The 118,938-nt window shown below is 44.4% G+C and overlaps 2 protein-coding genes across 2 annotated transcripts; one reads left to right on the top strand and one right to left on the bottom strand.

Moving 5' to 3' along the window:
- Positions 1-11,988: 11,988 nt before the first annotated feature.
- LOC120959298 (fibrinogen-like protein A) lies at positions 11,989-13,149 on the bottom strand. The gene has a single exon (XM_040382586.2). It carries the CDS (start codon positions 13,092-13,094, stop codon positions 12,093-12,095), a length of 1,002 nt encoding a protein of 333 aa, XP_040238520.2. The 5' UTR covers positions 13,095-13,149; the 3' UTR covers positions 11,989-12,092.
- A 12,689-nt stretch (positions 13,150-25,838) lies between these two features.
- Positions 25,839-113,525, top strand: LOC120957777 (nyctalopin-like). Its single transcript, XM_040380131.2, has 7 exons — positions 25,839-26,020; positions 27,052-27,632; positions 52,910-52,977; positions 62,948-63,391; positions 104,501-105,516; positions 107,363-107,523; positions 110,983-113,525. The coding sequence occupies exons 5-7, from the start codon at positions 104,692-104,694 to the stop codon at positions 112,175-112,177; spliced, it is 2,181 nt and encodes a 726-aa protein (XP_040236065.2). The 5' UTR covers positions 25,839-26,020; positions 27,052-27,632; positions 52,910-52,977; positions 62,948-63,391; positions 104,501-104,691; the 3' UTR covers positions 112,178-113,525.
- Positions 113,526-118,938: the final 5,413 nt, after the last annotated feature.

The following is a 118,938-nucleotide window of genomic DNA, read 5'->3' as shown; positions in this document are numbered from 1 at the left end:
AGCAGGGTAAAAGGGAGCGAACAGTGAACGGCAAAAAAAAAAGAAAAAAAAAAAGGTTTACTTCACAATGACGACGACACCTTGCCGTGACAACAACATATCTATGCTGACCGGGGTATTTTTTACCGAGATGGAAATGGAGGCAGTGCGGGGAGGATGTGAAAAGTGCTGGACCGCAATTATTTAGTACATGTTCCTTCATTTCCGCCTGTGGCGAAAGGACGTATGAGTCTCTGTGGCTGTGTGTATGAGCGACAGTGTGTTATTTTTACCAAGGAAACCGTACGTACGTGTGCACAGGATGATGCCCTTCCGGCAAACTCCCGGACCATGTGTGTGTGTGTCCACGTGTTGTTTTTATCTTAAAAGCATTACAACGCTAACGTTTGTTCGGCCATTTCTTTTTTCATATGCCGCATCCCTCCCCGTCTATGATTTGTCTAACATATTCGTGTTGTTTATATTTTTGTGTGTGTTATTTTTCTCTCGCCTCTCGCTTGTTTTCCATTTATCTGAAGCTCCAGTGTAAGAGTGTTAGCGTGTTTTTTTGCCGATCCTACGGGAGATGAGAAGATTCATCATGGTCAGGTTGTTGTTGTGGTGGGTGGTTTTTTTCCCCTTCTCGCTCCAGAACTCTTCCAGAACGCCCTTTGGCTGGAACGCATTGTTTAGAGTAATGTAGAGCAGCGGTGCGATAGAGTGCAAAAGGTGAAATCACGGCTGAGTGGAACATTTGTTCTGAAATGTGTGAGTGTGTTGGAGGTAAAAAAAACACACATACAAATACAATGCAATGTTTCTGTCAGATGCAGTTGTGCAGGCGTTTTGCTTGGCTTGGTTTAGAGGAAAGAATTGTGGCGAAGAAAATTATACGTAACGGTGGAAACCAGGATAGAATTCCAAGTATTCTGGTTGAATTTTCTGGTTGAATATATTATATTTAGTATACCAACTGAAAGATTACCACGATTAGCTAAAAACTAAAAGTTCTTTCCTAACAGATTAAACTCATTTCAGAACAGTAATTGCTGGAAAAATTGAAAACAATGATAAAAAAGTGTTTAATTGCTTTAATTAAACCAATTTATGAACTCATAGTTTGATGTATATTAAATTTGTCTTGTTTGAAATAAACTTGTTTTCTTTTTTTATATTTTAATTTACAGTTTTCAGCTTTTTACAGTTTTCACTCTTTACATTTTCCTTTTGTATTTTACTTTTACATGTCTATGTTTTACTATTTCATTATGTGTTCTTTGTGATGTTATTTTGTACTTTACTTTACAGTTTTACTCTTTACTTTTTACTTTTGTACTTTACTTGTACATGGATATGTTTTACTATTTCATTATGTGTTCTTTGTGATGTTTTTTGTACTTTACTTTACAGTTTTTACTCTTTACTTTTTACTTTTGTACTTTACTTGTACATGTATATGTTTTACTATTTCATTATGTGTTCTTTGTGATGTTTTTTGTACTTTAATTTACAGTTTTTTGTTTTATTTTTCATTTCCATATAATTTTCGTTACAAAAGTATGTTTTTTTTTAAATTATTTTCATCAATTATTTTAGATTTAGTTATAATATTTTGGTGACTTTAATTATTATTACACTTTTTTTTTTTTACTAACACATAATATGATACAGACAGAACGGTTTTCAACCTTTGTACAAAAGACTAAAGTAAAAAGAAAACTAAAAAACATGAAAAATAGCTTTAATTTTCAACGTAAATAGTGTAATCGATTGTCAATTTATCTTTATCGACCTCCAACAAAAAAGGAGAGGAAAATTAAATGAAGAAAGCAAAAGATCACAACACAACGGTGTTACAAGCGTACAACAGCATCGTTACGTGTTACGCGAGTGAACTGGGCCATAATTTACGTGCCGGCAGTTTAAATCCTGCTTTAAATATTTGCACACTGATGTTCATCCCCGCCCGTGTTCCTTCAAAACCAATCCCCCCCCCCTCGCCGGCGCACCAAACACCAATCACGACTCACTGCTGTCCCTTGTTGCGCTGCTGGGTGGTAGTCGTGAAAATGATTATTCCTTTATTTTTATCACCTGCCCGGGCGTAGTTGGATGGCTGCTCGTGGCAGGTCTCTGCAGAGTCCCACGAAGGACTACCCAGGGGCAAACGACTGGAGGGAAGGAGAGATAGTGGGAGGAGGCATAAAGCCAGACCAGAGTCCATACCAACCACCAAATTGGGAATAGCAACGGTGGTAATGGGCAGAATGGGCTTCTGCAGTGGCTTAAGCCTGATATATGTTTATATCCTGTTTTGGTCCGCTGCAAAAACGGAGCATTGGGAAAGGGGGGAAAGCACGATGAGTTCGTCTGGGTGAATGCGATTGTCCTAGCAGTCTCTATTACACCCTTTTTTCTCGGCAGTAGTACCATCACCATCACCATCATCATCGTCGCTCGTGAGGCAGCAACAGCAGCTTGATGGCGGGGCGGGATTAAGATGGCGACAGAAAATATGTGCATTGCGAGCAAGAATTTTCGATCGAATTTCCGGCCCCCACACATATACACACACACACACGACACGACAGCAAGTACGGCGGACTAGGCAGGGCCCGACCACGTCCGCTGGATGCTGTCCCGCGGTACATGTTGCTGCTGTGCCCCAAAAGCGACAAAACACACTCTCCGTGGAAGCCCCCAAAAACACACACAAAATGGTACACACAGAGGAAGAAAAAAACACAAGCCTGTCGTGAAGGCCTTTTGCTCACTTGCTCCATGCTCTATCTGTGTGTTGTGTATGTGCTTTCTGCATATAAAGTCGATCCGCCGAAGCTTGGGTGGTGAAATAGGTGCTATCGTGCGCGGATCGTTTCACCGAGTCACCCCCCCACGCCTGTACCAGGTAAGTACGTGTGTGTGTGTGTGTTAGCAGGCCATGCCTGGAAAGCTTTCCCACCCAGAAAATGAGGGCCGCCTGCAAACGATTGAAATAAATTCATCCCGCTCACGTAGCGGGCTTCATTTTGTACCAATAAATTCTGCTCGTTCGCATACCTGTGAGCACAAACAGGCTCTGCTTCCGGTGCAAAGGGTTCCGTTTGGAGGTGGTGTTTTTTTTCTGAGGTTCCGCAACCAAAAAAAATGGAGAAGAGGAAAAGCTACCACACTAGATCGGGACGTGCATTCCATCCGTATGACGCAAGGTATGGTAAGGATAGCTCTTGAGGGAAGGACAGAAACAGTGGGATCTCGACACCTGAATGCCTTCAGGGCTGCTACGGGACGGAAAGCAAACTGGGTGGGAAAAAATGTGACGGACATTTTTGGGACTAAGGCCACAAACAAGCGCAACAAGAAACGGGGCAAAAAGCGAACAAGCGAGTTTTTGCCCTACCACTCGGAACAGAATTTTTGGGAAAAGCGAACGGAAGCACGGAAAAGCATAGGTCCGCAGATAAACTAACACCTTATCCAAAACGGGGAAGAAATACATAGGAAAACGGGTTGGCCGGGATGGATTTTTGCAAAATGTAGTGCAAATTTATTGGCCTGTCGTGAACTCGTCGCCAGTTCGGTCCAGAGTGGGGGCCAGACCAAAGCATTGGAACGCAATTCGATTAGTTTTTGATTGACCAAAGCTACGGCAGAGGGATTTTGGCCGGGTCGAGCACGTTTTTCAACAGGTTTCGAGTAGGTAAAAAGGGTACGTGGCTAATGCGTGTGAAAGTAATAAAAATAGTTGGTTTCATATTACTTTTGATGGCCTCGGAAGGGTATCAGGTAGCTCTGGTGGTTGATGTTTGTTGATGGTAGGGATCGTTTAATAAAAGTGGGACGTATAGTGGGGTCAAACGAACATGATTTACATGGTGCTACGAATACGTGACAATTTTTGTAATGGGAAATGTGACCTAAAATGGATTTATTTTTATTCCAGTGAAGAGGAGAGAATTGATTTTTTATTTAATTTCAATTCAATGAACAGATTCCTAATATGTATGGATCAAATATTAAAGTACGTTTCAATAGATCAAAAGAAAACAACTAACTATAAATAAAAATTCACTGGAAAAAGTTGTCCTCGAAATAAAAGACTAACATTTAGGCAAAACAAAATACTTACCAACAGAAAAATGGAAATAATAAATCGAATGAATAGAAATAAATAGAAGAAGAGGAAGAAGAAAGAAAATAGAGTGCAATAACAGATGAAAACATTGTGATATAGAAACGAAACAACTTAATACTAAAAAAATGGAAATACTCAATAGAAAAATATTATATAATGTGAAAAAATATGTAAAAGCAAATGATGAAAACAGGATTTCGTCTTGATGATAATAATAAGGAAAATTGGTATCAACAAAAACACACAACGAGACAAAATCTTGTAAATATAACTTATACTTACTGTAGAAAACAAAGAAATGATAAAACAGAGTGCAATAGTACTTTGTGATATACAAGCAAAACAAAAGAGTAATAAATAAAAACACAAAAACAGACAAAACTCTTGTACAAAATTAAAAGACAACTTTATTAAGTATTTCAAATACAAAACAAACAGCAAAATAGGAGCAAAAAGCACTCAAACACCCCAAACTCACTCACTCACTGTAAAGTAAAGAAACAAACCATGGAAAGCGAAAACCATGTAAAACAAACCATCCAACAATTTCCTACTTGAACGGTTCCGTCTCTCGTGCCTGATCTGACCTGAGAGCTACCAATCGATTGACGTTTCCGGTGGCGCTTCGATCGATCGATCCGTCACGAGTGGGTCGGGATAATGTTGACGATAAAATTTACACCACACCACAACCGGAGGTAGCAGCAGCTGCCTGCCCGTTCTTAGCTTCCCGGTTCGCACGCATACAAACGTTCGGCCAAATGCACACAATTCCGGTGACAATCTGTTCCGCGGACAAGCGCCGAGCTGGAGGCAAAACCGCAGCCACAGTCGCGGGCCGCTGTCGCTGCCAACTCGTTAGATTTCTCGCACGAACAGGTCCGCCTCATCGCCGTCCACCACGTTTCGGTCCGCGTGTTTGTTACATCCAATTTGTGCACTCGGTATGAAATCGATCCAAAGTTTCCCCCGGACTGTTTGTGTGTGTGTGTGTGTGTGTGGCGAAGCGCGCTTGTGCTCAAAGGCGAGGATGCAAATTTTCACGTCTCCCAACACACACACAGAAACAGAAACACACAGAAACACGCACATACAGCCACGCCAACTTACAATTGCATCAGATCGCTTTTTCCCACTGGTGTACGCTACGTATCAGTGGAAAACTTTCGCTTGTTGATAAAAAAAAAATCCCCCAACAGGAGGAAAGCTATGAAATAATCCCCTTAAACAACACTTTCCTCAAAGTCGTTCATTTTGTCCCAAGCAATGTCCCAAGCCAAGGTTCGATAGTGTCCTCTCCACTGTGAGAGGTTTTTTTTCTCCTATTCTGTTATAAACCGATTATTATTGCACTTTACTGAACTCAAAGGGCGGAGCGTGGCGCACGGGACATCGCATCGATCTTGCCAGCATTACACATCTCAAAACATCGATTGAAGCGTTGTGCCTCCCAGGAGGGGGGAGTTTAAGAGGGAAGGGACAGCATTTGCACACTGGCTGGCAAGCCACACTTGCACTTTAGTCACAGGAAGGCAATGAAAAAGTGACCAATATTGGAGATGTGCATGTGCTGCACAGTCCAGCGCCGACCAGTGGATGAGTTAGTGCGGGGTACAAAAATAAAAAATGCGAAAACTTCATCCATACACACACACATATAGACATGGTCGCTTCGTCAGACGATGGTTATGAATTCCCTGTGATCATGCCCACACCAACAAAAACGCCGTCTGCCCGCACCAGTCGTCCCATGGAGTGTTGTCCCGAAGGCTTTCCGTGTGGACCATCGCTTTTTTTATCCTCTCTCCCTCTCGAACTCCTCCAAAGCGTTATTCACTGGCTTTCCTATCCACTGGAACTGGAGGGTTTTTCGCAATTGCAACGAGATGGAAAAGCATGATGCTGATGATGATGATGACGATGGTAGCGGTGAGTTTTTATTTGCCGGAGGATTTTGGAGATTGTTCCACTGTTTTTTTTTTCTTCTGTTGGCGTGTGTGTTTGAGCCAACAGCGCCACTTCAATATGGACCGCGAGAGACCGAGCTGGTATAGTGGTACGTGAGGGCATTTGCAAATCTTCTTCTGCGCTTGCAAACGAGTCGGTCGAGCAGAATGTTTACATCGGTTTCGAAACGTTCGATTGGCAGCCGAAACGAGAGGACAAGGGCCAAATGAAACAAAAAAAGGTAAACGTGTGTTCGCACACATCACTTCCGGGGAGGGACGTGGCAAAAAGCAGCACTGTGCAAATTTGAGTGCTACCGAAATGCATTGGAATGGCCGTTTTGGGTTTGGTGGGGCGTTTCTGTTTTTATACTGCCTCGTGTGTGTGAGTTGATTTTTTTTTTGGCTGCAGCACATTCCTTCGGGGCTGGAAGTTTATCGGGGCCTCGTGGAATGAAAGCCTGTACCATGAGTTTTTTCGGTTGTTTGCCGCAATTTTCTTTCGACCAGATCACGCTAAAACTTCCTACGTTTGTTTCATGTGGTGAAGCTCTTCACAGCAACGATTACGAGAGTTTTTTTTGACCAGAAATACTGAAATGCTTCCGTTGAAACTATCACTGTGCGCCTTACAAAACGGTTATCGGTCTCGAAGGAAAACGCTTCACACAAACACACACACACTCACACACAAACACTAACCCTGTCCCTCTCTCTCTTATTCTTTTCCATTACCCCAAGTTTTTTTTCCTTTTCCAATTACCACCAAACCACACGCAAAGTTCACGCACCGAAAGCGAGCCCACTGTTCTGTATTCGTTTGCCCGCTGGGATGGGAAGGAAAATTCCCATTTCCATCACGCAAGTAATTGAACGCAGCGCAGCTCGCAAAGGCTCGTCTCAGGCAGGAATGAGACGGAAAAGAAAAGAAAGAGAGCAAGAGCGAGAGAGAGAGGGAGTGGTAACATTGTCGCCCTGAGAAGAAAAAAAATCACCTCTTTTTCTGTTGTAAGCACTGACTGCACTGTTTTAATAGAGCGACAAAACCCCGCACGGAGACACCGAACCACACGGAACCGAGGTAACGATACGACTGACTTTTCCGAGCCGAGAAAAGTCGGAAAACTTACCGCCCGAAGGGCCAAAGGAAACTCGCCCTGCACGAACATAGGGTTCGGCAAAAAGTTTGCTCAGTTCACTCGGCTTTGTAGCTCAATTTTCGTTTGGAGAGCTCAGTTGAGGGAGCTCAGCGTCACTCACCTCAGCATCACTCATCGCCACTCTCGTTTGCGGTGAGTTTCGTTTTATTTATGTTTTGTTGCGTGAGCAGCCCTTTCTAGCATACACACACACAGACGGACATGTTAGGGGCACGTGAAAGATGCTTTGAAAGTGCCACCCGGGCCATCACGAGGAGGGCGGTGGTGAAGCTGGCCGTTGAAGTGGCTTTTAATTAATTGTCTACGCGACCGAAAACGTCCCGCCGTGTTCCGCCACGTTTCGGGTGGCGTTGTGTATGCGTGATTTCTTCCTATCAATCGCCGGCCGCTTTCGACACTAGGCGCGTTTTTGTTGTTGCTGTTGTCGCTGTTGTTGTGTGGAGCAACACGAACAGCGAGCAGCAAGATTGCAGCAGGCCGTACGCTGGACGTTAGCATGCCATGTGTAAACGCTTTTAAAATTCTTCAAACAAGACAGCGCGTGTAACGGCAGGAACACATGGACACAGTTTGAATATGTGCGACGAGGAGCGAGGGGTTTCTTTCCCTTCGGTCGTCGTCACGCTGTGGGGTTTTTTGTGTGTGTTTCGTGCATGATGGGCAAAGTGTGGAGGAGAAGGCGACGGATCTTTTAATCCATGGAATGTGTATTGACATTTCAATGGAGCAGTCGAGCAGTTCGATAACGGATCAAACCGACCGAGCGGGTGTTTGGGAAGTGGATTTGTATGTGCGAAAAGTGATGCTGACAGGGAGATTGAGTAGTTAATTGTTGGTTGTTATCAAAACAAGATTGAAGATAAGCCTGAGTCAGATGGTGTATCTACGAAATTAAATTAAAGGCAATTAATGGATTTTTTTTTAATCAATTAAGTCAAACCGGAGATCAAATGATTCAGAAATTCTTATTTTTATTTGATTCAAGTACAAAAAGGCAGTTCATTTGAAGTTTTGGTAAGGCTACAAAGTATTGGTGTTTGAAAACAATTGAAGACTGTTGAAAACTTTGTAAAAACTGAAATTTTATAATGAACCAAATACACCATTTGATAGCTGTTGAAAAACATCTTGGAGGTGGTGAGTAATTATGTGCACATTTGAAAATGTCTTGAAAATCCCTTTATGTCTAGTGTTTTACCCTTTTCAAGCCAAAATGTGAAATACAACATGAGCTTAGGATGGTTGATAACTGGCTATGTTTTTTCTTTCATTTTCAGCATTTTCAATTGGCGGCGTCCATGCGATCACCTATAGATAGCTCTTTTTTAATACCCAAAGAGAGTTGGGCAGATAATACAGCTGTCACACTGTTATGTTCCTCTGATCCTGAGTTCAGAACTTAAACGAGGACCTTTCGAATATCTTCATTGTACAGAATACATTTACTTTCCGACATCAAGTTGAAACACATATAACCATCACAAACAACACTTTACTTTACTATCTTGCGTAAAACGTAAAGATCAAAAAGAGCGTTTGTTGAAAAGATCTCGAATCCAATACGCCGTTTTAATTATAATTTACAAAACCTCAAGCAATCTTCACCTTAATGTGTCACTTTAGTGCTGTTTGGTGATGTTTTCTGTTCCCCAAAATGCATCCCCAAAATATCAAAAGACCATTTAAATAGCGCCATCTTAAAATGCATAAACTCACCACTTATCTGAGAGCCACTAATAAAACTCGAACCACTTACAACGCCCGAAACAGGTTCACAGTCGCTTAATGCACCCGTTAATTTCTTCACCTAATGAAATTGTTGTTCCTTCGGTGCCGGTGCCGGGCCGAGGTGCACCCAGAGACACAGGAGGCGGGACACATTAATTGATGAATGGGTAAAGCGGGGAAATTGATGACTATCTAAATGACGCACCCGATAGCAAAGGCAAGCGGGTGTTCGACACTTTTAAGCTTGGAAGTAGCAGGAACAGCAGCAGCAAATGTTGCTTAAACTTTGGTAGTAATTTACGAGCCACTGATAGTGGCTGTTGTCTTACGCTCGGTTAGTTCAGCGGTTAATTAGAGTGCGCAGAATAGATCATCAGTGCCGTTTGAGGGGCACCGAAGGCGGAGAGGTTATTTTTAGGAAGGTTTTTTTTTTGGTTTAATTTACACAAACTGCACTTCAAAGAGCGACGGAGAGTCGCCTGCACATGGTGAAAGATTAGGTAAGCGGCTGCCACTCTTTAGTTGGTGTGATAAATCTATCAGCTCGAAAACCAATTTGACAAAGGGTCCACCAGGCTTTATGAGCTCCACCGAGTCGGTGTTCGCTTTTGCCATGGAGTACCGAATGCTCCATACGGGCTGTATAAATTTCACTTTCAACTGTGACACATGTTCCCAATCGACATTTATCGGTGTAAAATATTGTCCACCCTTCATAAAGAGCGGAACCTGTGAGCCTGCACTCAAATGTGGTCCTTTCTGCTTTCGTTCTTTCGTTCGTTGTCGGTGGGTGTGAAGGCCGAAACCGTCTTTGGCACAGTTTCACCGCGCCAGACAGCACGAGTTGGAATGCTCCACGTCGTAAAACGTAGGAGTGCGTGTCGCCGCGCGCTGTCCGTTTGGAGTCGGGAGCTTTGATGAGGATTTAACCACCTCCGATCAGCTCGCAAGCGGCACAAAAAATAACGCATCTTTACACGTCTTTTGTCGCGGGTTTTGGTAGCATCCAATGCGTATACCAACGTGAGCAAAGAAGGCCACAAACTCTTCCCCCATGGGTGGTTGGATTTCAATTTAGCAACCGTCCGCGCTCCGAGAAGAGATTGGTGCCATCGATCGTCACGGCTTGCAGATCCATCATCGGATTAGCGGCCCACGGTGTGTGTATGTGTGTGAGAGAGGGCCAATTAAGGTGTCGATTAAAATTCACCGTTTTTTCACCATTCCCTCCCAAACCTTTTGGGTTCCCTTTCTTGTCACACAGAAAGAGGCATTCTGCTCCGTCATCGTCGGTCGGCCGGTCTGCAGGCAAGCGGGGTGATTCGCAGCTTTCCAAACGACCACCCCGACTGTGTGACCCTCTTCTCACCATCCTCTGCACGTGGGGTCTCCGTAGCTGGGGCCGTTTAAAAGGGCCCCTGTCAACGGCGGGCCGCCCCTATCGCGATGGCAATCGATAATGTCATCGTCGAAGCTCGAGCCCGGGCGGGAACATACCAGACCGTGTGATAGGCATCAGCCGCATTCACCGTGTGTGTGTTAGCTATCTCCAGTTGATTTTTAAACTTTGCTGCAGCAGAATCCCACCCTGTCCTAACCGTTGTCAGCAATGGGAAGCTGCGTACAATCATGGTGAGTAAAAATGTGGGAGTGAACGCATTGGAAGGCCTTATGGCTCGACACATAGTCGATGTTTCGCTGTCTTACTTTTATTTCCTCTTTCGTTACTATATCTAGTAACTCCACGTACGCGTATCGTGATGGGGCACGGGAAGTTGGTGGACTTTCTGGCCGCCCCGGGAACACCGACGGGAAGGATCGTGGGGTAATCTTTCTCTTCTCTGCGCTATGATGTTAGTTCCACGTAATCCTATTGTCGTTACAAGGCCAGGAGGTGCTGATGGGAGTTCAATCGTTCCACCCGAACGAACGTGGGGCCTGGCCCACCCCTCGTTTTGCGAAGCCTGTGGAATCAATAATTTTGATTGATTGTCCTAGTCGCGCGCGCCCCAAAAAACCTGGGGAAACGCTAGCGCAAAGTGGATACAGGTGAGATGTGCGCTCAATAAGTGTTGAATTTTTCATCCTACATGCCGGAGCACTGTCTGTTCCCTGCCTGTTCCCGCAAACGCTAGAAAGCTTTCGCCCGAATGAAGCTTATCGAGAGCTTATCGGGGTTGAGGCTATCGGGTGGGCTGGCAGCGGGATACGGTAGTTCCAAGTCGATTCCATCCGCATGATAGCGTAGTGCGAGAAAGGGGGTTCTCGTTTGGGCCATACGTTGCCGTCACATTGCTAGCTTTATGGTGGGAGTAGTTTCAAGGCTGGCTTGGGAAAGGATGCGAAGAGCATCGTTCGGCAGCTGTCAGTGGCTCAATTGTTCTTAGGAAGTTAAACGACTAGTGACACGGTGGTGGTGGATCGTTGCCGGCAAGCTGCACTGCTAGATTGGAACCGTTCCAACGGTTGAGCTGGGAAATTCTTCTCGGTACCTCGTTTGCACCGGGAAATAAACGGTTTCTTTGATGGCTGATTAGCTTGAAAGACGGTGGAATGCATTTGGTTACTCAATATATTAAAATGTAAAAAATGGTTTATTTGAAAAAAATCTAGCAGTTTATTATTCGGCATTATTTAAACGATTGAGGCAGATATGTTTTTAAAATTTTAGATTGTGAAATGTACTACAAATCAACTCTACTGGATGACTATACGGTAAAAATGTAGGATGAGGAACTTCTGAAGTTATTAGCCAAACTTTAAATCTTATTATTTATGTGACTGCTGATTGACAACACGTTGAGATACCTTTTATTAGGTTCCTTTAATACCTTTTTTATGTTCAGCTGGATCTGCAATAAAGACGATTATCTTCTTACTCATGAAATTAAAGGTCCTTAACATGTATTATTGTTTTAGCGAGCCTTTTGATTTATCTCAACAAAAAGCAAACAGTCTTTGAACTTGCTTTATAATATATAGCGAGATTATTATGATTTCTTTCCCATAATACAATAAAGTAGTCGATTTGAAGCATGCATGAGGGTTAGAATTTCTAATTTTATTATTTAAAGTAATATTCAGACGATGAAACCGAAGTACATTTCTCAGCTGATGTAAACGAAACATAGTTTAATATTCGCATTAAGTCTCACGAATTAACATCCTTGAGTATGCTAAACCAATAAAAGCAGAATTGTAATAGTACCAATGTATTGCATTACCATCGTCAGTATTACTGTAACGTCCATTAAGATTTGCCGTATAACACTCGTTAAACCACCATCCTCCACGATCAGGTCTAGCACAGTTCACATCCTTTTTGTTATCATTGTCTCGATCCATCGTGGTAAACTTCATGTTGTTATGATAATTTAATGAGTCTCCTGCCGTTCCTATATACGAACCTAGCATTAACGGATATTGCTCCAGCTCACTGCCGATCTCGGTCGCATTATACCTTGCGTACTTGTACTCTCCGGAGAAATCTTTTAACTCCACCAAAAGCTCGTGTTTTCGTGCTGAAGTCACCAGATGCAAACGCTCGAGCCCAAGCCAGAACTCTCCACCAATGCTACCGAATCCGTTTCGATAGTCTGTCCAGTTACGATCAAAGTCTTCCATTCCGTTGTACCGATGCTGGATTACTAACCAACCTCCTCCGAAACTAACCTGCTCACAGTATCCTAGAAATAGCTCACCATTTTCGGTAGGCTGTAACAGGTACTTTCCCGATTGCTTCGCTGACTCATCTTTGCACGAACGAATGGGTCTTTTCCACAAAATAGAGTCTGACCTGGCCGGTAGCTGATCTTGATTGGATCCGATCGCTTCGATCTCTTTCCGCATCTGTTCGTGGTTGGCGCAGACAGCCTGCTGCGAAATAATTTTATTCGATTGAGCCTGCAGTGTGGTCAGATTGTAGCCAATCGTTTGGACCAGCTGACTGATCGCGCCAGATAGTTTCTGGTCAATACTTTCTCGATCCTCCTTCATAGCGAACTCCATCTCAATTAACTTGTACTGGATATGTTCTAGCTTGCCGATCAACTCTTCAAACACGTCGGTGTCATTGATGTCCGCACTGTGAGCTCTTGTCACTATCAACACAAACACAAAACACAAGAACATTTGATGACCGTACATGGTGAGCTGGAACCGTTTGCTTTGTATGCTTAGAATGCAACTGAGCGTCTGCTGTTGTAGCTTCTTTTTATACTGGCCGTATGAATTAAAATGAACGATTTCTTGGAGGATGTTAGAAGAAAAGCTTATCAGTAATACAGTGACGTCAGTTGTGTTGCACTTTTACACATTAGCAACAAGAAGCACCATTCTTGTTAAGATTAATTGTATATGTGTAATATGCACCGATTACACGACCAAAGAGGTTGGAATGGGTAGCGTATTTATCTTATGAATGCATTTATCTGGTTTAGAGGGGTATTCAATTATTTTGGACTTCATGAATTTTGTAAATAGTTAACAGGTCATATAATGTATTACTATTTTTCAAAATTTGTTGTGTTTATTCCACTATAATTTTTTTTGAAATGTTTTTTTTATTAAAAATAATTATAAAAATGTGAAGCTGTAAAAAAAGCATTTAAAATCTTGACAGTCCCTGCCTACTCTATATCTCTGATACGAGTGGTAAAAAAAACGCAATAACAGAATAAACCCCCGTAGAGTCAGCGAGTCTGGGAGTTGTAGGATTACGGTCGACTTGTTATCTCGCTTTTAGAACACAGCTCGCTTCTTTTTTTTTCCTTTCTACATTTGTCGCAATCCATTCACTCATGCAATCGACGGTTCCAACTCGGTTTCCGTTGCTAAATTGATATGACACATTGTTGTGTTGCACTGCTACAATGTTCCTCGCTAACATTAATACCTACTAAACTGCCAATTTAAGTTGCCACCCAAAATTAATATCGCCATAGTTGATCGGTAGAAGCATTTTAAATACCCCTAATTAGCGTGAAGTAGCAAGACAATTTCCGTTCGCCGTCTTTAACGAACGCTTTCATCTCATTACGCATCATTGTTGTCTTAGCAAAAGCCCCCAAACAAAGCCCAATGCTCGGTTCGAGATGGGCGCTCCAGGGGAACGGCGGGAAGACCAAAAGCAATTAGAGCAGTTTTGGCACCATCGCTCATGCCAAAACGCATCGTTTATCACCTGCCGTTATGAGCACTAACGCGATTCGTAACGCGTACTTAGCGATGTACCTTCCGTCCAGCGACTGCCGATCTGTGCAAAAGAGATGGGATGTTGTGGTGCCCCTCAAATCGAAGAAAAGAAAGATAGGAAGAGATAGCCGTTCAAACCGTACCGTCGGAGTGCCCTTCAAAACTACGGCATAATAAATTACCCAAGGCCCGCGTGCGCCACGGGAGTACTCCACGGTACCGAGATGGCACCGCCTGACGACGGTGAGGTTCAATGTACCGTAGCGTATCGATTTGGTGAAGCGCGTTTACATTCCGCTTCAATGAGGTATTGTGCTTTAGAATTTCATTGTTGTTGTTGTTGCTGTGTGGGGTGGATTTTCCACGCTTGGGTGTGTTTCTGTTTTGCGTGCCGTTCCCGTTTCCCGCCCTAGAAGTAGGATCGTCTTTAAGCCATCTCTTCGGACAATTCGGAGTTCGGCGCAAAGCAAAAGGATGCCCAAGTCGTCGCGTCTCGCCTCATCCCATCAAACCCTCAAAAGTAACTGTCAGTTGTTTTGGTAGTGAAAACAACATCGTTTAAAGTGTTTTCTGTTTGTGCGCTGCGCGCCGCGCAAAGTCAGCTGCAGTCGAAATATTGAGTACGGGCAAACACACACACAGGGCAGCGGAAGGTCTGTTAACACCCTCATCCCTCGCGCTGTTTTTCCATCTGTTCTGTGGGTTGCTGCTCGGCGAGGAACGGGAAGAATGCACCCAGAACGCGTACGGACCGAAGTCGGTGTGGTGTGTAAAATTTACAGTATTTTCTTTTCACGCAGCGTAACGTTTTTTCTCCACCTCGCCCCTACTCATTGCCAGCGCTCATTTCTATTATTTCTATTTGCGTTGACGGCAAGTTGACGTCAATTATGGTGAAGATGTTTGATTTTCACTTCACCTCGCAGCCCTCAGCGGGCTCCTCTTGCTGTCGTACACTTCCCGTAAATCCACCCCTGGAGCCTCTTTTTTTGGTTTGGTCCCAGCGCATCCATCAACGCTTGAGAGCAACGCTTTGAGAACGAAAATTTGTTGACTGTTTCAATGTTTTTCAGTTTTTGGCGTTGAAGTTGTGAAAGGGCAAATATTTATGGCTGTTCAAATATTATAGTTCGTCGGATGGAACGAACAGTGCAGCCTCTAAAGCGAGGTGTCTTTTTGTGATGCAACTGATGCTACTGTCGGCTAAGCGACAACCGGGTGTGCGGAGAGTAATGCACATAACCTTCCCGTTTAAAGAATGTCAACTGAAAGTCTTGTCAAGAAGAGCACAACAGTTACTTGTTTTCGTCCAAAACCAAAAATAATGACACATTATTACAGTAAAACCGAACTAATGACATTCACTGTACGATATAATTACTGTTTCCCAATTCCTATTCAATATCACTACACAATACTAATGACTGCGCTCGAAAAGGTTAATCGGTAAAGTATGGAGCAGCAGCATTGTAACAATTGCCAAGCGAGCCCACCATGCTCCATTTGAATGTCACTAGAATGGGTTTGAAAATTACTCACCAAACAGTACGGTGGGTGCTTCCCTTCAACGTGCCGGGCCGCAAAACCGAACACTTTCACATCATTAATATGCAAATCGTTCGCACGGTGGTGGGCGCTCTCTCGAGGGCTTTCTGATGCTGCACAAACCAGCGCTGCTGCACGGCAAGCATCATTTCAAATGGCAGTCCATTTGTCAAACCGGGGGTACGAAATTTGGGTTCGTTCGTATTTTATCAATAGCACCAGGCAGCACCACTGGGTCGCTGGGTGCATTAGAATTTATAGTTATTTTGCTTCTCCACCACCGCGCTTTTCCCACTGCCAACGAACCGAGGGCATCAATTCAGACATTCACCAGCACTTAACCTCGCCGGTCAACCCCCGCCGGTATGGCCCGGGCGCGCAGTCTAATCGCGATCCAATCGTTCAACAGCAGCGTGTGCCACCTCAGGTGAGGAGCCATTACGCGAGGCGAGGAGAAGCATTGTGTGACAGCTTTCAATTGTTTGTTTGTTTGCTGTACTGTGGAGCGAGTACGATGGGAAGAGCGCTCAGGTGGGCCAGAATCTCATCTCCTCCATCCCGAGGTCATCGGGTTTGAGGGTTATGAAAAATGCCATCTCCCGAACTCTTCGCTCCGTGAGAAGTGGAGAATACGGGCTTTTATTTCGGGCTTCGGATGCATCATAAATCAAGCGTGGGTGAGGGTTTCCTTTCTCCAAAAGCAGCGATATAGGGAAGCGAAATTGATCTTCTCAATCCGTTCGCTTTGTTTTCTTCCATCCTTTCTGTTGGAGCTGGAGAGTGGGAGTTTTCATTAAAACCAAATGTCACCGAGCGCAAATGGATGAAGATGCAAATTGGCTCTTCGTTTGGGTGAAATATTGGAACAATGTTGACTTGTTGGAAGGCGCTATGGAGCAAACAATCTGGAAGAGATGTAGAAATAGAGAAGCTTTTAAGTGATGAGTGGTTTTGACGAAAGCAGACACCTTACGGGTCAGTGGAACTTTCTTGCAATTATAACAGCAATAATTGGAGTGTAAAAACAACAACTGCTGGAATTAGTTTTTTTCTTCTTCAAGACACTCTCAAACATTTCCCTTAGAATTGTGTCTAAAACAAAGTGAAACGAATGCTTAAATTGTTCACGCGTGGCACGTTAGTCCAAGGGCTTGACAATGACACCATTCTGTGCTTAGACTACACTTAGAGTAATGACGCTGAGAGGCTCCCATCCGGTGTCCTTTCGTTCTCAAACCCGTTGCTAGCGCCATTGTCTAAGTTCACTGCTTCTTGCGTTCACACATCGCTAGGCAACCTGTTTGCACTGTGGCTGCAAGCATTCGAGCAGTAGGAGCATATTCTAGGTCATAAGGTGCAACCTGCCAAAGGTTGCTAAGGTTGAAAGAGCACGGTGAAAAGTATTAGGTACTGCAACAGCAGGCGATCATCCTTTCCAGTATGTGTGTGCTGTGTGTCGTGAAGAGCGCATTTCAGTGATAGTGTCTCACTTCCATTAAGCTGTACAATACACTTAATCATCGGGCTTTTTCTTTTTGTCGCGCATGCTGATTTTCCTCGCCGCGAATACAATAGCCCACCGCATCGTGAAAGCAGTGCACCATAATTTCTGGGATTTTGTCTAACTATAGTGCGATAAAAATTGTTCGCCCCCCAAAAATCGCTCCCAATACGCGGTGTGCCGTGGGCTCAATTTACGGTGACATTTATGGTGGAGAAATACTTCCGGTATCATCGCTATGGCGCTTCTCTATCTTTCTCTCTCTCTCTCTGGTCTGATGTTTCTAATGCCCTCATGGATCTCTTGTATGGATGTAGCGTACGGGTAATAATGCATCGCCGCCCAGTGCTTTCAATCATCACCTTGCCGCTTCACAGCGTTCACAATCGTTCCATTAAGCAGCAGCAGCAGCAGCAACAGAGAAGCGAATATCTTCCACATACCATCAATGATGGTGTCAATTTTTTATGACACTTTTGCGGTAAATGTGTGTGTGTGTGGATTTGGTTTTCAATAAAAAGCGGATTTCCGTCCAACGATATTCGATCAGCACGCGAGATAGCCGGGGACAGCGTACATAAGCACGAATTTTATTGCTCCCTTGCTCGGCTGCCGGTGGCAGCAGCACTATATGATTTATTGCTAAGGGGCTTTTTTTGTCTTCCGCCGGGGGAGAGTGAAATCTCGCACAAGGATATCAGGTTTTCAAAAGACTGTGAGGACCTGACTGTGTGGCCACTCGGTTCTTCAGAATGGCGTTAGATTATTTGAATAATTTCCAAACGAAACATTCGTTCGAGGCCGTCTGCCAAAGTGACAAAGTGTAGCAATAAAGCTATTAGCCGAAGGTGAGGTTCTATTAATAAAGCTGTTAAACTTGTAACTAATGCAAACCGACTATGGTGAGAGTATCGTAAAAGTATCGGCCAGCAGAGACAGATACGGATCGAGCAAGATCAAAAGACTTGCTGGTAGCTAACTGGTGGTAATGAATACTAATCACTCCATTAGGAGAGCGATGGAGAAAAGACGAGATGTTGATGGGATGTTATTTATGAGAGCTGTCGAGTTTAATAACACACAACGAGTGCGCTGAGTGGTGCATTGGATTTTTTCGACGGAGAACTTCTTCACTGTTTATTACCAGAATAAGGAAATCTATTGAAGTTTTAGTGTGCTGATGTATAATTTGATGGTACTTCGTTACTTTGGCCCGTTTATAGCGTTATTCAATACACCTTTTGAGATGGCCCTTTTACTGCAAGGTGCATGTCAAAAGAAATTGATCTTGTAGCTATACCAGTGTGCTGCAAATGCTGATCCCAAAACTGTATTGAAACTTTTCCAGAACCACGATTAGTCCTGGATCAGATCATCTGTACCTATTCCAGTATTGAATCAGATTTTGAACTCAATTCTTAGCCTACATGGATTCTGGAAATTGTCCTGATCTCAGATAGTTCCTTAAGCTGATCTTGTTCCCATACCGAAGTTGGAACTGAAGTACACCAATACTGATTTTGGTACTAATTCCTAACCAATTCCGAGCCAGAAATCAATTATGAACTTATACAGGTTCTTGAAGTGATCCTAAAGCCTTATAAAAGTGTCAATCAATTCTGAAACTACATTAATAGTGAAACACATCTCTATTTCATATAGTATGAACCAGAACGGGTACAGCTCCCGATCTGACATTCATTATAAGCCGTGCTGTTTTTATGTATAACAATAAATCTGTTTTACTAGTTTATTACTCAACTGATTACTTCGGAAAAGATACAATTCTTCAAATCATCTCGTTCACTAGTATCATAATAGACTATCAGCTTTGATGAAGCTATCCTAAAAAAGACCCTGAAACTTTGGCCTCCCCTTCCGAGAACAAACAATTACAAAAATGGAAGTTACCTAGTCCATCTCTTCTCTCCGAGCTTAATATACATATCCAGTCCATTTACTTGACGTGTTCTGGAAATTAAAAACAAAAAGCCCAAACATCTGAACAGTTTAAACACTCAGCCACGCTTTTCCACCTCATCAACTCGTGCTCGAAACGTTTCATCTGCCTCTCAATTTTAGAGTGTGGAGAAACAACAGCACAAAACCCTCTACCCACAACAGCAACCACTACTACTGCTACACCTGAATGAGGACAGGAACTTGTACCAAAAGAAGAAAGAAAAAAATGTAGCAAAAACCACACATCGTCCTGCAGTGCAGTGGGCAGCAGAAATGATTGCAAATAGTTTCTTGCATCATCGTCTTCTCCATCATCACCAGGCACTAAACCGACTTCCCTTACTTCGGTTGATGAACTTCTCAAGGAACGCACGTATGTGTGTGTGTGTGTCTTCTGTTTGTAATTGTGTTCCTGCAAAGTGGATGGTTTTCGTTCGAAGAAATCTGGGTCAGTGGGCAGCAGTGTGATGCCGTACCGTTTTCCCTTAGCATCCATAACTTTAATTAAATGTATTCCCAGCAATCGTCCGGGGCAGTTGGAGTAGGAGGTGTGCTGCTCCGAGGAGGTCATATATTTTCCACTTGCTGGGGAATGTACTGTGTGGCTCAAGTCTTAAGGAGGAAAAGTACCTTCAACGTATGTCGGCAGGCCATCTTATGCTAGCCTTCGAACGACGAGCAACCAGAGCAGCAAACCTGAAAGAACAATGTAGTGAAAATGCGGCTTGCGGAAAAGTCCCCACACCCCCGTCCTGAAACTTCAACAGGAGTTTCCAGGCCATTCTGGCCGACGGAGAGAGGCGAAGGGTGTGTAGTTAAGCAGGAAATCTAGCGCATAAAGTAATTACATCGCCTGTAGGGGAAAGAAGGCAAGGTCGAACTAGAAGAACAGGCAAAAGAACAAAGCGGAAAATCTTTTGCCGACCAGCCGAATTCCGAATTGCCAAAGTTTCTTTTTTGTCTTTTTTTTGTCAGCTAGTGTGTGTGTGTGTGTTTGTGTCACCAGTAAAACTTCATCACCAGTGCTAAATCGCGGAAGCAGATTTGGATTTTTCGGTCAAGTTGGCTGCGTGACTAACGAACGCGCAACGTGAAGAAAGCACGTGGGGCAGGACTGCGGGCTTGCGCGCGCTGTTCTCACTTTCGCATTAATTATTCCTGCACACGTTGACTAGTGTTTTTATTCCCATTTTGCCCGAAGAAGACAAAGACGCCGATGGGGGTTGTTTTTTTTTGGGTTTTTGCTGGACGGTCCAGAGAGTAAGTTCCGTGTCGTCCCGCCCGCGGTGCGATAAATGAACAATCTTCCACAGTGGTGATGGTGGTGGTGGCGTCTCCTTCCCACGAAACCCAACCCAATCGGATGTAAAGATTAAATGAGAATTACTCACCGAGTTTTCTCGGGCTGTGAAAATCTTGCCTGCGGCTTACTACGGTCTTCCCGCCCGCCCCCTCGAAAAACCAATCCGTGGTTATCCTGTAATTCCCATCCCTGGGTGTGTCCAGGCGTGTGAAGGAGGCCTGGTGACCGTCGTCGTTTTCCTGAGGGCAAAAGGCAAGAGGATGATTTTTTTCCCCAGATAAAATGCTTCCCTCTTCCTTCCCCTGCTTGAACTGCCCGAACCTGACTTCAAGCGGGTGTTTTGGTGATAAAAGTTTATGACTCTACGCCACTTTCGAAATGAAGCCAGCCACTGGAAGAAGCCACCGCGTCACAGAGCGCAAGGCTGGCAAGGACTCTTATCCACTTTCAGGGCTTTCTGCGTTCGGCACAAGTTTGGGGGACTTCGGGCTTGTCTTATTTAAATTTGTGTCCCCGCCGTACCCAAGATGTTGGCCGGACTGCTTTGTAAAGCCCAGACTTGTTGAGAGTTGTTTAAGGGTCATCGACCGACCCCCACTCTAACCTCCCCGAAGTCAAGCCGGACAGTTTAAAGGCGCCGCCAGTGAAAGCCTGCGCTTTCTGTGTTCTTGCGTGTTAATGCGCGAAAAATGAGCAATGGAAGTGGTTGGCCACGTGGTGTAATTTATTGCGCCCCGAGCCATTCTGTACCAAATTCAGTGTCCGAGCGACCGGCTTTACATTCGGTTTCGGGGAGTTTGTCTTAAATTTTGCCCTTGTCAGTTGCGAGAAAAGTCCTTCCGTTGTACGAAAAAGCATAACCTTTTGCTCGGGAAAAGTGTGTGACAGCGCCGGAAAGAGCGGGAGCGAGTAGCGCCACGTCGTTGGAAAGTGAACGATATTTCACGCTTCACGCTTTCGTGCGTCCAAGAAAGGCGGGCACAGGTTAGATTGCTTCGAAACACACACACAAAAAGGACGAAACATTTTTGTTTCAAGAAAGCAGAACAAAAAAAAACGCTTCCTTCTCCCACATTCAGACGGGTCCGTGCGCGAAATGGTTTCGGCTCGCGCGTTTATTAACTGGAGCGTACCGACGTGCTGCGAGCTGAAGGAATGGGAGCTGCTGTACGCGAGCTATCCACATACCGCCCAACACCGTCACGAAGAACGTCCCCAGAAGAAGGTGAAAATTTATTACATCTTTTAAGTGTGAACCAGTTGCGGTGGGTGAAATTCCCTCACTCACGCACGCACTCGCACGACGCGCGCCGTAAGAAACGTGACAGCCATTCCTGCACCGACTCGACGGAGTCGTTTCACGCGTGTGTCCCTCTTGTGGCGGTATTTATGGTTTGAACGGTGTCCACTGGGTGGGGAGTAGGAGAGTGAGTACAGGTACAGCACCTGATGCTGTGCTGTGCTCACGTTTTATGAACTGCGGGAACTGCTGCTGTTCGTTTGTAGCTGCCGCCCCCAAAGAGTGGGCTGTCAATCCACTGGACGTCCCCTTTTTTGCAGCTGGAAAGTTGGAAGCTGTTCAGAGGCGTGGATTGGATGGTGGCGAGTGGTTTAGATTAAGCGCAAGTCCATGCTGTCGGTGACCTTGCCGGGTGACCCGCCGCGAGAGTAGTTGCATAAAAATGCACTTCTCGAACGTTTGCCGACAGGTGTAGAAATTCCTGAACAACGAAATTGTATTAGAGAGACATAATTTTAAAAGTTTTGTTGACGTCGAATGTAGTGTGAAGTTTATTTTCCTGTTTTTTGACATTTTAAGGTTACTTAAGAGGTATTTTAAGGGTGATTTTTAAGTGACAACTGAACGGTGCTACGTGCTGCAGGTAAAAAAATCCATTCAACTTCTTCTATTTGTCACTGCTCAATTAGAAAAAAAGGACTCTCTCTCTCTCTTTCTCTCTCTCCCTTTCTCTCTCGTTATCTCTCTCTCTCTTTCTCATTAAAACCACAAAATGATGAATTAATTAGATTGTATCGCTCATATCTCAATCGAAGCTCCCTGGTCTGGTAGCAGCGAACTGCCCTATCCGTCCTATTATCATGAAATGAGACGAATTTTTCAAACATCCTCCGGAAGCGGTTCTGTGTGTGTGTATTTCAGAGTTGAAATGTATCCGGCTCGAATTCAAAACATTCCCCTAAGTGGAAGCACGTACCAAGAGCGGGAGATAAAATGATAGACAATCTCCAAGAAGAGATGGGAACGAAAAATACAGCTCATATCAACCTTTTAAATGCAAAAAAACACCCGAGAAAGCTAACGAAGTAACGAAAAATAAAATAAACAAAACCACAAAAAGCCACACAGAGCCAGAAAACCACAAAAAGTTTCCTTGTTTCCCCGTTTGCTTCCCAATTCGAGATGGGGAAAAGCTGACAAATGAACGTCGGTGTTGAGGGTGGTTGTTCTTTTCACTTCCCGCGGGACAGGCGGGAGCGGTGGGACGTAAATAAGTGTCACCTTTTTTATTTGATCATTAATATTCTATAAATATTATGGATGTGAATGATATTATTCTCACATTCATTTTGCTCACCTTCTTTTCTTTTCCTAGCTCTGCTCGCCTGTCTCGCCTCGTCCGTTCTTCGCGTCCAGTGTTTGTGCAGTCACAAGTGTGAGGTGTTCATTGCTTTTCTTTCACATTCACCTTCTCTGTTCGTTGTTCTTCAGTGTTCCTTCCCGTTCTATTGATGATCGTCCGTTCTAGTGTGTGTGTCTGTAGAATTGTGTCTTTTGTGTGGTTCCGTGTTTGGCGCTGTTATGCTTTCATTATGCCGAAATAAGGTATCTCTCATTAATATTCCTACTTTTCTCCTCTCCATTCCGCGTGCCCTCCTGGGGTGGGGAGTAAACAAACATTAAAGCAGAGATCCTCCGCCTCCGCCGAGATGACCCCGTATCGAGCCCCGGCTTGACGGTGTGTTCGTATTTTGATGAGGTGCGGGTGTGAAAAATTAAAGTGTGAGCCGCTACGAACGAAGCCGACGTTCCGTTTGTGTGTGTGTGGGGATGTGACTGTTTGAATATTAATAAAACTTATGCATCATTCAACCAAACTCCTGGCTCAGTTGTCATGGTGTGGATGGGGCGGAGAGTGTGGCAGAATGAAGCGTGTAGTAGGAAAACCACTTGCAATCCACCCAGGCGGTCGTCCCCGGAGGACGGAGTGGTATGAGTGTGGTAAGGGTTTGGCTCTTCCGCTGTCCAGAATCCGGTGCTGGATTGTGTCCGTTATCGGTTGATATGGGTGTACGAGTGTGTGTATGTGTATATGAGTGTGTGTTTTGCTTTCCAATTGCAATGCGGGGTGTAGCACGAGCACGAGTAGCAGGAGAGTTTAGCCTTCGGGGCTACGTTAGTGATTAAAATACGTATACACGTACTTGAGGCAGCTCCAGCGGGCTTTAATATGCACGAGTGCTGTTGGAAGAAGGTGGTTGCTGAATGCGTTGCGTTTAATGTAATTCAAGACGCTCCGTTCTTTAATGTGCCCTGTAAAAGCTTCGTAAATACTTCACCTGTGCGATGCCCGCTTTTGAGAATGCGTGGTGTCGGGCTTATGGGATGATGATTTAAAGGGTAGGAATCCGTTTGAAGCATCGAATTTGGAAAACTGAAAACTAATGAAATGGTTCGGAAGTCTACAATAAAAGAAATCTTGGCAAATGTGCTTATACATACTATAATAAAATGATGAAAGTTGTAATTTGACGCAAACTCCTGAGGGAAATAATTTTAAATTTCTCATGATTGAGTGAGTCTTTCTTAATCATTTTAAAGCTTAATTATTTCGTTCAATAGTTTATGTTGGCCGGTCTAGTGGTATAGTCGTCAACTCGTATGACTTAACAACATGCTCATCATGGGTTCAAGCCCCGAACAGACCGTGCCCCCATACGTAGGACTGACTATCCTGCTATGGTAACAATAAGTCAAGCCCACTAGGCAGGTCTTGATAGACAACGGTTGTTGTGCCAATGAAGAAGAGGAAAGAAGAAGAAGAAGAAGAAGAAAAAGGAGGAAAAGAAGAAGAAGAAGAATTAGAAGAAGAAGAAGAAGAAAAAGTAGGAAAAGAAGAAGAAGAAGAAGAAGAAGAAAAAGAAGAAGAAGAAGAAGAAGAAGAAGAAGAAGAAGAAGAAGACGAAGAAGAAGAAGAAGGAGAAGGAGAAGGAGAAGAAGAAGTTTATGTTTAGATCTTACCATTAAAATCAAATTAAATTGAGTTTGGAAAGGTTATGATGAAATAAATTGCCTTCCAAAGTCTTTGAACAAGCAATAATGAATATAGGTTTAATTATTTTGTTTGCCGAGGTTTGATTATCGATCTGTCATCCATCATATTGCTTACATCTTGTAAATAGCATTCAGTTTATTTGGATTCTTACTCAAATAATTCTCAAACACATGGCCAGGCGCATTCGTTTTATTAACAGAATCCCCTTCCTTCCTTGGAACATGAACAGCAAGGAGATAAGAAATGTTTTATTACTAATGCACTCTCTACTTAGTGCTTTGGTTAACAGCAAATCGAAATAAACTCCATAGACAATGGTTCAAATGGATCTATAAGGATGAAAAAGAGAGAAAAAATGCATGCGTCTTCTTTCAAATCATATAAACTGCGTCGATTACATTTTTCTATGTGATAAGTATACATTTTTGAAATTTTAGCCGAGATTTTCGGTTACACATGATTAACTGAACCTGCATAAATAGTTTGAAAAGGGATATGAATTATGTAAATATAATTAAATGTAAAAAATATGAATAAAGATAAGTATCATAAAAAATAAATATGAGTTAAAATAAGGACCAATAAAAAATCTAAAATTAAGTTAAAAGTATAAAAAACAGTTAGTATGAATAAAATAATGAAATAAATAAGTGACCAAAGCATAACCACAACAGACGGAAATGTAAATGACACAGTAAACAACCCCCTTAAAACATGAGCACGAAATGCCGTAACATACCGGTGCAACATAACCACTCTCACGTGCACCGCTATGCGAAGAATTTGAGCGCCCCAACAGTGCACTCACAGCGCTCACACCACAGCATATGTTGAGCTCCATGTGCTAACAACACTCACCACTTCCGAAGCATAACTGAGCTACAAGCGCATTAGCAAACCGGTTTCCCGACGTCGGCCCGACCACCGACATTCGGCGCTCGGACGGCAGCCGAAGTTCCTATCGCGGGTCCCCTCATAAATGATGGCCGGTCCCGGCGCGCAAAGGGCAAGACATCATAGGAGGGGCTTTGTGAAGAAGTGCTGGGAAGCACAGCGAACCCGTGTGTGATGCGATTCTGGAAGACGGCAGACACTCGCGCGACCGTCCCGTTTTCAGTTGATTTTCTGCCTCGGTGCGAAGTACGCGCGTGTGTCTGGTGCCGGTGTTAGCGCGCGCGCGAGCGTTTTCGAAGTTTCGGTTCGCGTACGTAGCGGAAATGTTGCTCGCGTAATGTTGTTGGTCGCGTGTTGCTGCTCGAATCGGGCTGTGCGGGTACGTTTGCGAAGAAACATGTAACAGCCCAGTCCTTTGTGGGCTTTTGCTTTAAAGAAGTGGCAAAGCGTTTGGGGCAGTTTGGGGCTACTAAATCGATTTAGCGTGCTTTCTTGGTCGGCAAGTGGGCACGAGCTCGTAACTCGTAACTCGATCCTTCCCGGTGCGATTTTCGCGTGGTATGAGCATGTGTGAAACGATGCAATCAGGGTGCAACAAAGCTATAGGTTGGGTGCGTGTGTGTGTTGAGGAATGCAAAAACAAAACCGGACGAAATCCAATTCAGTCAAATTAGCGAAAGGAAACGCGCACACAATTGGTTTGGTTGATGCTTTTCTTTGTAGCAGAAATTGAACGGATTTTCCGTACTTGAAAAGCAAAAGCAAAAACGAGGGGCTTAACAGGGCAAAGGAAATTGCAACAAGCGGTACTTGGTGGCCGGTTTGCCGATGTTACCGGGTTTTGCCGAACGGATGGGGTTGGGCAAGGTATAAGGGTTTTTAGGCATTCTGTTCTACCGCATACGAAAACTGGGTAAAGTTGTGGGGTTTTTCCCATTTTCCACGCTTTAGCAAACGGACTGCCCTGTCACACGGGCGGCACAGAACTCTGTGTGGCCATATTTGTTATGCTAATCTCGTTTAATTGAATGCACAGCCCGGTACGCCCCGACAGGTTTTTGGTTTTCGACCACGCTAGCGCGGACGATTCCGGGGTTTCCGATGCTTTTCCATTTTGACAAAATTAATTTTATCCGATTGCTGTGTGTGGTGGAGGAAAAAATATGTATTTTGCTAGTGTTTCCGTGGCAGATTGGTTTTTAAAAAGCGGAAGTAGGGAAAAGTGATTTCCTGTGAACATGGCGAATTTGAAATGCACTAGAAGTGAAATGTTACTGAATTGAAAAAAATGCACCTGTTTGGTTTGTGGAAGCAGACAAAAATTGTTTTATGTAGTGCACAGTGATGGTTGATTGCGTATTTTGTGGAATAAAAAATCCAATAGGAAAATATTTCATTTATTTTTTTTAGCAATTTTTGTAACTAAAAGCGCACAAAGAAGAGTTTTACAGTGATAGTGAGCAAATAAAAAAAAAAAACAACCAAACGAAAAAGCAAAACAAAAAAGGAAAAGATCAAACGAAGAAAGTTGCTCGCGTGAAGTGATGCGCATCGGTTGTGCTTTAACGAGCGTGTTTGTGTGTGTGTGGAGCGCGATATGTTGTTTCTTGTTTTACGACTGGTGATGCTCATCCCATAAACGACCCATCTGCACAGCGCGAGATAAGCAGCGCGCCCGCGGTGACCCTGCGAAGTGGTCAGGCAGGCAAGCAAACACTCCTTCTTTCGCTCTCTCTCTTTCCGTCTGCTTCAACCATCGTCTAATGACGATGACACATTATTCATCGGCAGCATCCACCAGCGGGCAACAGCAACAAACGGTTGCCTTCTAGTAGGCCGTGCCCGTTGCCGGATGGAAATTAAACGTTTCCATGTGATAGAAGAGAACACTCCACTCCACTCGCATGGTTGTGTGTTACGTTCTTCCGGCTCGGTGTCGAAGAAAGAGAGTCAAAGCGAGCGATTAAACCCATCGGCAAAGGCACAGTGAGGTAAGTGAACTATTCCACTGATTTAATCGCGCTGTGGGTTTGGGTTTGTTACCCTTTTTTTTTCGTTCGCTAGAGCATCGCAAAGTGCACAACAGATGCAATTGTTGTTTTAAACGATTGCCAACGAACGAAAGCACCGGGGGTAGGGCGCCTGCTGCACTCGAGAAGCATGAATAGCGGGCATTGATTAATGCTGAACCAATTTCCATGGCGGGCGGCTAATTTTATGCTAATTATTTAATGGGTCGTAGGGCTGTGTGTTTGTTCGTTTTTTTTGTGAGCATTTGGTTCGCAAAAACCTCAATCGTTTAATCAATGTGGTTTCAGTTGCAAATGTAGCGGCGGTTTTTGCTGTTGCATTACCATTACAGCAATTGAATGTTTCCCATTTAAATGAGGTCATTGGAATGTTTTAATTAAAATATTTGAATAAAAAAAGAGACACACAATGCAAACATGTAAAAATAAATCAATAAAAAGGCTTCAGCATATTATTCTCGGTTTGTGCTTTAAATAAAGTAAACGAAATTCCATTCCACAACAAACCCATTTTATCCCACCCTTGAACACAAACCCAGCACACACAAGGAAGACGCTCTTGTCGCGCGTCAAAGGCTTAAGCCAAAGTTTAGCCATACTTTATCTGCCGTCTACGCCGAACGTCGGCCGGAGGTGCGATATTATGCTCGGCGAGGGAATTAAATAATGCACTACCAAAAACCTGCCTAGCGTGTGCCAGCAGTCGAGCTGCGTGTTGCTTTCAAGGGGGAAGGGTTTTTTTTGGGGAGCTTAGGTAGTGTTCCTTTGTGTTGGCCACGGCCTGTCCTACGAGAGTGATTAATAACACACACACACACTCATGGGCGGCATACGAGGCGCACGGAAATTCCTTTCCGCTTTCGCGTGTGAAAGTGTCACGCAGAGGGAAAGGCTTAAACTTAAGACGGAACGACGAATTCGTTTGTTCTTGGTACGATGTTGCGTTTATTTTTTCCTTTTTATTTTGGCAAGGTACGATAGCCGCACCACCACCCCCTTTTGACCGTGTCACATCTTTCAGCGGGCTGTTTTGTTGCCGTGTATTTATAGCCCGTCTTAAAGCAAAAGGGTCGGCGTGAAACAAATGTGTGAGGGTTTTTTTGGGGGAAAATTGGACACTGCTTTCACAAAACGAATTCAAAACTGAAAATAGTCACACCTAGTCAGCAGAAACAAAGCATGATTCGTCCGGACAGCTGCGACGATCGCTTTTCCCTTTCGGTAAGCGGATAAAAAAATCATTTTTTCCTCTTCCACCCCAAAAGAATCCATCGTCCTGGCTTTAAGTCTGCTGTTTCCGGGGAGGCCGGGCGCCCGCGAGCACAAATGGGATTATTGTTTGGCGGAAATTGACCGTCCGGGTGTCGTTTCACCTTCGCCCAGGAAGTGAGGCTCCCGTGGGACATTACTCCACCACTGCTCTTCTCTTGCTCCGCAGACACAACGAGCAAGCCCAGTAGATCCCTGTTAAGGAGCCAAAAATGGACGACCCCCACCCATCGTCGCACGTTTTGGTTCGTTTCACCAGGTTCGTAGATTACCGCTCCCAAGGAGCGCCTGCCGTGAAGTCTTCGGCAGTGGCAGTCCTTTGTCTTTGACGGTGTCCTACTTCCCCACCTGCTTGGTGCTGGGCTGTTGGAAGAAGCTGTGATGCGTGATGCTACTTCGGGGTCGAAATTGAATTATTGTTGGCGCAAATTTAATTCAATTTGGGATTTACGGCATTGGCGGGAGCAAGTTTCTCGCTCGCTTTCCAGCTCTCCTACTCTCCCTTAAAGTGGGGTTTTGTGGGAGCTGGCTAAACGAGGAAAATCAGCTTGCGGGTGATGAAATACCGCCTATCTTATCATGTTTTGTGGTTGTTTCGGCTGTGTATTTGCTTACTTGATTTTTGTTTCTTTTTTCCGCTTGGTGTGTGCGTGTGTGTACGCTAGAAGGAAGCCATTTGATGGCATAAATCATGGCCGATGATGAAGGTTGCATTGTGAGAAAAAGTTTTCCAAAAACCCTTTGCGGAGCGTTGTGGGACCTTGAACAAAAAAAAAGACACATACATGCATACACAGATAGAGATAAAAAAGAGACAAAGAGAGAGAGAGAGAGAGAGAGAGAGAGAGAGAGAGAGAGAGGGAGAGAATGTGAGAGAGAAGAATATCCTGGACGGTTATCGAATTCCACGCATAAATTGCTCCCACAGAAAGGGGTTTGCAAGGCGGCATGGCGTCGGGAGGAGGGTTTGCCCTCATCAGCCCGAAAGTTGGCGTTTAGCTCCTTGAGGCGGAAAATTTTATCAAAAATATCTATAGCGTGCTTGCGTTTTTTTTTGCTTTGTTTCTGCTTCTTCTTTTCGCAAGCGCACACCGTAGCGCCTACAACCGCATTTCGTAGAACTGTTGTCAAAGTCACGCAAGCAAACAGCAACAGCAAAAAACCTTCCATTCCAACAGGAATCCGGTTGGAGAATGGAGGTTTTTTTCCTTCCCATTCCGATGGCACATTTCAATCATCCTCGTGAGTTGTTGCATGGGTTAGGGATGTTTGTGTTGTATTTGTGTTTTTGTGTGTTGCTCCCGGTCCTCTTCATGTGAACAAAAAAAAAACCACACGAAGGGATAAATGCCTTAACATTTTGCCAATTGAATTTTTCAATCAACACCGGTGAAGAAAATTAAGCATTTTCAATAGAAAAGGGAAAGGGTTTCGTTGTTTATTGCGTGGTGTCGTTTTTTATTAGGTTTTGTGGTTTGGCACAAACTGCTTGCCCAGGCCCCTCGGAGTTTGTTGCCTTAGAACCCAAAGCAGCGAGTGGGGAAAAAGGTGGAAAAGCTGGGTCGATTTTACGTCAATACTGCTGGAGGAGAGGTCGTTGGAGGAGAGAGCGATGGAAACTCACTTACTTACCTCGGAAAGATCGAAAAGGTAACCACAAATTATCATAAATTTTCCCCCTTTGGCAATGGACCGGCATTTTGTTTGTTGGTGGGAAGCATTTTGGCGTTGATTTGTGCTGCCGGCCTCAATCGGCGGGGGGAAAACCCGGGATCAGAGAGTAGTAACGAAATTGGATCGTTACCACAAGTTTTCGGTCGGTGTTCCTTCCATGACAATATTTTAGACACACACACACACACACACACCGAACCACACAAAAGGCAAGCAATTTTAATAGGGATGAAGATAAAGTGCTAAAAGAGATTGGAAAACGAGTGTTTGGTAGCTTTGACAATAACCATTTAGAAACGGAGAATGAAATTCCCGAAAAAGTTTGCCGAATGTTGGGGCAGAAGTTATTCGTTCCCAACCGCTCCGCTGGTGCACCAAAGTACGCTAGTGGATAATTATAATAATTTGGAAAATTATTACCAATCGATAGAGAGATCGTTCGAGTGGAGCGCCCTTTCAGTCGCAACGGCTCTTTTCTAACGAGGAAAATTCATTTTCCCTTTTTATTGCCCTCCTTCCCTCCGCTCCTCGTCGTTCTTGTGAGCGTTAACAAGAAAAACCTCATGTTGCAACGGTTGAGAGCGAGCGAAAAGAATTATAACGAGTTTGGGACTTAAAGTTAAGTGATTCCGTTCAATTTCTGTTTCACATGCCATCCAATACCGAGCCCTTGTTCCTTTTTCGGGTGAAAAAAAAAATCGATAAACCACCCCACCCCGACGACCCGAAGGGTTTTTTTTCGACCATGTTTTCCTTCGTCACAGAACAGAAAATTATGCTAACGCAGACCCGCCAACCGGACGGGAGACGCTCCCAGGCCGGGCAACTTTTGCACAAATTTGTCACTCCCGAAAATGGAGTAGTAGTTGGGTGACTTATTGTTAGTGGAGGAGGGGGGAGAAAGGGTTAAGTTTTTCCCACAACCCGGATCTTGCAGTGAAGGTTTTCCGGCAGCAAAACCGAGCGCTGACTGATGATGAAAGTTAGTTCTGAGGGATGTCGTTTTTTTCCTTTTGGTTGGTTCGTTGCTGCCACTGGGAAAGCGTTGGAAAAGTGGAAAATTTTACGAAATTTTCCTTCAAGGAAGTGTGTTTGGGAAAAAGAGTAAAGACGGTAAGAAAGGCGAACACGAAGGAACCGCTGAACGGAAAGGAAAATTGAAAAGTTCCATTAAATTAACCCTCCACGTAACGAAAGCGAAAAATGGAGTGTCTGACAAGCGGGTTTTTGGGGTTGCTTTCCCTTCCCTTCAATGTTTTTTCGAGGGTTAAAGCAACTTTTGGTGGAGAAAAATGTAAAAAAAGAACACAAAAATAAAAAAGGGAAATTCATTACCTCCCACATGTTGAGCAGCGGCCGTGACCGTGCCCGTTTGGCCATTTGTACGTCGCTGTGTGTTGTGTGTAATTGTTTTAAATTAAATTCCACGCTAACCAGAGAGGAAGGGGGGGAGAGGGGGAGCATAATATATCAATCAATTACATTTCAACAAAGTGGCCATCACACACACACACACCTTTTTGCTTGCAAGGGCTGACACGGTAGCTCCTCAAATTAGTTTCCCGGCAACCACTCGAGAGAGCTTTTCACGCTTCGCCACCTTTCAACAACCTCCAAACACACACACACACTGCTCAATCAGGATGAAAATCTTCAGCTTCAGGCTTGGGCTTGGGATTAATCCCGTTTTGCATCTCCACCTACTGCTGCTGCTGCACGCTTGCTCCGATGCTGTAAGTTTACCCAAAGAGGTGTCAAACTATTCAACGGATTTGCCGCTGCGAGCGGCGAAGAGCGAATTGTTGACACAATGTCGGTGTGCCCGGAAGCCGATTAGCCTGGGCGTTCAAAAGGACTGCCGCCACTTAAAACATGCAAGAAAAGCAACCCCTCTCCTCTTCCTGAGGGCCTGTGTGTATGTGTGTTTGTTTGGGAAAGGTGTGTCTTGGTCCCTTGCTGGGCCACAGGTCCGAAAACGCCGCTCTGGCACCATCTCTATTTGCATAATAATTACAAACTACAAGCGGAAAGCACCTTTGCAAGGAAGGATGTCGTGTCGTGAGCTTTTGTTCGGGAGAAGAAGGATGCAGCCGAGCTTGTTCCGGCTTGTGTGTGTGTGTGTGTGAGTGCTTCTTCTCCCTGATCGAACTTGAAGCGCGATGATTGAGACACGACACGATGATGATGAGGACGACGGTGTTGCTGCTGCTGTTGCATCTTGCATCCTCTAACGTTCGGTAGCAACAGCAAAGGATTAGTAGCAACCAGCATCACTCAAGCATGGGAAAGAGCACCATAAGAAAACACTCCCAAGAGCGAGGGGCTCCCGTAACAAAGGCACGCTGGAAAAGACCGGAAGGGCAACCATTCCGGTCCATCCATTTTCCTCGCTGCGAAGAAAAGCGCCATAAAGGCAGTCAATTGAAACCATCGACCACGGGGCGGATTATCGAAGCTCAATGAAAAGCCCTCCCGCCCTCCTCAACAACATCCCGTGGTGTGGTTCAGTGGGCCAGGCCCGGAAGATGCTCGACCCCCGGGGGAACCCGGGGAAGTTGTGTAAACTTTGCAAAACTAATTAATTCAAATCCCTTCTAAAAACAAGTTTCTTGCCATGCTGCTCTCTGCAAGCAAAGCCCCGTGCAATGTATCTCTCCTGTTTCGGCGGCCTTGCTTCAATTCCCGCCACCCGTCCCACGCTCTCCCGTGGGGGCATCTTACACTTTTTGGGGAGCACCATAGTTCTGGCAACACTGCCAATGATAGCTTCCCATAATGGAACTCGCTCGTTCGACTGCTTGGACAAGCGCAGCACCCATTATCTGGCAGCTTTTCAGCTTTTTTATGCTGTCAAACTTGGCTTTAGCTCCCGATTGGTCTGACTTTTTTCCCTCCGCCCTTTTCAACTCAATCCCTCAAGGGGAAGGAAGGCAGGTTGCTTTGTCGGATGGAATGCAAATAATTCATCGAAAATTAATGCATCCTCGGGCAAAACTTTCCACTCCGCCCGGACTGCGTGATGAGTGGCGAGAAAGAAAAAGGGGGGAAAAGCTCTTGTCTTTCCGCCTGTTCAAGCTGTGTTTACGCAAGAATATCCTGAAGTGTGTTCTTTTCTCCTCTTCCTCTACCTTCGATTGCGTTGTCGATTTCTTTAATAACGAATTTTGCATTCACTAACTTGCTGCGACCGAAAAAAAACACGATCGATCGATTTCGCTGTTGAGTTAAGGGGGGAAAGGACGACGGTGAAGATGCTATCACAATTGATTTGTCTTCCCCTTCTTTGCTCGTGTCTTTACCGTAGTTGACCTATATTTCAGACACGATGGCAGCATTATAACAAGAAGTGCAAGAAATTTGACCCTCCCTGCTTCCTTTGTACGAGGGTGCGAGGCTTGCTTTACTGCGAAATGATGTTTGCCGTCTCACCAATCTTCCGTTAATCACCTTCGCGTAAAAGTTTTCAATTTTTCTTCATCTCGTCTGTTTTTTTGTTGTTGGTTTGTGCCTTCTTTCTTCTCCCCGTGCGGTACTTTTCCACGCGTATGGAAGGTTTGTTATCGGTAGTGGGCGTCGGAGAAATGCCTTCAGAACCTCCCGCTAGGTACAGCCCGAGCAGCAATGCAATTTATCGCCTAATTTACATCGAAACGCGTCACGGGAGATCCCATTTGCACAGGGCCTTGGGGAGTCGCCACCAGCAACTCCCGCTTGCGTTAGTAGTGAAACATTTTTATCTTATTTCGACGGGGGTGGTGTATAGTGCGCCACAACTCGGTGTTGTCGTTGGAATGGAATGGGCAAAGAGCGCTCCGCTTTAAAGGACTTCCCGTCAAACACGGATCGATCGTGCGGGACGCGAAGGACTTTGGCGTGTTTCAAGTACGCTTTCGGGATGCTTTTGCTCCCCGCTTTTGGGGGGGAGGGGAAGTGTTGATAAGAATCAACGATTACTGCTGCTGCTGAAACGGGAGCAAGCAGTGACGCTTCGAAGTGAAGCGAAAGTGAAGTCAAACAACGAGCAAACAGTGGCGCAAGTTGGCGCAAGTGTCAAGTATCGACATCTTCAGTTTAAAGGTGGTGCGTCATCTAATGGTGTTTGGGGTGCCAAGTGGGGGAGAAAGAAGCGAAGGAAGACAACCAAAATGAAACCCACAACACACAGACGGAAGTGACGGAAACAAACGAAGATAGCTGCACGATAGCAGGAAATGGAATGTTGATGCGATGCTGATGCTTTTTGCTCCGCTGTTCGTTTCCTCTATCCGTTTCTGGCGCTCGGGCTGGATAAGAGTGTGCGCTGATAAGGAGCGGTGATGGTGATGGCGGTGCTGAGACGATGCAGAAGTGGAAACAGATCTTGCTCAGGTGTCAGCAAATGGTATTCTGTATGTGCTTGTTCCTGTAGCATTTTTTATCGCGCTCTCTCTCTCTCTTTTTTGATATTTCTTCCCTGCAGTGTGGTCACATTTTTCAGCCACCGGCGGTGGTGGGTTTTGCGGGTATCGCTGGTGGTGGTCCAAGGAGTTGGAGAACCGATCCAAATCCGGATCCTCTCGAGGGAAGAAAGAATGGTTAATAGCTCTGCCGGTTGCTGCTCCTTTGCACCGAGCACGCCCGTGGAAAGGTAAATGGATTGCAACTGTGCACTGGTACATTATCTGCTGTTTTTAGTTGTAGAAGCTTTATCTCTTCCCGTTCCTGATTGTGGTCATTTGTTGGGCGTCTTTGTTGTTGAGTGGTGAGGGTCATTTGTTCTGTCAAATAGTATTACCAATGAGAGCAGGTAACATTTGATGTTTGCAGAGGGAGCTATTTACATAATTGTGGTTACGACTCAGTACAAATAAGTTGTCAGAAATAGATACTTTGTTTTGTCTACAAGTTTGTGTTTGACTTTTTTTTGAGCTGATTTGAACTGAGTTTTTTTTCTAGAAGATATCTCTTCATGAAGGCATTATATCCTGGAAGAAGGAGAAGTCTTGGAAAAAACCAAACTTTTTTTAAGTTTTCTAAATCTCATGCTCACAAGGACGTTGTCAGAAATGTTCAGGCTTTCTTAGTACATGCTTTCCGAGGATGCACTGAAACCCTTTGTACGAATTCTTGGAGTTTGTTTACATTTCAATATTCTACAAATCATCCTATTTTTGGGCTGCTCGTAAGGATGCTGTGGGTATTTCGTAGGTTTATTTCTAATACGAAGAACCAAGTTACCAAACATGTTTATGATTTCAATGTACCATTTCAGGCTACCATGAGAGCTCTAGGAATTTTTTTGTGAATGTTTGAAAAACTGCACCATGAAGGAGTGATGCTCAAAGTCTTTTTCTTATTACGTGTCTAGAATTATTCTTCTTCTATGTGGCGTAACGTCCTACGCGGACATGCCGGCCTATGCAGGCTTTCGAGACTTTATTCATTACCACGCATCCGGATAGTCAATTTTTGCTACGGGTGGGACGGTCCATTCTAGGATTGACCTCGTGACGGGCATGTTATAGAGTTGTTCGAGTTGATGACTTTTCCAAACTGGACTATTAAAGCTGGTAGTCTCAAGTGCCATCAAACCATTATTAGGACATCTTGAAATGTATTCGAGATTGGAATACAAATAGTGAGGTATCAAAGCGCGTATTTTATATTTTGGAGAGCAACTAGCATGTTAAATAGTGTAGTTACCCAACGACACATCACTGGTCATGATCTATAATTTCGTGGCATAGTAACCAGAACTACTCAAAACCTCCTCCCTTCATAATCAATAACATGTCTAACAAAGCAGCTAGACCGTCCACCAGTTCATTCACTGATCAACCACGAGCGTTTCAGTTGCCCTTTTAGAAACTCCGCTTCATATTCACCACCTATAGCTGGTATCGATTGGTATTGGGTTGGTTGTATTTTTCAACTCATCTTCCCCGGCCCGATGATGGCCCCCGATGAGAGGGTGCGATAAATAAATAAAATTTCAAACACGTCCCACAGTGAATCGGAGCAGCAGCAGCAGTGCTGCCTTCGATAACTGCAGCTTGATTGCATGCATTAAGCTGTCAGAAGCAATCGAGTGTGGTACGTTTTTCTATTTTTTTTTTTGAGTGGGAAAGCAGCAATATTAACTCACCTTACCTAGTCCCATTCCCCGCACGCTGTGGATGTAGATTCCGCATAGAGCGTAGATGTTTCGTTCGCCGTTATTTACCCGAGCCCGTGCTCTAACAGTAAATATTTTATTGCTTTCTATGCAACTCGTCTGCGCGAAAAAAAATAGCCCACCGAACAAGTGACTGAGTGTGTGAGTGGGATGCGGAGTTTCTGATGCCACAAAAGGATCCAGTTACAAAGGAAAGGTTCGCGCTTTGCCTTTGCCGTATTCTTCGCTCGCTTCGTTCGGTACCTCCCAAACGCCTTCCAAGCTCGAACGTAGCTCTCTTTAACGTAATCCCCTTGTCGTTTGACAGCCCAGATATGAGATGGTAAACACTAACGACAGGTTTAAGGCGGGAAGAAAATCCAGCATTACTGGAAAAGGCGACGCCGGGATGGGTAAACAAAGTGTGTCTTCATAATGCGTTATGGAAATTGCTGAGCGGCTTTTCCACCACACCACCACCGCGGCGTCTTGGTGTTTTTTTTCTGCGCCATCCACCGGTGTCCCCGTTTAGCACAATGTTAAGCCGGGGGAGCTTGTTGGGGCGATGTTAGGAACCAGTGGTAGCTAGAATCACGCGAGCAGGTGTGCGTAGCAGCAGCAGCAGTTGGGGGAAAATGTTTAAAAATTGTGTACCGGAAAGAAAGCGGCGGGGCCACACGCGCGCAGAAAGGCATAAAAGCATCATGTTACAACGCTGGGGATCCCAAGGATCTCTTTTGGCGAAGCACAACACAATCTACGAAACATGACGTTCGCTTGCTGCGTTTTGTGTCCCACTTCGTCCCGTTTTCTTGACGGAAGCAAACATAAGGATATGCCTCCCGGGCAGCAGGAAGTACCAGGCGAATGTTTCGGCAGGGCCTCTCAGTGGGTGGATAAACAAGCTGTTTAAAATGCACACGCACCCGCCGCACACACACACACACACACACACACACACACACACACACACACTGTACCGAGCTGTAGCATAAAACGGAAGCAAACATCCTTCCGCTTTGTCGTGATTCTACTTTTTGCTGCTTTTTAGAGTGTGTGTACGTATTTTTTCTTCCCCAGAATCGACTCTAAACTTCACTCTCAAGCGTTTCTAAAGCACTTCCTTGTTGTGGTAGCGGCTCGGTCCCGTTCCCGTTTAGTGTCCCTCCCAACGCTTAATCGTGGCCACCGGGAGCTAGCTGTCGGTTGCATGTAGAAATTGTAGAAGCAGTCGCGAGCAAAAAAAAAGGCGAAGCTCTTAAAGAAATTGCTCCGAGCTGGGTGGGCGCCTTCAAAATCTTTGTCTGCCTCCTTTCCGAAGGGCGCGCTTGGGCTTTCGGGCTGGAACTGCTGGAAGCGACCCGTGTGCGTGGTGCATTTTTGCACCGCCCGGTGTGAATAGGGTGAAGAAATTTTTAATTAAGCAAAGAACGGTAATTTCCCCTTTTTTCGGTGGAGGTGGTGGAGCCGGTTTTGAATTGAAGTGAATTACGTAAGCAAATCTTGCCTCACCGTGTACCGTCGTTGACTTTTGGTGTTTAGGTGGGGGCTTTTTTTACAAGTAGCGAGTTCCTATTCCTTCTGAATGTTGCTAGGCAAGCGTTCGTTGGCTTTCGCAATGCACTCTTACGAAGGCTGCTGCTTCAATAAAAAATGTCATTTTATTCACTTTTCTAGGAATGTTCGTAATTGTGTGCTTACATGTTTCGTGTTTCAAATTTATGAAGCATTAGATGAATGGAATTTATAATCAGATGGCTCTATTCCTACTCCTAGCAACAATTTCATGGCACACAGTGAAAAAGGGAGCAACACAGTGACATAAAAATGGGAAGGGCTGTTAACATTTCGAACCTTCCCACCCAAAACATGTTGACGGACGGGCGACACGGCCTCACGCTCGTCGATAATTAACAACGAAAAGGCATGGCACCCGCGTGCAACTATTTTTGGAACAATGTTCGCTCTTTTCCCTGTATTTAAAGCTGGTTCTAGGAAAGTCGGTTTGATTCGGAAACATTTGGCTCATCAATTCATCCTAGTTGAAGGGTGTACATTCCGGGAACGTTGAAGCATCCGTTTGGGGAAAGCTTGCCTTTAAGGTATCATTTAACCTTACGCACCTTTGATGTGATTTCTTGTGAGCTACCTCATTGAAACGCCATCGCACCCGGTAAGCAATCACGCCAGCCAACCTGCTAGCTTCCTGATGACCCTTCATCAAACCATCAAACCACCCGCACCGTGTTTCGCAACGGTCGAAGAGCCATCACCTCCATTCATCACGGCGAAGGCTGAAAACCACTAATTACGAAAGCTGCTCGCTGCTTAAAGCTGCCGCCGTCGAGCGAACGTAAAGGTGTTACTTCCTTTCTCGGTAGACACGCTGCCACACGGCCTTCCGGACCCTCACGGAAGCACACGGGTTGATTGAAAGCTCCCTGACGGGCACACCCCCCGAATCCCTTCCTTGAAGTGGGTGGTAGAATGCACCACAAACCCTTCCCCGCGGGTGCGGTGGCAGTGTGCTCCTATTTGTTCGTCAACCATTTACATGTACGAGAATCCGGTCCCGGGCTAGGATTAATGGGGGGGAAATAGCACAGTGCGAGAAAACCGAACACCGTACACAAACACAGTGATAAATATTCCACACAACCCCAGCTGTAAGTCAACCGATAGACACACACACACACAGACTTTGGGCCCTGTGTGGAAGGATTCGCAAGCGTTCGCCGCGAACGCAGGCTCAAGGGAAGAAATTATTCAAACAACCCTACCGTACGCCTCCGCCCCATCTCCTCGCAAAGAACACAGAGCGTTGATCTCCTTGTTTTTGTTGTTTTTTTTTTGTTGCCTTTCACCGGTTCGATGTGTTATTTTATGCAAATGAGCCACACACAGTCACTTGGGAATAAATGAGGAAAGAGGTGAGTCCTTTTTTCTTGCTTTTTTGTTTGCCATTTGTTTTCCTTCCCCGACTACCGCCGCGTTTTTGGTGTGTGGTTTTTCCCCACTGGTCACTGGGGATTTTGCGGTAGCAATGCGGGGTGTGTAGTGGGGAGTCATATATCGCGCGCGAGTTTTCCACTTCCGGTGGTGGTTGGGGTGAGAATGAGGTTTTTGTTTGTTGGTCCTTTTTAGCGTAATGGTTATGAGATTGATAAGAGGCATGGTGTGGCATGAGGCATGAAAAGGAGGAAAGGGATTTTCATACGAATGTGACTTTTGATGGTGAAAATGTTTTAAATATGATCTTGATAAAATTTGTCGCATGCTGCTAGGTTTTTATCAACTGCTTTACGTTGATTTTTTTGGACTATATATCATATCAATTGCTTAAAAGAATCGACCCAGAAGAGATTCGAACCTGTCTGGGTTGACTGTGGCACCTGCGTTAACCTTGCGATAGCTGTTGCACTATTTGATCACCGTCCAGACTAAGCGTTAATACGTGTACAAAAACACAGCAGTCGCTTTTTAATGTTTATGAGGAATGAGCCACGATCACTTAGGAATGGAATACTTCGCACTGATCAATCAAGATATCCAGATCAAGAGATATTAAAAAAAAAACCATTGTTGTATATTTTCTCCCTAAAGCTATTTTTTACATATTAGTTTGTTTATGACTGTATGGAAACTATAAAGTACAAGACATTCGAATATCAAACTGTCATTTGTAACGTATACATTAACTCCTATATGCAGTTAAACAGTTCATTTTATTATGTCTATGCTGTCATTTAAACGAACCCATGCTCCCACCGATTGGTTGAAATGCACCAAAGCGATCACATTCCAGTAGCAATAATTGTCTACTTATACACAACACTTCGTGCTGAAGTTGTCCGCTTAGCTGCAACAGTTGGCCCCACGCTGCCTGTTTAATGCACCCCTTTTTTGCACCGTCGTAAATCATACGCACATAAACGTTTACACCCGTTTGATTTACTAATGATGGTGTGGTCTGCATAAGATCTTTCGGGCGCGAGTTTTGTTTTTCTTCTTTTCTTCTATTTAGTTTTCTCCGTTTGCCTCCTTCACACCCCAATTGGGAAAGGATTATTTTCTCACGCTGCGCGGGAACGATATTGTTACACTCTGCTTCTCCTCTTCTGTACCCAATTTTGCCGTTTGCTTTACGTCATTGCTGGTACGTATTAACAGCGGCAGCCCCGGGGACCGTTCCCGAAACAGTGCCATAAACCACATTTAACAAGCAAATGAAATGACACACGCGGGCACACCATCGCGCGTAAGACGATGGCGCTGCCGAGGCGCTGACTCATATTTTCCCACTGCTCTCATCTCGGTCGGTATTCGTTTTTACAGCACGAAATGTTCAATTCACATTTGACACAACGCCATCCATTCCCGGCACCTTGGCATCTGCCCCACCGCCCCCCAAAAGGGGCGATAGTTTTTCGTGTCACGTTGGCATTGCCGATTCGCGTCGCTAATGAACCGCGCTAATGGTTTTCGCTGCGAACCAATTCCTCGCGCGATCGGGCGTACGACAGGCTGCACGATGCCGTTTTGCTCGATCTAATAACTCGAGCCGGTGTCCAACTGTCACTCACAATCGCGGCGTGGGGAGCTACGAGGAGATGGAATATTGTATCGAGCTGTCAGGGCCCCAGCGAGTGTGTGTGTGGTGAAAATTAAAGAAACAGATCGCGCTGCGTAAAAGCTGCGGTGAGTACGACTTGCCCCAGAGGGACGGGTGGTAGACCGGGAAAGCAAATTAAATCTACTCTCCCTTTTCTCATTTACTGGGGTGTGCCAGGAGCGGCACTGTGACGGGCTGAGAAATTTAAGGTTAAAGAAGAAAGCAAGTTAAAAAAATGCGACCGAAACATCTACGTCACAGAGGTACAGTGACAATCAATTAAGACGCGCACAGTGAGACGGGCGAAAGGCGCGCACACATGTAAGTCAAACATGTCTTATCTGGGTCTATTTTGTCACGCTGTTGTGTGTGTGTGTGTGTGTTTTTTTTTTGTGTTCGTCTTTCTTCCTAGGGCCCTTTTTTGTCGAGGTTTGGAATAGACACCCAAACAACGCACCCGCCTAGAGGGTGGAAAACGTTGACTTCTTCTATGATGATGCGGGTTTGCTGTCCCGCGGTGCAGCGTTATCGCTGATGACGCGGTTCGGAATGGAACGAGGAGTGGCTGTTGGAAGTTTCTTTCTTTTTTTGTGTGTGTAGCAGAAGCCGCCCGTTAGATGCAACAGCGTGCACTCACTTTATGATCTTTAGTCACGGCTGATCTGGCGGAGTGCCAAAACGAACGAAAAGAAAAAAAAACGAGGGCCCTGCGTTGTAGGAGGATCGAAATAAATGACACATTTCTAGAGCTGTTCCGTTGCTACAGGGGCAAACAATGCACACGGCGGTCGCTTTCGTCGGGCGCATTTATTATGGGCGGGTGTTCCGCGGGTTTTGTGGTTGTTGATGGTATTTTTTTCAGTGCTGTCTTTTTTCACTTAAGCGGGGAACTACAGCGCTTACATCTTGATGAAGAAGGCAGATTGAACCGGGAGTTCAATTGCTTTCCCCTCGGGCCGCGATCAGCGTGGCAGCTTTCAAAATATGACATTTATTTTCGAATTGTTGTCCTGCTTTTCCTCTCAAGTGGCTTCGGGATTATTTGTTTATGATTAATTTATTCCGCGCTACCCGCTTAATGGCTCCAGCATCCAGTAAGTAAGACAGTAAGTAAGTGGTTACGAGTGCGGCGACAGTGATAAGCCGAGTGGTGCTCAGCGCAGTGCGGGAAGTGCTTAAGCATCTGTCAAATATGCTCAGTGTCATGCTGAAGTGGTTTGGGAAAATGGGATCGATGGGCTGTCTTTTTTATGGGCTGATTGATTTCAAACAAATTGATCGTAACTGCTTTTGATGAGAGAAGAAATGATTAAAAGACTTTTTTCTCGAAAATAATTGAATTTCTCTTTGTAACAAGAGTTATTATAACCATTTTCCTTTATCTCTGATCTAGACTATCTTGAGTTTAATGAGAAATGTCTTCTTCGCCTCAACACTTTTTAAGCTAATCGTCGTTACACCTTAAGCCTCTATACCTTGGCACAGTTGTTACCCGCTTTACACCCTCAAGAACAAGATAATTAACATTTATTGCATAGATTTTATAGCCTCCAGTGTCGTAAAATTCCAGAAAAGAATCCCTCTGAATTGCACCCGTTCCCGGGTTTAACCCGTTCTCAGCGCTACCAACCATAAATCAGCAGTTTGCGTTTTATGCTCACTTTGACTATCGTTCGGGGATGTAAGATGGATACGCCACACGAAAATGGCAATAAATTACAACTGACGATTTTCATCCTCCCTGTATCTGATGATGCACATTTCGCAAACACACATACACCTGCCAACCTAAGCAGTAAGCTAATGATGAATATTTAAGGCGCGCTAGCTCCTAGTATGCTCCCAGTGTGGGTGAGGAAAGTTTTACCCCCGTTCCAAACCACTCCCAACACACAGGCAACGGAGGGTTTGATAGCATTCAATTAGGATCGTTATCGTGTGGGGAAGATTTGGAGTAAAGTTGCATGCACCTCGGCACCTCTCCCCAGGGGTTGGTAAAGCTTGCACCGGCTTGGTTAGTATGTGGGCCTGCAGTTGCCCAATCTGTCTAGTTTAGTTTCGTCGGCTTGGAAGATTCCCATAGTCGTAAAACCCGATCAGCAACTCATCCATCATCGTGGCGCCGCTGGTAGGGTTGAGCTCCATTGGCTTGTAAAACCACACCACTTTATGTCCGAGTAAGTTGTTCTCGTGGTCTGCGGGGAGGGGGACTAATTTTAGCATCACTATCACCGGACCCGATGATGTGAGTCGGCCAATCGGTCATTACAAGCAGCGCTAACAATTCAATTAAGCTGCAGACAGGCACGCGCGTTCACTCGCCAGCGCAAGAAAGTTTGAGGTTTGTTTAGCAGTTTGGCGAAGATAAGCTATAAAGTTGTACAGTCTGTGCGCTCGTTGATTTGGTGCGGTCTGTCTTATCTCCAACCAACGTGATGAACGTGTTTGGGACAGTTTTGGGACAGTGTGTTGCCTTCTTGGGCTAGAAAACACATTGCAACCCACACACAGTTTGTTCCTCTTTTCGTAGCTATTCGGCTTCGAAAACCACTTTCATACACGGTCACCAATTATAGACTTTCCTGGGATATGTATTCCCGAGGCCACCACCACAATGGGGGAGGGAGCGCAGGGGGACAATATATCACAAAGCGTAACCGTCACATAAATCCACCACCGGCGGGCTGGCCTTCTCATGTCGATGCACCCGATACGCCCCCGAGAGATGAATGGCCGTGCGAAGCGGTGGAGGAAAGCTCTCATAAACATAAGCCACGAAATTCATTTTATGATAGAAGAATATCTTAACCCTTAAGGGACAGTGGAAAGATGCTTTCTCGATGTTGGATCATAAACGAATCTTGAATTGGATACAAAAGTTCAATGATTGAATATTCCACATTAGCACTTTTTCGCATCTAATTTTACAAAACGTTGCATTTCAGACCCGTTTGATGCACCTCCAAGGGTTCGTGCATCATCTTCGCCTAGATAAGAAGCGAACCTCATCCATGTTGCTGGCCCGCGGTAGCGCAGCTGCTTCCAGAAGTAGCTGCCACCGCTATGATTTAATCGGCTACGGTGGCTACGATCTGATCGATTTAATATTTCCCGAAGCTCCGAGGCCACCGTCCGCGATGCTACCGCCTTGGAAGGCCTTGAATGCACCGTAAGGAATTCGAAAGTCCGGAAGCTCCGATCAGGGTAGGAATGGGAAAGTGCATCTTTCTGGTAGGGCTCGCTAGCGATAAATAGACGCAGAACTCCGAAGCCCTCGAGGCTCGTCACGATTCCCCGGGTTTTAGGTTCAAACATTCCATTACCACGATTATGCCGCTCAGTAAGCCTGTCCTGTTTGTGAGCGAAATGGGAGCAAACGGAACCTGATTGTACCTAGCAGGCAACGGGAAGCTTGGCTACAATTTCCGAGACCTTGCAAGATGATTGCGAAGACACACATAGAGTGTATGTACATAAATAATGGTTTGTGGAACTTCCCCGGAACAGCTTCGTCATATTAATAAAACGAGTTCCATTAAAATGACCGCTTCCAGCTTGTTTCGGCAAATACTCGGTCGTAGTGACCTTAATAAGCCTGGGTCCAACATCTTGCCAACCCACACACAGTAACACATGCGTTGGTTTAGAATGGTTCTCCCGGTGCACGCGCGCGCGTGCCCGTCTCTTGTAGTCATCCATCCATTGGCGTTGGGACCTAACAGTACTCCAAAATTCCATAAGTCGCTTCTTATTGAAATCTTTAATGGGGCCAGGGGCGCATGGATGATACGTGCACCTTCGCTGAAGCTCCCACCCACGAGTTGGCCTCACCTCAACAACCATTTTGTACTCTTAACAGCGAGAACGAAAGAACGCAGGAACATTCGTGTTCCGTTTCGTAGCCCACGTTTCCGTAGGAGTTGGGTGCGCGCGTGTTCCAGGAGGGGAAACGGGCGAATACAAATCCTCGACATAATGGTCATTGATATTGTAAAACGAAATCAGATAACGATGATGCATTGCTGGACAGGGCAAAGGTACGATCCCACCCAAGTTGGGGCTCTCGGGATTTGTTTCGTAAGGAAACCGTACGGAGGCGGGAATGGCACGGTGGCTAAAGAGATGCTTATCGGCCGGGGAATTATGCAGCCAAGGCCCGAGAACGGAGAACCTGGTTATCGAGCTGTTGCTACCGTTTTGTGCTATGCGATTGAAAATGCGAGCGTATCGATGCGTTTATAAGCAGAAATACAACAATACCCTTTTGGCGTGATCCCTCTTGCCGTGTGTGACCTCCGAGTGTGGCCTCTCTGCTGGGGGAAAGACTCTGAAGTATGCAAGCGCGCTAAAGCTTAACCATCCTTCCACCTGCTCGTTTGTGGCGTGAGTTCTTTTTTGTTTCCCCCCGTGGTTGTGCCAAATAAATCACTCCCGGGGCAAAACTGCAAGGGCGTTCTCGCGATGACATCAAACCATTACTTGTGCACGAAAGATCGCGATACACGCATCGGGTGGAGGCGGGTGAGGGGGGGATGGAGCGCAAAGAAACCGGACCGAACAGGGCCCGACCGTTTTCACTTGCACCCGGAGGGGGCAATTCTGCGTGGCCCGATGAAAGGAAGATTTAATCTCTTCCACCGACCGAATGATAAAGCACATTTTGAGTCCCTGTTTTATCCCGCGGTACGGCACGTTGTACAGCATGTGTATGTGTGTGTGCGTTTGCATCCATGATGACAACGTATGATTAATGATTAGGTTCATATATTACAATTATGTAATCGAGCGATTCCCGTGATTTTAGGGCAAAAGATTACTTTTGTCGAAGGTCTTTACGGTCGCGGCGGGACCCTTATCGGATGGCTCGGATGGGTCGCGAGGGCAACAAGAGGTAATGATTCAACACACAGACACACACACACACACACATGCTGTAAGGCGTGTCTTATCAGCATTGCCGGAGTAATATATGATCAACCCAGCGGGATCATCAGCATCTCCGTCTCGGTGCTGATGTTTCGCTTTTCTTTGAGATTGTTTGAGGGAAAAAATGTAGAAAAATTGTTAAGATGGTTGGGTACGTGTCAATAACGATTTATCGACAGCAATTTTAAACTAATTAAAAAAAGCTTTTTATTCATGATTTTTCATCTTTTTAAAATAATAAAAATTATACATAAAGCTGCTTATAAGCTATTTCAATTCAAACTCATTGCTCAATCATTTAATCCATTTTTAATTGCTCGCTCTCTCACATTAACCGCCGTAAACTCGATCGTTAAAATCCTGCTTGGCGCATCTTTTGCCAATCCCATCGGAAAGGAATGGGGAAATAAAATAGTTTTCATTTAATTTCGAAACAACTATAAACGAGGGAAAAAAAGAGACGAACCACTCCGTGTCGTAATGTGCAACATTTCGCATCATTTTGCCATCATCTGTCTGTGATTGTAAATGGGTGCGCTTTTTACGATCAACCGCACCGTATTGCTGGTGGTAATAAACACAAGCACACACAGGGGTAATAAGATGAGCATCATCAGCTACATCCCCTATTCCCCCTCCATTCTACATACTCACGCCGAGCAAACATGAAAAACCACTTGACAGACAAATTAACATAAAAAAGCTGTCACTTAACCAGCTCGGACGCGGCGCGAAACCCGCGTTCATCATGACGTCTTGCACAGTGTATTTAGTAATACCAGCTAACGGCGTACACCGATATGATGCAAAGCAAAGCGGGGGTGTTTGGAGGGGGGTGATGCTAATAAACCAGCCCGCAGATAACGATCGATCGTAAAAAAAATATGCTTTTGCCGCCGAAACGCGCTTGTGAAGGCCTGTTTTAATTGATTCTTTTTAATGCTGTGGTTTGCTTGTGCGTGGCTGTGTTTATTGACGCGGCTAGTGAGAGCTTTTTTTCGGTGCGTAAACGAGCTTTCAAGTACATTGGGGGTACAGCTCTAGTGAAGTAATAGCACGCGGTTCAATAAACAAAACAAGAATAAAAAAGAGTTTTATTATGAGACATGCATGAAGCAAAAGGGGAGTAAATCAAATAAAGTGCCATCTAATGTGCAAAAGCTTCGCTCTGTCATCGAACGAGCCTCACTTCATGACGTCCCCGAGCTTGATGTGCATATTGCAGAACGTGTGCAAACATGCAGCACTCAAGTGAACATCATTTCAACGATGCATTGAAGCGTGCATAAATAAGAAAAAGCGAATAAAAAACAAGTCATCCTACCGCTCTTGCGCTAGCCTGCAATGAAAATGGGAAACCTCGCCCGAGCGATGCTGGCCATCCGTTGGAGAAAAAGAACATGACCAACATCAATGCCCCCGGTACAGCCGGGCACACAGTTATGAGTGCTATCATAAATAAATGACACACACAAGCATAAGCAGATCGTAATAACTATCCCGTTCCGTTTCGGACATGATAATAAATATTTAAACGTTTGCTATCGCTTCCTCCTGCTCGTCTTCTGTCTCGGCTCTATCTCATGCGCAGGGTGCACGCAGGGTCATTCGAAGTCGCTGGCGGGGCGGACCGATAGGGCCAGAAGTTCCAAAGTCAATGCCGCCATCCAGTGTCCCTGTCCGGAGGTGTCCGCCATCAAGAATGGCTTCGGATGTCACACAACATTATCGCATAACTTATGGTCGTCCCTTTGCGGGTTCCCTGATGTCTTGTTCTAGCAACCGGGGCCGGGGCAGCACACCTTTTACACGCATCATAAATCAAATTATTTTATTCATTATTATGATTATCCCTTCTGGTCGGCGCGGGGTACGCAGGGCTAATAAGCCTCGTGTGGCGAGGTCATCCGGGCAGTGGCAAATCCAACGGTTCGTTTCTTAGCTCTTTTTCTGTCAGTTAGTGTGTGCATTGGGGAGCTCTTTCTTTTCCCCGTTGGCGTGTGACACGCTATCACGTCAAAGCACTCCGCACGCATACGCTCGGGGCCCGCTTGTACACTAGGAGGGATTGGGAATCGAACAGAAGTCTCGTTGCCGCTCAGTTCTAATCTTATTCAAACATTATCATATTTTATCACCTTTCACTCTCTACCCAGTCAGTGCCAGCGATGCCAGCCAGGTGGTAACGAACGGCTCTACTTGGCAGGGTGTTGGAATATTTACCCCACTATCAGACAGATCAGAGAACACCTGCTGCCAACTCGTGCCTCCAGAATGGATGATGCAGTGATCCAAGCAGATAAAACCCATCATTCTGTGGTTGTGGTGCACCGTTTGTTATGAAGCGAATGAAAGAGAGTGCGTCCTAATGCTTTTTCAACAATCAGCTTTATCTGATGGTAAGCTTGGGGATGGAGCAGAATTTTTGTGTAATGACTTCGAGCCCTGGGATGGATGTACTACGGATAGGGGTTAGAAAATTGCGTAGGTGTAGTGTAGATGATGATCTATTTATGAGTGCGGTTTGTTGCGGGAACATCTCACCCGGGGAGTTGTTGGAACATAATTCTTCTGGAGATGATAGCAGTGTTTGGAGGTTTTAGAGCAGGTCTGATTATGACACAAGCTCGTGCTCGTGCTGGCCTGGCAATGCAGATGTTATTGAGAATTATGGCACTTTATTTCGTATCGGGTACTTGTCGTAGAGGACCTTGTTGAGGATCTGGCCACTTGGTTAACACTGAAGTTGAAATGCAGAGCAGAACTCCCTGCTCGATAAAACCGTCATAAATCGTTGGTCAATGCGTTGACGTGAAACAATGCCCAATAAATTGATTTTAATCCTGACACCGAAGGGTAAATGCACCCTTTCGGTGGAGCATATGTTGTCCACACGAACACTCCGCACTCAACAGAAGCGTTCAATTAATTAATTGGTTAATTTTCCGTTGATGAACACACTCGAAACGCTCCAAACGTGGCGTTTTAGCGACGCACACACACGTGAGGTTCAGCCCTGATCCGTCAGCGTGGACCTAGGGCTGGGCTTATTTTAAGATCGGCCTGCTTGCTGTGACGTTGTTGTCGACGGTGGCGGCGGCTAACACGGTCCACGGGACAACGACGACGACGGCCGATTTATCGACATCACCGGGCCGCGATCTGCCATCTGTTGGTGCCGTTTGTGTCGCTACGCTATTTTTGGGCGTAAAACCCCCCAAACACCCATCGAACAAGACGCGGGTGACGCGTTGCGGCTATGAGGCGGGTGCATTGTAAGCGCAAATACCTCGCGCGCGCTGCAGCTGCGTGACAGAACACGGTACACGGCGTGCCCCCGGCGTGAAAGGTCATTTATTAGGCGTTTTTATTGCCCGCACACACATGTGTGACTACACACACCCCGTACCGTCTGCCATCGTGTGAAGTGGTTTATTTAACTTCAAATACCGAATGCCAAACATAACACCGGGCTCGCTTGGTAAGAGTTTACTTTCCGCGCAGGAGTGTCTCAATGTTTAAAGTCTTTATGAGTGTGTGTGTTTTTTTTTTGGGGATAAGATAGGATCACATGGCGGCGATGGTGGTGCTGATGGAAAAGGGTAATCCACTTTCACGTAAATTACCAATGTTTTGAGCACGGGACTATCTTAGTGGACAAAAGAAGAGGAAAAGCGAAGAAAGTAAAAAAAGCTAAGATAGCTCGTTATGTTGTGTGTGCTTGTTTTGTTTTTGTTTTGTCGTTTTTGGCGTGAAGCAAAACGGAGTGACATAATGTTTTACAACATTGTTTGGTGAGGGGAGTTAAAATTCTTGCCCAAGCATGTCGCACGAGGGGTAAGATATGTTTGAAAGCATTCATGAGGAAATTTATTTTTCGAAAACAAATAGTAAATATGATTTCACTTTTTTCTATGTTTTTTGTTTTGTTTTGTTTAAAGCAAACTAATTTTAGGATAGACAGGATAATTTTAAACACAATTAAACTGATTTATCACCCTCTTTGGGGCAGTCGGGTATTAGTGAGTCAATTTCGCAAATGCACCGACCCACTCAAGCCAAAAGGGGGTTTGTCTTCTGCGTGGGACTTTTTATCGCTCTTTAGACCCAAATACGATCCAAAAAAAACCCCAAAATCCCATCCATTTAATCTAAAAACCCACGAGCGCAACACGCCAGTTTTATTAAAAGGACTTTTAATTTAAAATAATCACACCTGTCCCAGCGTGGCGATAAGTCCCGCTCAAAAATACTCCCTCACACACACCGATGCCATTTTAAATGATGTCCCAGTGTAGCCGTTGCCGTGTGTGTTAAAGTTTCGCTTTCCACGTTCGACGGTGGTCCGTTGTTCCGTTTTACGATTATCACTTTCGGGTGGGGGGTTTTTTCTCCCCTCCCCGTGTGTGTCGAAGGGATGATGCTCTCGTAGAGCCGAAACATAAAAGCCACATCAGCAAATGCGTGCGTGTGTGTGTGTGTGTATGTCACTTAAGCGAAAATGGGGTAGGCTTTTGGGGCAGGCCACGGCAGAGGCAAAAACAGGCGAATGACAACGGCAACATGGTCCCCGTTTTTTTGGGCGATGCGAATGCAACTTTTCACGCTCTTTTGCTTGTCCGTCGGTGCTAATGGGAGTATCAGTACGGAGAGCTGTCGATAAATTTGAAAGCGGCTGTTATTTTCCTGCTTGTGGTGAGTGGATTTTGTTGCGGATTGGGCTTTTGGGGGTCCATATCCGGCCGACGGTAATGTACGCTCGCGTGAGCTGGCTTTGTGTGAGATGATTTCAATTTGGATCAAACACTCTGCCAAACTGCTCGATCCCGCTTGGTTTGGATGCGATTGCTTCCTGTGAAGGGATTTATTTCCGATCGTGATATGACGAATGAGCGCGGGTGGATGCGGACACACGAGCTGAAACTATCCGGCAAAAAATGGCAAACGGGGCAAAACGTGGTATAAAACTACGCTTAAACGCCCTAGCCGAGCTGCATCCCGCCGATGCCCGCGAGTGATGGACTTGGCGTGATAAAAAAATGGAAAGAACGCAGCAGACGGAGCCGCTGAAGACGGAATGCACGAACGCAGTGAGAAGAAAACAGAAGATAAATTCTCCGCTATAAATTATGCTATCTTTCCTCGTTTTATGTTTTATTAAAGACCCCTTATCCGCGCGCATCGAGCGGGAGCCCACGTCTGGTAGGAAAGGGGATGCATCCGATGGCGTGCGCTTGACACGGTGCATTCGCAGACGCGCATCCAGGCTGGGCAGAAGCAACCCGAGGGAAGTAGGGTTGGCAAAGCTGGCAGCGGGAAAATAGATTTTTCATTGGTTAGTGCTCATCCGGCACGGGACGGGCGAAGGGCGAGAGATGCGAAAATGGAAATAGAATAAACAACGGAAACCATTCCAGTGGACACGGGATCTTCGTCAAGGAGCGACCGGAACGGACTGTTGCAACTTTGGGGTAAAATAAATGAACTACAACCAACCGGACCCGGACCGGGTCGTGTGGTTAAGCGTAGTGTCTGTTTGTTGGATATTCTTCTAGAAAAGAGAAAAGATCGATTCGGCAAAGCACGATTCGGAGTTTAATGCCACGCTGGGAAGATCCGTATCTGTGGCTAAGCGGGCCGATAGTTTCACACCTTCCCCCTTTCCGATCCCGTTTTTTCGAACAAAAAGCACCACCAAGCTTCCTTCTCCACATGGAACTCGAGCTCCGTTTTCGAGGCTTCGGGCTCGGACACTTCAAGAGGGATTAAATTATTGATACGGGTATTCATTATCACTGGGACGCCACCCTGGTACCTCTGGAGGGTGAAACACTCACACAGTGGGGAAGAAGAAGGTTAATCCACAAGGGCTGCACCTTAAAACCCCGAACCGAATCCGTCCGACACCGATTACTTAGGGGATTTTCGTGTACATCAGCATTTGTCAAAACATGGCACACACGCGGGAGTGGGCCTCCGGGCGTCTGCATGTTATGTTATGACAGCGCTCCTGGCCAAAAGGCGGGGTGTCGAGTTAATAATGCTCGATTGATGTAAAGTTGTGATAGCTTCTGGACAGTCGGGAAGGAGGACTTTGATGGACTCGGGAATAGGGGAGGGAGAAAACCAGAAGGGAAAACAACATCAAACGGACAAAGCGTCCATTTGTTCGCTTATCAATCAATATTAATCTTCCGGGGGGGGGGGGGCATTTTGGAATTTGGTAGCTCGGCCGGGTTGACACACAGCGCAGCATAAATAGTTGAAGGGGTAAAGCAACGAGAGGGAGTTCCGAAGTTCTGGAAGAGAATTTCAATTATCGTAATCATTTAGAGAAGGTGAAAAATAGGTATTCGATTGCAGTAGCTGGAATGGGTATTTAAATGGACGCATTTTCGTTGCAATGGAACGGTATTTGAGATAACGAGAATTTTAGTAATTCCTGCGGGAGGGGGTTGTTGCTGCTGGTGGAATTGTTTTATAAGGGATGAGAGTAATTGATGTGTAGGATTATGCTATGATAATCACTGGTGTGTTTGTGATTTTGTAGGATGTCTTTTATCTTGTTGTTTGTCATCTATGATGGATTGAAGCTAAACATTTTTTTTCTTATTTTCGTTGCAGATTCTGTTTGAAGTGCAAAAGTGTCTACTGCTAGAGCTGTGATCTGAAGCGAAGGATCTTTTTTAAAGGTAAGAAATACAACATAAGTATAAAAGTACCGAAGTAACATTTTAAATCTTATCATAGTTTTAACGTTGTTGTTACGGTTGTTCCATCAAGCCTCCCTTTTTCATATGAATGTCTTGTATGACCTAATAAGACTATAATAAAACTCTCTTAAGACTGATAGAGCCCATCTACAGAAGTCTAAGACTACTTGTTAAAACCATTTCTACCTTTAAGACCTTTAAGATGTGAGGCGTAAATAAATTATCAAAATAACATCTTTTTGCCATGGTTATGTTCTTGAGACGGCAATGAAGTAATGATTATGAAGTGATCATAATGGTCGAGAATTATGTGAGAATTATTATGTTGTCTTAATATTTTTCTGATTCGGAAATCGCTCGCGTATGAGCAAAAATCCATGCCAAGAAAAGGTCACTGTTGAAATACATTATAATAATTCAATTAATATCAAAGCGCCTAAATAATAAGCATCGTTTTAGCTTAAAAATAAATTATTTTAAAAATATAGTTTTCATTAAAACGCCTTAATTTAATAACCATAATAACCATGACGGGAAAAACGTCTGGGAAATTGTCATTTTTCTATTCGTCTTGTAAATTATGAATTGGTTTATCTACACATCAACATGGCTGACACATTTTGGATACACAAATCAACAATCTTATACATTAAAATGGATTCCATTTTCTTAAGATCAAGAGGACTTTCCTGATCACAAGTTCAGTTGATTTTTAGTGCTTTATGTGTGGCTAAGATAGGTTTAAACAGCATATAGCATTAGTAAGCACTTATGAAGACTAACAAGTTCTAAGAGTCTTCACGTACAGGTAGTATCCGAGATACGCGAATCCTGGTAAATGCAAATTTACACAATCGTGGCTTTATGAATCAGTTGTTCTTGATGTCCCAGTCTCAAATAACGAGTCTTAAAACATGCTTAAGAATACGTTTACTGGATGGCTAAAGCCAGGCACCTTGTAAGTCTTATAAAACAGTGTTACAATCGCCTTCAGAACGTTTTAAAAGGTTTAACAACTTTAAAGACTGTTAAGCATCTTTAAAATACATGTTAAAACTATAAGGCTTAGTACACTCATCGTAAAGCATTCTTTAGACATGTTTAAGTGTAAAAGCTATAGGAAATGTTTCTTGGGTATGAATATTCAAACTAGTGCAACGTTACAAGAGAGACATCTTTAAGACATAAATATCGATGGGGTAGAAGATTAGCAAAGAGTCAAACATTTGAGTTTAAGAGACCTGTTGAGCATATAGAAGAATTGTTTTATTTTTTTTTTCAAATTGTCTGTTATTCTGATTCGCTTGAAACTAAGAGTTATACTTACTTTTTTAAGGAAATAATGCTTACACTTGTTAAAGTAATGCTTCAACACTCTCTTCTAAACAACCCAAACATAAAAAAGCTACTGCTTCAACCGCTTAAAATCAATGCCAAAACAGTTTCATCGATCACAGCGACAGCGTCTTGTGAAGTTAAAATGCATCCGGTGCATCGGTACCTTCAGCTGCATTAGTGCTGTAGCGACATGGCTGGCGCTAACACGCACGCTCAAGCCACACCGGCGCATCCATCCATCCATCAGCCCGGGTTTGATTGACGCCCGTAATGCAATTGAAAACGCATCGGGCGCAACCTGACGGGCATCGGCAGTTAATAACCCCAACGCTCTCTGTGCACTCGCCTGCAACGTAAATGCAATTGCATCCCGGCTCGGTGTGCAGTGTGTTCGCTTGTTTTGATCGATCCGTTGCTGTGTTTCTCCCAAGAGTCGCACGCACAAGCCGAGGCAGAAGCGAGGAGTCGGCCGGCAGCCCGGAGGTGAGATTCGCTCGTATGATTTATGAACTGCAGTGCACGCGGTGCGCGTGGTGCAGTTCGTACAAGAAAAGGTTGTTAATGTAGAGGGGGGGGGGGGGGGGGGTTTGTTCGGGAACGGAACACACATTTTACCCATCACACAGCACCCAACCGGCGAAGAATGCGTCAAGAGCTTCGCCGGCTAGGTCGGCTCTCGTAGGGTCAATCGTTGCCCTTACGCCAAAGCACCATAATGGATGCAGCGTTTATTGCATTAAGCACCGACGGGGGAGGGCCGTTTGCAACAATTTCTGCCATGCTCTTCCGCCAAAGGTTCGATCACAATCGCATCGCGGCAAATCAGGGACCTGGGCCGGGCCGAAGCGATGATGTGCGCTCACACGAGTTTGATTGGTAAGAAATTGCGCTCGTTGCATCGTGTGCTACACGCGGAACCGAGTGACCTAGCATATAAGCTGAATGGATTAATCGGCTAGCTGGGCTGCGCTGAGCTCCTCGCATCGCTTGTCTTGATCGGAGTCATAAATCGTCTTCCATCCTCGACGAGGCACGAAATCACACTTGAGACAAGCGGCTTCAGCCGTCGTGTCGTGCTCGAGATAATCACAATCCAATCGCAATCGAATCATCTAATCGCTTGGAGAAACTGTTATTTTCCTTCCCATGCCAAGTCCGGCCGGATGTGCCATCAGCTGCCCTAGACCGAGTGGGAACGATTCTGTCTTTCAGTTAGCATTTTCATTTCACTTTTCCGACAACTAAGTTGATTTGTTTTTTTCCACTGAATGAAGGAAAAATATCGAAAGGTAAAAGAATAGCGATCTTGAAACTCATTTTCCGCTTTCGTGGCATGTTGGTGCGCGTCCACGAGGTTAGTGTTGATATTTTGCCGAAGAAATCGATATTTATAGGCGCGAATGCACGCACTTCCGCCCTGCCAGACCCTCGTCAAATTCGCTGACATCTCCGACGCGTCGGAGTAATCGAATGGCGCTTGGGAAAAGTAGAAAGTCAAGAAACTGCCATTGTACAATGTAAGAGTGGATGGAAAAAGTTTGAATATTAGTCTCGACTCCTTCCCGCGCTCGGTACATCCGTGCCAGTGAGACAATTGCTAGCAGTGAAGCAAATGAAGACAAATTGAAGATAGCAAGAAGCGGATGAGCTAAAATGAGCCGGAACCGGCTGTAGCAAATGGAGGAAGTATTGTTTTTGGAAGAAAAGAAACGGAAGTTAGTGTAGATAACATAATGCACCATATTGAAAATAACTTTAACTTGAAATTATTGAAACTGAAGCTCAAAAGTCAATAGAGATCTGAATAGAAATAGAAACGAATGAAGCATACTATTTCTAGTTAAAACAACGATGGACATGTGTTGTTGCAGATGACATTGCATTGTCAAAACTTTCAAATTAAAAGTCGTTTTCAAAGCAAAATGTAAATGAGACTGACTTGTTATTAGATTTCAGGATCTTTCTTATTCCAAGAGAACACCATAACCTTTTTAATGTAACTGGCCTACTCCTCACGCTGACCTAAATGCCAAATAACCAATATTTTCTCTGGATTAGTTCCGATTACTTCCCATCGAAAGAATAATCCGAAAGTCATGCAATCGTCCCGTCAGCGACCGCAACTAATGATGTCGAACAACATTATCACGCCGGGAGTTCCTTCATTACTTCCGCCCGCAAAACTAGATCTGAAGTCTGAGTCCACCCATTGATCCATTGTCACCGCAAATCGAACTGTCTCATCGCAAAGTCAGCCCAGCCCCGGGTCCATTATTTATGATTGTTTCGCTTAGCCCGCAAACGATCATCCCATCAGTCGTTCTGCTTAGGTCCGCTTGCTTGCTTGCTTCCGTTTTTTTTTCGATTACAGAATTTGTCACGCTAAACGAACTGTCAAAGAGTCCTTCAACCATTTCGCCTGCTAGGACAATCCCCTCGGAACAAATGGCGTAGGGTCCACAGGGGTCTGAGGCTTGCGGTTTTTAACCTCTTCATTTACTGGCATGCTCTGCTCCCAGGCAAAGGCAAACTTCCCATCGCCCATTAGCCAACTGCTCTCCCCCGTTTTGGGGGGAGAAAACCCAATCGGGGGAAAATGACTGCTCATGACAATACATTTTCACACTTCCTGGCTGCCCTCGGCGGAGCAGCGGCGCATTGGCGATCGAAGCATTTTTCACACGCAAGCTTCCGGCGCAAGCCCTGGCCGCTTCCGGGGAAAGCAAGCCGAAATGGAATGGTGTGAACACGGTATGAAAAGCTTTTGGCAGCATCATGACTCGGGCTCGAGGCTGATGAGCTTCCACCCGCTTCGTCCCCCGCGGTCGTAGAACGACAGTGTGGAATCATTTCCGATGCGCCGGCTGCAAATGGGAGTACCGAAGCGTCGCTGTTGGCCAAAAAATCGAAGAAGAAAGATCATAATCGTAATCGCTTTGGAAATTGATAATAATGACTCAACATAATCGTCAACGGGAATGGTTGCTGGCACGAGTGGGTGCTATCACTAATGCACATACACACACACACACACACACACACACAAAGACACACACACACAAACACACACACACCAACACTCCGCTCAGCCGAGGGCAGAAAACGAGCGTCGCTTTAATGGACGTTTGGACCGTTACGAGACACTATCAGCCGGTTCCTTGCTGTTCCTTCTGCTTCGGGGAAGGCAAATTTCCTTGCGTATTGGTGGCGTTTGGTGGGGAGCTGGAAATTGGTAGGATATCCACACACGACTCGGTACGGGGCCAAAGTGGGTGTGAAACAAATGGGATACGATCACAGCCGAGAGACGCACATTAAATCTGAGCAAATAGAAGGAAATAATGTATCCTCTTCTTCACTTTTCATTGTCATTGATGAAGGACGTGAGAGTTTTGATTACTAACTGGACTCATTTTGCACATTCCAAAAAGCTTAAAAGTAAAGCTTCACGCTTCAAAGGAAAGGATTTTGATTGATCATTGTCTAAAAGTCGTTTCGTTAACGAGCCGGTAAGCCTCGTGGAAAGGCTCCCCAAAAATAGTCACCATTTCCGATTAGCTGGAACGTTTCCTGTGCTACTCCGTTTTATTTCCCGCCTGTCATCCATTTGTACCATTTGTTCCGCTTTCCCATGGACGGCTTTTCTTTTGTGGATCGCACAAGGGTGTGCAGACATTCCCATAACCTCCGCTCCGATTCGGCCAGGTACTGCTTACTATCGCCACCAACTTCTGGTCTGGTTTGCTCTGTTTCCCAATTTAGATAAATTTTCTAACGTGACTCGTCATTCTTGCGCGATACAGGCCGCGAAAACCAACCAGGGATGGAACAAAAGGAGAAAAAAAACGGCACAACAGACCAAGTGGTCGCTACTGGAAAGCGTTGTATTGCCCTTTTGTGTGTTGGCCATTATTTTATCCAACAGTAGCCAAAACCGTCTCCCAACACGACAAGGCCGTTGTGGTGGGAGATATTTGAAACTTTTTTTTACTGTTGCTTAAAAGTAATATATTGCACCCAACGGCTGTTCCTTGAGCCGTTGTATCGATGATCGGTGCGGGTGATAAAAGGACCTTGCTCTATGTGTGTGTGTATGCTTTTTTTTTAAATTGCACATTAAAAACTGGAAAGGGAATTTTCCACTTTTGACACATCATCAATCTAACGAGCACTGTTTGACATCCCCTGGTAATGGTCGGTTTTTTTTCAGGAAGGAGGAGAACAAAAAAACGAATTATAGACTTACAGTGCTTACAGGGGATGAAGATGTGGCTTCGACGGGAATTGATGGCAAAATTGGGCACGGTTTCTTTTGTGTGCGGGGTGTTGTTTTTTTTTTGTTGTATGGCGAGGACAAATGGTTTAGTCCTTCAAAGAAAAGGAAACAATATTGTATCTTTGGTGAGATGACTTGGGGAAAAAAAGGAGAGAATAAATCTTCAATATCCCTACTGTTTACTTGCATCGTGTTGCTCTATGTTTTTTAAGTACGAGTTTTGCATTAGTCACGGCTTGATGGTAATATTTGTAAGTGGACTTGCTTGCACAGAGAAGGACAGCAATCGGAATCTCGTCTGGACCGGGGTGGCCGTTTTATATGGAGAAATTGATTATTTATCTACATCAGAATATGGTGTGTGACTTTGTAAACATTAAAGATAAAAAAGGAAGAAAAGAAGAAAGGCCAGAAATGAATGAAGAAATAACAGGGAAACATTCATGCAAAAAAACACTCTTCATTCATACAAAATTCAACAAACATCATGTAAATAAACCTTTTAAAACAGCTCGATGTTTGGTCTCTTCCCTTCTCTCCATCCTTGCCACCAATGCTAACCACAAAATTAAACCCTTTTTTTCTGGTTCCACGAAACCGTTCACCATTTAACCATCCAGTGGGTAGTTATTCACCGATCGCAATTCAAAATCCCGTTTGGTTCTTTAGCTTACCTAGCCATTTACCCCCAGGCAAGCAACCAGTGTCCATAGTGCCACGGGTGAGCAACCGCCGAGGGCTCCGGCGTAGGTCCTTCCAACCCGCAAGTTAACTTCCCTTGCCCCCCAAACAAGTCATGAAAAATGCAAACGATGCGATGAAAATTGCAGCTGTAAGCCATTTTCGAACGGTTCAATCAATCGTACACCCAGGACGGCCCGGACGCCGGACGGACCTATAACAACCATGCCCAGGGCGTAATGCTACGGCAAACTTTTCTTGAGCGAAGGCCGAAGGGCAAAAAAGGGAGTGAGAGAGAGAGAGAGAAAAACGAGGTAAAAACCAAACCAGGAAGTGTAGAGGTCGAACAGGCGCTGGACAGCAAAATAAAGCACGAAACTCCTGCCAACCCGAAGCGCGGTTACGAAAGTGGGTTTTATAGATTGGTGCAAATCAACGGAATAAATGATCGCCATCATCATCATCATCGTTAAGCAAGCGGCGAAGCGCCGAGGATAAAGTCATAGCGTTCTCGGTGTGGTGGCTCGGCAGTTTTTTTTTGTTTGCTCCATTCCGGTCCTGCCACAGTGCCAGCCGTGTGTCCTTTCGTGTCGTTTAATCTGCTCCACTCCGAGAGATAGAGAGAGAGAGAGAGAAACTCCCGGATTCGCTTTAATGCGAAGCAATCGATGAGCAAAAAGCACCCGACCAGTACAAAGATACAGAGATGCACAGTTCTTCCGCTTCCGTTGGGTCAGTCAAATTTCGGTCCCCAAACCCCGGGTGCAAGCACGAAAAAGGGGATAAAGTGGACCCGATATATGGCAAGGCAAACTAAAACTAAGCCACAGCCAAAATGTCGGCCGACCCTGTGCGGGAGTTTCCTTTTTTGTCCTTCTTCTTCTTCTTGGACTTTGGAGCATGGAGCATGGAGCAAGGTCTTGTCGCTGCAGCACACAGAGCGCTGTAATTGATTAAGCGATGTCCATTAGCAGATAAATTGATATTTACTTTCCTGCCCTGCCTTGTTTGTCGTGGTCTGCTGGGGGGGGGGGGGGGGGGGGTTTGGCTAATTAAAGATATTTTTCTTGCAACCTCCAACAGGCGTGTGTGTGTGTCTGTGTGTCGGAGGGAACGCGAATATTTCCAAATATTCTTGGCAGCACAGTGCGCGATCCGGTTCGGGTTCGAGTGTGGTCGGTGCGGTCGCTAATCTAAACGACGTCAGTAATTAGCCAGTTAAGATAAGTGATCAGATTTGTTTGTTGTCATGTACCGCCGTGGGTTTGTGTTGCTGTTTGCTGAAGCAGTTCTATATGCTTAGGCAGACAGTGCAATCAGTGAGCCCTTAAAGTGCCTAGATTAAGTGGTCGAACGATGTTTTGCTCATTTTCGTTGTTTGTCTTTGCTTGAGTTAGGAAAGCAGAGCAATGGAGAGGAAGCAATTGTAGCCTAAAAACCTTCACCAAAGCTGCATTTGAATTTCTATCTTTCAAGACTTACAAATAGACACGCAAACACAGCAAAAAACGGGACACACTTTCGAACCTCTTTAAAAAAGGTAACAGCGGGAGAAAAAATATACAAAAAAGAAGTCGAGACCCGAAGTCCACATTGATGAATTTTTAATGAAAACCTTTTATCTCGGGGCTGCAATTTCGTCCAGTTTTTCCCTCGTAGTTTTTTCAAGTCCACAAGTTAAAAAGGTCTTGGCGTAGGAGTAAAAGCACACAAACGTACACACACGTATAGAGGGAGAGTGAAGTAAAAAAAGAAGACATCACATTATATCCCTTTCTGCCCGCGTCCTGCCCTGGCTGATTGAGGGGAAAGAGGATTGTATAATAAATTTACCACACGGCTGCAGCAGCAGGTATAAGCGTAAGCAGCAGGGCCGGGACGGACCGGTTTGGCACAATCATGAGCGCAATAATTGTTATTATTATCAGTGTGATGAAAAATTAAAACCAATTTCCCATATCAACCATTTCGGTTTCGTATTCCTTCGGGACGCAAAAGGGTGTGTGCAAGCGATGAGTGTTTTTTCCGCTCTTGCGTTTTCCAGTTTTTTTATGTTCATGTCTGTGGCAACCGTGAAATGATACAGCCCGGAGTTTGAGTGTATTATTATCCCGCCAAGTTCCGAGTGAGTGTTCGTGCTGCTTTGGGTGCAAAAGTTTGGAGCTTTTTCCTCATTTCCACTGGCACGTTTCGCAGTTGTGCAGCAGAGCAGCGTTTTGAGCGTAGTTTGTTGAGATGCAATCATTTATGCAAAAGTTCAAGAGCTCCCCGAGTTATTACTTTACTCGTTGTGCTGGGTGCAATTTGTTTTCCCGGGCACTTTGTTTTTTTTTGGTACGCAAATTCCTGCCTGTTTTCCTCTTGCTTTATTTCAATTTCGTAGAACTGGAAAGGCAGCAAGGAAGGAATTGCACCGAGACTGGCTACAAGTTAACGCTTAATGATTTTTCGCCGACGCAAGTGGCCGGTGGAGTTTTCGAGTGGATTTGTCTCGGTTTTCAGTCAAAAAGGGGGAGGGAAATCCATCTCAAAAATAGAAAGTTCCTCACAAAAACGACTGCTTACTACTGTTTGCAGTTGGCCATTTTAGCTTTTTATGTTCAACCGAAGCTTCACATTTAATTCCACTAAACCCCAGAAACACTAAGCTTCATTGATTACAGTCAATGGTAACACTAAACCACTGGATCCGGGCTGCCGGCAAAACGTTGCCAATCGTTTGATTTGCTCACGTCACGTCACGTTTGGCTAGGATTATCCCACGGTTTTAGCCCGATTGGTCCGATCGTTCGTTAAATGTCGATTATCCTCTGCCCGCCATAAATTCCTGCGTTCCAGAGTAAAGTGGGCGCGAGCTCCTTCCTCAGCTGACAAGTGATAAATTTTCCTTCCAACAAAGTGCCACGAGGAAATGGGAAGCAAGGGAGAGAACAAAAAATCCAATTAGCAATACTTTTCCACTCTACTACACGGCGGTATTGCGCACAGTTTGTGCTACAGAGAGAGAAAAAAGGACGCAACAACACAAAATTCATTTGCTAAACATTTCCGAAACAGCACGTACCTGTAAACGATGGATTGCATCGGAAATGAAAGGAAACCAGCCCCTTGCAGGCCTTCCTTTTTTCTCATCTCTGTGTATGTACGTGCCCTGTTAATGGGTGTGTGTATGAAAGATTTCAAACTATTTACCATTTGCATGTGCCTTTTTTTGCGAACGCGCCCACAACTCCACACTGCACGTTCACTTTCCTTTTTTGGGAAAGGTTGAAAAATTCCAACCCCTATCCATGCCTCAAAATGGAAAACTCACTTGCAGTCGCAGTCGGTTGTGAAAAATTGGTTCGCAAAGAAAAGCGTAAAGGTTTTCCCTTAAAATTTGAGCTCCTTAGCACAGGCACATTCCGTGCCACGGGGTGGGAGGAGGCGTTGCTTCATTACTCTCGTCGGCCGCCTAGCGCCGAAGTACCAGCATCCCGCATTAACAAGAACGGAGAAAGAAACACCACCAGCACCAGCCACCCTTAATGAAATGAGAATTTCAACATAAACCAAAGCAACACAAAACCGAATACAAAAAAAAACATTCCCCACTGCAAAACAAAATGCGAAGAAGTATATTAACGAACTTTTCATTTACTTTCCACTTTTCAGGACGTGTAACTTTTCGATTACCTCGGCGAGCTCGATGCGCTCGGTGAAAGGTGCAAAACAAATAAGTGGAAGCCTGTGGACGAGGTGGTGGTTTAATAATAATAAAAAATAAAATATAAAAAAACTCCAAGCAATAAGCAACTCGAAGCAGTTCGCTGCACAAAAGTGTCCGGTGGTGAAGAGAGATAGAGAGAGAGAGAAAAAAAAGAGCCCGGGAGGAAACTTTGACGACGCGAGTGTAAATTTCGGTGAATAATGAGTGCGCAACCGGCGGCACTAAATGCTTCTAAGCAGTGCCACCACGTTCGGTAATAAATAAATTACGCTGCTGCTGCTGCAGGCTGTAAACTGGTTGCCGACGAAAAACTCCCATACTGCCCCCATAAGAACGGCACGACAGAACCGCCGCGTGGGGAGGCGAAGCAATCGAAGCGCGTGATCAAGGTAAGTTAGCGTATTAGAAATGGTTAGCCTGGCACACACAAACACACTGCAACTCCTGTGAACTAGGGGACACGTTTCGGGGGGGTTTTCCTTCCCTATTTTCCTTGATGCAAAATAAGTCCACGAAAGCGTTAACGCACAACCCGCCCGTTCTTTTATTTTGCTACAGCTCCACCCTCTACACTTGCGCTAATGTCGCGTGGGTTACGTTAAGGTACGCTAGCGATCGGTTGCAGAAAGAATAATTGCTTAATTAATTATTGAAAATCACTCGCGCACTCGTGGGCCATTTTGTCGCGACCATAGTTTAAGCGCAAACGATTGCGCACACACAGGTGAAGGCACCGCTGGTTGGCATTAATCGTGTTCGTTCCAGAAGGTCGACAAACGAGGGAGTAGGACTGCGAATTAATTATTCAACCTTTAAAACAGTATCCTATGGGCTTGCAAAATTGAAGTGTTCCTTCCCGTCCCGCAATGAAATGGGGGTTCCCATTTCCTTTCCAGGGTGCACCCTCCTCAGGGTCGGGTTGTGCTTAGAATGGTCATGCTTTGGCAGTTAAAATTTAACCTTTTTTTATTATTAAATTACTAACCCGTCCAATGCCTGCCAGCGTTGAAATATTGACCCGGGCTGGAGTTTGGGCTGGGCGGGCTGTCGGCGGGTTCGCCGGTTAACGGCGGAAAAACGGTTGAGAGTATTAATTACGGTGCGATATCTGCACTACGGTGGGAAAAATGCTGCTTTTACGATGGCTTTGGGAGAAGGATATTGGGACGAAACACTGGGGTGGATTGATTTAGTTCGATCGACTAAGGGCAGCCGGGGCTTACGGTTCACGGGCTGGCATGAATTATGTATTGCGTGCAGCAAAAGCGAGTCGATGGGAAGACGTGTTTGTTTTGTTAGGGAATAAAAAGCGATTTTTTTTTCATTTTTATCATGCGACTAATTCCATTAATTATCAAAAATGGTTTAATATTTCGCATTTTAATTTATACAAAAAAATCATTATAGTTAGAGTAAGCCCAAGAGCTGTACACAAAAAATCAAAATTAAACAAAAAATAACCATAGAAGCTTCACGTGTGGTGCAAAAATAAACTGAGCAACCAAAAAGCGTTCAGGGATTACCAGGCGACGAACGCACTAAGTAGCATTGTCTGTAGCGGTGAACTTTTTAATTCCTATTAAAGCATTTGGCCAGACGCCTACGGCTTCCATTACGGGCTGCGGATATCACCAGCCAGCCGCAGGTAAAACTTTTCCCCCGTGCGCACAGCAAATGAAAAAAGTACAGCCAAGCGAAGGTGTAAAAAGAAAGGGAAAGCTTTTATGCAAAACAATATCGTGCGGCGGGTGGGGAAAATAATAATAGAAGAAAAAACTGAAACGGAACACAAAACAAGTGAAAATTGACATGCCTAACAGGGAGAATGAGAGTGTTTTTGTGTTAAAAATAGCTTTGCTGGGAGGAAGGAGAAAGCAAAGCAGAACAACAAAAAAAAAACAAATGCGCAAACAGTCAACAATCCATGCAGATAAGCTTTTCCCGCTTCCTGTCCCTTTAATCCTGAAGGTTGTTTCTGTTTTTTTTCCGCCAATGTCTTTGTTTTGTCTGATGCATTACATTTAACCAGCTCCAGCTCATGTTGGTAATGGTTAACAGGAAGGTATCCTTTGTTCCTTTCCCCCTTTTTCGAGGAGCTTTTTATTCCACATTTTCATATTTGGTAATTGATTCCAGCGAAAGAATGAGTGAATATCCATTTTGCATTTCAAAAGTATCTTTTTATTGCCTTAAAAACTACAGTGATATACAATATTATGTGTGAACTAATTGGATTTTGAAGCGTTTTTTTCTTATAATAATTCCTTATCTAATTTCCTTATAAGAAAAACAAACCTTAAGCCGGAAGCGGTTATTGGATAATCATAGTCATGTGTGACAACCCTCCGCACAGCTACTAAATCTTTTAATCTTGTGTCCTACCTCTTTTCGACTTCAGCTGAGCGTTTCACTGTAAGTAAACCATTAAGCATTATTATTATGTCATTTTAGCTGGTTGTCTGTGCGGACTTCCGATTTCACCATTTCCATTTCCGTGCATGTTCAATGCAAACATTAAGTCATACGACTATTTTGTGTGTCTTTACTACATGCTCTGCATTGCATTTCCTCCCCCTAAAATAATGGGTCCCGGTTTGGTCCCTAAGCAACATAGACCAAAACAAGCCAAATTGAAAAGAAAAAACGAGAAAGGGAAAAGCGTTAAAATCTTACTGTATAAATCAATTTAATGAACAACGTTTTTCCTACCCGTCATCTCTTACCTGCAGCAGAGCTTAAAAAGGTATACTACAGCCCACACACACACAGCTTAGCTGTGAAAAAGTGAACATTTTTCTTCTCCCCTCTAAAGACCTTCTGCCTTTCCAGAGGGGGTTGAATTGAACCTGCTTTTCTTTTTGAACGGAAAACCTCGCTTAATGTCGGTTTCACTTTTCCCAGTAACCCATTCGAAAGGTTTGGGGAGGGTTTTTTGCTTCCTTTTTTCCTCCTTTCACTGACCCTTTTTCCCTGTTTTTCTCCCTGTGGGGGAAGGTAATATCCTTCCCGAAAGCACGAGGCCCGTATGACACCCCCATGGGCGGGAGGGTGGAGGACGGTGCAACTCCCAAAGAGAAATGACGAAGGTGAAAGTACACACGTTTCTCATCCACCAAACTCCACCGAAAACCCGGGGAAGTGTAGGTGAGCTTCCCTTTTTTGAATTGAAGAATGGGTCCTCCCTTCCCTCAATGACTCGCCGCCAGTTTTTTCGGGGTTTTCTAGGAGGCTTTCCCCCTTGTGTTTTACCTACTAAAAGGACACACAGTAGCACTAGCCGGTGCTGAACGAACGTAGGGGAAGAAGAACAGAGGATACGCGTGCGCGTGGTGCTGCAAGGTGCCGCAACGCAACGCGAGCGAGGGAAAGGGCGCTTCACCAAAACGGGTCTCAGCTGGCACTCGGTTTGGCAGGAAGGTAATAAAAATTTATTGGTAATTTTTATTGTAGCGCAAAAACCCCGGCCCGGCTTTCGGAAGGACGACGGGGAAGGCGGTGGATCAGTGCGAAAAACGCACCCGTGTTTTTGTTTGTGTGTGTGTGTGTATTGTCTCGAATTTTCCACCGGTGTGTGGGGAAGTACTGCGGAAAACTGTTTCACCAAACGCTTCGATGCGGGCAGAAACCAAAGCAAGCTCCAAAACCGAGACAGCTCGACCAGATGTATTTATTTCGTTCGATTGTACAACGCTGATGTACATTGCGCTTTTCCCGCGTTCGCGAAGCGCTTTTGCAGCAGTGGGAAGAGGTTAACTCTTTTCTACTGTTTACACGCTGAGTTTTATTTGTTAGCTTCAATAAAAGTGAAAATTTTTCATTGCACTTTTCCGTGGTGGCAATAAGTTTCGTACTACCGGGGTCCAGCGCCAGCCCGACGATCGAACGCTTCGCTTTGTTTCGCACAGTTTTCGCGCGGAACCATCTGGTTGTTTCCAGTCGGGTTGAGGGGGGAATTTTCGCTCCATTGCGCTAAGAAGATTACCGTTGGGGAGAGTGAGGGAAGGATAGAAAACTAGCCAGACAGACACACACACACATGGGATAACTGTCGGACGGACATACGGAAACGTGTTGCTTATTGAGCGTGTTCGATCAGACAGACAATAAAACACACAACCCGCCACTTGAATGCTGTTCACGGGAGTTCAAAGAGTTGGTGCAAGTTTCCGATTTTGGTTTTTAAAAGGATTCGCGAAAGGAAATAATCAAACATTGCTTGATTGTTGTTGAGCTATTTCCATTAAAAATAAGAGTTATAACAAACACACAATTTTCACCGTAAGCTCAGGAAGCTTGGTGGTAAAGCGATAAAGCTTCAACAAATTACCAATCAAACCGCGGGATGCAATTTTCTCCGGAATCATCTGTTTGCTCTGTTGCGGGATGGAATGGAACGGGTGCACTCTTGTCTGAAATTGATATCACGCGAACTTCCCGTTGGAATCGTACTGGACGCAAACACGAGTACCGGGGAAGAATATTGATGCCGTTCTCGAGCATTTCTACGTTGATTTGCTTCGCTGCAACGGAAGTCAACTGATAGTGGGCTTACGGCTGATCAATCTTACGCTCGGAGTGGTCTAAATATACTTTACCAGCAGCTCAGCAAGCTCGGGATCGATTGCAATGGACGTTTGTGAAAGCTACCCGTTTGTTCTGCTCCAATTTGGAAATGGAAAACCATCTGACTGACCGTCACACTGTTCGGAATGGCTTCCTATGATTGCCCAAAAATACCTTCAAAACGATGCTCGCTAACTCGTCAACCCATCAACGGGACAGAGGTTAATATATTTCCTTCACCAGTGACATTTACAACCACGGCCAAAACATAAAAACACGCAAAAAGGAATCGTGCGGGGACCGGAAAAATCGAAGCCAAACACGCACCGCTGTGTGAGGCACACGCACTGCCATTTTTCCCTCCTTGGGCTTGATTCTTCACGCGTGTGTTCCTTTGCTAATGAGTACAACGTTGTGGTGGAAAGCTCTCTCCTTCTCGCCCTTACAGTGCGGGACAGTGTTGTGGTGTATCGAGCCAAACCGTTCTAATTGTGCTGCGGAAAACTCGATGTCACACTCACCGGCATAACTCACCTTAGTTTTCTTGTTTTTTGTGACTCATTTGTCGTTCCTCATTTGTTCGCTTTTCGGCTACGCAGGAGCGAGGGAAAGAACCAAGGAATGAAATGTTCCCTCCATCTGGGTGAAAAGTGGTGAAAATTGGCTCAAATTGGCCAACGTCGCAGGTAAGTCGCCTTGTGTTGGTGCGTTCCTTTCCCCGATTGGCGCCATTCCATTCCGCTGCCTGCGCTTACTTCGCTTTCGAACGCTATGTTGCGTGACGCACGATATTCAAGGATTAGTCCAAACGGTGTTTTTTTGTTTGCTGAGAGGAGTGAACGCGAAACCACAGGGATTTCCCGCCCGGGAGAAAGAATTCATTCCGAAAGGAACAAAACATTGGGAAGTCACATGCCTTAGCCAAATTCCAATTCGACTACTAATTTCTTCGACTCCCCAGGGCCGTTTGGTTTGCGAACGAAATCGACCGTGAGGACCGGTGTTTGCGTCCAACTCGGTTGGAATCGATCGTTTGTGATTAATTTGGACCTGTCTTAAGGTAAACCCCCCAATAACTTACCGATGAAAGATGGTGCTGGAGCTTTTCCACGAGAGCCACGCACACTGTCAGCCACGTGGCGGTACAATAATGTGCAAACTGTGTACAGTACAGGCAGTAAAAGAACGGTTGGTTGCTTCTTCTCGATATGCAAACTCACCCGATAGGGCCCCGAAGCGGCACGAGCGTAAGCAATTTATTTTGCCTTTTTAGCTTGGGTTTCCTTTCCTTTTGCAAACGAACCATAATTTACCACCAACATTCGATCAGCATTAGTTGGTGTTGGTGCTGCTGCTGCTGACACAGTGTACACGCAATGTGTGTGCCTTCCGGAAGTTCGTTGACCCGTTTTTCGCTTTTACGAGCCTACCATCCGGCACCGGGCTCGAGTCCGAAACGATTTTGAAAGAAAAAATGGCTACCAAAATTGGGATAAATGTGTTGTGGAAAGTTATAAAGCTGGGAAAGGAAACATAACCAGTGCTTTGGCTGTTAGGAAGCAATCTTCCTACTGTTAGATGGTTGTTTCGGTGTTAGCTATTAGTGTGAAGGTCCGCAAAGAAACACCAGCACCACCAGCTTCAATGATGCGTCACTGTGTGTCTTGGTGCCACAATGTCTCCTTACTCCAAAAAAAAAAGGAAGACCAAGCTCAATTTCAACCAGTTAGCACTGGAGGCTGCATCATGGCATTGCAATGTCGCCGGATGGCAGCACAAATTTTGCAGAGCTTAACAAACACACAGTGCACAAGGAGGGCCCATTTTGGGAGTACGAATTTGGCCTCGCCTTGGTGCAGCAAAGGCGGATGGAAAGGCAGGAAAATGCAAAAATCTCAACCAAAACCCGTCCACCGCAAGCGTAATGCAAAAGTGCTTTAAATTTTATCGCTTCGCAAGAGCCGAGCGTGCGATTTCAAATATGAAAATTGTGCCCAATTTCCTGGTGGCCAACCCGTTGGGACTGGTCCGGAGTGGAAGCTTCCCCAGTGGCCAGTGCACCGCAGCAAACGATCCTCGTTTTGGGGCTATTTTTTGCTTACTACTTGGCCTTCGCCTTCTCTTCTTTGCTTGCCAGTTCGCATTCCGGTTTGTAGGGGAAAGCGGGGCAAAATGGGCATGTTAAGCAGATTACTGAATATTCCATTGAATATGCCTCAAAACACAATTATTCATGCATTATTGTATGCCTCCACTATTTATCTATGGATTAAAATTGCAACATAGAATGAAAACAACTTAAAATCATGAAAACAGTGTAAAATAAAAGTTGATGTTTTACGAGAAGCTATTTTGACACGCGGGGTAAAATGGGCATAGCCCTGGGGCAAAATGGGCATATGTAAACAAACTGTGAAACGTCAAAACATTGGGGTAAAATGGGCCACAACAACTGCGCTTAGGTAATGGTCTATGGTTTTGCGCACCGTTTCGTGAATTGTATTTTCGATCTATTTTTTGTTTTGCTGGTCAGGAAATCCCTTAAAATTCTTCCAAAAATATGTTATCAAAATTAAAACAGTTTTTACACGTTTAAATCTACAAAATCGATTCTTTTGAAGCTGTGTCTATTATCATTATTGAGGCGACAAATACAACACCATAGCCTCACCAAACGCCATTTGTCAAAAGTATCTGCCCATTTTGCCCCAAGCGTAACTGCCCATTTTGCCCCACGTGAAGCATTTTTGTATTTTATGTTATATTAGTAAAAATACGCATTCGATCGCCTTGCTTTTTTCAGACAAATTGTATAGAAATATCATATCTTTAATAATATATAATGTAAAACTTCAACGCATCCCTGTGACACTGGGTTAAGCTTATTTTCGAAGTGACAAAAATTACATCAATATGCTACTAAACCTTATTTTGCACTTTTCTTGGTTATTTTTTGTGTTAGGGTTATGAAACTTACATGGTGTTCATAAAACACTCTAATGAATACATTTTGAGCATTGGAAAGTAGCTTTGTAGTCAAATAATGCTTAAATAGAGCGTGCCCATTTTGCCCCACATGCCCATTTTGCCCCGCTTTCCCCTACTTGCTCACTCAACTTCACTTGGTGCCGGGCCGTACCGAGCAGCAATGGAGCTTTATCGTGGCAATTGCAAGCTTCCGTCTGGGTTTTTTTTTTGTGTGTGACTGTTTTGTTTTGGAAATGCAGTGAGATGCACTTTCGCTCCACGACGCTCTGCACCGAGAGCCCTGCCCTACAGCTGCTCCGTGTGCTGGTGGTGGTGTGGATGATGATCATTTCCACTTCTACTGCCACTTTAAATTCTTGCAAAAGTGGATAGTCAACATTTGTGCGAGCGACAGTGCACAGTGAGATGGGCGAGCTGAGGCGCAAAAAAAAATCAATTTACCCAGTTTTGGAGGAAATGAATAAGGAAAAGAGAGGGGAAAAACCCTTTCAACATACACTTGGGCTGCACTACGAGTACTTTTTATCTCCACACGGACCAGATTTGGAGGAGAGCGCACTTTGAACGAGCTTTTGTAGCGAACGAGCTCGAAACTAACGCTCCGAAACCGGTATTAATAAAGTTTAATGAAATACAATTTGCTGAAATCTGTACCGGGATTAAGTTTAATGCATACACTTTAAGTTTGATTAGATAAACAAACGTAATTGCAGGCATTATTTTTCAAAGGAAGCTTGTTATGATTCTGTTGGCAAATCATAGAGAGAAAATGAGTTGTTTGAAAATATGTCTCAAATAAGCTTTATTTTGACTTTCTTTTCTCATGACATAAATGATAAATGATTTTAAATAAATGATTTTAGTTTGGCAGGAAGTTGTTTATTCTTTATTTGGTCTTTATCCAGCAAATCATGAAAAAATGAATGATTTATTATGTTTTGGAGTATTTGATTGTGAAAAGCTAGTGAACAACAACTTCACTTTTTTAATTACCTCGCTCACCTTTTAGGTCCTTTCGTCCTTTGAATGAACTGCTGCTTCATTGCTTTATGCTTCCTAATAACCGATTTCATCGAGGTAAAACACACACACACACATTAAATCAATCGTGGTAATCAGTGCCACCTTACACAATCTCAACCACTCGACAGGACCGGACGAGCGAAAACATGATTAAATTTATAACTCAATCAATAATGCCACCGCCGTTCTTGGAGCTGTACTTTGGAAAAGAACACTTACACACACACACACACACACACACACACACACACACACACACACACAAACGATCAAAACGGAAAGCTTTTACAGCACACTATTACACGCGGTTTTACAGCGTAAAACCATTCCGGTGGCTGATTGACCCCGCCGGAACGGTTATAATTTTTATGTCAAATATTAGTCCACCAGTGTGCCGCTACCGATGATATCGATCCGACACACTTAAGAACGCGCCAGCAAGTTTGATGTACGAGGTCGTGGAAAAGGCGAAACAAGCGGCGCCAATCTTTGCCCGAGCCCTGTTCGGCCGGCTCGGTACAATACCTGCGTGATTAACGGTTGGAAAAGCGGAATAAAATTACTTAATTGTACCCCTTTGCGTTCGCTACGGGCAAGTTGAATTCATTAGCCCGCCAGTGCCAGGGTGAAGGGGAAGGTCTGCCGTCTGCCAGCGGCAGAGCAAGATTGATTACCCCCAAGTCCGCTGTGCAAAGGCTGTGGCCCGCAGTGAGGTGGTGGAAAATTGTTCAGCAAAAATATGAAGGGTGAAGAGGAAATAAATAAATAGAATAAAAGTAACACTGCTTGCAGGCCACAAGGACTTCCAACATGAGAGTAGCAAAGAGCAAAAAAAAAACAATCTCTACACATCCATTACACTCCCGCAGAAGGGCTGCGAAATGGCTCGCTACGTGTTAAGGAGCGGAGGGAGGGAGTGGGCAAAAAAGGCATTACTTACCCACCATTATCGTGATTGGAAAAGGGGAAAAGTTATGAGCGGAGAAAAGTGGCAGCGAAATAGTTACACGAAACAACACATCCACAAAACTAAAATAAAATAAAAAAAAACCCGCCCAATGGAGGCTCCTGGTGGCGTGTACACAAACGCAAAGGCACGGCGCTTTCCCTACCCATAAATCTACAATTGGAGTGAGCGCGTGGAAAATCCTGCCAGCAATTAGTGCATTTGCTTGGCAGGACAACGACTAGATCCGTTTGGTTAGGTGCCATGTGTGTGTGTATGTGTATGTGTGCTTTGATGTGCCCTGTTTTTTCTCTCTACTGCAGCACGATTTACGTGTGTGTTCGGGTTCCCTTCCCACTCATTTCCCACCGCTCCCCAACACACCGAATTCCGCGACGATTTTCGGAGTGGTTTTAATTTATTTAAATTACCCATCACGAAACCCGTACATTAACACATAATTACTTCATTACATTCGCGGGTGGAGGGAAAGGACATCACAAAAAACGAACTGATCCTACCGAATGATTGTCACGAAATGGGCGTAAAGAATGCGCACACGGGCGCGTATTTATTTCCACTTGAAGCGATGGAACGATTTACTGCTTTAAAGGAAAGCTAACACAGCTAACAATGGAAGCTTTTTTTCCACCGTTAATGAGCCGTACGATACGCGTGCAAACGGGTACACTGTTTGATGATGCATCGCATTTTGGCTTTGGCTTATATAAAATTTACCACTCAAAATTGACCCACAATTAGCCGCGAAGCACGTGTGAGTGTGTTGGTTCAATCCGGTCAGACAATAAAGCGGGCCAATCATAATTTCCAACCATTAGCTTAACGGTACGGGATCAATCCGTTCTGGGTACAATTGAATGTTACTAGCACGCTTTGATGAGCATTCCTTCACTTCACGTTACTCGGTTGGTCCTAACGACTAGCGAAGGGAGATGGAGGGTTTATTTTTCCTAGTAAAATAACCCCATCAAACACACACACACACGTCGTACATCGTAAATCGCAGCACAATTTTCGGCTGCACGCGATAGTAAGCCTTTCGCCCCAGCGCTCGGGACGAGACGGTCGCGTGTCGGTTCACCCGTCACCCGCGGTTCGCTTGTTGAAACGGTTTCAATTCCACCATCGCCGCCACACGTTTATGATAAATGTGCAACAGCTCAAAAAATGGGCGTGAGTGTGTGTTTTTTTGTTGCTTTGTTTTGGGTTGTACGCTCCTGCAAAGGCCCACGAACAAAGAAACACCCTTTTTTCGCTGTCCCCACCTTTAGTGGGGGCACTTTACAGAGGGAAAATTATATTTTTAATAACAATGAATTATGCGCGCCCGAACATTTACACACACTCGATGAACGAACGGCGCAAGCCTCGAAAGGATACTAAGCAAGCGAGGGCTAATGTGGGTCTTTATGAGGGAGTCCCCCCTTTTGGTAGTAGCGGTTCGGTAAAGTGTATTATCCATGGTGTATAATTGCTATATGCCCAATCGTTGGTGATTTTCGTTGGCAAGTTTGAAAGAAAGTTTCCTCCGGGGCCCGTTTGCGTTTAATGATGTTCTATTTTCTTTTTAAGTGGGGTTGGAAATTTAAAGAGCAAAACATGTTTTTTAACCATGCTGAAATTATAGCTTTTACAGAAAAGAGGTTTAATTTGTTTTCTGAGTAATTTGTGCCGAATGTTACTGTTTTTTTGTTCAAGAAGCGTTGATCGAGTGGTATATATCTCAGCTTTCTAAGAATAATTTACTTCTTTGACTTACTGTGAAAGACCAAATCGTTGAATTTAATAATAATCTGTTTCCACAGAACTTCAAGGTCACCCCGTTCTAGCTTTGAACTAGGGACGGATTTGTTCCAATTCCATGCGTTATTACATCCACTACGAGGTCTAGTTGATCGAGAGCAGTTACAATGACATCAGTATTGATTGAATCACACATTTTCAAGTTGTATATTTCTGTTCTGTAGTTACTATTTTGATTTGAGGATAAATTTTTGTTAAGTTACGTTGATTTTGGATGCATTTTGTTCGAGTGTTCGTGTATCAAATTCATACATTCAAATACATTATTTTGGTTTGTTGCTCCCCTTAATAAACCCGCGTCACTCTCACACATCAAACGCTAATGCAACTTATCAAGCACATCAAAACCACACGCCATTTCTTCCGTCGAATGAACCGATAACAGTCGCTTCTCAAAAAACATCACAATCCCCGGGAGTAGAAGAACCTTCATCGTCAGCATAATAAAATGCAATTAAAGGAGGGAGCTAGGAGCGCCCGTGGTCGGAACCTCAGTTCGTCAAAGGGCGGCCAACGTTGGTCCGTAACACGAAAAGGCAACTTTTCATAATGCAATACTTGAAATAAATTAGTAGCTCGCTCGGATTGCTCGGCTAAAGCGATTGCCGCGTTTCCTTGGACACAATTGCGGGCCTTCCGGACCGCAAGGTTGATAGATTTTTCGGGAGCGGAGATTTTGAAAGCGCAAAAAGAAGTGAATGCAAAAAAGAGCTGAAGAGTCTGTCGCCAAAAAAAAACACGATGAAAGAACTAAAAATTGTTGCAAATGGAAACGTTCACTCGGAAGCAAAAGTATAGCGAAAAAAGAAAAAAAACGATAAAATTTTAAACCTTCATAATGCACAATCGCCACTGCAAAAAGCCAGCCAAGGTTTGAAAAGATGAAGCAAACAGATAATAGTCAGTACATTGAAAGCGAACTTTCGTCACTGCTTTACGACCGAAATCTGCTTACCTCAACATAATTTTTAATTTTGCTCGAATAAAATTAAATGTTTCCCTTTTTCAAAAAACTGACAACTTCACAGCGTTCGGGTGCGGTGCAACGTTGAACGCACCAGAAAAGGAGTGAGTCGGCAGTGTCCTGAAGCTGTGATGCTAGAGTATGGTAGAAGTTTACGGTTTCTTTTTTTGGTGTGCTACTACTAACCAGCATTTCATTAAAGAATGGACCACCATGACGACCGATGATGACGTTCGGTTGGGCTCATTCGTTTCAATCTAATTTACTTCACTTTTCGGAGAAGGCGGCAGGGTAAAGTTGCCTTTCGTTGTCCTTTTCCCCACCCGCGCACGCTGTGCTCCGTACAGCTTGGCAAAGCGGCACCGCGTCCCGAGAGCCAAGTCCTAATGCCGGTTTATTTTACGCTTAATAAAAAGTTGATAGGAAAAATGAAGCAAATTTCCTTCACCACCGGCCACCGGCCACCACGATTGTTCATTTTTCTTTGCCTTGGCGTGGAACGGAAGCCGGAGGGCATTTGCGTGGAAAGGAAAAATCGCCCCAAAAATTACTTGTACAGGGGTAGGAGGACAGGGCAGGAGGGACGCATTTCTGCAAAAATTCTGCACCATCCTCCCCCTTTCGCACAGAGAAAACCTTTCCGCTCTTGGGACGCTTGCGTTCTTGCTTTCTTTGGGAGCCGTAAGGCAACCGTCCTGTGCTAATGCTCCTTGGGTAAGGAAAAGAAATGCAGACAAAAAATGCTTCCACCCCCGTTGGTGGGTGGGTGGTTTCGGTGAGATTTACCCGATGATGGTGAATATTCTCCTGCAGCCCATTCGGAAGCATCCCGAAAGTTGAGCAACTCTCGCCCCCAAAAACAGTTGCAATTTATATTCATGATGTGCTTTCATTTTTCACTTACAATTTCCGAAGCATTTTGCTACCGGGAAGGGCTGATAATGCAAGCCAGAACAGGTTTGTGCACTCTCTCTTTCTCATTATTTAGGTTTGTTCTCGTTTTTAAGCACTTCAGATGAGGTTTTGCATCGATGCAACTGCACGTCGACTGCACGAGCGGTGAGTGCACTCATCATTGCAGTGCAGTATTTACCGAAAACCGACCTGGGACCGGCTGGGACGGATCATTCATTCACCGACCACCGGTGGTCCGTTGCTTCGCTCAAGGTTGGTGAACTCCTACTACGGTACGGATCGGATCGCTCTTTTGACCGTGGCTAATGTGCGTGAAATTAAAATCGGCTACGGGTTCGCGTACGCACACACAAATCATAACCGCGATTGGTCCGTTGCCCTTGGTGAAGTGCGGTCGGGACGACGGTTTCGCAACGGTCGGGCTGTGCCGGGCTGGAAAAAGGTTAAAGGCGAACGGATTGTGCGCAAGACGCGCGTCCCTTAAATTGATTATTCAAAAAGCAGTCGACACGAGAATACTGTCCGCCTGTGCGATCGGTCACGGCCCTGTGTATGGTTGATTTAAATATCGGATTGTGGACGGCCGACGACGATGACGATACTGCCACAAAAGTAGCTGAGTGAAGTGGTTCTTTTGGCTGGCCGGGGTGACTGTGATTGAATTGCAAATCAATGTGGATGAGTCGGATCGTCTTTCCGCTGCCCGGGGCCGGAATCGAGTCGAATGGATTGATCGGTGATTTTGGCTGTTTATTGTCGTTTGAAGATGTGATTTTGACGAAGTATCAAGCACTACATGGGAGTGGGGGAAATAGTTTGATGATTTATATCTGTTTAAGTATGAAGTCTCTACGTTGGATGTCAGGTTCAGTTACATTAGTTCTTAGTTCATACGACAAAACATCAAAGGTACAGTTGCTCCTCAATGGTACATTTTTGATTAGGATTTCGATAAGGAATAACTTTATTGCATCTTGAAGCAAAGCTGGAATTTCATATCTATTCTAAAATAGATGTATACCTCTTCACTGATATGAGATCTTGAAGAACTGATGTGTATGTTTTTCAAAAAGATATGGCTAGCTCTTATGTCGTCTTTTTCGCTTATTATCTCAGAAATCTTGAATTGAAATTATTGACTTGAATCATTATTATTTATTATTGACTTAATTGTGTGGGGGCCTAGGGCCGATTGGTTTCGTTTACCTCTTCAAATAAATTTAATCTATTTATTCATATCTGTAACAATTCCCAATTAGGACATAATCTACATGGAGTTACACGAGCTTGGGCAAAGTCGGTTCTCATACAGACATTGAACAAGTAGTCCGTCTAGATCCTCAGAATGTATCAATTTCTTCAGAATTTAGTGTAGATTCAAGCATATACATCTATTCAGAATTTGATGAGGTTCTGGAGAATCTTTTTTCTTTTCTTCTTTGGCTCAACAACCGTTGTCGGTCAAGGCCTGCTTGTACCACCAGTGGGCTTTGGCTTTCAGTGTCTAATTGATTTCCCTCCATAACAGGATAGTCAGTCCTACGTATGGCGGCACGGTCTATTTGGGGATCGAACCCATGACGGGCATATTGTTAAGTTGTACGAGTTGACGACTGTACTACGAGACTAGCGACGACCTGGAGAATACGAATCTAGATATTGGGGCCCTTCTCGATTCTAGTCAGTTTTTTGTATGAAGTTTGACAGTTGAAGGCTGAAATCATGTAAACAATCCATACAAAACCACACAAAAAACTAGCCTGCAATTTTCAGTCTAGAAAATTTTAGCCTAAAAGCTAGAATTAGATTGGAGTACCTGTTCGAAAACACGGTTTTGTTTACATTTATCCCAAGGTGCATTAAAGAAATCAGGTGATCGAATCTGGAATCAAAGTGTATGTAGTCCAGGTGGTCTCATAGCAATTTTTTATAACCAAATTTGAATATCACTTTTTGACAGAACGAGTGAAAACTTTTGCTGAAACAGGCCTTCTGGTAGGCTTGACGAATACTCAAAACACTCTTAAAATCTTCATTAAGAAGCAGAAGCGATAAAAATCAGTCTTCTAAATTCATACACCTTGGGATAAGCCCACCTGTATATTATACTCACTTAGATAGCTGCTTGAAAACTGCTATACAATGCAAACAGCTGACAGGCTGAAATTTCAGCCTACGAGCTTCAAACGGAAAGGGCCCCATTATTGGAATTTATTTCAAATAAATATTTCAGCATGCCTGTTTCCATTAAAATGTTTTAACAAAAAGGATTCAAAATGAACGTTTGTAAAATAGTATGAAGAATTGTAATAATTCTTCTTTAATTCTGCATTATAATAGCAAAAGCTGAACTTATTAAAAATAATTGTCCTACACCCTTCTTAACTGCTAACAATATTCATGACAATTTGGTGCTGCAAGACGAAAAAATATCTCTGAAGCATCTTTACTGCTCCTACTATGAGTCACCCATGTTTCCCGAACACTCATTCGAACCACTCTCACAAGAACCCTTCCAATTAATCACAGTATCCTTATAAAAGTCACATCACATCCGTTGCATCCATTTGAATAATCAATATTTTACTGCCACGTATCCATCACAAAACATTCTCATCCGATCATACACACACACACATCATTTATTGACTTCGTCAAATCGTCCTGCCTGTCGAATCAATTAATTCCACGCCGCACAACCAAGAAGTAGAGTTCCCATGACAATAATCGACCTGCGTACCGGAGGACGGCCCGAAATTGTAGTTGTCCAAGTGCACTAAAAACACAATCAATCCGTTGCACCCCGCTGTAACGCGGGCCGATTAGTTCGGGTTCTTAAATCCCACTGCCCCTGCTGTCCATATCCACACGGCTCGTTCGGCTACTGTCAGCATGATTGAGGATCATAACTGCACGCACATAAAACCCAACCCCATCGGTAATTTCCGAGTATCAGGCAAGCGCTTACATTTTTGCACTCACCCATCAATCGGGCCCGCGTCCGATCCGATTGCTCGAATCAAAACGGGCTCGTGTAGAGACAAAAAGGCCGGTTGTCCGTCTTTTCCGTCCGTCCGATGGTGTTTTTTGTTATGATTTGGAAACAAATAAAACCATCGCCCCGGAACCCCGGCCCCGGAAAGGATGGGTTTTGCCGTCGCTTTGTTTACCACTGCCATTTCCAATCGACTTCCGGCCGCATGAGGGTGCAATCGTCTCGGGCAGAACGATAAAACCGTGTGTGTGTGTGCTGTGCACCATGCTCCATATTTCCGGAATCATAACCGTCGTCAGCAAAGGTTTGATGTCATCATATTTTTCCCCCATCCCTTCCGTCGGTTCCTCCGTCGGCGTCGGAGGGAAGCGAACGAGAAAGCTGACCTCATCATTCCCGGCCATGGAGCGTTACCCGTAGTTTTGCTGCGCTGTCACACGAGTGTGTTGCTGTGCCCTGTTCCGGAACGTTGCAACACCTGTGAATCACTTTTGTCACATCGTCAATCCTGCCGGCCTCATAGGTGCGTGCTAGAGTGTTTTATTGTTCGGTGCAGGAATTCATGCCTACCCTCCGGGTCACTCTGCAGCGATGGGAAGAGTAGATCCACACATCTACACTGCTGTGCATAATAGTTTGTGATGTTGGAGCGTTGAATCAAACATTCTTTTATTGACTTGTTTTTAATATAAAAATGGACTAAATTGCATTTATCAGAGTTACTGAACCGATATGGGTTCAAGATCAGTTCTAAACCCGATATGATTTCAAGATCAGTTCCAAGGCCGATATGAATTCGGAATCAGTTCCAAGACTTTCATAGTTCTGTGATCAGCTCTACAACTGGATGATCAGTTCCAAGATCGTTAAAGGTTCCGGATTCAATTCCGGGATGTCTATAAGTTGCAGCATATATCTAGGAATTGTTTAGTTTCTAGATATTTTCAAGGATTGAAATGTATTAGGAATCAGTTTCAGAAGTGTTATGAATTCAGAACCAGACCAACGTGGGTGTTGGATCAGTATCCAGACCCTAGTGAGTTCCAGGTTAGTTTGAGAACAATTTTGGTATCCCGATCAAGAGCTATTCAGCTTCAATCTCAGAACAGAAATCGGGTGAATTCGGGATAAGTTCTAAAACCGCTGTGAGCTAAAGATCTCTCTTAGGACAGATAATGCCTAAGGAATAATGCTTCAGCACCGGTTGGGGATCCAGGTCGTTCTCTGAACGACTAAGGGTTTGAGATCAGTTACAGGACTGGAATGGTTGATATCGTACCAGGATCAGTATGTATGGCCATGTGGCTTAAGAACGTGTATGAGTGTCGGATTAGTTTCAGAGTTTCTATGGATTCTGATTCAGTTTCAGGACCTATATGAATTCTGAACTGAACTTTTTTTAATACAAATAAAACCATTTACGCGAATCATTCTTCAAGATCTTGTATAATAAAAGCTGTTGTAGAAAACAACGAGGTCGGCGAAAGGTGACAAATTGTTGTTTACAATTTGTGTTTATTGATAAGCCGTTGACAGCCGAACCGAAACGTCGCCGATTTGCCGTTACCAGAGGGAGCAGAAAAAACATCGCCGCGCGAATCGAAAAACGGCCATCGCGCGAGCGCCATGAGATGAAGTCAGAAAGCGTAAGAAAGCGTACGTGAAATTTTTTAACCGATCCGCCGCGAAATTTACTTTGCTACGTTGTAAGATTTAGAGCAATAAAGTAGTGCAGTAAACTACGAGTTAAAAGATCACGTTTTAAGTTTGAGTTGAAGAAAGAACTTTGCTTCTAGAACAAAAGCACATAACATCACATAACTCTATAGCTATCGCTCTCACTGTAACGATTTGCTACTGTGATAGAGTGCGAATAAAACAAAAAAACTCTCTGGCCATCATCGTCTGACCACGTCCGTTTGCCCGTGGCTTTGTCCGGGGGGCAGTTCAAACAAATAACCCATAAATCCTCGCCCCACGGCACACAGCACTTCGGGCAGTCGAGTTTCATCACATTCACAACAGTGACAACAAACGGTGAGTGAGTGTGAAGTGAAATATAAGTACTCGGTTTTGCTGTTTTTCGATTAGCCCAGCCGTATGACAACTTTTTGTGAACATCAAACTACCTCCCGGGACAATCCCGTTAAGCAATAATGGAAGTGTGGACAATTGGACGTGCCTGCTACGCGGTGGTCCCCGAGTAGGTTGAGATGGGATGAACGGAGTCACAACAGCAAAAAAAAAAAAACATTCTTCAATCGGTCTGTTTGCACGCATCACGTGCGTGGAGATCAAGCTGGACATTCGAGTTTGGAGGAGGGATTTTGGTTTTTGGCTGGTACGAACGAGTTCCAGATCATGCAAACTTCGTGTCCGAGGGATTGATCCCTGCAAGGTAGGCACAATTGTCAATATCACTTTACCTAATAGCAAACGAGTTGTGTTTGTTGATCTTCAACCATGAATGTTGACAGAAATGGTGCATTTTGATTGAAATTCCCTCTCGGGGAGAAAAAAAAACCCCGCCCAGACTCCCAAAAGACTTTTGTGATACTTCTTTGTTTTTTAAAAAGTCCCACACATTCTTTACAACTCCTACAACGAGTTTTTGTACATCAGAAAGGGTCAGATACACACACACCCAAATGCTCGATAGAATACACACTGTCTAGGCTAGAATTGGACCAACCGGACGACCGTTCCGTGGAAGAGAAGTCGTTTATAATTCATGCCAGTGGCTTGTTCGGTCAGCTTGTACTGCTAATGGGTCGTCGTTCTGGCCGAGCCTACACTCCTCCCGCTCAGTGGGCTGCTGTACTCGGTGGCTAATTATGTTGCTTTTCAGCCCGGTTCACTCCAAACACTCCTCTGCTCCGGCCTGTGAACATTGTTTTTCCATTTTCTGTGGTTGTTGATATGACACGAGCAAAAGTTGGCATCAATTTGCAGATGCGTGTGATGAATTTTCCTGCGAGTTTTTCCCCTTCCATTTTCTACACCGGCATGCAGCTGCTTTAGGATTTCAATTAAGTAGTCAATTGCAGTGTTCGATTTTCTGCGAATGTTATTTCCATCCTTCACGACCTATTTTGAACCCGATTTGTGGTGGTTTTCCAAAAAAAAAAACCATTATCTTGTTGCTATTACACGTACTCACGGCTTACAGTAATGCGTTCCGGCTGGTGGACAGACAAGCTCACGGTTACAGTTTTACCAGGATACAAACAAGCAAAAATACAGCGCACACATACGTAATTCTCCACTCCATTTCATAGCGCGCTTTCAACGCAAAAATCGACAATTTTATCGCATTTTCCACATCACCGAAGTTCGGCCTCGTCCTTTGCGCGTTCCACCCAATCCTATTGTGATCTGGGTGCGTTGTGGCAGACAAAAAACACCAAGCTACGCAAAATGTAAACTCTCGCCGGTTTGCTCACTCACGGTCATGGAAACAATTGCACCATGTGGAAAAATAAAGCCAAAATTCAAACAGAGAAAACGGGTTGTGGAAACACGCAAGCGTATCGATTGCACGCAACCTAAATGTTTTGCTTTACAATGGGATTACATCGAAATCTTGGTAGCAGGAAAAAGTCAGAATGGAGGGAGAATAAAATCCAACATGATTGCAAAAATGCATTTTGCTCTTTTGTTGTTTGGCACACATTTTTGTGAGGGGAGGAGAAACAGGAACGTTTCCATTGTTTTGCTTTTGTGATGGAAAAGGCTTTTTCTTTGCTGTACATGGAATTGTGGTTTTGTTACATCGGATGAAAATGTTCCATTGAGGCATTACCAGCTCTTTTTTTGTCTGACCTCGATAAGTCCAAGCGAATCAATCAAATCAACGCGTAAAGGGTGAAGTTATCCACGAAGACAAATAAAATGACCGTCACATTTTATCGCGCAGTTATATTAGACGCATAAAGCTAAATATCAATCATCAAACGCGACTCAATCGACATGGTCGATAAAATTGCCTTTAATATTCGCACACAAAACGAGCGCCATCCAATTGGAAAAGAAATCTAATCAAACGCCGCGCGGAAAGTCGTCGCTGTCAGTTCGGAAAATGATAATAAAAGACCCCTTTTTTGAGCTCATTTCATTCGGAATCCATTTGAAGCGAAGCGCTGGACACTAAACGTTTTCGTTTCAACTGATTTCAATCTGTTCCGATCGCTTCTCATCATCATCTTTCTGAGCCGAGCTAAAGTAAAACAAAGCTCTTTCAAAACGACCCAAAGACGCCACACACACACACAGCCACCGATCCGTTCATTGCCGATTCTTTATCACGCATTCCCATGGCAGTCCCGGGGGCCAAACCGGTCAGCTTCCCGCATCCCAACGAACCAATCCTTTCGTTCGAATCCGACTGTCTACCAACCCCCTGCTTCAATCAGCACTTTTTCCGCCGGGGCCCGAAATTTCGTTGATTTGACGCATTTGTCATGCGGGAAAGTGCAGCGATTCTGGGGCGCAAACCGTTTCCGTTCGGCTGCTGTGTGGCGAAATCACGCTGTGTCATCGTTGTGTCCTTCGGCGGCCGGCTCTTTAATCCGTTCCACTCGCAGGCTATGGTCAGTGGATGGCCTCGGTTTGATTACTTCGCCACTTGGTCAGTTGCGCGCGGACCCACCGACGACAGTAAAATCCCAAATCACGGGTATTCGAAATTTATTATCCTCTTGTTTCCCCCCCCTGTTTCGCGCTCCAGTTGCAGTCTCTGCCCGTTGCCTTCGCAGTGATCGGGCAGTGAAACAAAACCATCGTCTTGTTGTATCTATCTCGAATGAATCCTTTTTTTTGTTATCCAACCCGGGAGGTCGAGATTACTGTCCGTCCCCTCTTCCCGTTCGCGCTGATGTCCATTAGGCGAACTCGGGTTCGCCTGAAAGTAATATCCTTCCCCCTTGCTGGTGGTGTAATAAACGAATTAAAACAACTCTCTGTCCGGGCCGCCTCGGTTAGAAGCGAATAGAATGTTCCATTGGACATTGTGCGGAATGAAATTATTCCTCTCAGCCATTTTGGCTCCTCACTGAAGTCTCATAACCCCACTTTCGCTCTCCTTTGTGTCAACGAATTGTACACTTCCGGAAGAGTGAGTGTGGGGATTCGGCCTCCCCAGAACCCTTCGAGGGAAGGCTGATCTAATTTTCCGAACAATAAGCATAAGCTCCCTATAATCATAACTCATAGCTATCGGTGACAAAATGGCCGGCTCTTGCGCCTCCCCTACCACGTTTCAGTCGTAAATGCATATTCGAGATGATTGGGGGCCAGACAGTGCGCGAGAGAGAGTGAGATTTTTATTTCGCCCTGTAATGACACCAGCTCGCAATGGCTATCTATGCTCCGCCGTATTTATATGTTCGGTTACGGTCAGCTGGAGTGTCACCCTCTTCGATTTTAAGGGTCGGCTTGTGCTGGCTTTTAAGAACGCAAATGTTTTGCTCCGGGAGGGAAACGTAATAAGGGAGCCCCTTCTTATCTTTATCACCAAAAACAGGGGGAGAGAGCGGTCGATACGGTTCACTTTCACCAGTGGTTCTGGTGGAATTGTTTCCGGTGAAAGATAGCAAAAGGCTTTCCTCACATCGGGGCCCTGCTCATGATGGATACTGTAACGCACAATGGGAGGCTTACGGTACTGCCACTACACTGCTTTGCCACGGGAGACAATCATCAGGGGAGACTCACTGCATTGAATGGGCACTGCAATCAGCATTAGCGGTGGCGGTGGCATAGTGATAAAAGCAAAATATCATTAATTAAGAAATAATAAAAATACACATTACTGTAATGAAAATATCTGATTATGATATCGGAGGAGATCGGAGACAGAGAGAGCATTTGCAGCACAAAGTATGAGAGAGAGAGAGAGAGAGAGAGAGAGAGTGATGAAGTGTGAAGGAGAGGGCTTTTAATTCCAGCTCTACATGAAATCAGAGCTGGTGTTGATCACAGCCCTATGTTGATTTGATGAGCTGTGTCTGGCTGGACCGGGGTTTGTGATTTTATTTTGTAATTAAATAATTTGAAAGTAATTATTCATTTTATACTCACTAATAAAAGCAAACGGCCCACACGAAGCTCATCAATAAGCTTTAGATAAATATTTGCAATTCAGTTACAAATTGCGAAAGAGGTTGGATTGAAACGTGTCATCCAAAAGGTCACTTTTACGATCCACCACAAAATGATGAAGCTGAATGATCATTAAAATATTTATATCTAATTTACTATCAACCAATAAAACGGCAAGCAAACAGTCGGTCTATGAAGGCCAACCAATGAGCTCCAATTTGCTTTGCTTGCCGTACTCAAAGCACTTCAGTTTAATTTCCAGTTATTTACCACGAACGGGTCTCCTTTTGCCAGCTACTTCCGGTGCAATAATTATGTGATCACACCAAAACACTTATGCTTACGGTTCATAAAACCGTCCTCTATTGCACGTACGTGGCTCTATTGCAATTGTCCCGCTCATCTTTCCCTTCTTCGTTGTGGGGTTTTGTCCTATTATTAAGTCGGATGGTTAGGCTGCAGGACGAGCCAAGGTAAGGTACCAGCTGACAATCCAGCGACAAAAGGCGACATCATTATCCGGCGCGAGTGAAACGATTCTTGCTTGAGTTCTATAGATGGGCACGTTTCGTTCGCTTTTCTGTGTTGGACCCGCTTTGCTGCTTGGATCATTTTTCCGACAAAGAGGGGTGGGAAAATGGAGAGAATAGGAGAAACACACGACAGAGTCATTTCACAGAGCAATCCATGGAACCAAATCCTTTTGTGATGCGACATTTCTAGAGTGGATCCCTGTTTTCTCCCCCATTGCATCGTGACATTGCTCTGTCCACCTTACACAAAAACGCACACACACACACACAACGAGTCACAACAAGTGTGGTACCGTGATGGAAATAATCACACGACACTGAAAGATTTTATCCTTTTCATCCGTTTTTTTTGGGTCGCTTTTCGCCTCGATTTGCCAAACGGGTCCTGTGTTCTGTGTCCTGTGTGGCTGTACCCGTTGTGCTGCAGTGAGTGTGTAAGCGTGCCTTAATCATCTCTCACTGTAACAAAGAGCTACTAATCTACCCTTCTAAAGTGTGCACATCCCCGTCCGCACAGCCAGCCACAGTGTGGTCGGTGAAAGATCGCATGCTGGAAAATGGTGGATCTTTTTCGTTGACTTCGTTTTAACAGTAGCACGACAAAAAGTGGCTATTTTCCCTGCCTTCCCGTTCCCCAGAAAAGTGTAGCGATACACAATCGAACCAAGGGAAAGATGAAGCCTGTTTTGGAGGATGTGCGGTAGAGCCAATGTGAAAATGAAGAAACATCAAACTACAGAGAAAGCTTTCCCGCTGCACGCGCTATACATGTTCTGGTCAATGTTCGCGCTGGATGCTTTGTTAGCGCAATAAGCTCTTCATAATGCTTTCGTTCGCCTCCCTTTCTAGACCGAGTGTAGTGAGGTAGGTGGTTCAATCGATTCCATTCCAAAATGGGAGCTAGTTTTGAGTTTTAAAGGGGAAAAGATTTGGAGGGAATGAACAAGGAGCTCCGAAAACGTCACAGAAAATAGTTTGATTACTTACAAGCTAGTAGTTGGCTTCATACGAAGTGTAGAGCTTTTTATCTATTTATTTGACGCTGGTTTCTTTGATGAAAATGAATTGATTTATTGCCAAAGCTTTGGAAATATTTTTATGGCAAAAGTTAGAATTGAAAACATTATGTATTATAGTGGCTCTCTTCTACTACTACTTTTAGCTCAACAACCGTTGTCGGTCAAGGCCTGCCTGTATCACTACTTGTGGGGCTTGGCTTTCTGTGACTTATTAATATCCCCCCATAGCAGGATAGTCAGTCCTACCGTATGGCGGCACAGTCCTTTCGGGACTTGAACCCATGACGGGCATATTGTTAAGTCGTACGAGTTGACGCCTGTACTACGAGACCGGCTAATGGAGTTTGCGAGTGGCTCTCTAGTGTTTAAATTATATCCCTCAAGGGCGCTTGAAGTACAGTAGTTATTCATGTTATTATTAAATTTAATCAAACATACTGTTTCAGTTCAAAGAGAATAGATTTTTATTTATTTTATCATCTCCATTAAATGTTGGACATAATTATGGGTGATTTAAGGATCAAATTTTAATGAGTTCTTTGTTATTATATCAATACGTAATCAGTTTATTATTTCTAAGATATATCTTTCTCTTACTATTTTTACAGGTTAGTTACCATCTCTCTCTCTCTCTCTGGACAGTTATTGTCAAAATTAAAGTAAGGACTTTTGTAGGATTATCCGATTGACATCATGCGTTTAATTAACTAAATTCAGACATTGTTCGAACACAAATTGAATTTTAATTTAACGAATCTTCCATCCTGCGCAAAAACAACCCTTTTCCACTTACACATAGAAAACTCCATTCACATCCTTCGTTAGTACCACGCAAAATTAGAATTCAACGTAATCTACCACATTTTGACATGTCATTACCAAGCCAGACAAGATCCAGCAATCGTGTGCCAGCGGCACGTTCGTTTCCCATTCTCTTGCTCCCTTTTTTCCGCTCCATTCCGCACAGTGGTGCAGCGCACTTTAAATTAAATCCTCCAGCCAGGAAGCAATTGTGCTGAAAAATACAACAAAAAAACCAAACGGAAAACCCACACTTACTTGTCGACCATACGCTTAGAAACATTGGCTGCAGTTCCTGTTTGCAGCGGGAAGAATTTATCGTGGAGACAATTTCAACCATTTGCCGAACGGAGGATATTGCCTACCCTGAGGGTGTTTCAAACACGGTTCAAAAAGGGCTTGAAACTTCTCCCCCCGGTGAAGCAGGAGAAGCGAGTAAACAGTGCCCGGAGAGAAGCGGCTGAAAATCGATCAAAGCCGACCTCAAACCACGCAATGCGTACAACCAAATGACAACTCGTGGACAATCGAACAATGAATGGGGAGGGGGTGAAGGAAATCAATAAAAACAATCAAACACAGACACGGCTTTTGTATGTGTGTGTGTGTCTCAAATCGAAGGCAAAACCCTTGGCCGGAACACGGTCACGCACGGTTACGCACGGCACCCCGTACGCCGTATTGGCTTGAAAAGTCAACAAAGTGGGTATGTGCGATCGAACACATTATTCTACACCCTCTTCCGGTGTACGAGAAAAAAGAGTACCAAGCAACTTATGCTAACGCCCGTTCCTGGTGTATGTGTGTATTTGTACGAGCCCATCACATACCGACGCTTGCATTGCGAACCCTTGAAGAACACAGAACGCACTGCAGGGAACTCCGGCAGACAAAACTCAGCGCCAAACAAACAAAACCGGCGCACGGTGTGTGTGTGTGTCTGTGTGTGTCGGCACGCTCGCTCCAATGCGTGGACGTGGAGTTTTCCCGGCCCTAACGACCGAAGGCGGGTGGAAAACTCCACTTGTTTATGCTAGGGACAGTTTGCAATCATCCGAGAAAATCAGTCGCATGTGTGATTACCCGAGCAGCCCCCGTCCGCTTGTCTCGCAGGCCGTTGATCGTAGCAGGCGGCAAACGAGCAGGCAGCAACATCTTCCTCGTATGCTGCAACATTACACATCCGACAACGGTTATGTTGTGCTGATGCTGCTGCTGCTGCTGTGTATAGGAGGGATAGTTTCGGCCGCTTCTCGGTAGACAAGCGTGCGAAGACGACAACAGTCTGGGAGATGGTTAACTTTTGCGATGAAATTGTTTTGCTTTTACGATTGCCCAACGACGCAGTCTGTACGGGTTGTAAATGTGTGTGAGATTCCTTTTTTTATTGTAATAGCAAAAATGAATCTTCTTTCTTAGTATGGTTTATGTATATATATTTATGTCTGTATGATTGAGTGTTTGTTGTAACATTTTTTGTATAATATTCTTTAAATTTGGAATATTTATCTGTATAAGATGCCTTAGATCGGTTCTTTTGACATAAGAAACTGTTCTACAGAACAATCTTTCTTAATCATCTCTTTCCAAACTAATTTACAGGGTTTTACAGGGGTTCTCATAGTAGTGGGACACTTTCTTGAATCTTTCTTATGGGAAGTGAACTTCATACTATGCAAATTGGATTCTATGGCACCCAATTTTGATATGCTCCTTCGAAATTCCTATTGGATTTGTCCAACAAGGGTGCTCTAGAGACCAATTTCCCATTTCAATAAGTTCATTAAACGTAGCAAAGAGTCAATACAGTGTCCATAGCTCATAGCTGTGATCAGAATTCCTCATAAACCCTGTAATATAAAAAAAAACCATTTGTTAATCAATGCTGAAAGGACTCGTGGTGGTAATTGGATACTTTTCTATCTCAAAATTAAGACACAACTTCAAAAAGTGATCCAAACCAGCAGATAAAAAAAACGGCAACAATTCTTATCCATCATCATTTCAATCAATAAGCTTCCCAACATTCTTCAAATTCTTATAAAAAGCAGTTCTTTCGTTTTGGACCCTTTTTTCCTTTTCAAATTCATTACACACACAGCGCCCATTGTTGCTGTGGTAGATTGCAAGCGTTTTTGTGCTGCTTTTCTGTGCTATTGCTACAATCACAATCAATTTTAAAGGCAACGATCCATCACCACCGACAAACGCTGGTTCTTAATTTTTGTTTTGTTTCACCCGTTCAACCCGTTCCTCTTGCCCCCTTGCGTGTGGGCTCCATTCCAAACTCCGAACCCAAACCAGCACCGTCATTAGGCGAGACATCATTCATGTTGAAATTTAATTAGGATGTCTGCAAGTTTTCTTGCTCTCCCCGGGAAGAAGCTGGGACCAAAAACCCCTTAGACCGCCAGCCAGCCAACCAGCAATGGGTTAAAAATGGAGCAAAGCGTACGACAACAACAACAAAAAACAAGTACCAAGTGTGTGTGTGTGTGTCTGTGTTGGAAGGAAAAAGAGTGGAGGGTAAATCATCAAACAAACGACAGATTCTCCATCCACGCTGAAGCTTGGGCTCCATTCCGAAAGGATGCATTTCCCGGGGTTCACTGTTTTGCAAACATTTTGTTTTTTTTTTCCGAAAAGAATAAAACTTCGACAAAAAAATCCCAAAAACACACTCACACACACGCATACGTACTGTTCCTTTTCAATTCTTGCAGCATCCTTTATTTGTGTGTTCCTACAGCGAGGAGCAACAACAGCAGAAAAACGAGAAACGATTCGCACTGAATGGCACGACGCAGCGAAACAAACACGAAGGACGAGGAAGAAAAAGAAGAAAAGAAGAAGAAGAAAAAAACGCACGAAGATAAATAAACAAACAATCTCGTTGATGACGATAAGGACGACTCTTCCCACCTAAAACCCCTACCCAAAAAGCAAGCGACAGCCGACGAGCAACGATGAAAATGATAATGGAGAGCTAGGCAAACATAAACCTCCTGCACTTCGTTCCCCCATTTTGGTTCATTCTTGCACATACACACACGGAGTGAAATGAAGGAAGGACAAAAAAGGGTCCTCCATCCCGCCCCGCAAGAAACGCTGTTCGACAATCGTCAACGTCATCTGCTGTCGTCGCACAATGCTTGATACCATGCTCGCATCACATGGGGAAATGGGAGATTGAGCGGGAAAGCAAAACGGGCATTCGAATGGCAAATTCCTTCACATTCACATCCACCCAAAGCGAAAAGTGTCCCTTTACCCCGTACCATTCTTCCACTTCTACTAAAATGGACACTTTATTCACATTTGCGGCAGCAACTGCAGCCCCAAATCCACGTGCTCCTTGCCCGCGCAAAAATGGGAATCATAAAAAAAGCATTTCTTCTCTCACTCAATTGCCAAACCGGCGAACGTTCGACGAGTTGAGGGGAGTGAGTGTCGGTTTCCTGCCAAACATTAGCTTCCAAGCCAAGCCATTGAAGTGCCTAGACACTACAAAAAAAGGATTGCACGGAAGCACGACACGCGCAGCACAACGCTGCCGATTGCGGCAAGTTGATGGGATTTGATTGAGACAATACCGATTGTTATCGGGCTACTGAATGGTGAAAAAGGGAAGTTTTTACTGCCTCTTCCGGTAAAATAATTAGAGATCATTTTTTCGCTTCCTTCTCGCTCGGCAATTGCATTTCCTTTCGCTTGGGGCGTACCTAATCTTTGGACCGGTTTTCGAACACATCACTCTCTAGTCAGCCAACCAAACGCAGGGCGATAATGGTGAAATTGGGGAAAAGGTAACGATGATCGTTTCCGGTAGCTTCCACGGCTTCCTGGTTGAGCTTTTCATTTGCGATTGCATTTGAGGGTATTTTGGTGAAAATGAGGATCCATTTTCCACGGTGTGGCAAGACAATCGAGCCTAGCGGATGTCGCTCGTTCGGTTTCCCCCTCCAAAGAGGCCGTAATCTCAAAGCCTAACGACCCTCACGGACGACAACTGTCTCATAAATGTAACCATTCTTCAGTTGATTAAAGCACGTGCTTCAATTACCGCTAATGGATATTGTCAGCAAGCGGAGCAATCGGAGGAGAGAGAGAGAGTGAAATGAAGGTGAAACAACACACATTGCCGTACCGAAGGACTTGCACCTTGGAGCAGCTTGTGGCAAAGGATTCATGGTCGAAATCTATTCCTCCTTGTGGCAATGGGTTTCTGGGAAAAGCACGCAAAGCGTGAGCCTTTGTTTCAGCCCAAAAGGTACGGAAAGCATACTTTCACTCAATCACATCATCATCATCCTCATCTGCAAGCGTAGGTGCAGATTTCCATGGAAAACAAAATTCACAATTGCTATAGTTTCTTCAAGGTAGCGGCAAAAAAACACGAAAGAAAGGATATGACATTGCCATGCACGCTAATGCAGAAGATGGTCGGCGGAATCGTACACGGAGCTTAGAATGAAAGCATCCTGTCTCCTTTTATTTGCAATTGCAGAAAGGGGAGAAAAGCTTTTATCCGTCTGGTTGACTGCACAAATGTGGCCACTGCTTAACACACACACACACACTCAGACGCAACAAAGCTTATCCGATTCTCGTCACAAACCATGCGACCGATATGCACTTGCAGGCTGCTGCTGGTGGATAGTGGTGAGGCAGCTCTAGCAAACCAGGTGACAAAATGTACCGTTTTTTTGTGTGTTTGTGTGTATCTGTCGAGGGATGGAAAATTGCTTTGCATAAATCCTATCTTAACGTGCAGATCAAAAACCGTGCAGCTCGTGCCATAATACGTGGAAGCTTGTTGTTTGTTTGCCTTTGACGGAGATTATCCGCTCGCCACACGCGCTCGGGCGAAAACATGCTGGGGGTTTTGTTTGCCTTCGTCTGCCCATGGATGTGAAGGTGTGAAGTGTTTCGAAGCTTTTGACGCCGTCTTCATCATCTAATTTTGTTTTTGGTTTTTTGGTTTTAAAAGAACAACAATCGTGAAATTGAGCCGGAAAAGAACTGGGAAAAACTTCTGTATTTTGCGGGCGAAAAAGAACTCGTTTTGCTTATACAGTAGAACGTCGATTATCCGGGCTGTTCGGGACCGGGCGGAGGCCGGTTAATCGATTTCCACGGATAATGGTAAAAAAATGTCAAATTCATATAAAAAATTTTAAATTCACTGGTTTTACTAAGAATTCATCTTCAACCAATCGATTAATCACTGGTAAAATATTTTTTTAAATCAATAACAATGGGTTTAACAATAGTCTTTTATCAAAACTGAAGTTAAAAAATATTACTAGACACTAGATAGCTGTTCAACAAATGTTTTTGCTAGTTCAATCATCATAGAAAATGTTCGCCACGATACACCAACTGTCAAACTCATGCGCACGGTTAAGCCGCCCGCCGGTTAATCCGTCTCCGGATAATCGACGTTCTACTCAAGGACCGTAAAGATATCAGGTCAAGTTATAAGCCCGTTTTGACAGCTAGGTGGAAGAAGAATCGACGAAGAAAACTGACAGTTAGTTTTCCGCTTTTGACGAACGCTTCAAGTTCTCAAAGAAAAATTTCCATTTTAAATCACGGACTGTGTTCTAATAAACTAAAATATTCACCCAAATTGATCTCCACCAAATATTGACCATGCAAAACGTAAACAATCCATCAATACATATACAAGCGGAAAACCATCTGTCAAAATCGGAGCCCAGGGGGGGGGATCGCCAAAAGCGCTATAACTACACCTCATTATACATTCCACCTTGGTTCTACTGTATTAAGAACGATGTGTGACAGTGGATCGTCCATAAGTTACGCAACGTTATCAAAGGAGTGAGACTTACCATACAGTATTAGTGTTTATTACAACTCCAACTTAATCCAAAAATTTAGCGTCACTGAGTAATACATTGTCTTTTTGTAATAACATCATCTATAGATGATCCCTTTATTTCAAAATTTTGAGAATTATATTGATTTAAAAGTGACGATAAAAAATTCAGAAAAACCAAAAAAGCGTTAAAAAGTCCTCAGAAAACCCTTAAATAATATTTTCTAAATAACAGAAAAAAGGGATACTATTGATTATTTACTCTACACATTGCAAATTATTTGCAGGTTAATAAGTTACGTGTGTTCATTCGTAAGAAAAGCTAATTAGAAAAGAGTAGTAATAGTATATTCCTCCTTAATGAATCCTTTAAATGATAATGTTTCCCTTTCTCAATTGCTAGTAAGACTTCTGTAAACTCCCCTTCTTCCTGCTTTGTGCAAATCATCCCCCCCCCTCTTCAGTTCAACCAGAAAGAGAGCACACAAAGCATCATTAGCCCGGCCGAATGTTTGCGCCGACTCCCGTAAATCAACATAATTTTCTGTATTTTATTTATTATCTGCCTGCCCGACAATGCACTTTTTTACCCTCCCGCGACCCTGGACGCCGTTTGAATCCAATGAAAAGCGAAGTGAGTCTCATGTATAACAATACAACAATAACGGAAAAAAATAAACACACGCTATAATAAAGCGCCAGATGGTAGACACAAAGCAAGTACACTGGTGTGTGTGCAATGGAAAATTTATATTTTTCCACGCACGCGGTATCGAGTCAAGAGAGAGAGAAAATCGACGGGTAAAACACGAACACCGCACAAACAGCTGTACGGCCCCGCTTTTTTTGGAGGAGTTAGTCCACATTTAAGAGGCTTGTGTGTCTTGGAAGTGAAAAGGCAAAGAAAAACCCGCCCGAAAAAAAAGGGAATCAAAGGAAGGAAACCGTGTGGAGTTGAAGATTTCGGTTGCTTTCAACGCCACATTTTCGGTCGCGGATGGCTCATAAAGATGAGTTATTTGCTCTCTTATCAATTTAATGTACGTACGGTTTGTGTTCCGTATTGGGTTGCCCCTTTTCATTTCGGTTTTTCGTTCTTTTTTTACTGCTCCCGGTAATGTGCTCCACGGTTTTTGGTTGGCTTGGTTGGTGGATGCGTAATTAAACATCGTTGCGCGGAACGAGTACCAAACCAGTGCCAATGATACACATGTGGAAATTGCGAGGAAAGCGCCGCACGTCGTTCCTGCTTGCTGGTTGCTACTGCCGTCTAATGGCATCCGTTGCGATGAGCCGTAAAAGATGCCACTTGTAACATGGGAAAAACGTCGTTGTGGCCGTAAGTTGTAATCAAGAACATCGGCTGCGCGGTTGTAATCAGCCAATGGGCAGGAATTGTAGCTTCTTCCCGCGGATGTTGCTTTCCGTACAAAACGGCCGTATTTATGACTCATTTTGCGGTTCGCCATTTTTCATACTCTTATCGCTGTGCTGATGCTCATTATGTGTATTGTGTGGAAAAAGAAAGTATGCCTGTTTTTGTTGTACGTTTTCCATTTAATGGTAAACTATGGTTGTAGATGACCGAGAGAAAGAAGCAACAATAGATAAATGATGCTCTCGTCATTCATTTGCAGTGTAATTTATAAGCTTGAATTGTTATCGTTAATTTTGAATTGCGACGACTTCTGGGTAAAACCCGTCCGTCAAAAACAAATATATTCTATCATAATTATATTAAAAAAAAAAAACAAAAAACATCTTGTCTCGTCTTAAAATAACTTCTAATCGTCTGCCATCATCTGCTGCAACCTGAACACACTTTTTCTTTTATGGAGACGAGACGATGTCAATTTATAACCACCAGTTTTTATGACACCGTCCAAACAAGAAAGCATAATAGACTATACCTTGCGGGGCACCTTTCTGCACGTACGCACTTACACATACGCTGCAATAAAGCGCAATCGAACATAAATCAACGTTAATCAACACACACTGCTGCCTACTTCAGCTCCTTCGGCACACAGAATGCCGTGAAAATCCCATTAATCTCTGGTGCCGGCGAGTTTCGCCTGCGAGTAACTAAATTTAATTCGCCTTTCGCGCTACCTGCCGACCGAGACCGGGCAGTGACGTGCCTGGGAAGCAATCCCGCATTCGTAACGAAAGAGAGAAAGAAAATACAGTAACTCTAACTGTATGCTGCATGCCCCCACCGGGTGCGTACACGAAGCGCGCAAGCCGAAACGAAACGCCAGAAACTTTCTTTCCGCATTTCGCCAAACGGCGACAGCTGACAGCGAGCGCCCCGTTAAATCATAATCGCAGTAGGCAGTGCTGTAAGAAAACGTAAGGGACTAGAGGCAGGCAGAGAGAGGGTGGTAAGAATGGCTGCTTATCCACTCGGCAAGATCGGTGAAACACACACACACACACACACAACCTACCGCAGAGCAGGGTGATGGAGTTTGGCGTCGTTTTCCTTGCGATTCCCGGAATGTGTTTCCCTGTGATCCCGGCTTTCCCAACGCGAGATACAATGGCAAGTGAGATTTTACGACGAGAACATCAAAATCTACAATCAAAAACACACACACACACACAGAGTCGTGCAAACAACAAACCAACAAAGTCCTGCTAGGTGCGTATGGTGCACGCATCGTTTTTGTACTGCCTGATGTTGATGTTGGCTGCCACTCTGACGGCTTGCACTGCAGGACTGCACTGATGTGCTGCATCAGAGCCGTGTGCGCTGGCAGAATCCGTCGATTGTTGGGGCATGTAAACACTTAAAACCCTCTGAAACAGCCACACGAAACGCGCAACGTTTCGGCCCAGATGGGCCTTGGATCTTTCCATCCCTCTCCTGGCTATTCTTCGGCTCGATGGCACGGTGAGTAATAAACGACTTTGTTTTGGCAAATTGACTGAACGAGATGATCTCCGCACACCATCACCGTGTGCGCGAGCTTGGGTCTGGGTATGGCCGTTTTTGTAGCGCCCGAAAACTCCCGCTCGTCTCGTTAAATGTCGCACGGCACGCTGACGGTACTGACTGATGCTGGGCGCTGGTAAAAGTCGGGAAGAACCACCACGTGAACCACGACCGCGACGACCAGCGCGCTTCTGCATAATGATGATATAGCGCGACCGTGTGCCCGTGTGGTAGGCCGAAGCAGCCGTAAGCAGAAGTTATGCCAGGTTTTTGTTGTTTTGCTTTTGCTTCCCGCACCACATCAAACAGCAGCAGCAGCAGCAGTAGCAAAAGGGATCTGGGCAGAATGCGCAGACATTACCACCACTGCCGACCTGGCGTGCACGAAGGAGGGGATGTGTGTGTGTGTGTGTGTGTTTGGTTTTATGACATGGATAAGTGACAGAGATTTAAAGTAACCGTTGCGACGCACCAAACCGCTGGCTGGCTGGCTGGCTGGCTGGCTGGAGATCCTAGCAGGCGGTGATGACGGTGGTGCGTTGGACACGGTTGAGTTGTTGCTGTCGCAAACGCTTTGCGCGGTGTTGTCGCGCGAGCGCCCATGGTTGCTGGGGCGTTTGTCCTGGGACGCGTTGGTTTCGGGAAGGCGGGGTGGTTTGGTGGTGTTTGGTAATCTGGGGAAATACAAAATTGATAATTAAAATTCTGGTAACGTTTTCTGCAAACCATTCTTGGACGCGGATGAGATGCAGTTTACAAGGTAAATCCCGGCTGCTGATTTTGGTGGAAGGTGGTAGTTGCTGAGCATTTACCGAATAAGTTGTGTTTAACGTATCATGTAAGTGTTCGTAGAAGTAGCATAAGCTGGAGTAGACGAGTAACATACTATGTGTTGTGTCTCACAAGTTCACAGAATACAATAATACGGTTTCTTGGGAAGTCGTTATCCATTTTTTTAGGCGACCAACTCTTGATATTTGAAATTTTAGCATCTTATTTGATGGAAAAGTTCTTCAGAAAAGTTGTTCACGGAATATCAGGTTTCAGGACCTGACGACTGAGGAATAAGGCATAAGAGATACATAGTTTGGCTATCTCATCATATAGAGCCTTCGTTTTTTGGAATAAACGATGTAAACTGGAATATTCTGGTAAAGCATCGACATAAAATACAATTAATTGTACTGAGAAGGTTCGAGCTGTTGAACAGCGATCTAATGATGCTAACACCAGTTAATCAAGGAGTTAGAAGTGGTTCGGATTCACATATCGGCTGAAAGTTTAATGAGAATGTTTAATGCAATGACCGCTTATGGAGCGCTTCAAGTCTTTGCCAAAGCGTTAGGGCATAGCTCTTGATCAGAATGTCAATCAAAATAGTTTGATAAAATCAACTTCATTAAGAATAACAACAGCTACAGAATCTTCTGAACTTTTAGATTCTTTTGAAAATCGAATACTTCAATTCTTAACTTTTGAGCTATTTTTGGATCTTACATATTGGACATTTTGTTGGAGAAGTTTTTTCATCGGAACAACTTCTAACAAATTGAACATTTATATTGACTTTTGAAATGGAATAAAGAAAAAAATATCCAGGAGTTTTAGTCTAGAGGATCTACTCCCAAACATTGAAAGAGTCTATGTTTGTAGCTTGGAAAGCAACACATATGCCCCAGATCTCTTCTTTCCAATTGCGATCAACCTCAACAAACATTCCACCAAACGAACAAACAAATGCCAGCAGTTGCATCTGTAGCTCTCCTGTTTGTACGCAACTTAGTTTCCAATTACTCCACAGCTCCACTTCCATGCTCACCCGGAACAAACCCACACGTGATGCAACAAAGCGTTTACGGTGCAAAATGCCATTGTTTTACATGCACCCGTTTTCTGTATTTATGTTCGCATGTAGTACAACTTTTTATTAAGTTATTGGTCGTTCGTTAAATGAAACAAACATGCACACACACACGAACACGGAGAAACGCTCGAGTGCAATCACAGACAATGATCCAAATGTGCTCCTGCTCCTGCTCTTTCTTCGTTCGACGAGCGAGGCTACATCCACTCAGCAGCATCATCATTTCGGCATCATCCCTGCCCTTATCTACCAGGATAGTCAATTTCTTGGCAAAACACACAAACACACATACAAAACGTTCCCGCTTGCTAGCAGCAGGGCACAAAACATTGCGTTTTCACCATTACAACTCATAAAGCAATGTATGACTTCCCTTCGCAGTAAAGTTTCTCCATTGTAAATCCATCCCACCGCCATACGATGCCTCGAAGGCAAGACAAGGCAAGACAAGGGATGCAGTGTGTATTGGGTGGTTGGCAAAGCGGAGCAAAATCAAACATCATTACAAACTAAGTTTATTTGAGTACGTTAGAATTTTACGAACAATTGCGTCGCGCTTGCACCCTCTCAGGCACCCCGGACGATCCCAAGGCACCTGTAAACGTGCACCCCCAGCGACAGAGCAGCAGCAGACAGGAAGTTCGGAGCGCACCGGACGCGCGAGCGGGCGCGCAAAAGGCAAACATAAAACCATCTCTTCCCGGTAATGTCTTCCTGCGCTATAAATCTTCCCTCGCAGTTTGCCTTTCTTTTTCGTTGCGCGGCTCAGCACAGCCGGTAAGGAAACCTTTACAATGTCACACGACGCACACGATGTTGTTCGTGATGATGATGATGATGATGAGCAGAAAAGCAGATTCGTAAGAATGGAAACTGGCTGGCCCCGTTTAGAGCTCGATTTTGATTGACACACCCGTGACCGCTTTTATCCTGTCAGCTACCAGGGGCTGTTCCTGGGGCTAATTTATCACCTAGGAAGAGGACACGGAAAAATGGCGAGGTATAAGTTTATCCTCAAACCACAATCCGTGTGCCGACCGAGGCATACGCGCCATATCCGGTTGCCAAATTGAGACATTTGAGGCATCCCACTTTGGAGACATTCGGCAGACCATCCCGACGACTCATTCGCTCTGTCGTCGGACTGCGTTTAGTGGTGTGTATGTGTGTGAATTCTGTCAACATTGTCACGGCAGGACACGACATCATGAAGTGGCACTTTCTGGCTGCCCTTGCCTGTGTCCAGCATGACTGTACAGTGGTTGGAGATGGCAACCGTTTTTCCTTTTGTTTGAGAAAGAATGAAAGAAAGACTGCGGGAAATTCGAGCTACCGAGCAAACTGCACCGCATTTTCGGACCATGGATCATCCATTTTCATGGCGAATGGTGACGAGACCTTGAAGTGTTTTGTTTTCACTCCACGATGCACTCAACTGGAAGAACATGCTGGGTGTGGTTGTGTCTTCTCGAGTGACCATGAAATATGACAGTTCTTGGAAATCGATTTAGGACTTTTTTGATACAAATAGAGATATATTCTCTTCTGGGAAGAGATTTACTTAACTAAAACTGTACTCAAAATTTTCCTTTTTAAAGAGAATTTTATTTAAACAATAACTTTAAGGGCTCTATCCACAAAACCAACAACCGAGTCGTGTCAATAATGCTATTGCCATTTTCGACAAGTTGAGCTCGCGTTTTAAAATTATGAGCTACGTGAGCGGTCTAACAAAAACTGCAAACGAACACGGAAACCACCCAAAACGTAAGCAGTAACACCGTGTGTTTGTGTTTTCTTTGCTCACTTGCTTCCACTTGCAAACAGCTTTAGGATAACGGAAAAACACTCCGTACCGAAAAGAGACGGCTTCCCGGCATTCCGAGGGAACGATTTTCTTCCTCGAGTATTTCATATCGGGTACCGGAGAGGAAGACTGGCAAACACTTTTGCTTCATCGTTACTGTTCTTGTGTTGTTCATTCCCTTTCCCTTACAACACACAGAAATAACCACTTGCAAGGAGACTGCAGCAGGAAATGCAGCTCACGTACTTATTTATGATACCGAGGGCGATGAATATTAAAGCCTGTTCGATGGTGGAGTTGAACTGTTACTAGCAGGGAGTTTGAAATAGCGATTGCCAAGGGTGGAAAATCACCTATTTTAAATAACTTGTAGAATATTTTTTGTCGTATTTTTCAAGCTCTAAGAGAAACGGTACAAATTTAATCAAATCAATAAAACATTTATGACAATAATTTTAAAAGACAAAATTATTGAACAATTTAAGTAAAAAATACCAAGCTTTAATGTAAAAATATTTGAAAAGATGCATCCCAGAGTTAAACTAAAATCTTCAGATTTGAGTAGACTAATCCAAGGTGGCATTGAAATTCGTTTTTCAAATTGCACGTTAGAACCTTGGAATGTAGTAGCCTCGACAAACACGAACATGCATTGGTTGACGAACTATCCAACAGCGAGTTGTGTAATTAAAACCGCATTTAAAACAATGTCTTGTAAACTAGAAACGAAATCATTTGGGACAGTAAATAATCTCTATTTATAAACCCCATTAGTGCACAAAAGAATCTATTTCTGCTGCTTATTATGCTCATCGACCATTAAAAAGAAAATTATAACCTCCTTTCGCATCTGTCTCCCGCTTATTGTGCCAGCCCTTTCGCATTAATCCTTCTGTCCATCCCCCCCGGTGCACCACACACACACATGCTTGACAAACGACCTCAGGCTTCAGGCCCCGAACCTGTTGCGGCTACATCATTCGTCTGCCGTTGGGATTTATCCAGCCGTCGTCTGCCGAACCGAGGTTCCAAATATAAACTACCCCACCACGAGACCCAGCAAGGAGGAACAATCGTACGATGACAATAGAACTCGTAAGAAAGTGCGTCTCCACAATCCGGCCCTCCCCTGAAATGGCTTTTCAGCTCATTTAGCGAATCTAGCGTAGAGATGCGCGTAAATTGTTTTGCCGAGACCGCTGTGCCGCAGATCCGACAGCGTCAGAGGTCAGACAGGTGTCAGACGGGAGTCAGACTGGGCCGTGGAGCGCACGGGAACTAATTTCTGTCTCGGCACAGACCGAAAGGCGTAGCACTAAAAATAACAATTCCACTCCGGCGAAACAACGAAAAGCATCCAGCAGCATACGCGATAAAGTGTGTAAAATTGCCTGCTGCCGGGGCGTGTTGTACCCTGGTGGCCCTTTTCGGATTCGCAGTGGCTCCTTGTCTGGTTCAAAATTAAATACGAAGGTTTTGAAGTCGGAACAGCTGAAGAAACAATAAAATAGCGGGGAGCGGGGTTCCCTCATCCACTCCACTGCCCGCGGCAGCGACAGTTGGTGAAAATTGGCCGCTGCGTGCGATGGCGGAACGGCAATGCACTGCAGACGGACGATCGCAGGCCGCAGGCGATCGAAGAGGGAGTGGAAAACACACAGAACGGGAGGAAGGCCAACAAATTCTACAACCGCTTTTACTACGGAATTCGAACGGGGGTTTTTTACCACTCTTTTACTCTCCCCTTTCCCGAGGTGGAATGTTTTGCGCCCGCTTTGCATGGTTCCCGTGGTTTTTGTTTTCGTGCTGCTGCTGCTGCTACTGCTGCCGAGCATTGCGTGGTTGAGTTTTTGGAGTTTTGTGATTTATTTATTTTATTCGTTCGCCGCGAAAAAAGGAGTAACGCTTTAAAGCATTGTTGCTTTTAGTGATTGCTTTAATGATTTCAAAGCACTCAGCAGCGACCAAGCAGGTTCGGGGCAGGCAAAGTGCTTTGCATTAATCAGTGTTTGTCAGAGAGGGAGAGAGAACTTGGAAATGCAAAATTGGAAGGCAAAAAGTTGCCTGAATTTCGGAAGCGTAACTTTATGATTAAGATGTAGGGCAGGCAGAAATTCTTTCAAAAGTATTAATAATTAAATAAGGCCTTCCAGCAGCAATCACACAAAATTTAGCAGTTTTGGATTTCGCTCTTCGCTGTCAAATAACCCTTTTGTCGCGCCACTCCAAGCAGTCATAATAATCTGCACACAAACCTTTAGAACAATAACAAGTCAACGACAAAGCGCTCCAAACAATCACCATGCGGCACGTGGCACCGTAACTCCTTCACTTTGTTTCGCACGGCATCCGGGTACCAGCCGGTCGAAAGGATTTGTGCGCGTTTTCCCCCCGCCGAACGCGCGTTACTTCGCGTGCTACAAAACCAACGCCTTGTGGCAGCCAAATGTGTCAAGAGTGACAAGTTTTTGACAGATTACACGTTTCAATCCTACCTTCCTCTGCTGCCTGCTGGTGTCCTTCTAGGTCTTCTCTCCGGCACGGAATCGGAGAACTTTTTGTCACCTCCATCCCGACTGGTTCGATTCGCGTGCGCGCTTTCACACACTTTGAAACTTAGATCGCACTCAAGATGGGATGCCTAATTTGTGGTTACGGTGGATGATGATTATGGGCACAGCAAGTTGTGTGATTTATGAAAGCCGCCGGCGATACGGAGCTTCTTGGTATGGAGTTTGATTCTGGTGAAGTTTTGTGCAAAGCTTTGAGCATGGTTGAGTGTAAATCACTTCCAGCGAAATGTTTATCTTAATGTCATCTAAATAACTGGTCGTGTTTTGAGTTAATGCTCGTGCGGATTGAGTGCTTGATTTGTAAAAACAATTACCTATATTTGCTTGCTTTTATTCTTCCAACTTTTTCGAATTAAAGGGGGACCACCCAGAGGTGGAAGTCCTTAGAATACAGTCAAAAACGCGTGGAAAACGCTGTAATTTGCTAAAGGCGTTCCGTGTAGCTTATATATGGATATAAGTCTACTATCCCCAGAAATATCAATATTTTGAATTTGGTGGATTTCTTCTAAGTCTTATCTGGCGCTACAACCGCTTTCCGGTCTTGACCTGCCTCAGGAGTCTCCGAACTCGCGCCTTCAATTTGGTCCTATCACGCCTCCTCTGTTCTCAGTGGACGGCCTAAAAAGACTGTACGAGCTGGATCGTCCGTATCCATGCGTACAACATGGCCAGCCCACCGGAGCCTGGCTAGCTTGATACGCTGCACGACAGTGAGGTCGCCGTACATCTCGTATAGCTCGTCATTATAGCGGCTCCTCCATTGTCCTTCCAACCATACGGGGCCAAGTATCCTTCTGAGCATCTTCCTTTCGAACGCGGCTAAGAGGGTTTCGTCAGATTTGGACAGTGTCCATGTCTCAGAGGCGTATGTGAGCACGGGAACTATATAGGTACTATATAGTCCCAACTTCGTCCGTCGCGACAGGTTCTTTGAGGTGAACTGCTTTTTCAGGCTGTAGAATGACCAGTTGGCAGCCAGCATCCTTGCGCGCAACTCAGCTTCCATGCTATTGTCGTTGCTGACATTTGACCCCAGATAGGTGAATTCTGGGACGACTTCAAAAGTGCGTCCACCTATCTGCACGTCACGCCTACGTAGATTCTGATTATTTATTGGTAGGCCCGCTGATGTTGCCATCATCAGTTTGGTCTTTGCCTCGTTTATCTGCAATCCGAGGCTCTCTGCCGCCTGCTCGATCCCTTGGCAGGCTTCTGCTACATAGGAGAGCCGCAGACCAATGATGTCTATATCATCAGCGGATCTGGGTTGACTTATAGTATATGGTTCCCGTAGTCTCCACCCTCGAGTCGCGGATGGCCCTCTCTAGCGCTACGTTGAATAAGAGACGCGCTAGAGAGCCCGTTCCCCTGGCGCAGACGTTTGAGAAAGTCCTTAGAATACTGTTTTTTGCCAAAGGCATTCAGTGTAGCTTTGATGTCGACATAAATCTGCTATCCCCAGAAATATCAATATTTTGAATTTGGTGGATTTAGTGTCTTAAATATTTATTCAACAATTTTTTTTTGCAGAATAAATCTTATCTTATATTATGTTTCCAATTTGTCTATGAAGTCCTCATCGTTTTTACATTGTACTTTACATAGAAATGTTTCCATAAAGTTAATCTTCTTAAGATCTTAAACCATAATACACTTATAGCTTAGTTAATAATACGCTGTAACCTCATTTTAAAGGTCTATAATTTACCCTCGTTATCTCTTAATTTGACTCCTTCCTATCGGACGATAAGCGCATTAACTCCATTGCCTCCTTTCACTTTCTTCTAATCTTTCTCCCCAGATGTGCATCAAACGAGCGTGAGTGCCGACACCTTCGAAGTATGACTGCAACCTAAAAACCACCGTGAAGAAGGAAAACTAACTCACACTACAACAAAACCAGCCGTACGATCGTCCAACTCATCATCTCTCTGGAGGCAGAGAAAGAGCTAGATTTGGGGCGTTACAAGAAAACGCAACCACCCTCAAGAGATGATGGCGGACTTAAGTGGCTTTGTGGCTAATTCCCACCACCTTGAGCGGACAATCCACCACGTCACGCTAGTGCTGCTCCTGTCACTCACCCTCCTGCCCACCGCGAGCAGCTTCTGTCCGTCGCTGTGTACCTGCGAGAGTGATCGCAATCTGCGCACGTCCTGCATTAACGCGTCGCTCGAGGTGGTACCGATCCAGCTCAACCCGGACGTGCGGTACCTCAACCTGACCGCCAACCAGATCACCAACGTACACTTCACGCTCGCCTTCTACTATCAGCTCGAGTCGCTCGACCTCTCGCACAATCGGCTCGATACGCTCGGCTCGAAAAACTTCGAATCGCAGGAAAAGCTGCTCGCCCTCAACCTCACCCACAATGTGCTGCCGGCGCTGCTGAAGGACAGCTTCCGGGGGTTGCGCCGGCTCGAGCTGCTCCGGCTCGGCGACAACCAGCTGGAGCAGGTCCATCCGACCGCGTTTCAGTCGCTGGTGTCGCTGCGCCGGCTCGAGCTGCCCAGCAACCGTCTGGTAAGCTTCGAGGAGGGTGTGCTGAGGCCGCTGGTTTCGCTCGACACGCTACTGCTGGCCAACAATCAGCTGCTGGAGGTACCGTACGGCGGCAATCTGGAGTACCTGCGGTCGTTGCGCCATCTCGATCTGTCCGGCAATCTGATCGAGTTCGTCGCGAACGACAGCTTCGGCACGCTGCACCAGCTGCACACGCTCCGGCTGGCCGGCAACGTGCTGATGGAGCTGGACTGGAGCGGTTTCAGCGGTTTGAGCGCGCTCCAGCTACTCGACCTGGCCGACAACAATCTAACGGTAAGCCGCTTAACCGTCCTCAAAAGGCGCCTTCTTCTTTCGCTCGATCGTGCTCCTCAGCTTTGATTTGAAATTCAAATTAGCGTAGTTTAATAAACCATCTCCAAGCTGCAATTAAATGTGTGCGCCGTGAGATACCGTTTCGAAAGGTTTCTCTGCCCTTTAAAGGGGAGCCTGCTTTGGAATGGTGAAACGCGTGAAGAAAGCGATACCATTTGTTGGACAGTTGACGTTTCGCCCAGGGTGCATATGGTTCATCACGTCATTGGCCGCGCGCTCGATGAAAGGCGGCGAACGTATTTGGTTTCAAAATAGTCAAACCAGTACCGATCAGCTCCAGGGCAAGGCTTTTGATGGACATTTTTAAATGGGTGTAGCCCTGGAGGAGTGGTGGGTTGGAGACAGAGGGTGGTCGTAAATTAAGTCAATGGAAAGGATTAATGCACCACGCCACCAGTAGGGTGTGTGGTAAAGTTTAATTTGGATTCGATCCGGCACCGTGGCGCTTATGCGTGTGGATTTAAATGCTTCGAAAAAGAGGAACTTTTTGTTATTGTACAGTTTTGGTTGTCTAAAGCTACAGTATTGTTTTAGTTTGTCTTTTCCTTTGACTTTATTAGGCAACTTAAGTTTAAGTAAGCATCTTCTTCGGTACAACAACCGTTGTTGGTCAAGGCCAGCCTGTCATAATAAAAGGGGAAAATGTAGGTCAAATTTAATGTAATTTAATGTGAAATACATTTGACAAACCTAGTTTGAGCCTCTAAGCAACACATAATATATCTGTAACGCTTTTTAATTAACGGTTCAGTCAAATTAAAACGTGATGCCAGTTAAATGTTTTTTTTTTTTAAATGCAATTACAATTTTTTGTAAAATTGATAATTGATCAATTGAAAAATTTATGTAAAACAATAAGAGTCATTGCTGCCAAATTTTATATCTAGGACATCAATTTTTGATATAAATTGTTGCGTCTAACGTACCTATTTTTGTCTGTAAGTCAACAATTTTAAACTTTTGTAGAAATCGTGATGAATTTATTTCATTATTAAACAGATTAAAAACATTTGTAATTTGACACCACAAAAAATACAAAAACCATATAATTTGAAAATTTTTTGTGTATAAAATAATTAACTTAAATAAATTTGAAATCAATTCATTACTCCTGAAATCACATTCCAACTCTATTCAATCCATTAAAACTTAAAAAAATTGGCAATAACAATTGTTTTTTTTTTTAATTTTATCAATAAAATTATTAACTGCTTAACTTAAATTCAATCACTTTTAATTAAGATTCAGATATTATTTACAATTGTGTACAAAAGACGCTTAACTTACAGTCAAAAATTGATAAGCACTGTCAAAAATGTGTGCTTTAGAAACAAAAATATGTGGGTTGAAGCAAAAATTTTTTGGCACTATTACTATAATAACACATAAAGGTTATCAGTAAGCAATTGGACTTCCGTCACGAGAGACTGTTCAATGTACAAAAGCAACATTGTTTTATGTTATACTACTGATGTTACAAATTCAACTGTTACACCATTACATTTCAATACTTTTGAGTCCCAAACATCGATCATTATAGCCTGCAATGAGGTTATACACTACAACGAACTATTGAACTGTTCCTCCGGTGAATTATTTTCACCCCATTGCATCCCATCATCGATTGCTTTTGGCTTCCGATAATGCTTATGACTTATTTCCAGTGCAAACTCCCCCCAGACCTTCTACTATCCCTCCCAAAGGGGTAGCAATTTTCACTTTCATCGTGCCCTCGACCATCGCTTTTTACACTTGTTGTTCTGTTTCTCTCATCCACAACATACAGACCATCCCGACGGTGCAGCTGGCGAAGCTGTACAACCTGACCACGCTGACGCTGAGCGGCAACTCGTTCGTGGAGCTGCCGCCGATTGCCTTCCAAAATCTGTTCCAGCTGCGTGAGCTGCATCTGGACCGGCTGGATCGATTGGAGCACATCGATACGAGGTAAGTACCGGCCCAAAGTGCAACTGCAACCCGCTTCGCCTTGCCGGCGGAGCCGTTAGTTATGAAAATGGCCGGAATCTATTGACTTACTGTACGGTACTGTACGGTGTTGCTATCGATGTTATCTCGAGTTGATTGGTGGTTGTGGAGGAGGTGAAACGATCGGTTCGCTCTGCTGGTGGGAAAGGATGTAATAAAAGCGAGCACCCCGCCGTAGTACCCAAGCTGTCATCAAATGTTCGTAACGATCGATTCAGGATTATAGCCCCTTTTTTCGATGCGCGAGAATGTGCCAGGCATGGCAAAGAGAAAGGGCGCAAAGATATCTCCGCTGTGAAGTGTGATGGTACTTTCATTAGCGTGCGCACTCGGAATGTGAATTTAAGCGCACCGTCGCTCACGTCTGAGCTCACTGCTTGCAGTGCAGATGAGGTTTTAAATTTTTATAACCATCCACAACACAAAGCACGTATCCTGTAGCTATAGCAACGGTGATGGGCAATAGAAATGTTCCCAACGGAGGTTTCACTTTGATGGTTTCATGGTTTCGCGAATGATTCATTTCGGCGTTTGTTTGGAAGTTAAAATGCCACCGTGTCTTTTAGAAATTAAATTTTAAGCAGACATAGAAAAATGCTAAAAATTTAGAGCTTTATTGATGTTCACTCATATAATTTGATTGTTCTATAATCACGTGCACAGTAAGAAGATTTTAGTTAAAGTTCATCAAATGAAGGAAACATTCACCACTGGATACTGAATGTCTTGGTGCAATAAATTCCCAAGCTAGTTGCTCATCTACTGCCAAACGAGTTCACCTGCTCGCTGCTCGTATTTGGACAAACTATTTTCAAAATTAAAATCAACCCCCAGCCACACACGGGTGACGCTATTCCTGCACGCACACCCGACTCATGCAACGGGACGGCAGGATACGCAAAGCATCCGATGTCTACGCCAGCAAAACTCATGGCACCCATGGCAACGAAGGAAAGAAAGCGAAGCGAACGGCAGTGAAAGTTGCGCCTCGTGTAATTTGGTGTAAACCCCCCTCCCCAAACGGTACGGTCTTCTGGTTCTGGTGGGCAAAAATAGCAGTGCACAAAGGCGACGAAACACGCGTGCGATAGTTCATCATCAGCACGACACGGCAGAACAGAACAATAGCGAATTGCCGCTAATACCACGGCACCATGGTGGGAAATCGCAGGCATCGAAATTTAGCTATTTTTACGTTCGTTGTCGGTGGAAAACACACAAAAGGGCCAAAGGGAAGAAGTATTTGTATTGTTAGCTCTGCGTGTCTGCAGCTGCCAAATGCCAGCGCGAGGCAGCCGTGGGTCGCTTCCGTCTTGTTGGCGTAAAAATGGAGTTTGGCACGATCCGCCGAGAGCCGCTGACAGTTCCCCGGGCAGGGAGCAACACATATCCTTACCCGTACGGCGCGATAGAAGAGAGAAAACTATTTCTGACAGGTTCAATATATTGTGCGGTCTGAGATGCACTTTTGCTTGAGCGAAACCAGGGAAATAAATGATAAAAGTTGAAGGTACTGCTGGCGTGATGAGCCCCGCAGGAGCATAAAGATCGCTTTTCGAGCTGATGGTTAAAGAACAATCAACTGAAACAAGACATGTGAAGGTTAAATGCGTGATTTCATGTCAGCGTCGAATGAACTTCGTACCAACAAGCTTACAGGCTACCATATTCAGTAAAAGATAATCCGTGTCTTTAAATTTGATGTCGAATGAGGTGCACGACGCTCATCCACCGGTGACTCAGAAAAGGGAAACATCCAGCTCATTGTTCCCTGTTTTTTCTCATTTAAATTTCAAAAACGCTTGCCATCATTTTACTCGTTTTTACACAAAAATATTCATACGTTTGGTTGGAGTATAACAAACAGGCGCGATCATGTGTTTTCCTGTACACGAAGCGTACAAATTGCAGCACCATTAACAATGCTATCTTATGTGTACCAGCCACAAATGCTCCCATCCTGGCCAAAAGACCAACCATTCGCTCGATTTACCATGTGCGTCGTAAACATCGTTGCTGTAAGACGTTGTGCATTTGCATTGTAACTCGCAGCACTTCATGGGGCACCAGTGGGCTGTGTAGGTGACAGCGACAATCTTTCCGGGCCGGGGTCGTTGCGGTTGGAGCTTGTACCGGGTGAAATAAAATCAAAATGAAATGAGTTGTAACAATGAACATGGATGAGTGTTGCTGTTGTTGGCGCGCAAAAGTCCCTGTTGTAGAGGCGTGTTTTTTGAAGAGGTGGATAACTGAATCATATACCTCATTAGCTGAGGTCTTGTGGAGAATTTGATAAGGTACTTCAATAAATTATGCAAGTAAATAAATAAAGCCTCTAATTTACCAAGAAGCAAAGGTGTTCAACTTATTCAGGCATGTAAAAGAAACTTTAAAATACAAACTTTTCAACTTTTACAGTTTATAGTGATGAGCTAGCTGAGTCGTAATGATTGAAAGAGTTACATCTTAATAGTAAATGAACTGAGTTGATGGAGTTTTTTTTAATTAATTTGCTATTAAACTCCTTCTGGTGACCAACAACTCACTCATAGTGAATTAAATCATCATTCAATAGTGCGATTATCCCATGAATTGAATTTAAATCATTGAATCAGCTCTCTATGCCGACTGAGAACTCACTCACAACGAATTCAATCATTCTTAATTAAAAACTTTTTTGGGCGTATAATCTTGTTTTAACTCACATTGTCGAATAGAAGCTCACTATCTTGTAATTCGTGAATCAAAGAACTCTTTTGATATTTTTTGTGGTCTTTTGGTCCTAATGAATCATTTAGCTTTTTTGATTGAATACTAAGTTTCTCGCTGCTAAGTCATTCAATTGTGAGCAAAAATAATAGCTGAATCATTCATTCAGCGATGAATCAAATCGTTTGTGAGCTCAACAGCTCTTGCGCAAGTTAATTTCCGATTAATCGTTCAGCTCTTTAGATCGGGTAGCTTTTTTCAAATATTTGTTTGAGAATAAAATCTCGATAAATGGATAACTTCTTCACACTGTCCGGTAACTCACTCTTAGTCGACTTAATTGACTCGATCTGATTTGCCATTTACACTCATTAACTCTAAATCTTTTTCTTCTGCTTTGGCACAACAACCGTTGTCGATCAAGGCCTGCTTGTACTACTAATGTGCTTGACTCTCAGTGGCTTATTGATTATCATAGCAAGATAGTCACAGTCCCACGTATGGGAGCACCATCTATTCGGGACTTGAACCATTGATGGGCTTGCCGTTATGTCGTACGAGATGACGACTGTACTACGACACCGGCACCAAGATCCTCCAACTCAAAATCATCTCATGCTCACTCGTTTGATGCATTTCCATCTCTCCATTTTCCAATTATTAACTTTCTTCTACCTTTACCTATTCTCTCCCCTCAATCCCTTCCTACAGAGCCTTCATCGACAACACACACCTGCAGGTGCTGACACTCGACGACAATCCTTCCTTTTCGACCCTCCCGGTACGGCTTTTCCACGGCAACCCGCACCTCATCGACATTTCCATGCGACGGAACGCACTGCTCACACTGGATGCCGTGCAGTTTCCGCTCGATCGGCTGCAGCGCCTGAAGCTGGCGGGCAATCCGCTCGTGTGCAACTGCACCATCCGCTGGCTGTGGCGGCTCGTCACCGGCACGCTCGACGACGACGACGGGGACGATCCGGACGGTGTGGCTTTCCTCGGCAAAGCGCTGGCCGATCACACCAACATCACGACCGTGCTGCTGATCGACAAGGACGAGATTGGGTGCGATCTGAACGAGGACGGGCTGGTAACGCGTCGCATACTGCGCAACATGTCCGAAGGCGACATCAACTGCCCGGCCCATCTCGTGACCGTGCTGAGCGTGCTGCTCAGCCTGCTACTGCTAGCGCTCGGTGCTGGCGCAGCAATCGTCTATCGGCGCAAAACTCGCGAGCGCAAAAAGATTCTCCAGGAGCGCAAGAACGTGCACGAGCGCATCGTGCCGCAGAAGGTGGATAAGCTCGAGCTGGAGCGATATCTGGCGCAGCAGGTGCTCTCGAACGATTATCGCGAGCTGCGGCCGGCCTGTGATCTGCCGGTACGGTACGACCTGAAGTATCCGGACCAGACGGCCCACCAGCTTGCCGTGGCGCCCGACGTGGATCCCGACTCGGACCATTACGAGAACATAGACTACCTCCAGCATCAGCGTGCCCTGGGCAGCTCGACCGCCTCGAACGCTACCACCCAGTCGATCATTACCAATCCCTTCCATCAGCAGCCACCGAGCCAGTACCACTTTCTGGCCCAGGGGCAACACCCGGCAGCTTATCAGACGCACCAGCCACACCACCACCACCATCACACTCACCACCCGACTCATCATCATCCGCATCATCAGCAGCAGCAGCAAACGGCGGCAGCACCAGCGATGACGATGCAGCATCCGCACAAGTACGCCCACCATCCGCATCACCAGCACGCCGGGGCGGACGGTGCTGCCAACAACAGCAACACCCTGCCAGTGCCTCCCGGGCAGCGCAGCCTTAACAACTACTCACCGAACTTCTTCATCTACGTCCTCTACTCGCATTTCATACTGCTGCTGCTGATGTTATGATGAGGTGCAGGGCATAGCGCTGCAGGGTGTATGGTGCGATAGGGCAGGCGCGTCGCGCGACGCCGCTCCTCTCGTGGCTGGCTGTCAATGAAGCAATTCAATCAAACTCTCAAAACAATCGATCGAAACCGGTGCTGAATGTGTGTTTATGTACAGAATGTGTGAAAAAAAAAAAGATTTTACTTTCATTTTCCTGTTTTGTTTGAGATTTTCCCGAGTTGACGTCGCTGCATGTTACTCATGCAGGCACGGCAAGGCTAGTAAGACATAACAGCAAACTGCAATTGTACATTATACGGAAACTCCCATGGCAACACTCGTACTAGACTAATGTTAACAAACCCCGTACGTAAGGTTCAGATGACTTGTTTTAGTTTTTATTCTTCTTCGCTGCAAAAAAATCGTTCAAATGCGCCATATTAGATTAAGATATTTTGTTTTTATTAACACGCAATTGTACTGTAGGATGGGTAAGGAAGGTCTTTAGAAAAGTCTTTTATTGATTGCAACTGTTGATATGTTGGCAGCTAATTGTGTTTTGAATTGCATTATATGATCCGATTTTTACTTCTTAATTTATCTTTACCTTCTAACCTACTCTACACTCTTGTGTCTTTACTCTTAGGGACCTTTTGTTTACTTCCAACTGTTTATTTTGTGCTTTATCTGCTAAGCGTTCCTCTGTGCTTCCTGTTTGGCCCTACACTAACAACTTTTTAGCAAACCTTTCTGCAAAATTAATACCTTTGTACAGTAGATAGAGATAATTTATATTTTTACAAATAACAATTACGAAAAAAACACGAAAATTCATTCAAAAGGAGAAAACAGAACAAGCTAACTCACAACATGTACATCGTGGAAAAAAGAGGCATAAATTTGATAATTGAATGAAACAAGAAATGAGTAAAAGGAATGTTAAAACAATGTAAACAAAAAGCGATAATCTAATAAGAGTAAACTAAACAATGGATAGCGCAAAAGAGAGTTCCATTGAAGTGTAAAAAATCATTCTTTAGTTGTCTCCAGCAGTATAAACAACCCCCATTATATAAGCCTGTTTAGCGGAACATTTTTTTGTACGAAAACAAAACATGTGAAAATTAAAAGCAATCATGGAAAAGAGATAAAGGTTAGCAAAAGATAAAACATTTGATAAAAAAAAGGTGGAAACTAATTGAACAAGACAAAAACGCGTAAGAAATGTGTAATACTATTGATAATATTACGAATATGTTAAACTGAGTTGTTATAAGACTGAGCTAGTTGGAGAAAGGTAAATAAAAAAAAAACAAACATTAAAAAGGCTACTGAAAAGAAAATAAATTTGACTACTGAAAAATGCGAATCCAGCCCAACGGGTTTCCACTTAATTGTGCCGGTGTGCCATCCATATTCGAAGAAAAAGCTATCGTTTCCGCCCTTTAACTGGTTCGATCGTCCGATTCCGATTGACTTTGAATTGTTCACTTTTACAGGCAGCAGCACCCAAACAAACATCATCGAGCCGGCCTCCGTTTGATGTTGAGCATGAATATTTCATCACCCGGAATGGTTAAGTAGTGAAGGACAGCACGAGCTTACCGGTTTCCGTCTTTTCGACGTGATAGGGGGGGGGGGGGCCTGTTTACCTGAAAATATTGTCTGTCGTCCTACCTGATTGAAAATGCACGTGGGCTTTGGAGCAAGCTTTGACAAACATCGCCTACTTTCTGGTGTAATGGTTTCTTCGTGGGTTCTCTTTGGGACGCCAAAATGATACAAATTGCTCCTTGTTTATCGTGGAAATAGTAAATAAAGGGTGGAGCTTTTGGTTCTTTCAAAGGAAAGGTACGGTTGAGAAAATGATTCATTATTTATTTATCCGATTCTAATGTTGTGGGAAATTTTAAACCATGCTGACCGCCACAACTCGCGGCACTGAAGTACTGAATAAAACATGACCCAACGACAGAGGTCAACATCGTAAAAGATTTGGTTAGAACGTCGCTTCGTACGGTGACAAATGCAACGATTTTGATGGTCCGATGCACTTTCAGCTGCATTTGTTTGAAGGAGGCGCTACATAAAACAACACGAAAACGTGATACTAACATGACCAACGTGTTTTTTTTTATTGTACTGCAAAGGTAATGAAGAGTAAAATGAAATAAGGAAACTTTCCTGAAAATTGTTAAACTTCATCCGAACGACCAGTTAAAATCGAAAAAAAAACATTATAAACAAATAATTGTAGAATTTCACGTCATTATTTCTTCATTCGTTTTCCTCCTTAAACTGTTTAAATTTTCTTCTTCAAAAGTAATATTAATTTAATTATAAAATATTATCCATGTTATCACCTTCTTTCTCTACATCCCCAAAGAATTTTCCTTCATTTCCACAAACCAATTTCCTTCCCATAACCGCCAAACAAAAATGGCGCCAATATTTCATGCACGCCTCCTTAGATAAACTCAATGCTATTAAATGTTAAACTTTATCTCCCCAACCAAACCACCGTGACCGACCAACATCGGTGCAACGTCTTCCCAAACCCCTTCCCAAACAAAACAAAAGCAACCTTACACCACCATTTTAGAAACTGGTGTGCGGCTGTGTTTTGGGTGGAAAATATTGCACCCATTTCGACGGCTCCACTCGAAAGTGTTCCGCACGTTCGATTCGCCCGTTTCAGTTTTAAGTGGTGCATTTTAAGACGCCATACCTTAAGCACCTCTCAATGCCTTCCCCTGGGGTGGAGAGGGTGGTTGGTGTGTGTGTGTGTATATAAAAAGCGATGTTTTACGTATGTTACACCCAACAAGATTCACCGTTTACGACTGCTGCACGGTCGCAGGCGCCGGGTGATGGTGCAACAAATGGGTCTCGTTCACGCGATTTTTACGTTCCCCGCGCTGTGTTCTCATACCACCTTGTTGTCGACTGTAGTGACAATCGGTCATAGAAAGACGGTTTATAACTTGTCAAAATTACAACCGCTCTACAGCAGAGTGCATGATACAGGCAGAGGTTGGGCGGTAAAAATCAAAATTTTGATAACAATTCCAACTTTTACGACATTATGCCCGTAGTGCCCTTAACGCGCACCATACCGTAGCCTTAGCGCGAAGGGGAAAAGATGGTGTTTTCTGTTCCTTTTTTTCTGTATCCTCCATTCCTGGGTCGGAAGTATGAAACCGTTTTCGGGTGAAGTTAACCAAAACCACCGGCCATTGCTTTCCAACGAACCACGGCACACACAATTCATTGAACGATGGCCTGACCCCCGTCCCTTCCCGTTCAGTCGCTCGTAAAGTCTCTCGTTGAACCGAATTCACGGTGGAAAGCAAAAAAAAATGTCCAAATATCTTGCTGATTGAAGTTTTGCCAGCAACGATCGATCCCAAACAGAAAGGAAAGTAATTCGGAAGTTTTATGATTTTTTATGATTTTTCACGCGACAAGATTGTGGAGCTGCAAGTTTCGTGGAGTTTGGTGGTGAATCGTGCCGGATGATTTGGTCATCGTTTGGTTCGTAACTTTTGCTGGACCTGCTGGATGGCCCGAAAGTTGCGGCCCCCGCAAACGCTAACGACATTTTGATTATGCGCTTAATGATGGTGGAAAATTTGAAAGCGAAGGATACGCGCAGTAAGCTTCGGGGCGCAACGTCGTTCGGCAACCTTTTGCGTCCATTGAATTAGCCGGTGGAGTCCGTTTCCGTGGGGTAAGGGTTTATGAAAAGATGCACTTAACATTTGCTTTCCTGGAGTTAGGTGAATAAAGTTTGTCGAGTTCCATTCCCTGTTGTGTTCCCTGATGAAAAGGGGTAACAACTGTAACTAACAACTATAACTGTAAGTTGAAAGGATTTGTATTCAATTGTGAGTGATGTTTACAGGACATTTGATTGGAAGCAGTACAGCCACACAAGTAACACAAACTATAAGATTTATGATAAATGCGATTTTAAATAAGTTATTTTACGTGCTTAACATGTCGAAATTTATGTCATATTACGGACATTTGGTTTGTTTTTATTAAATATGGTCATAGCTAGGCACTGGTCTTGCCACTTTTAATTTTTTAGAAAATTGCCATGATGTACTAGAATCAATAAGAAGTGTGTCTGACCCCTAGTGGGCCCTGATGACACAGTAAATAAATATTTTTGTCGGTCAGTTCATCACCTCAGACGTTCTTAGCAGTTTTCTCAGCCAATTCGCGTAGCAGTTCTTCGATTCTATTCATCTACGAGGCATACGCTGATGATATAGACATCATTGGTCTGCTGCTCTCCAATGTAGTAGAAGCCTACCAAGGGATCGAGCAGGCGGCAGAGAGCCTCGGATTGCAGATAAACGATAAATAAACGTTAAACGACCAAACTGATGGTGGCAACATCAGCGGGCCTACCAATAAATAATCAGAATCTACGTAGGCGTGACGTGCAGATAGGTGAACGCACTTTTGAAGTCGTTCCAGAATTCACCTATCTGGGGTCAAAGGTCAACAACGACAATAGCATGGAAGCTGAGTTGCGCGCAAGGATGCTGGCTGTCAACCGGTTATTCTACAGCCTGAAAAAGCAGTTCACCTCAAAGAACCTGTCGCGACGGACGAAGCTGGGACTATGTAGTACCTGAGACATAGACACTGTCCAAATCTGACGAAACCCTCTTAGCTGCGTTCGAGAGAAAGATGCTCAGAAGGATACTTGGCCCCGTATGCGTGGAAGGACAATGGAGGAGCCGCTATAATGACGAGCTATACGAGATGTACGGCGACCTCACTGTCGTGCAGCGTATCAAGATCGCCAGGCTCCGGTGGGCTGGCCATGTTGTACGCATGGAAACAGACGACCCAGCCCGTAAAGTCTTTTTAGGCCGTCCACAAGGACAGAGGAGGCGTGGTAGGCCCAAATTGAGGTGGCATGATGGTGTGGAGGCGTCCGCCATTAAGGCCGGGATAACGGACTGGCAGACCAAGTCGCGAGACCCTGAGCGGTTTCGGACACTCCTGAGGCAAGCCAATACCGCAAAGCGGTTGTAGCGCCGGATAAGTAAGTAAGTAATAGTACCGGTACTCACATACGTCTCTGAGACATAGACACTGTCCAAATCTGACGAAACCCTCTTAGCCGCGTTCGAGAGGAAGATGCTCAGAAGGATACTTGGCTCCGTATGTGTGGAAGGACAATGGAGGAGCCGCTATAATGACGAGCTATACGAGATGTACTTTTTAGACCGTCCGTCTAGGAGGACAATATGGTATTAGATTTATACGTTTATCATTATTTATGAATGTTGAATTCCAAGAAAACGAGGCTACCTCAACAACACAACTCAACAACATTCGTTCAAAATTATAAAAAGTTGTTGAAGCCAATCGTGTTTGGTTTGTTAGCTTCATTAGAATTGTACAGTGGCGCCCTCTGGATACCCAAGAGAGACCTTATCATTATTACCACACATTTAATATAACAACTAACCATTTTATAGCTTTGTTCGCTGATAAGCTAATTTTTTCCGAAACAACCAATGCCTCCTAATTGATGAAAGCTCTACGGACTCATTTATTCTTCCATGGCCAACTCCTTACTGCAAAGCTTGTACACGTGATTGGATCGAAACGCTCGGTAACGCATGTGACGCGTAAATTACATCCATATCTACGGGATGCTCGTGCGATCTAATACGATCACCAGCCATACATGATAATCATCCCTTTTTATCGAAACGCAATCATTTGCACACCCCGTCGGTTTGCAGCCTGAAGCAAACATCAATCAACCCACAACTGCAATCGACACTGTGCTCCACACTTAGAGCATGATTAAAAAACCCGGGAAAGCTTTGCCGGTCCAAACACACCCGTGTGACCGTATGTTTGCTGACCGGAAACAAAAATATAAAACCACTCATCAAACTAGAGTTGACTACTGCACGGCCGGACGTGATTGAACGTAAGAGGATGGACCCGCTGGCAGTTCGCTTTTCCGATTTCCCACGAAAAGCTTTTTCAATTTGAGAGGAAAAAGGGATAGAAGCAAACGAGCCGATTAGAAGTGACTTGGTTCGATTGGATGCCACCAACACTGCCACTGCTAATACAAGCAAGTGGTGGAAAAAGCAGCAGCAGCAGCAAAATGCACGGGCAAAAGGTTCAAGGATATTTGCCCGCACGCTCAATCGATTCATCTCAATCGAGCCCGGTCAGGATGTATAATTATTACGCTTACGAGCATATTGCTGTAAAGCGTTTTCCGCTCTAGTTTTCCTGCCCCTTTTTTTTTTTGGTTGTTGTTCCTGTGTGATCGGGGAATGGGTGTTCCCGGTTCGTGGATAAATTTACAAAGCTCAATCGATTGGAACAGCGGATCAGTTCGTATCAAACGAAAACGGGTGTACGGGGCACCGAGGTTTGACCGCCTTTGTGTACGCTATTGGGCAGTACCGGTATAGCAGATTGAACGATAATCGGTCAGTTAATAGCGTTTCTCGGTGAAGCTTTATATGAAAGTTTAGTCGAACGAAGCTTATGAATTTACATGTAAAATAAGTTTTAAAATCCAACTCAAATGATTTTTCATACAAAAATGAAATTGAAAGGTAGACTATGGCATCGCCGGGAAATTCTGGCTAATTTTTTACTTTTTTACTCCAATAGAAAGCTTTTCCCGTGGCCATTAGGCTATCATTACCTTTTTGTCGCAACCATGCACATTTGAATAATCGTTTTATGCCAAAACTTGATTGATTCGCTTCTATAAATAAAAG

The sequence above is a fragment of the Anopheles coluzzii genome, chromosome 3 (genome assembly GCF_943734685.1).
Source record: "Anopheles coluzzii chromosome 3, AcolN3, whole genome shotgun sequence".
In the NCBI taxonomy this organism is placed as follows: Eukaryota; Metazoa; Arthropoda; class Insecta; order Diptera; family Culicidae; genus Anopheles; species Anopheles coluzzii.
The sequence above is the reverse complement of the archived record's forward strand: the minus strand, read 5'-3'. Positions and strand labels throughout refer to the sequence as shown.

Excerpts from the sequence above, each read along its gene's own strand:
- LOC120959298 (XM_040382586.2), bottom strand. The coding sequence starts at position 13,094 with ATGTACGGTCATCAAATGTTCTTGTGTTTTGTGTTTGTGTTGATAGTG.
- LOC120957777 (XM_040380131.2), top strand. The coding sequence starts at position 104,692 with ATGATGGCGGACTTAAGTGGCTTTGTGGCTAATTCCCACCACCTTGAG. Across the intron at positions 105,517-107,362 it reads TGGCCGACAACAATCTAACG|ACCATCCCGACGGTGCAGCT; the intron begins GTAAGCCGCTTA and ends CACAACATACAG. Across the intron at positions 107,524-110,982 it reads TTGGAGCACATCGATACGAG|AGCCTTCATCGACAACACAC; the intron begins GTAAGTACCGGC and ends CCCTTCCTACAG.